The sequence below is a fragment of the Mobula hypostoma genome, chromosome 25 (genome assembly GCF_963921235.1).
Source record: "Mobula hypostoma chromosome 25, sMobHyp1.1, whole genome shotgun sequence".
Lineage (NCBI taxonomy): Eukaryota > Metazoa > Chordata > Chondrichthyes > Myliobatiformes > Myliobatidae > Mobula > Mobula hypostoma.
In genome coordinates, this window is record NC_086121.1 from 23,612,470 (window position 1) to 23,756,648 (window position 144,179).

General features: G+C 39.8%; 1 protein-coding gene across 2 annotated transcripts; it reads left to right on the forward strand.

The window, feature by feature from the left end:
- Positions 1-980: 980 nt before the first annotated feature.
- Positions 981-114,044, forward strand: capzb (capping actin protein of muscle Z-line subunit beta). 2 transcript variants are annotated; one of them, XM_063033521.1, is made up of 10 exons: positions 981-1,136; positions 41,304-41,393; positions 70,487-70,608; positions 76,538-76,651; positions 85,059-85,200; positions 88,741-88,857; positions 103,069-103,134; positions 106,206-106,282; positions 108,501-108,611; positions 113,392-114,044. In XM_063033521.1, the coding sequence occupies exons 1-9, from the start codon at positions 1,134-1,136 to the stop codon at positions 108,601-108,603; spliced, it is 834 nt and encodes a 277-aa protein (XP_062889591.1). In that variant the 5' UTR covers positions 981-1,133; the 3' UTR covers positions 108,604-108,611; positions 113,392-114,044. The 2 variants fall into 2 exon arrangements, with proteins under 2 accessions (XP_062889591.1, XP_062889592.1); XM_063033522.1 differs by lacking the exon at positions 108,501-108,611.
- Positions 114,045-144,179: the final 30,135 nt, after the last annotated feature.

Consider the following 144,179-nt stretch of genomic DNA (forward strand, 5'->3'; position numbering starts at 1 on the left):
GGGCATCAAAGGTTACAGGGAGAAGGCAGGAGAACGGGTTTGAGCTATGATTGAGTGGTGGAGAAGACTCAATGGGCTGAATAGCCTAATGCTGCTCCTACGTCTTATGGTCTAACATTCCCTGCATTGAAGCCTGGTTGTACTCAATCAGCTAAATTGCGTGGATCCAGTCATTCGCATGTCTGATACCAGACCCCTGAAACAGACAATCTATTCAGAGATCTGTCAGATGAAGGAAGAAAAATTAAGGACGTGAACAAAGCCTCCTTCGAGAAATGCAACATTCTTATTGACTCCTGGGAATCACATCAAGGTGGAGAAGGAAAACTTGGCATGATATTGAGAATCTTATCCTCATTCAGGAGCACACAGAAGTTTTGTGTAAGTGGTAAAAGATGCACATCACCTCACGAACTATCTACCTACATGGTACCTAGCCCGAATGTAGCTAAGTTCCCACAATGGCCTCCTTAACTGTCTCGGAACCTACTAAAGTGGAGTGGGATCGGGTCACCTTCAATACTAAGGGATTTCCGAAGGAAAAGAAATATGAGGGATCAAGGTAAGATACAGTGTAAAGGAGATTGTGCACTGTATCATAGTTGGTTCAGTGTCATATCTAGTTTTTCTTATGTCAAGAATTGTGTGTACGCACTCACAATGCAATGAGGATTATGTTTCGTCTAATGTGAAGCATATTTATACTGTAACAGGGAGCATGTTTACAGTGTTAGAGAGAACATTCAGTTTCTTAGCATGTTTACAGTATGATTGGGGGTAATTTACATTAAAAGAGGAATTTACAGAGTGCAACAGAGGATGAATAATCGAAATTGTACTGTTAATTTGTGCATTTGCTGTATTAAAAGGAACTACTTTAGACTGCTAGGTGTGTCCATCTGTTACAATATAGAAGCAGGGAGCATATTTACACTGCAGCAGTGAGTGTGTATTCACTGAACCGCTACTTCCGCATTACAAGGACCATACTTGGGCAAGCTGGAGATTCGGGCGCTGATTGGTTAAGCGCAGGGTTGCCTGCGTGACCCGGATGATCACTCGGGCCCGAGGAAGGAACCGTCCGCGAGACAGTCGCCGCCGCTGCTTCTGCCGAATCACCGCCAACCGTCGCCATGGTGAGTACTGGTGTGGCGCGGCGTGGTGCCCGGTCTCCGGCGGAAAGCGGAGCCCTTTGACTGCCCGGCCCGGAGAGCGGCGAGCCGGAGGAGCAGTGCTCGGGGTGTGAGTGTGAGAGAGAGAGGAAGAGCGGAAACGGTGGAAAGGAAGAGTCGCCCGGCCCGGGCTGTCCTCTCCGCCCCTTCACGCCACCACCATCGTAGCATCTCCCTCACCACCCCCCCGTCCCTTCTCTTAAGGTGACGGCCCCTCAGCGTGCCCCCCTTAAGAGCTCCTAAATTTGGTAGGAGTGTGGTAAAGTATCCTCCCTCTGCATTGAACCTCCCTCTAAAAGTGGAGGCAAACTTCCTGCCAAAAACTGTTCCTCATTCACACCATCTGAGTGTGGGGTGAGAGCTGTTGGTGACTGCTTTAGTTCCTGGAACTGTCACAACCTGTCTGCATGTGTCACACTTTAGTTTTGCTGGTCTGTTCAAAAATCAAATTTTGTTGAAGGTGTAAATTATTGTTTCAACTGTGACCTCAGTGTTTTCTAGGTACTCACTAAAGGCAGTTGTATTATTTTCTGATGTCAGCTCATTGTGATCTCAGATCTTCCCATTGTGTCATCTAGAAATGTAACTTTGCAAAGGATGAGTGCTATTTTGGGTACTTGCAGGGCATTTGTATGGATTTCCTTGGTTGTCAAACAGGAGGGGTGAAGATTTGAGTGCTTAATAAAATGATAATTAAACGCTAAGGTTAGTTTGCAACTTTCATGGAATCAAATTGAAACTCCATGTAGCTCTTGAAATAACAATGTTTTTCTTTGGTATTTGAATACCAGAGCATTGCTTTTCGTCCAAGATGAAGTCAAAGTTGCCACCTTCCCATTCTATTATGGTTCTCATTTACCAAAATTACAAGCTATTCCTTGGTTATCCTAAGATTGAAAGATAACTATAGACTATCTTTCTCAATTGAAAACTGCTTTAAGTAGCTCTTTTCTGGTTTCTTTTTCATGTCAGCATGGCCAGGTTGGGCCAATGGGCCTGTGTTTATGCTGCATAACTGTGTACAAAAACCAACTGTGTGGAGCCTTGTTATTATGTGCAACTATCTAATTAGTTGCCTCTGCTTCTATGATCTTTTCTCAAGTCCATGGGCCAATCTCTTGTAAGGTTTTCCCCTGTTCTCAGACTTTCACCCTTTCAATGGCTCTCCAATCTCTTAGTTGTCATTTTCCAAACTCAGTTTACTTACGTGGTCCTCTGCCTATTTAGTCCTACTAAACTGCTGACTACCTCAACATTTCCTTTTAGTTCCTGTTTTTGCAAATGCAGTTAAGTATCTACTCCATTTTAAATACTTCCAGTGAATTTGCCTTCATAAATACTGAGGCAAGGAATTCCAAAGTTTCACTACTCTGTGGGAGTGGTGAATTACTGTGTGGCGCAGTTTTAAATGATTGCTCATTATATTGTAACTTTGTCCTTTCATTTAAGACTCTCCCATTCTTGAAAACGTTTGACATCTACCTCATTATGCCCTTGAAGACTTATGTATTTCATTTGGTTCTTTCCTCATTCTTCTGAGCGTTAATGAATTTAGATTAAAATGGTTAAGCCTGTTGGTTGAACATTCTACTCACCTCAGGAATTAGACTGGCAAATCTCCTTTGGACCAACTTCTATGCTTATACTTGGGTAAGGGAAACCAAAACTACACACAACTCTATTCACCAGTACCCTGGACAATTGTAACAAAGAAATCACTCCAAATATTTTGCCTCTGCAGTTGTCGAATTTATTAATGGAAAGGAAGTCTTTCCCTCCTTTTCTTTCTGAACTAGTTTACATCCTTTGACTTAATCAGCAACATTTTCTTCTTCCAGTTCTTCACATTTGTCAGGGTAAAAGGAATCATCTGTGTCTTGTTCTATTCCTGTTTTTCAAGTTGTGCCAAGAAATTCACCTCTAGTGGTTTCTTTGTTATTGGACGTATAGTGTCTTCAAAAGGTCTGTTCTTGATTCCTTCATATAAAGCTCAGGATCATTTTCCATTTGTATGATGCCAACACTTCACAATCACATCTTCTAACCCTACCATGACAGAACAGTTTATTCAACATCCAATCCTGGATGAGCAGAAGTTTCCTTATGTTGAATATGAGGAAGATCGAAGGCTTTGTCATTGGTCTTTCACAAACTACCCATCGAAGGCTTTGTCATTGGTGTTTTTTACAAATTACCCATCAACTTGATCCTTTTTTTCTTGGAAACCATCTGGAGCAGAATCAAACACGAGGAATTCTGCAGATGCTGGAAATTCAAGCAATATACATCAAAGTTGCTGGTGAATGCAGCAGGTCTGTCCGCCAGAGAAAGCAGGATCTCCCAGTGGCCACACATTTTAATTCCATGTCCCATTCCCATTCTGATATGTCTATCCACACCTCCTCTACTGTAAAGATGAAGCCACACTCAGGTTGGAGGAACAACACCTTATATTCCGTATGGGTAGCCTCCAACCTGATGGCATGAACATTGACTTCTCAAACTTCCGCTAATGCCCCACTTCCCCCTTGTACCCCATCTGTTATTTATTTATATACACATTCTTTTTCTCTCTCTCCTTTTTCTCCCTCTGTCCCTCTCACTATACCCCTTGCCCATTCTCTGGGTTTTCCCCCCTCCCCCTTTTCCTTCTCCCTGAGCCTCCTGTCCCATGATCCTCTCATATCTCTTTTGCCAATCAACTGTCCAGCTCTTGGCTCCATCCCTCCCCCTCCTGTCTTCTCCTATCATTTTGGATCTAACCCTCCCCTCCCCCTTTCAAATCGCTTACTAGCTCTTCTTTCAGTTAGTCCTGATGAAGGGTCTCGGCCCAAAACCTCGACTGTACCTCTTCCTAGAGATGCTGCCTGGCCTGCTGCGTTCACCAGCAACTTTGATGCGTGGAGCAGAATCAGACTGTTTGCAAACTTGCTGTCATATTTAACACTTCTGAACAACTTGGGGCAACGTGTGTTTTTGTTAACATTACCTGTCTAGACCTGAATTTGCACTGTTAACTGGAATGCTCCTTCATGCCTTTATTATCCAAAGACTTGACTGTTCCATTGGTCATCTGATAGTTCTCCATATTGTACCCTCTACAAATGTAATAGTGTTAAACACTCGAGTTTGTGTCCAACTTATTCCTTGTGCCATGGAACGCAGTGTGATACCTGTTGTCCTCTAATTTTGGATTTTTCAGTTCTATTCCTTACACAGGCTTGCTTTCAGTTTGTGAAACATTAATATTCTAACGTTCCTTGCCTAAACCTACTTAACCAGTTAAGCCTACTCATTCAGTTGCCCAGGTATTTGCTGTGCAAAACCAAAAAAGTTATATTTACTTCAGATTTAAATGAGCAAATTAGAGGGTGGGGGAGGGGTAAAGAGTATTAATATGCTTGTGACATCCTGATTAGTCTTGAAGTCTGGTCCGTTGTTATTCAGGGAGCCCAGCAAACACAATGTGCGGAGCAATGATCTATCCCAAAATTCCCCATTCATCGTCCAAACAAAATGTATCATAGTTTCTTGCATTCACTTGAGCAGATAGAGCCATGATTTAATTTAATTTTGTCTACAATATTGTGCTTACAATAGTATGGTACAGTGTAATAGTTTAGTATCTGTCTGGATGATATGCCTGAAATGGGGATTTGTCTCCATATTTATGTGAGGCAAGAGTGCTGACGTACTGTAGTAACATGACTAATGCTAAGCTTGAGCATTTCATATTTGTTTTTTTTAATTAGATGTATTTTGTTTAAGAATGCATTTAAGTCTCAATTTTTCCTTTGCTCAATTACTTCAGTTTATTTTTAATGTGGTATGCAATTCTGAAGATGAGGCGATTCAGCCTTCCACATTTTCACCGAGTAAAGGGCTTCCACTAGAAAATTAAATGCTCTTCAATTTTTAATGCCATAATTCCATGCAGATGATCTGCTTGCAGAGTTTTTCCTGGACTTAGCCTGTGAATTGTCAACCTGGCCTATATTGACAAGGTAAATTGGATTGGTGATAATGGTTGCCCACGTACAAGGGGTGATTGATAAGTTCGTGGCCTAAGGTACAACGAGTCAATTTCAGAAAACTTAGCACATTTATTTTTCCTACATTTACACACTTAGTCCAGTGGTCGTGGAGCATACGGATCCCTTCTTTGTAGAAGTCGGTGTCTTGGACCTCCAAAAAGTGGTCCACAGCAGGGGCGATTGATAAGTTTGTGGCCTAAGGTAGAAGGAGGTGAGTTATTAGCTTCAAACTTTCTGCATTTTCACTCAGAGTTGAACTGCACATGCATGTAACAAGAGCTGTATAACTCATCTCTTTCTACCAAGGCCATAAACTTATCAATCACCCCTGCTGTGGACCACCTGGAGGTTCAAGATGCTCTCATTACATGCACGTGCAGTTCAACTCTTTGAGTTATAGTGCAGAAAGTTTGAAGTTAATAACTCATCTCCTTCTACCTTTGGCCATGAACTTATCAGTCACCCCTGCTGTGGACCACTTCTACAAAGAAGGGATCAGTATGCTCAACAACCGCTGGAGGAAGGGACTATTTTGAAAATAAGTGTGCGAGGTTTTCTAAAATTGACTCCTTCTACCTTAGGCCACAAAGTTATCAATCACCCCTCGTACATTGCCCCTGTGTCTTGTTACTTTCTAGCGGTCCTAAAGAAAGTGTATTTGATGTCTGAGGTTGAGACCATCTGTAGCTGGAGGACACAATAGCTGTGTTAATTCTTGTATGTTTTTAAAATTCCCTTTTAACTGTCCCCTTAAAAATGTCTGGTTTCTTATAATACTCAAGAAAAGGCTTGCTTTTGGTGTGTTCAGGATTACTCCTTTGTTCGCTTTGCTTCCACTAGCTAATTGTTAAGATGAGTAACACTTAATGTTCCCTTATACTTGTTTGGTCTTGTTTTAAAATGATGAAAAATACTTGTTTCAGAGGAGGAGAGGGGAGAAAGATTTTCTCTTGATGGCCATTTCTTAATGTAAGGGTTTAATGTAATTTCTGCAGTATACTATTCCTATTCCTGTAAGGGCACCAATATCTCTAAAATAACATTCTCAGTTACCTGCCTTTTATTTTTATCAAGGCATGTGGAGATTGACTTATATGATTATTTGTTATGTGTTATAAGTAACCACTCAGATCAAGAAAAATGACTAAACTTATTTCACCTTGTACTTTGCTGGTTACAGTTTGAAATTCTAGATTCCCTGCTGATTTTCATTATTTGCTTGGATAGTCTTTGCAATTAAAGAGATAACGATATTTATAGCATTTTTTTGTTTTGACAGTTGTGACAAAAGAAACATTCAAGGTAGTTTTGGAAAGTTTAGTAGTTGTATCTCTTCTGACATGTGTAAAAATGTTCTTAGTAAATTTCATAACAAAAATTATTGACTACCTAATCATTTACATTGAACTTGATACAAACAAGACATGCTATTTAGTTCTGTCCCAGGGTAGCAAATAGCTATAGATAATGATCTAAGGTTTAAATATCAACTTGTTGCTCTGCAAACTTTTGTTTTAGAATCCAGCATTGCGGAGGAATGACAGCAAGCAGATTCTGCTGTGTTATTCCTTGCATTTCTGATGATGTTTCCAATGTAAGGGTGGAATTGTGAGTTGGGCAAGGGAACAGGAGCTAGAGTTCTTAAGAAGGCATTTTTGCTTTATTTCGACAGAAAACAGTTTATTTATGGGTATAAACATATTATAAAGTTGCATCTCAGGTGCAATTAAAAATCCCCATTTACTCTTAGAGTTCAGTAAAAACAGGTAAAAGGAGCAAAGTGTGTATGGAAGCTGAATCTACCACACAGCCTTTCTTGGTCGTAAGATCATTCAATTTTCTGCATTCTGAGTTGCTAATTTTGAGATATTGTTACAGGATGAATGGTAGTTTGGGTGTAAGTCAGCTGTTACATATGCCTTGATGTATGTTTAGATTTTTTAAAAACATTTATGCTGCAGTTCTTAGAAGGCCACCCTAATTTAGTCAAGCATTTAATAGATGCTTACATGCTGTATAAGAAATTACAGAAACAAGAGATTCTGCAGAAACACGAGGAAATCTGCAGATGCTGGAAATTCAAGCAACATACATCAAAGTTGCTGGTGAATGCAGCAGGCCAGGCAGCATCTATAGGAAGAGGTACAGTCGACGTTTCGGGCTGAGACCCTTCGTCAGGACTGTCGAAGGGTCTCAGCCTGAAACGTTGACTGTACCTCTTCCTATAGATTCTACAGAAGCTGGATGTCCAGAGCAACACACAGAATGCTGGAGAAACTCAGCAGGTCAGACAGCATAGATGGAAATGAATAAACAGTCAATGTTTCGACTGGATGAGGAAGGAAAACGGGCAAGCTAGAAGGTAATAGGTCAAGCCAAGTGAGTGGGAAAGGTAATGGGTTAGAGAAGAAGGAATCTGATAGAGGGGAGTGGACTATGGGACAAAAGGAAGAAGGAGGGGCATCAGGGCGAGGTGATAGGCAGGTGAGGAGAAGCTGTAAGGGCCAGGTTGGGGATTAGATAAAGAGGGAAGGGGTAAGGGAAAAGAAAAAATCAAAAGGAAAAAAAATTACTGGAGGGAGAAATCGCTGTTCATGCCATCAGGTAGGAGGCTACCCAGATGGAATATGAGGTGTTGTATCCTCCACCCTGAGAGTGGCTTCATTGTGGCAGAAGAGGAGCCCATGGACCAACATGTCGGAACAGGAATGGGATAGGAATTAAAATGGTTGGCCACTGGGAAATTCTACTTTTGGAGGGGATGGAGAGGAGGTGCTTGACAAAGGAGTTCCCCCAATTTACATCGGGTTTCATCAGTATAGAGGAGACCACATTTGGGAGCACCAGATACAATAGACGACCCCAACAGATTTCGCTGTTGACTCACGTGGAAGGATTGCTTTGGCCCTAAATGGAGTTGAGGGAGGAGGTATAGCACTTCTGACGTTTGCAAGGATATGTGTGGAGGGATGAATGTATAAGGGAATGACAGAGGGAGAAATCCCCGCAGAAAGTGGGAGAGTTTGGGATGGGGCACGGGGGCAAAGATTATTTGGTTTTGGTGTTGGATTCTGTTGAAGATGGAGGAAGTTGTGGAGAGTAGATGCAGAGGGTGTATAGATTATTAAAGGAATTACATATTTTGTGTTCCTATTGAATCATTAATTAATTAACCATATTTGCGTGGTAACCATGGCAGAATATTTAGTATTAAACCAAGCGAATTTGCATTTAGAGCAGGAAAAGTCTGATACAAAAATGATTTTATTTTATTTTCAAGGCTGCTACGCGAGCATAATTTGTAATTACCTGAGATTACTTCATGCATTGTATTTTAATGGAGTGAAAACCTAAATATAGTGTAACAAGTTGGTTTGTATTGTAATTTTTAAAACTTAACATCATTAGCAATATTCTTACCTTCTACCTGGATCTTTTGAAGTCTTTTGATTTGTCAGTCAGCCCTTTATTTTTGTATAATATAGACTACTATGATGGGAGAGGGTAAAAGTGGGTAGACCCTGTTTTCTTTTAGCCTAGCAATTCATATACTCTAATACTATATTTTCTGGAAGAAAAATGTTCTTCAATTCTGATTGATGTTGCCACTTAATACTACTACATGGATGTAGTTGAGTCCATGTGTTGAGCAGTATATAAACCTGTTGGTAGAAGGCTGAAATAATTGATGAATCTGCTTATGTGGGTGATATGCTGGGAGGCAACAATTTAATTGTGAAAGCAGAAGTGGATATAAATTTGGTGTATATAGGTGATAACTTTTTAAAAATCTTGTCTACCTTTCATGTTAACATGATCATTGTTTCAATGACATCATTAACACTTATCTATCAGTTTTTGGGTGCTGGTCATGCTTTAATGTTACTTGATCTTAATTACATAACACATATTTTGTTAGAAAGCTAAAGGGCTTCAAGTATCCAGGCAAGAAAATAACTGGAGTTGTTTCGTAGAAATAAGGTGGATGCAAAGCAAATCAGTTTATTCGGCGCAGATGGTAAACCTCAGGAAAAAGGTATAATGGTGCATCCTTCTAGAATGCTTTAATGTGCCTGCATTTAAAGTTGGGGAAAGTATATTTTGAAGGGTTGTAACTTTCAAGAATTTATTCTGTATTTATTGTAATATTTTATTTTCATATTTTTAGCATTTGTCTCATTTAAAAATGAATACAGTTAAATTATCTGGAGTTTATTAGGAATATGTGATATTATGCAAAAGCATTTTGCACCATGTTTAGTTACTGTGTTAAGTTTTTAAATAATTTGTTTCAATCATCTCTTGGTTCACTTTTTTTTAGAAAGGTGTCTTTTTTGACTTTAATTGATTTATCAACCAACTGTTGGCCCAGAATCAGAATTATTAATACTGACTAATGAAGGGTCTCGGCCTGAAATAATGTAGTGAGTGCATTGCAGATTTTATGCAACTTGTACAGGAAAACATTATTTCATTAAATACCCAGTAAATCTCCTACCCCTTACCTAAAATCTGTACCTAGTGGCCTTTGACACCTCTTAGAGTCATAGAATACTACAACACAGAAACAGGCCCTTTGGCCCACCTAGTCCATGCCAAACTATTTAAACTGCCTAGTGCTATTGACCAGTACCAGGATCATAGCCCTCCATACTCCTCCAATCCAAACTTTTCTTAAGCATTGAAATTGAGCTCACATCCACCACTTGGAGTGGCAGCTCGTTCCGCCCTCTGAGTGAAGAAGTTTCTCCTCTGTTCCCCTTAAGCATTTCACCCTTCATTCTTAACCCATGACCTCTAGTTGTAGTCTCACCCAACCTCGGGAAAAAGCCTGCTTGTACTTACCCTCTCTATATCCCTCATAATTTTGTATGCCCTCAGCCTTCTACGTTATAGGGAATAAAGTTCTAACCATTTCAATTTTTCTTTATAACTGAGATCCTCCAGTCCCAGCAACGTACAGTCTCCCGCCATAGGAAATATCCTCGATCTTATTGACATCTTTCCTCAATCTTATTGACATCTTTCCTATAGGTAGGTGACCAAAACTGTACCCAATACTCCAATTTAGGCCTCAGCAAAGTCTTGTACAACTTCAACATAACATCCCGACTCCTGTTCTCAATGTTCTGTGAAGGCCAATGTACTAATAGCTTTCTTTATAACCCTATCTATCTGTGATGCCACTTTCAATAAATTATGGACCTGTTTTTCCAGATCCCTTTGTTCTACCACATTCCTCTGCCCTATCACTCACTGTGTAAGACCTATTCTCGTTGGTCCTCCCAATTTATCACATAATCTCAAATGTCAAATGACTGAACCTTCCTGACCAATCTGCCATGCAGGACCTTGTCAAGTGCCTTGATGAAGTCCAGGTAGACAATGTCCATTGCCTTGCCTTCATCAACTTTCCTGGTAATTTCCTCAATAAACTCTGTAAGATTGGTTAGACACAACCTACCATGCACAAAGCCATACTGACTATCCCTAACCAGTCCCTGTCTATCCATATACTGCTATATCCGGTCCCTTTGAATACCTTCCATTAACTTTACCACTAGTGAGGTCAGGCTCACTGGCCTATAATTTCCTGTTTTCTTTTCTTAGAGCTTTTCTTAAACAGAGGAACTACATTAACTATCCTTCATCCATTTGGTACTTCACCTATTGCTAAGGATGATTTAAATATCTAGCTTTGCTTCACTGCTTTAGACCCCCGTGTCCATTCCCTGAGTAAACACATATGCAAAAAAAATTCATTGAAAATGTCCTCCCATCTCTTTTGGCTCTATGCATAGATTACCATTCTGATCTTCCAGAGGACCAAATTTGTCCCTTGCAATCCTTTTGCTTTCAACATATCTGTAGACGCCCCCAGGATTCTCCTTCAATTTGTCTGCTAGAGCAATTTCCTGCCGCCTTTTAGTCCTCCTGATTTTTTTAAGTGCACTCTTGCATTTTTTTATACTCAACTACTTCATTTGTTCCTACCTGCCTATACCTGCTTTGCACCTTTTATTTTCTTAACCAGGACTTCAATATCTCTTAAACCAAGATTCCTTAAACCTGTTATCCTTACATTTTATTCTGACAACCGCATACAAGCTTTGTACTGTCAATAAACAGCACACACAAAACACTGGAGGAACCTAGCAGGCCAGGCAGCGTCGATGGAAAAAAATACAGTTGACATTTTGGACCAAGACTATTCAGCAGGACCAAGACTCAGTGTTCCCCGAAACGTTGACTGTACTCTTTTTCCATAGATAATGCCTGGCTTGCTGAGTTTCTCCATTGCTTTGTGTGTGTTGCTTAGATTTCCAGCATCTGCAAATTTTCTCTTGTTACTGTACTCTCAATATTTCACTTTTGAAAGCCTTCCACTTACCAAGTATACTTTTGCCAGAAAACATCCTGTCCTTATCCACACTTGCCAGATCCTTTCTGATACCATCAAATTTGGCCTCTCTCTAATTTAGAATTTCAATCCAAGCACCAGACGTAAGCTGTTCCATACTTACCTTGAAACTAATGACATTATGATCACTAGGTACAAAATGTTCCCTTCTGTCACCTGCCCTGTCTCATTTACTCTCTTGTTGAGACTACTTTTTACTGATTACGGGTATGTTCTGGACCACATTTAACAAACTCTATCCCATCTAGACCTTTTATAGTATGAGAAATGTTTCTCATTACTTATCCCACTTGTATGCTTCATTATGTTTACCTCAAATAACTTGATAGCTAAAGTGGTTCTTCCAAGGCAATGTCCTCAGAAATCCTTTGCACCCGTCCCAATCCGTTCAAATCCTTTTTAGACTGTTGTGACTGGAATTCCACAGTATCTAGCTGTAGCCAAACCTATCTTTGTACCATAATCTTTCTGCTCCTTTATTCTGTATTGTACTTGTTAAGGAAATTCCATCATGTTCCTAATGTGCAGATGGCTTCCAGGTGTCAGTTGTCAGTTGCAGGATGAGATCTTGTAGCTACAGTTTTGGTGTGGCTGGTTCAAGGGAATTTCTGATCAATGGTGATATACAGTTCTATCCCCCACATGGTTAAGCTCACAGATGTACATGCAGACACAAACTGACTGACAATAGTAATGCCATTGACTGTGAAGAATAACCAGTATTGGACATCGGTAATGTAGAATACTGCAAGTCCCATTCACTAGTTCATTGGCGAAACTGATGGCAAGGAGATGTGTGGCCTCTTGTTGTGTGGGCCAGGCGCTCATGCACTGTGGAGTTGCCTGTTGCAGCCGCCCAGAGAAGGAGAAGCTGGAGCTGGTGTGAGGGAGAGCTGGACTCTGTGCTGGGTTGGGAGCTGGCTGCTTCCATTGGTGCTGCTCTCCAGTGTTTGTTAAGTTGCATTGTGTTCATCTGTCGCTGCACTAGCGTGTGATGAGGTCTGCTGGACCATCCTTTTTTTCCTCTCTCTCTCTGTCTCTCTCTCTCTCCCTCTCTCTCTCTCCCTCTCTCTCTCTCTCTCTCTCTCTCCCTCTCTCTCTCTCTCTCTCTCTCTCTCTCTCTCTCTCTCTCTCTCTCTCTTATTTTTTTGTGACTATGCTTTCTGCTATTAGTAAATTTGCTGATGACACAAAGGTTGGGGATGTTGTGGATATTGTGGAGGGCTGTTGGAGGTTATGGCGGGACATTGATAGGATGCAAAACTGGGCTGAGAAGTGGCAGATGGAATTCAACCCAGATAAGTGTGAGGTGGTTCATTTTGGTAGGTCAAATATGATGGCAGAATATAGCATTAATAGTATGACTCTTGGCAGTGTGGAGGATCAGAGGGATGTTGGGGTCTGAGTCCATAGGACACTCAAAGCTGCTGTGCAGGTTGACTCTGTGGTTAAGAAGGCATACAGTGGCCTTCATCAATCGTGGGATTGAGTTTAAGAGCTGAGAGGTAATGTTGCAGCTATATAGGACCCTGGTCAGACCCCACTTGGAGTACTGTGCTCAGTTCTGGTCACCTCACTACAGGAAAGATGTGGAAACCATAGAAAGGGTGCAGAAGAGATTTACAAAGATGTTGCCTGGATTAGGGAGTATGCCTTATGAGAATAGATTGAGTGAACTCGGCCTTTTCTCCTTGGAGCAACGAAGGATGAGAGGTGACCTGATAGAGGTATATAAGGTGATGAGAGGCATTGGCCGTCTGGCTAGTCAGAGGTTTTTTCCCAGGGCTGAAATGGCTAGCACGAGAGGGTACATTTTTAAGGTGCTTGGAAGTAGGTACAGAGGAGATGTCCGGGGTATGTTTTTTACAGAGAGTGGTGAGTGCATGGAATGGGCTGCTGGTGATGGTGGTGGACGCGGATACGATAGGGTCTTTTAAGAGACTCCTGGATAGGTACATGGAGCTTAGAAAAAGAGGGCTATGGGTAATCTTAGGTAACTTCTAAAGTATGGACATGTTTGGCACAGCTTTGTGGGCCGAAGGGCCTGTATTGAGCTGTAGGTTTTCTATGTTTCTGTTGTAACTACTGTTTGCACTTTGGTCCAGGAGCAATACTGTATTCATGTGTATGGTTGAATGACAATTAAACTTGAACTTCTGTGTGAATTGGTATCTTTGTGATGTGAATGTTACTGGCTACCTATTGCCTCATCTGAATGTTGTCTTGCTCTTGCTGCATACAGCAATAAATGAGTTGTGAATAGAATTTTGTGCAGTCATTAGTGAGAATTTGCACTTCCAATCAGGAAGGTGGTAGATGAAGCAGTTGAAAATGATTGGGACTAGAATTTTGCTTTCACTAAGTTCTATGGTGATGTCCTGAAGCTGGGATGATTGACCTCCAGTAATCACAACTATCCTCCTTTATAATTCTAACGAATGGTGTATTTCATCTTTGATGCCCAATTACCTCATTTTTACCAAGGCTGGTAGATGCTGTAGTAAGTCAAATGTTTTTTTAGTGTCAAGGGCAAACACTCTCACTTTATGAAATTCTGCTGTTTGATCCATGTTTAGAGCAAGGTTGTGGTGAGATCTGGCACCAGCTGGTCCTGATGAAGCCTAAAATGAACAGACTGAGACCAGGCAGTAATTAACAAAATTGGATTTGTTTTGTGTGATCAGGACATATCTAGGCAGTTTACCAGATTATTGGCTAGATGCCAGTGTTGTAACCATATTGGAGCAGCTCGGTTGGAAGTACAGCGAGTTCTGAAGCATATATCTTTAGTCAGCTGAGATACCAGCTGATCCCGTTGTCTTTCTTAGCCGTTTCTTGATATCGTACGGAAACTTGCTGGTCTGCAACTGAGATGGTGGGGACTTCAAAATGAAGTTGAGCTTGATTATCCACTTGACACTTCTGGCTAACTATGGTTACCAAAGTTCCAGTCTTATCTTTAGCACTTACCTACTTAGCCTTGCCCTTATTAAGACTGGTGATGTTCTTGGAGCTTTTCTGTTAGTTGTTTAGTGGTCCGCCATCATTCATGACTAGGTATTGCAGTTCTGCAGTGTTTTGATCTGATCCATTGGTTACTTTGTTAAGTATGTTTTTAATGCATGCTCAGTTGGAACTATTTTTGGTATGCCCACTGCTTTTTCTGGCTTGGCATCTGCATTCATTGCCTGGTTTCATAGCATTGGGAGGGATATGTTGTGTCATGAAATTACAGATTACATTGGTATGTTTCTGCTCTTAATAGCCCATAGTAACTCATTGAAGTTTTTAGCTTTGAACTGCCAGATTTTTTTCTGTGTCCCACTTAACTTGATAATTATACTACACAACATTAGTCTATGGGATAATTCTCCTAATAAAGGAAATGAGGACTTTGTAATATAGGGGACGAGGACTTTGTAATGTCGACTGGGCTGGTAATGTCCATAATGTGTTCGAATTCAGTATCTCAGTTGATGCTGGGTGATCCATTTAGTTTTATTTTGATTGTATGCCTTGCTAGGCCTTTTTAAAAGGTATTTATGAATAGGTGGTATTGTGGGTCTGGATTCACATTGACCAGGCTGGGTAGGCTTGGCCAGTGCCATCTGAACCAGATAGAGGGATTTTACAAAAATGCAGTAAAATTCCATATTTGAATTTGAATCTGGGGATTATCAGTCCAGACCTCTGGATTTTTAGTGTGGTAACTCAATCACTACACCACCATCATACCCTTTAATATACCTACATATTCTTGATCTGTTTGGATTGCAAAAATCACAAGGTTTTACACTTATGGGTCAGGGAAGTGTTATTTTTAATGTACATGGCCAATGTATACAAGTTTAAGGAATGTCACCAATTTGGGCAAAGGGGGAAGGGGAGGGTATGGTCACCCAATAGCTTAGATAATATTGTGGGCAGGTGACCTTTGTACTGTAAAATAAGAATTTCTCATGTAAGCCATATTTGGTGAATTTTGTACTTCAGTCATAACGAGAGCATTATGCAGAAAGCTAGATATGGAAAATCAGACACAGTAACAGAAAATACCGGATATGTGCAACAGGTGGTTAATATTTGTGGTGAGTGCAAGCGTGTTCACATTTCAGATCTGCACCCATTTTCAAATTGCAAGAATGCACCAATATACTACGTCACCAAATAGTGCTATCTGCTTTTGTTTGATGGATATTTCTTATATTTGTGAAATTAAACCATAACAGCTTTAATTTTGAGTATCTTTAATAAAATTATACAATGACTGTCACACAATTTCATAGAAGTAAATCTACTTTTCCTTCTTTTATTTATTCTTTGTCCCAACAATATAAGCAAAAAAATTCTTCCAATTCATGAATTTATCTCTATATGGCAGTTACCATGGGCTCTGATTGAAGAAATTCTGTGAAGTTTGTTGTAGATTTTACTTTTCAACTTTCAGTGGTGAACTCCCACTTGAAGTGTTTTTTTCCCCCCTTTCTCCCATGGGCCACTTTCCTCTTCTATCAGATTCTTTTTTCTCCAGGCCTTACCCTTTACCACATCACCTGTCAGCTTTATCACTTCATTCCATCTCCCTCCCCCCCCCCACCCAACCAACCTGGCTTCACCTTCTAGTTTGTCCTCCATCCCCTCCGCCCACCATTTTTATTCTGGCATCTTTCTCCTTCCTTTCCAGTCCTGAAGAAGGGTTTCCGTCCGAAATGTTGACTGCTTATTCATTTCCGTGATGCTGCCTAACCTGCTGAGATCCTCCAGTATTTTGTGTATGTTGCTTTGTATTTTCAGCATCAGCAGAATTTCTTGTGTTTAGGTTATTTTGGATTAGTCACCTTGTTTCCCAAGATGTCCAGCAATATCTAACTGAGCATCTGTTCTCAGTTGTGCCTCATTTCAGATCTATAAGTGTTTAAGATGCTTCTGGATGCATTGCCCATCACCACCCAATGCCTCAACTGCCCCTCCCCCCCCCAAACGATTCTCCAGAGAGAGAAATAATCCTGCCTGTAGTAATTGTACTCATTTCTGAGATTTTGTTAAATCAGTAGTTTTCAAAGCTCAAGTTGTTAAACAGATTTTATCTATGGCTCTGCTTTCTCTGGTGGCCGTGACTACAGGAAACCTATCAAAGATGACCATAAGATACAGGAGCAGAATTAGGCCAATTGGCCCATCAAGTCTGCTCTGCCATTTCATTATGGCTAATCCAATTTTCCTCTCAATCCCAATCTCTTGCCTCCGCTCCCTGTATCCCTTCATGTCCTGACCAATCAAGAGTCCTATCAACCTGTGCCTTAAATAGACATTAAGACTTGACCTTCACAGCTGCCTGTAGCAAAGAATTCCACAGATTCACTACTCTCTGGCTAAAGAAATTCTTCCTCATCTCCTTTCTGAAAAGACACCCCTTTACTCTGAGGCTGTGTCCTCTGTTGTTAGACTCTCCCACCATAGGAAACATCCTCCACATTCACTTTTATCAAGTCCTTCCACCATACAATAGTTTTCAATGAGGTCACCCCTCATTCTTCTGAATTCTAGTGAATACAGGCCCAGAGCCATCAAATGCTCTTCCTATGACAAGCCATTCAATCCTGGAATTATTTTTGTGAAGCTCCTTTGAACCCTCTCCAATTTCAGCAATCCTTTATAAGACAAGGGGCCAAAACTGCTCACAATACCTGCAAATGAGGCCTCACCAATCCTTTGTAAAGTTTCAACATTACATCTTTGCTTTTATATTCTAGTCCTCTTAACACTGCATTTACATTCCTCACCGCAGCTTCAACCTGAAAATTAACCTTTGGGGAATCCTGCACAACGACTCTCAAGTCCCTTTGTGCCTCAGCTTTTTCTATTTTCTCTTCATTTAGTAAGTAGTCTGCCCTTTCATTTCTTCTACCAGAGTGCATGACCATACACCTCCTAACACTTTATTCCAGCTGACACTTCTTTGCCCATTCTCTTAATCTAAGTCCTTCTGTAGCCTCCCTATTTCCTCAGAAGCACCTGCCCTCCTCCTATCTTCATATTGTTTGCAAACTTTGCAACAAAGCCATGAGTTCCATCATTCAAATCACTGGTCCCAACACAGACCCCTGTGGAACACCACTAGTCACTGGCAGCCAACCAGTAAAGGCTCCCTTTATTCCCACTCTTTGTCTCCTGCCAATCAGCCATTTCTTTATCCATGCTAGAATCTTTCCTGTAATACCATGGGCTCGTAGCTTGTTAAGCAGCCTCGTGTGTGGCACCTCGTCAAAGGCCTTCTGAAAATCCATGTATACACAACTGATTCTCCTTTGTCTCTCCTGCTTGTTATTTCTTCAAAGAATTCCAACAGATATGTTGGGCAAGATTTTCCTTTGAGGAAACCGTGCTGGGCACAGCCTATTTTATTATGTGCCTCCAAGTACCCTGAGACCTCATCTGTAATAATAGAGTCCAACATCTTCCCAACCACTGAGGTCAGACTAACTGGCCTATATTTCCTTTCTTCTGCCTCTCTCCCTTTGAAGAGTGGAGTGACATTTGCAATTTTCCTATGGTCTGGAACCATTCCAGAATTTAGTGATTCTTGAAAGATCATTATTAATGCCCCCACAATCTCTTCAGCCACCTTTTTCAGAACCCTGGGGTGTGCACCATCTGGTCCCGGTGACTTATCTACCTTCAGACCTTTGTTTCCCATGAACCTTCTATCTAGTAATGGTAACTTCATGCACTTCATGACCCCTGACACCTGGGACTTGCACCCTACTGCGAGTGTCTTCTACAGCAGTGGTCCCCAACCTTCGGGCTGCAAAGCATGCAGGGGTGCAGCAGTAGCTGGAGCGCACCCAGCACATCTTTAAGAGAAAAGCCGAAATAAATAAGCTAATTAGTTAGGTGCCACCTAGCACATAAATGTCGGCCCAGATCAGGGGCGATTGCCGATTTCACTTGCTCAACGCGATGTTCACTCCTCTTTCCAGGGTGCTGGAGACTTTGGCTGTTCCATTGTTTGGTCAGTTTAAGCGCCAGCCCAAACAGGCTGAAAAGACGGGGCTGTCAGGATCGAGGTGACATGTTGAATGTACACAAACTTCTAATAAAGTATAGGCGCTGCCGTGCTTTCTTTGTAATGACAGTTATGTGCTGGTCCCAGAACAGATCCTCTTGACACTTTTCAGAGAGAGAAAAATGTCAATCCTTAATGCCGAAGAATTTAAAGTTATTGACCCTCTCCACTTCAGTTCCTCTAATGAAGACTGGCTTCTGGGTGGCACCTAATTAATTAGCTTGTTTATTTCAGCTTTTTTCTTAAAGATGTGCTGGGTGTGCTCTGGCTACCACTGCACCCCTGCATGCTTCACGGCCCGGTATCGATCTGCGGCCCGGAGTTTGGGGACCACTGTTCTACAGTGAAGACCAGTGTAAAGTACTTATTCAGTTCATGTGCCTTTTTGTTGGCCCCCATTACTACTGCTCCAGCATTGTTTTCCAGCAGTCCAATATTCACTCTTGCCTCTCTTTACTCTTTAATATTATTGGCTAGCTTACTTTCATATTCCATCTTTACCTTTATGACTTTTTTAGTTGCCTTCTGTTGGTTTTTAAAAGCATCCCAATCCTCTAACTTCCTATTAATTTTTCCTCTATTATATAGCCTCTCTTTAGCTTTTACGTTGGCTTTGACTTCTCTTGTTAGCCCCAGTTGTGTCATCTTGCCTTTGGAATACTTCCTCCTCTTTGGGATGTATATATCTTGTGCCTTCCAAATTGTTTCCCAAAATTCCAGCCATTGCTGCTCTGCCGTCATCCCTGCCAGTGTTCTTTTCCAATCAATTCTGGCCAACTCCTCTCTCATGCCTCTGTAATTTTCATCTGACTTCAGCTTCTCAAATTTCAGGGTGAATTTGATTATATCATAATCACTCTCCTCTTAAGTGTTCTTTTACCTTTAGCTCTCTAATCAATTCCAAATCATTGCACAACACCCAATCTAGAATAGTTGATCCCCTAATAGGCTCAACCATAAGCTAGTCTTAAAAAACCACCTCGTAGGCATTCTGGAAGTTTCCACTCTTGGAATCCAGCACCAATATGATTTTCCCAATTTACCTGCATATTGAAATTCCCGCATGATTATTGTAACGCTACCCTTTTGGCATGCATTTTCTATCTCCCGTTGTAATTTGTAGAATACTACTGTTTGGGGGTCTGTATACAACTCCCACCTTGGTCTTTTTACTCTTGCATTTCCTTAGCTCTATCCACAATGATTCGACACTTTCTGACCCTATGTTACCTCTTTTTAATGATTTGATTTCATTTTCTACCAACAGAGCAACGCTGCCCCCTCTGCCTTTCTGCCTGTCTTTTTGATACATTGTGTATCCTTGGATGTTAAGCTCGTTGGGTAAAAACATTAAGCTGTGGTTACCCTGGGGGGCAAGTGATCATAATATGACATAGGGTTTGTAATTCAATTAATTAATTGTGTTATCTTTATGGCTAATAGGTTTTGGGTTTTTGCCTTATTAAATAATGTTGCATGCACATAAAATCACCAAGTTTTATAAATAATGTGTTCAATTATGTGAAACTGTAGCTATTTCTATTCTAGCAGTCCTATCGCCTGAGCAGAATTGGAGTTACCAAGTTAAGGGAAAGAGAGGTGCATGTTAAAGCATACAATACTCTGATAGGGTTAGACAGCCTGGATTGAGGAAGATGTTTCTGTTGGCTGGAGAGTCTGGAGTGAGAGGTGACTAGATCAGGATATAGGCTGGGACCGAGAGGAGAGAGGAATAATTCATTTCAATGGAAGAGGACCTGTGGAATTCCCTACCGTAGAAAGCAATGAAGGTCATGATTGCTGAATATATTTAAAAAAGCCTTGGATTTCTATATCCAAAGTGTATCAAGGGATATTTAGAGAGTGGGAATCTGGTGTTGAGATAGAGGATTAGGCAGGACCGTGTCAAATGTAGAGCAAGCTTGAAGAACTGAATGCCGACACAATGCTCCCTATTTTTTTTCTGTGAGTGAAATAAATGAAGCAATCGTATTCTACTTTGGAGTTAGAAAATAATGACTATAGTGACTAACAATTTTTTTTGAAAGGGGAATATTTCATATTGGGGGAGAGATTTCTAGATAGAGTACTTTGGAACTGTTCTCAAAAATAATTTAGCAACATCTATTTGGACAAATTGTACTCTTCTACCCTGGAACAATGAAAGAATTGTGATAATTATGACTATCCTTGAATTTGATTAATTAAAGGGAAGAAAATTCAACTGTTATCTTTTCAATATATTGAATGATAGAGATTGTATGGCATAGAAACAAGCCCCTTGACCCACAGCATCTATGTCAACCATCATGCTTATCTTTATCATTACTATTTGCCTGCATTAATTTTCTCCATCCCTTTCTGATTCAAGTACCTGTTCGGACACCTCTTAAGCATTGTTGCTTTTCCTGCCTCTGCCATTTCCTCTGCAGCTCATTTTACCATGGGAAACAAATGCTGGCTATCCACTCTATCTCTTTCTCTTGTAATTTTATATATCTCTCTCATGTCACCTTTCAATGTCCTTTTGCTCCAGGGAAAACAGACCTGGCCAATACAATTTCTCTTTGTAACCCAAGTGCCACAATACAGGCAACATCCTGGTGAATCTTTTCTGCATGAACTAGCTTAATCACATCCTTCCTGTAGTGTGATGACCCAGCCAGTACTTTGTATGTCTATGATGTGGTATCCCAATTCTTGTACTCAATACCTTAGCTAGCAGTTACCTTCATCGCCCAATCTACTGGTGTTCTCAGAGAACTACACACTTTAAAAAAAATCAAAATAAGTTTTACTTATAACAAATATTTACAAGAATAAGCCGTTAAATGTCTTTTCATTCTTTACATTCATACTCAATGCTTTCTGTGTTGTTCTATTGTATTTATACCCATTCAGAGCACTGCTAAGACTCATGTGGCGCTATAGGGAGATACGCGGCTACAATAATTGAGGAGTTTCCTCTTCCACCCTGGCCCCTTCCTCTCCAGTCGGAGAAGAACCCTACTCTGAGGTCTTACACCATCAAGCCCTTGCGCTGGCTGTACCAAGCTTCAGTGTGTCCCTCGGCACATACTCCTGCAGCCTGGAATGCACTAGTTGGCTGTTTTCTTCCATAGACATCTCAATGTGCTGGCATACCAACAAGTTTCAGGAAGACCAAAGAACATCTTTCACTGAGTTGATGATCTGCCAGCCGCACTTGATGCTTGTCTCTGTGTGGGCCCCTGGAAACAGCCCATAATTCAGAGAGTCCTATGTAACGCACATGTACTGCTAGATATGTTCAACCACATTCTTCAGGTCATTGCCATTCCCTTTTAGATGCACTTAAGCCTCGACCAATGAGTCATGCCTTTTGTTTCTCAGCTATTTGCTCAGTGGCCCACTTATCTTCTAGGTTCATAAAGACCAGAGTTCAAAAATACTCATCCTGTTTTTGAATCCCTTTATAATCTGCCTTTCCATTCTTCATACTTTCTCTAGCCATGCATCCCTCTATCTCATTGATCCTGCAATTTCGAAGTCTTGTGTATTACAAAGTGTAATTGCTTTGTCATTACTAATCTTGCATTTAGCTGCCTAAGCACTAAGCTCAGGACTTACCTCCCTTAATCTTTCTCCCTCTTTCCTCCTTTATAAGTTGCTTCTTAAAGCCAAGCTCTCTGGATCTAACTTTAGTAATTTGGTCTAATATCTGATTGTGTGGCTTTTTGCCTGATGTTGTTCAGTAATGTTCTTAAGAAATGTCTCGGGCATTTTCCTTTGTTAAGGATACTACATAAATACAAGTTATTGTTATTAATGGGGGTATTGAGAATTTGATGTTATCAATGTATATTAGGTTGATTAAATTCTATTGCCAAAGTTTTGGCAGAAAAAATTCAGTGGGTTGTGGGTTGCATAATAAGCAAGTGTATGAAAATAAATACCTTGATAGTCAGCTTCTTTCAAAAGTCATAAATAGTTTGGACATCATTTTTCCTGTAGCATTAAGTGGTGATCTCATCTAGGGAAGTGCTGCTAAGCTAATGTGTACAGTAGAAACTTAAGCATCAGCGATCATTGATTCTCATCAAGGTCATCTAGCTTTTTTATTTTTAGGCTTCATAGCTTATGAGCTAGACATTGGCACTATCAGCATCCCTGCTGAAATAATATAAAGAAAGAAAATTCATTTTAAAATGTTGTTTGACTGAAGGTTGTTACTTGGCAGAACTTGATTCTCTTCTGTAAACTTGATATCTGATTCCGTGTTTCTAAATTTTTAGTATGTAAGATCTGTCATTTATATTTAGCTGGTAATGTATAAAATTTCACAAAATGTATCTGACAAGAGTTCATTTGGCATGAATTGGATCTTTGACCAGTTGTACTTTTTGCCTGGTTCTATTTGAATATTTGCATTATAAAATGTTTTCATTTTTTTAAATACAGTATGAAAAACTACAGAAACATTAAAAAATCAAAGGTCAAGATCTTAGGCAAAAAACTTCCATAAATAAGTTTACAGTACTTCTAATACATTAGTGCCTTTGTCATTCATTGATGCCCACCATTTTCAAATGGTTATTGAATTGAGTTATTGGGTGCTTAGTAGCTCAACTATCTTCTATCTGACCTTCACCTTCCAATGTCCCTTAGTAATGAATTTCTGAATTAGTTTCTTGAATATAATTAGCTTAGATTAAAACAATTATATCTGGATGTAATTAGATATAATTATAAATCTAATCTTATTTGGATATAAAACAGTAATTCTGATATTCCTGTTTTATCTGTTCAAAGTTGCATATCCTTGTTCTGAAACAGATGACTCTTTAACTCCCTATTACTGAAAAAAATCTTCAGCATGTGCAGTCGGACACATTGAAATATCTCTAAGTTTAAAACTATGGTGAATATAAAGCTTATCTACCTGTCTCTTCTCATGAGACGGTCCCCTTATTCAAGAAATAAATCGAGGGAAATGATCTTTGTTGTAGTCCCTCTGAAGTATGTAATTATATACAGTATTTCCTTAAGCAAGGAAACTAAAACCTGCACAGAATGTCTTCTTACCTGCGCGCTTTGTAGTAGATGTCTGTGCTGGACATGGGAGACATAGGAACAACATTAAACCATTCAGCCCATCAAGTCTGCTCCGCCATTACATCATGGCTGATTTATTTCCACTCCATCTCATTTTCCTGCCAACTCTCCATAATCTTCAACACCCTTATTAACCAAGAACTTGTCAATGTACACTTGAAATATAGTGGATTCCAGTTAATTGGGACACATTGGGACCAGTACAGTTTGGTCCAATTAGCAGAAATGTCATGGAAATAGTTAAAAGGTATAAAAAAGACAAACTACTGTTTAAGTGACAATTTGTGTATTTAAATACAGAATAAATTAGAACACTGTCAAAGCCTCTACTATAAAATGGTATTAGTTCCTAATAGTTATTGACGGAGGAATTAATCTACCATGTTCGTTTGATTGAATGTAAATGAACAAAATCAGCACAGACACCTATTGCAGATAATGGACTGTCTTCATTCGATATTTAGAAGATTGTGTCCTCCAAATTTTCAATTTTATTATAACATTCAAGATGATTGTTGATACCCACTGTAATTCCTAACTTGTTGAAGTAGTGAAATAGTTTCATTTTCATTCCCGGCTGTTCCTTGCATCTCCAAGTCTGAAAGCTTGAAGCTGTAGTAAGCAAAGCAGTTCCGAATTGTCTTGCTGCTTATTTCTTGCCAGCAATCTGTGACAAAAATCACTGCTTTTTGAACTCAAACACACGCAACTGATGCTACTTAAAAACAGATAGCTCTAAACATGGTGTAGTATCAAACGGCCATGCATGTGCACGTGACGGACACAGGTTAGAAATTGTTCGGCAATGGTCTCTTGCCCCAATTAAGCAGCATTGTGTCCCAAAGAAACTAAAGAAATCCTGGCTATTTTCTCAGGTTATTGTTTTTTTTTAAAGATTTGTCTCCAATAAATGGCTGTTGCGATTAACCGATAGCCCAATTAACCAGAATCCACTGTACACCTAATGACTTGGCCTCCATAACTGTCTGTGGCAATGAGTTCCATAGATTCCCTACCCTGTGCCGAATGAAATGCTTCCTTATCTCTGTTCTAAAGAGATTTCCTTTCATTCTGAAGCTGTACCCTCTGGCCCTAGACTCTCCTGCTACTGGAAACACCCTTTTGGAAATGTCATGATGTGTTTGGATAACTGCAGTAAAACTTCTTTTCTCTTGTGGTCCAAGCCCGTGCAAAACATGCTAACATACTTTCCTTGCTGTAGTTATTCATGTGACTCAACTGCAAATACAGTTGAGCACTTTTCCTCACCACTTCTACTGAATTCCAACTTTTCCTCCCCATTTTCACTATTCCTGTCAGGTAATTTCGCGTTTCTCCTGTGTTCTATCTGTCACATTTATACCAGTTGAACTTATCTTTGCAGTTTTTCTGCATCCCTTTCACATCTCATTGTATTATTGGCAAGTTAGAATGTATGACACTCAATCCTTTCATATAAGTAGTTGATTAAGCCCATGCACTCATCTTTAAGAATTTTCAGTCGCTGTGGAAGCAAATACTAGTTTATTATACATTTCAGTAATCTCTGCATTCTCTCTTACAGTTTAAAAAAACAAACTCTTGGTTAAGCAGTAGCACTGTGAGAATTTGATTTAATCAGATTAGGACATTAAAGATTATGGGGAGAAGGCAGAAGAGAGGGGTTAAGAGAGTTAATAAATCAGCTATGATGGAATGCCGGAGCAGACTCTATGAATCAGTATCAGATTTATTATCACCAGCCTGTGACGTGAAATCTGTTAAATTAGCAACAGCAGTTTAATGCAAGACATAACATAGAAGAAGAAAAATAAATAAATCTTATTCAGTATATCTTATATAGTATATGTATATTGTATAGATTAAAAATTGTGCAAAAAACAGAAATACTGTATATTTTGAGAAAAAGTGAGGTAGTGTCCATGGGTTCAATGTCCATTAGGAATAGAATGGCAGAGTGGAAGAAGCTGTTCCTGAGTCACTGGGTGTGTTCCTTCAGGCTGCTGTACCTCGTACCTGATGGTAACAATGAGAAAAGGGCGTGCCCTGGGTGCTGGAGGTCCTTAATAATGGATGCTGCCTTTCCGCTCCTTGAAGATGCCCTGGGTACTTTGTAGGCTAGTACCCAAGATGGAGCTGACTAAATGCTGAATGGCTTAATTCTTCTCTTATGTCTTATGGTCTTGTATCTGTATGGAAATGTAAAGCGCATCAACAAATTATCTAGAGTTTTTTATTTGAATTTTTTAACTGCTCGTAATTAAAATGTATTTGTAGATTTTTATTTCACAAAAAATGTATACAATGTTGCAGTATTTGTTGCAGTGGGATAGCAGTCTGTCATTTGAGATGTTCAGTATTTTGGTTAGTGGATTTGATAAAATAAAATTTATTTTGAGAAAAATCCTTTTAAGACCTTAAGACTGTAAGACATAAGAGCAGAATTAGGCCATTCAGCCCATCAAGTCTGCTCAGCCATTTCCTCATGGCTGATCCTGGATCCCATTCACCTGCCCTCTCACCATAATCCCTGATGCCCCGACCAATCAGGAATCTATCAACTTCCACTTTGAATATATCCATGGACTTGGCCTCCACCGCAGTCTGAGGCAGAGCATTCCACAGATTCACCACTCTTTGGCTTAAAAAAAAATTCCTCCTTACCTCTGTGCTAAAAGGTTGCCCCTCAATTTTCAGGCTGTGCCTTCTAGTTCTGGATATCCCCATCAGAGAAACTATCCATTCCACATCCCCCTTATCTAGTCCTTTTAACATCTAGTAGGTTACAATGAGATTCCCCCCCACATTCTTATAAATTCCAGTGAGTACAGGCCCAAAGCTGCCAAACGTTGCTCATATGTTAACCCCTTCATTCCCAGGTTCATGTTCGTGAACCTCCTCTGGACTGTCTCTAATGACAATACATCCTTTCTGAGATAAGGGGCCCAAACTGTTGGCAATACTCAAGTGCGTCCTGACTTGTGTCTTATAAAATATCAGCATTATCTCCTTGTTTTTATATTCTATTCCCCTTGAAATACATGCCAACATTGCATTTGCCTTCTTTACCACAGATTCAACTTGTAAACGATCCTTCTGGGAGTCTTGCACAAAGACTGTCAAGTCCCTTTGCACCTCTGATGTTTGAATTTGCTCCCCAATTAGGTACTAGTCTGCACTATTGTTTGCTTTACCAAAATGCATTATCATACATTTCCCAACACTGGATTCCATCTGCCACTTTTTTGACTATTCTTTCAATCTGTCTAAGTCCTGCTGCAATCGCATTGCTTCCTCAGTACTACCTACCCCTCCACCTATCGTCAAATCACCAGCAAGCTTTGCCACAAAGCCATCAATTTCACTGTCTAAATCATTGACAAACAATATGAAAACTAGTGGTCCCAATACTAACCCCTGAGGAGCACCACTAGTCACTGGCAGCCAACCAGAAAAGGCCCCTGTTATTTTCACTCGTTTCCTTCTGGCTGTCAGCCATTCCTCTATCCATGCCAGTGTATTTCCTGTAACACCATAGGGTTTTATCTTGTTAAGCAGTCTCATGTGAGGCACCTTATCAAATGCCTTCTGAAAAACTAAGTAAATAACATCCACTGCTTCTCCTTTGTCCACCCTACTTGTTACTTCCTCAAAGAATTCTAACAGATTTGTCAGGCAAGATTTTCCTTCACAGAAATCATGCTGACTTTGACTTATTTTATCATTAATCTCTAAGTACCCTGAAATCTCATCCTTAATAATGGACTCCCAACACTTTCCCAACCACTGAGGTTAGGCTAGCTGGCTTATAATTTCCTCTTTCGTCTTCCTCTCTTCTGAATGAGTGGAGTGACATTTGCAATTTCCCAGTCCTTTGGGACCATGTCCAGAACGTTTTCCTTTGTAATAGCAATGGGACTCACTCCTACTCCCTGACACTCACGGACCTCTGGCATACAGCTGGTATCTTCCACAGTAAAGACTGAAGCAAAGTACCCATTAAGTTCATCTGGCATTTCTTTGTCCCCCATTACTACCTCACCAGCATCATTTACCGGTAGTCCAATATCAACTCTCGCCTCCTTTTTATTCTTTATATAACTGAAAAAACTTTAAGTATCCTACTTTATGTTATCGGCTAGTTTGCCCTCATATTTCATCTTTTTCCTTATAGCTTTTTTAGTTGCCATTTGTTGGATTTTAAAAAACTTCCCAATCATCCAACTTCCCACTTGCTTTTGCTACCTTATTTGCCCTTTCCTTGGCTTTTATACAGTTTTTATAGTCAGCCATGGCTGCCTAGCTACTTCTGTGGGACATATCTATCCAGCATCTTTTGAACTATTCCCAGAAACTTCAGCCACCTCTGTCCTGCTGTCATCCCCACCAGCACCCTCTCTAATCCACCTCTGCAAGCTCCTCTCTCATGCCTCTGTAGGCTCCTCTTTCATGCCTCTGTAATTCCTTTTATTCCATTGCGATACTGATACATGTGACCTGTGCTTCTCCTTCTCAAATTGCAGAATGAATTCAATCATATTATGATCACTGCATCCTGGGGGTTCCTTTACATTAAGCTCCCTAATAAGATCTGGGTAATTACACAACACCCAGACTAAGATGGCCCTTCCCTGAGTAGGCTCAAGCACCAGCTGCTCTAAAAAGCCATCTCATAGGCATTCAACAAATTGCCTCTCTTGCAATCTGACACTAACCTGATTTTCTCAATTGCCTTGCATATTGAAGTCCCCATTACAATTGTGACGTTAGCCTTATCACATGCCCTTTCCAGCTGCCTTTGCTATCTCAAACCCACATCTTGACTACAATTTCAGCTATATATGATTCCCATAATGTTTTTATTTAACTTTATTTCTTAATTCCACTCACAAATATTCAACTTTCTCTGACCCTATGTTACCTCTTTCTGAAGACGTAATTTCATCTCTTACCAATAGAACTACACCACCGCCTATGCCCTCCTGCCTGTCATTTCGATACAAAGTATGTCCTTTGATGTTAAACTCCCAACTATGACCTCCTTTCAGCCACGACTCAGTGATGCCCACAATGTCATACCGACCAATCTCTTAATTGCGCCATGAGTTCGTCCACTTCATTCCAAATCATTTAAATACAGCACCTTCAGTCCTTAATTCTTTGCCCTTATGAATTTTGCCCCTCTGGTACAATTTAACTGTTTGCTCTGTCTGCAGTTGTACCCAATCCTTGGCTTGTCCTTCCTTGCATTCATATTACATCATCTACTTGTAAACCTGCTGGCTCATCCTCAGCTCTCTCACATTGGTTCCCATCCCCCTGCCATATTAGTTTAAACCACTACAACAGCTCTTTCAAACCTGCCTGCAAGGATATTGGCCCCCTTGGATTCAAGTGCAACTTGTCCTTTTTGTACAGGTCACACCTGCCCCAGAAGAGTTCCCAATGATCCAGAAGTCTGAATCCCTGCCCCCTGCTCCAATTCTTCAGCCATGCATTTAACTGCTATCTCATTCTAGTCCTATCCTCACTGTCGCATGGCATAGGCAACAATTCCAAGTTTACTACCCTTGAGTCATGCTTCTCAACTTGCTTCTTAACTCCTGTATTCTTTTTTCAGGACATCCTCCCTTTTTCTACCTATGTCGTTGGTACCAATATGTACCACAATTTCTGGCTGCTCACCCTCCCTTTTCAGGATATTTTCTAGCCACAACGACTTAAACATTAACAACAACCATTGTTTTCACACCTATTATTATTGTACCTCAAATAATGTGAGGTATCACTGCTGTAAAGTGTAAAGCTGTTGCTTGGGTTAAAAAAAAAGATTTGTCTGCAACTAGTTGAGATTTTATGATAGAAATGCAGAAAAGGTGATTGCTTCCATCAGGGTTCTCAAAACTGCAACAAAATATCTGAGCTGTGGCAGGGTTTGACTGCCATAACCTCCTACAAAGCTAAATTTTGTGACATAGGGGACAGCAGAGCTTCGCTTCCAGATGAGCTCAATGCCTTCTATGCTTGCTTTGACTACCAGAACAGAGAGGAACCATCGCGCAATCCCATGTCTCCTGTTGATTCTTTGGGCCTAGTATCTGAAGATGACATGTGGGCTGCCTTCATGAGAGTGAATTCAAGGAAAGCATCCAGTCCGGACAGAGTACGCAGCCGAGTACTGAAGACCTGAGCGGACCAACTGGTTGGTGTATTAACAGATATCTTCCACCTCTTGCTCCAGCAGTGTGTGGTTCCCACCTGCTTCAAGCAGGCTTCAATCGTACCGGTGCCCAAGAAGAGTGTAGTATATGACTATCTAAATGACTATCGTCCTGTGGCACTTAAATCTACAGTGATGAAGTGTTTTGAGAGGCTGGTATTGAGACGCATCAGCTCCTGTCTGAATGGTGACAGAAGCTCCAATTCACCTAGCGAAGCATCTGCTGCGGATCTGTTGCTATCTGGTTGGCTCTTCACACAATCCTGGAACATCTGGACAGCAATGATGCATACACAAGGATTCTCTTTATCGATTGCAGCTTGCATTTAACACCATCATTCCCTCAAAACTAATCAGTAAACTTCAAGACCTGGACCTCAATACCACCTTGTGGAATTGGATCCTGGATTTCCTCACCTGTAGACCCCAGTCAGTTTGGATTGGCAAAAACATCTCCTCCATAATCTCCATCATCACAGGATCACTGCTGGGATGTGTACTTAGCCCCCTGCTCTACTCACTTTACAACTATGACTGTGTGGCTCAGTACAGCTCCATAAACAAGTTTGCTGATGATACCACTGTTGTAGCTGTATCAATGGGGATGATGAATCAGCATACAGGAAGGAGATTGAAAACTTGGTTGAGTGGTGGAATAACAGCAACCTCTCACTCAATGTCAATAAGACCAAGGTACTTGATCTAGACTTCAGGAGAGTGAAACCAGAGGTCCATAAGCCAGTAATCATTGGAGAATCCAAGGTGGAGAGGGTCAGTAACTTTAAATTCCTGGGTGTCACTATCTCAGAGAGCATGACCTGTCCTAGACCCATTATATAAATATTATTGTGAAGAAAGCACTTTCCACTCATTTAAGGACTTTTATATTGTTATTTCATGCTCGTTACTTATTTCTATTTATATCTGCATTTGTTCAGTTTGTTTACAGTTAACAGTTCCTGATGTTTACAGTCACTGTTGTATAAATTTGCTAAGTATGCCTGCAGAAAAAGAATCTCAGGTTTGTATGTGGTGACATGTATGTATTCTGATATTAAAAAAATACTTTCAAATAGGCTGTTATATTAGGATAGTCCTTGTAAAGAGTTCCATTTAGGTCACTACTGTAATGGTGTGTAATGACAACATTTGGAGATTAATCAGAATGTGGTTGAGATTAGAACTGGAGAAATGCAAACATTTACTGCATTGGTAATAGTAAGGGCCTGGTCCTCAATTTGAACATGTGACAGTGTGCAAATTGAAACATTATCTGCCTCGAAGTTGGTTATAATTTTGTGATCATATGGTTAATGGGACTTGCTGCAAATTTTGGATATCTGTAATAAAGTTTTTGAGGAACCTGGATGTTGTTGAGGTGGGGGGGGGGGTTGGGATGGGGAAGGAGTGCTGGTTAGCCAGAAAATTCACAGGAATAGTTAAGTCAGCAAAAGTACGCAAGTTTCAACAATAGATGGATTTAAGATAATGCTCAATAGGGATTCCACTCACTACAGAGACCTTAAAAATAGTGATTTATATGCCTTCCTGTACCATTGATGCTTCCCTCATCAGCATCTCCTCCATTTCCCAGACAACCATGCTCACCCCGTCTTCCCACTGCCTTAACAGGGATAGAGTTCACCACTTTCCACAGGGATCGCTCCCTCCATGATTCCCTTGTCCATTCATCGCTCCCCACTAGTCTCCCACTGGCACATATCCCTGCAAACAATAGAAATGGTACACCTGCCCATTCACCTCCTCTCTTACTTTCATTCAGGGTCCCAGACAGATTCAGCGGAGATAAAGGAACTGAGAAAAGAGAATAAAGAATTGCATTGGTGCTACTTTACACTACATTGGCAACTGCATTGGGTGCTGCTTCATGCACCCATGCTGAGTTCGTCAATTTAATCAACTTCAACTTCCACCCTACCCTTAAATTCACTTAGTCCATTTCTGGCACCTCTCTCCCCATTCTCAATATCTCTCTATCTCCATCTCTGAAGACAAACTGTCTACCAACATCTTTTATAAACCTACTGGTTCCCACAGTTGACTACACTTCTTCCCACCCTGTCTTCTGTAGAAATGCTGTTCCCTTTTCTCAGTTCCTTCTCCACCGCATCTGTTCCCAGGATAAGGCTGTCTTTCCGGGACATCAGAAATGTCCTCTATCTTCAAAGAAAGTGGTTTTCCTTTCTCCGCCATTAATGCTGCCATCACCCGCACCTCTTCCGTTTTCTGAACATTTGCATTCATCCCATCTTGACAGGGATAGATTTCCTCTCGACCTTTTCCTTACCTGATACCCCATGAGCCCCTACATCCAATGCCTCACTCTCTGCAACTTCCACTATCTTCAACAGGATCCTACCACCAAACACATCTTTACCTCCCCCCCCCCACCCCCCTGCTCTTCACTTTCTTTCTGCAAGGATCACTCCAGGATTCCCTTGTTCATTTGTACCTCCCCACTAATCTCCCACCTGGCACATATCCCTGCAAACAACAGAAGTGCTACACCTGCCTGTTCACTTCCTCCCTTAGCTTTATTGAAACAGTCCTTCCAGGTAAGGCAACACTTCACCTGTGAATCTGTTGGGTTCGTCTTTTGTATCTGGTACTTCCGTTGTGGCCGCCTCTACATTGGTGAGACTCTTTGCCAAAAGCGTAATTTCCCAGTGACCAACCATTTTAATTCCTGTCCCCATTTCTATTCCGACATGCCAGTCCATGGTCTTTTCTTCTGTGATGATGAAGCCACTCTCGGTGGAAGCGCACCACCTCATATTCCATCTAGGTAGCCTCCAACCTGATGGCATGAACGTAGATTTCTCATTCCTCTAATTTTTCCTCCCCTTTCCCTATTCTTCTATTCACCACTCTGGCCTCTTACCTCTTCTCCTCAGCTGCCTATCACCTCCTCCCAGAGCCCCTCCTTCTTCCCTTCCACCCATGGTCCAAAATCCTCTCCTATTAGATTCTTTCTTCTCCAGTTCTTTACCTTTCCCACCCACTTGGCTTCATCTGTCACTATCTAGCTAGTGCTCCTTCCCCTCCCCTCACCTTTTTATTCTGATGTTTTTCTCCCTTCCTTTTTTCAGTCCTGAAGAAGAGTCTCAGCCCTAAAAGTTGACAGCTGATTCATTTCTGTAGGTGTTGCTTGACCTGCTGAGTGCCTCCAACAGTTTGTGTGTATTGCTCTGGATTTCCACATCTGCAAAATCTCCTGCATTAGTGATTACGTTGCCTTTGAATGGGAAGAAGTACAGTAGTGGTTTAAGTAGGAGTCCACTTTTGTGCATGGGTGTATGGTGGGGTACCACTTGGAGATTAAAATATTTTATGTACAGTATAAATATCTATCATATTCATATTTGATATCAGAGAGATTGTGGTTCTTCATACAGTTTTAAATTACACTACATTTTTCATTAAAGAAATGATGACATTTACAGTATCATGATGGACTTCAATAAAATTTCTTTTCTCAAGCAACTCTTTAAGAACCAGTGGATAGAGTTTAAAGTGAGCAAAATTTACACAAGAATTTGAGGACTAATGTTTTTCTGCAGAGTGGTTCTGGTTTGAAGTTCCCTGCTTGTGTGGTGGGAATTGAACTGATAAAGGACTTTAAAGGTGAAGTGCATTGGCACTTGAGGAAACTCATTTTCAGGGTTTCAGGAAGGGAACAGAGGAATGGAACAGACTGAATTACTTTGCAAAGAGTTGCCATGAACCTGCTTATGGTGATTTGGTGTTTAATGATGATGAGTCTTAGATAATGGGAATATATCTGATATTAAACTGCTTTGTTAATGTAGTATCTGCAACCAGTAGTTTTTGGTTTTGTCTATCTTTAAGTAATCCTTTTAACATTAAGAGAAAATGATATGTCACCATATATGACCCAATACAAGAAAATCAAGATGGAGATTGATTTTCTTATGGAGATTCATAGTATATCAAGAAACACAATAGAATCAATGAAAGACCACACCCAATAGGTCAGGCAACCAGTGTGCAAAAGACAACAAACTGCAAATACAAAAAGAAAGAGGGAAGAAAAGGAAATAATAATAAATAAACAATAAATATCAAGTACATGATATGAGTCCATAGTTTGTGGTGAGCTTGGAATGTGGTGGAACAGTTGAGTGATGGGGTGAGTGAAGTTATCCCCTCTGGTTCAAAAATCTGATGATTGAGGAATAATAACTTCCCGAACCTAGTGGTGTTGGTCTAGAGGCTCCTATACTTCCTGATGGCTGCAGTGCAGAGACCATGACCTGGGTGAGGGGGTCCTTCCTGCAACACTGCTCTGTGTAGGTGCGCTCAATGGTAAGGAAGGCTTTACCAGTGGACTGGGCTGTATACATTACCTTTTGTAGGCTTTTCCGTTCAAGGGCATTGGTGATTTCATACCAGGCCATGATGCAACCACTCTCCACCCCACATCTATAGAAGTTTGTCAGAGTTTTAGATAACTTGCTGAATCTTCACAAACTTTGAAGAAAGTAGAGGCACTGCTGTGCTTTCTTGTGCTGGGCTCAAGACAAATCCTCTGAAGTGACAACACCAAGGGGTTTAAAGTTGCTTACCCTATCTACCTCTGATGCCCCAATGAAGACTGGCTCATAGACCTCCAGTTTCGTCCTCCTAAAGTTAATAGCTTCGTGATCTTGCTGACATTGAGAGGTGGTTATTGTGGTGGTGCCACAACCAAATTTTCGATCTCCTTCCTGTATATACGCTGATTCATCATCACCTTTGTTAGCCAACAACAGTGGTCTTATTGTGGCTATATGTTCAAAGATTCAAAGTACGTTTAATATCAAAGAATGTATAAATTATACAACCTTGACATTTGTCTGCTTACAGGCAGCCACAAAGCAAGAAACCTGAAAGAACCCAATTTAAAAAAAGACCAACACCCAATGAACAGAGAAAGGAAAATAAAACACAAATCATGCAAACAAATAGAAGCGAGCAGCAGCATTCTGAACCAAATTGAGTTCTTGGGTCCCAGTCCCTGCAGCAGCACGGAGTAGGCCCAAATCCTCTGACTCTGTTCATTGTATTAGCAGGGCAAATCACCCTGCTAATATATTAATATGTTAGCTATTTTACAACATGTATTATCCTGGTATAAATTATAAATTACTTTTGGCCTTGTTCTTTACTGGACAGTCAGGTGTTTTCATGCTTCTGCATATTTGGGACCTCTTGATTCAGTTGCTGGTATAACCAGCAATTAATGCCCTTGGTATTGGTGATTGATCTTTTTGTCTTCGAGCTTACTGTTTCAAATTAAATTTTGTCTCTTTATGCTTTTCTTAACCTGAATTTCATTCATCTTTTGTGACATTTTGCTGCTGCTGGGTGTAGTTTTTGGATGACGTAGCTGCATCCCAAAGCTAAAGTGATCACTAATTAACTTCTAATGTCTCATTGTTAGTTAGTAATTATAGTTTTAATATCCATTGCTGTGGAGCAGGGATTTCATAAGTAACCTTGTGGAAAAATTGCAGAAGAACAGATGTATTTCTGTTTAATCTTGTATTTAACAGTTGCAACTTTTTCTTTGACTAGATTATCTCATTCAAGTTGTGAAATAGAACAAAGGAGAACATTCTTTCTCCTTCCCATTTAGATATTTTTAAATCTTCCTCTTTTGCCTGAGGTTATTCTTCATGTTTCTGTGTGAATGTAGTATCACTGAAGTAGAATCCTAGTCCAGATACTGTGCAGTAAATTCTAGTATTCTAGTTATTGCCTAGGCCAACACCAAATTATTTATCTAAAACTATGGATCTTTATCTGTGTGCTCATTACTGGCTTGAATAAATATTAGCTTGTATGCATGCCATTGTCCCCTAAAATACTTATTTTTATCCTATATAACCATAACCATATAACAATTACAGCACGGAAACAGGCCATCTCGGCCCTTCTAGTCCGTGCCGAACACTTACTCTCACCTAATCCCATCTACCTGCACTCAGCCCATAACCCTCCATTCCTTTTCTGTCCATATACCTATCCAATTTTTTTTTTAATGATAAAAATCGAACCTGCCTCTACCTTTACCTCAATAATAACAGGGTTGTCGTGGTGGGAGAATTTAATTCCCCCAATATTCATTGGCGAGGAGTTTAGATGGGGTGGAGTTTGTTAAGTGTGTTCAGGAAGGTTTCCTGATACAATATGTAAACAGGCCTACAAGGAGGCTGTACTTGGGAAATGAACATGGTGAGGTGTCAGGTCTCTCAGTGGGAGAGCATTTTGGAGATAGTAATCACAATTCTATCTGCTTTACCATAGCATTGGAGAAGGACAGGAATAGACAAGTTAGGAAAGCGTTTAATTGGCGTAAGGGGAAATATGAAGCTATCAGGCAGGAACTTGGAAGCAGAAATTGGTAACGGATGTTCTCAGGGAAATGTACGGCAGAAATGTGGCAAATGTTCAGGGGATATTTGTATGGTGTTCTGCATAGGTATGTTCCAATGAGACAAGGAAAGTATGGTAGGGTACAGGAACCGTGGTGTACAAAGGCTGTTGAAAATCTAGTTAAGAAGAAAAGAAAAGCTTACGAAAGGTTCAAAAAACTAACTAATCCTCATCTACTCCCTCATCCTTTAAATAACAAATGCTGTTTACTTCTGTTGAAATTTCCTTATTGTCCCACAATCTGTACAGGCCAATCCTGAGTTGCATATTATTAAATTTAGAAACACGACTTGTGTTCATTCTTATGAATCATAGAACTAGTCTTTTCTCTCTATTGTTAGTAATTGTTCATTTTTCTTACTTATCAGTATGAATGTGTTTTTTGATGCCACTCATTTTGAAACTGAAAGTATGGTTACCATATCAAGTGTTTTTTTGGTGTGGATTTTGCAACTTATTGTCTAACTTGACTTGTGGATATCTGTGAAATCGACCAATTCATTATATGGAATGGCAATTATCTTGCATTTTCTTGATTTAACTTGAGTTTTATGAAAATGTTCCCATGTTGGCTGTTTTCAACAACTAAATTGTACTAGTGAAAATTTTAGCTGAAAAAATCAAAGGTGTGTATTGAATTTGTGTTTTTTTTTAAGCTGAAGTATATGCCCTGTTTTTCTGAGTAGATGTTAGTATGTACTTAATTGTAGATATTAAGGTGTTGATAATAGTTCCAGATTATCTTAGTAGAGAGAATATAATAGGATTTATGGATAGAATTGCATTGCAGGACAGGAAATGAATTAGATAAGTACAGCTGTGCCTTTGGGCAGTTATTATCCATTATATTTTTCAATTTGGTGCAACACTGCGCTTAATTTAAAGAGCACAGAAAGTCCCAAATTTATCTAAATGATCCAGTATATCTTCTGGGATCAAGAGTCAGTTACACACCTGGAACAGATCGTGTGTATCATTGCTGTTGTGCAGGCATTGGCACGTTAAACATTCCAGAGAATGAGTTTGCGGCTCAACTGGTTAAATTTGCTTTGCAGCCTTGAGTGGGGAGGTTGTTCGACAGACATGTTGGAACTTAATGTCATGGGAGCCATTTAATGTATTTGTAACTGTGATATATTCCAAATCATTCTTAAAGGTTTACATAATTTCTTTTTTTGGCCAGAAACTTGGAGGAGAGTTGCCATTTTGTAGAAAAGTGTAACCTTCTATACCAGACAATAAATTAATAAAATTGTTTCAAGTTCAGCAATTGTATCCCAAGATTCTGCTTTATTTGTTCTTTCCCTTCCCTGCTATTGTAATAAAGCTGTCTTAAGGTGTAACTTTTCATCAAAGAATTCAGTACTTCTACTCCCAACTACTGGATACTTATGTATGTTAACTATCTTTATCATCCTGAGACTTGGAGAGATCTTCTCTGTTTTAAAATGTTTCTTATTGTTGTGTACAACTTTTGCCCCTTTTTCAAATTAAACAGTTTTCCAGTTAAAAGTAAACATTTTTTCTCCAAGTTTTTTTGACATTTCCTCTTGTAGAATCAAGTTAAAATTGAATTGTCCTTCAACTGTACACATGTATACAGCTAAACAAAACGATGTTCCTACTCTGCAAAACACAGTCCATACAGTCACACACAACACATCACATATGGTTACGAAAGCGCCTACAGTCACAAAATAATATTAGCACAAGACCCTAAGTGGCATAGGCTCAAGACTGATGGTCTGGGATGTTGTCTCAGAACCATGTTTCTGCAAAAACAAGCATTCAGTAGTTCCTCATCTCAGACTGGGTCAGTTAGAGGTGAAAATATTCCATCTTATCTTCCAGGGAGTGAACACTGGATAGCAGCCCTGGTGGGAGAGCCAGCCTGTAGGAGTCAGACGCCAACCCATCACGGGTTCCAGTATGCCTGTGCCTCTGTTCCGCCCCACACCACCTCTAGTGCCACCTCCCTTTGGTGGCTGTCACAGGCGATGCTGCATATTGAGGGCCAGGTCCACACTACAACTGAGGCCACGCTGCTCCCCTGCCTTCGGTCTCACCAATGAACTGCACTTGCAGTATTTTGTATTACCAGTGTCCAACAACGTCTTATAATCACAGGAAAAATGTTTAAGACAAAGATTTGCACCTTTTGTTGATCCCGGAGAGGCTGCTGCAACCAAGACTGCCGTCATCTTACTGGAAGAAACCTAGAGCAGTATAGCACCAAAACAGGCCATTCAGCACATCTATTCCATACCGAATCTGCCTGATTCAGATCCACCTGAATCTGGGCTGTAGCCCTCCACACCCCTCCCATCATGTACTATTCGAAGGTCTCTTGAATATATTGTATTTGAACCTGCATCCACCACTTGCTGACAGCTCATTCCACACTTAGACCAGTTCCCCCTCAGGTTCACCTTTCACCCTTAAATTGTGACCTCTAGTTCTAGTCTTAGCCAGCCTCAGTGGAAAAAGCCTATTTGCATTTATCCAATGTATATGCCTCAGAATTTTGTACATCTCTATCAAATTTCAAACTAGAGAGAATCTGCAAATGCTGGAAGTCCAAGCAACACACACAAAATGCTGAAGGAACTCAGCAGGCCAGGCAGCACCTGTGGAAAAGAGTACAGTCGACATTTTGAGCCAAGACCCTTCATCAGGGTGGGAGGAAAAAAAGATGGAGTCAGAGCAAGAAGGTGGGGGGAGGGGAGGAAGAAACGCAAGGTGAGAGGTGAATCTGTGGAGGGGAGGGTGAAGTAAAGAGCTGGGAAGATGATACTCTCTGCTTTACTGAGCACCTATGCTCCGTCTGGCAGAAAAAGCAGGATCTCCCAGTGACCAGATATTTTAATTTCACTTCCAATTCCACTTCCAATTCCCATTCTGTCTGACATGTTGAAGCCATACTCGGTTGGAGGAGCAACACCTTGTATTCCATCAGGGTAGCCTCCAACCTGATGGCATGAACATTGATTTCTCAAACTTTTGGTAATGCCCCCCCCTTCACTATTCCCCCTTCTCATCTTAACTCTTTGCCTGCCCATCACCTTCCTCTGGTGCTCCTCCTTTTCTTTTTTCCATGGCCTTCTGTCCCCACTTCCTTTCTCCAGCTCTGTATCTCATTCACCAATCAACTACCCAGCTCTTTGCTCTTTTCATTTCCCCTCCTCCAGCCCGCCTGCTTTCACCTATCACCTTGTGCTTCTTCCTCCCCTCCCCCACCCTCTTACTCTGACTGCTCATCTTTTTTTTCTCCAGTCATGATGAAGGGTTTCAACCTGAAGTCTTGACTGTACTCTTTTCCATAGATGTTTTCTGGCCTGCTGAGTTCCTTCAGCATTTTGTGTGTGTTGCTCTATCAAATCTCCCCTTCTTTTCCTAAACTCCAGGGAATAAGCTCCTAATCCATTCGACTATTCCCTGTAACTCGGGTCCTCAAGTCTCAGCAATTTTCTTTGAACTCTTTTTGATATCCTTCCTGTAGCTAGGTAACCAGAACTGCAAACAGTACCTAACTTTAGCTTCACAAACATCTTGTACAACTTTGACTTACCATCCCAACTCCTGTTCTCAGTACTGATTTATAAAGATCAATGTGCCAAAAGCTCTATACGGGGCTATCTATTTGTGATGCCACTTTCAAGGAATTATTGATCTGTATGCCCAGATCCCTTTGTTCTACCACTTTTCAGTTCACTTTCATTCACTATGTAAGTCCTTCCCAGTTTATCCTCCCAAAGTGCAATACCTCACATTTGTCTGCATTAAGTTCTGTTTGCCGTTCTTGTAGCTGTTCCAGATCCTACTGTAGACTTTGTTAGCTGCCTTCGCTATCCACTACACCAGTCTTTGTGTCATCTGCAAATTTGTTGATTAAAAATCTTTCCTAGAGGATTCTTGTACTTATTTGCACCTGTATGACAATTTTTTAAAGATTCATTTTTGGGGTATAGGACCTAATAGTAGAGAGAACAGCTACTATCCCAAATCCAACCATGAAACCAATGACATTGGAATGATGCGTAACTTGAAGATGTTGCTACATCTTAGAATAGGTAAAGGAGTTTCAGAGGACCTTTGGCTGAAGCCAGTCAGTCACTTGTGTGAGCTTGTCAAATGATATTTGCCTGTGCTGCATCCATGTGCTTTGATTATATATTTATTGGATCTCATATTGTTGATTTAGATAGTTTCTTACATCTGAAATTCGTACTCTGTGGTCAACTAACTTTGCCATCCTGTTTTTTAGTGTTAATGCCCGCATTTAAGATGCTGGAAATTGAAGTAGGAAAGGAAAGGTGAAGTTGTGTCAATTGATTAGCAATGCTTTCTCCCATACACACTAATCAATTATTTCTGATTTCTATGTTTAATTGGCTGCAAAGTAACATATATAAGTATTTAACAAAATATTGACCGATAAGAAAGTGAAAGGACTTGTCTTTATTAGTGCCTTGTGATCTGAAAGTCCCAAACTGCTTTGCAGCCAACACATCTTTTGTAGTTTAACCACAGTCATTTTTAGGAAATGTTGCAGCTTTTGTGTTTGGCAAGGTCCCACAATCCACACAATCTAGGGAATATAACCATTTGAGATATATAGTTTGAGTTCTGAATAGAATAATATTGTTGCCTTTTCAGGTTCTTGGAGAAATTTTAGACTTGCACCTTGGAATCTTAATTGTGTTTTATTGCTCTCAGAAAATGTTGGTGAGCACAGAGCAAAGCTCAGTGGCTGTATTAGTGCATCTCTCCTTTACCATATTTATCATCTAAGTCCAAACTTTATTGTTAATACATATTTACCTAACTCTTTTCCTAGACTGATCGACAACTGGATTGTGCCTTGGATTTGATGAGGCGTCTTCCACCTCAACAAATTGAGAAGAATCTCAGTGATCTGATTGATTTGGTAAGTAAAGATTGAAAACATCAACTTGTGTATTTGAGTTGAGTGCCATGCTATTATTTGTACCTGCCACTTAAGTTGGAAAAACGATTGGGTATGATTAAATGGTGGGGCAGACTCAGTGGGCTCCGTGACTTGGCTTGCAGTCTTAATATTGGAAGCACTTGTCTTAAAGGTGGTATTGTTGGAAGAGATGTGATGAAGAAACTGGGTGAATAGAATGAAATCCTTATAAGCAGCAGGGTAGAAGAATGTATAGTCAAGATAGCATTGTCATGGATGCTGCTTTCCAACCTAACTCTTGAAACTGTGATTAAGAATTTGAGGAGGGAAGCTGGAGAGTTGGACAAGGACTTGTGAAGGCAAGATCCTGATGGAAATTGGCTCCTTTCTGGTTCATTGCAAGAGCTAAAGGTTTTACCAATATAGGCATTAGTTCACCTGAAAACTCAAGAAAGAAGACTCGTGCTGGATTAAAACAAGCAATGTTTGAAAATTAAGCAAAATTAAACAAAATAGTAAATGGACAGTCACACCATTATGAGTGTACTGCATTGCAAGAAATAATTGGACGGAGATCAAAGAGCAAGTATATTAGGAGATTTACGAGGTGCAGAAAATTTGGGTAGCAATAGGAGACTAACTGGGGAAAGAAATGAGCAAAAATATAAGGTTAGGATACATGGAAGAGGATTTAAAAAAAATATATACAGCAAATGTTAAATATTAGCAAATTAAGCAAATCAGGTGCAAGTACCATCAAAGGGAGAATATTTTGATAGTGATTATCTCACTTGGACTTGGCATTATCAAAACTAAGGAAGACTATAGTGTAGAAGTTCATAGAGTTGGGTTGAATTTAATTTGCCAAGATATGATCTTCAGTTGACTGAAAATGGTTGAGTTGGGGTAAATCAATGTCAGAAAAATGGGAATACTGCATTAAGAGTTGGACTAAAACCTTTCCATTAATAGAAAATTTGGGGCTCCCAAGTCTGGAGCAGACTGGTTGCCAAATAAATATACTGGGTAGCATCAATTAAAAATACAAGAAGCTTATGTCATTTATTCAGTGATCAATTGATGAAGGATGAAGAATTTGGAAAATACTTAGCTGAAATTGAAAAAGAAATTAGGGAGGGAGAGGAAGGATGAAAAATATAAATGAAATTGAAGAGTGCCAAAAAGTTGTCTTTCCAGCATTGCTAATACTGATCATTGTTCCATTACTATTTATGGATGCTTTCTTTATGCAAATTGTCAGCTGCATTTCCTACATTACAACATTGACTATGCTTCAGAAGAACTTCACGGCCTGTAGAACTTTGGGATGTACTGAGATGTGAAAGGTAATACAGTTGTAAGAAAAAAGTATGTGAACCCTTTTCTGGTTTTCTGTATTAATACTCATAAAATGTGGCCTGATCTCCATCTAGGTCACAATAATAGACAAGCACAAGCTTCCTAAGCTAATAACATACAAACAATTATCTTCTACTCGTCAATACTGAGTACACCATTTAAACAATCACAATCTAGGTTCAAAAATATGAACTACTGGGGTAAAGCCTTCTACAAAAGCTATTTGGAGTTGGGTGTTCCAGTCAATGAGATGAGATTCGAAGTGTGGGTTGTAGAGGTGCTCTGCCCCATTTTTTAAAAAAAAAGGCACTCTGTAATGTTACTGACAGAGCCTGCTCTTCTCAAGAAAAATCTATTTATGTGAACCATACCTCAATCAAAACAACTTTCACAGGACCTTAGAAGAAGAATTGTAGAGATGCATGAAGCTGGAAAAAGCTACAAAAGCAAAAGACTTGAGTGTTCATCAGTTCACAGTAAGAGAAATTGTCTACAAATGGAGGAAATTCAGTATTGTTGCTACTCCCCTTAGGAATGGGTGTCTTGCAAAGATCACACTAAAAGCGCAGCGTGCAATGGTGAAGGAGGTGAAAAAGAATGCAAGGGTAACAGCAAATGATCTGCAGAAATCTAGAACTTGTTAAAGTCTCTGTTCATGTGTCGACTATAAGAAAAACACTAAACAAGAATGGTGTTCGTGGAAGGAACTGCAATCGATACCACTGCTCTCCAAGAGAAACATTGCTGCAAGTCTCAGGTTTGTAAAACACCAGCTGGATGTTCCATAATGTCTCTTGGATAATGATCTGTTGCATGACCTGAAGAGGGCTGTTCATGCAAGGTATCTCAGAAATATTGATGAACTGAAACAGTTTTTTATGGAGGAATGGTCTAAAATTCTACCTTACCGTTGTGTAGGACTGATCAGCACAATGTTTGGTGGAGGTTGTTGCTGTGATAGGAGGGTCTACTAGTTATTAAATACAAGCATTCACATACTTTTTCCAGCCTGGACTGTGAATGATTAAACAATGTGTTCAATAAAAACATGTGAAGTACTATTGCTTGTGTGTTATTAGTTTAGGCTAGTGGTCGCCAACTTTTTTAAGCCCAAGGTCCCCTGCCTCGGCCTTAGTGAAAGGCAAGGTTGACCTACTAAATTAGTTAGTCACGTGCATGCGCACCAGACAGAAAAGACCGGAAGTAAAACCCCTCAACCCGGAAACCATCTCTCTTTACAAACAACTTTTTGTAGTGGGAATATTGCTATATTACCATTATCATAATTAGTATTACTTATTTTTATAATGCTCACATTACAACACCTTTAATTCTATGTTTCATTATTTACTTTTATTTCAACATGAAAAAGAAATGAATAAAAATTGACTGTTGCACTCAGTGTGATGACTGGGGCTGAATACTTTCTGCTAGTTCCCTGAGATTTGGCTCATAACTACAGACAGCCAGTCTGTTACAGTCTGTGAGGTGTCTGTCAGTAAGACAGCTCCTGTACTTAGATTTCATAATTTTCATTTGTTGCAGCACAACGCCCTCGCAAACCTCCTGACAGACTGAATATTTGAAAGGACAGTTTCCTTTGTTAGACTGAATGTTGAATCTGCAACGTTTTTCAGGTGTTTTGTATTGATAAACTGTTACTGAGATACTAGTATAAGCTTCAGAGGTACGCAAGATAATGACACTACTGTTTTTTGTTTCCCAGTTGTTTACATTTGGGGAATGTTGGAATTTAAAGGGGGAGAAGTGTTGTAATGTGAGCATTATAAAGATAAGTTAATACAAATTAGGATAATGGTAATATAGCAATACCCCCGCTATGGAAAGCTGTTTGTAAAGAGAGGTTGCTTCTGGGTTGCGGAGTTTTACTTCTGATCTTTTCTACTGCATGGCGGGGGAGCTACACACGCGCACTGGGCAGAAAGAACGGAACTAAAACCCTGCAACCAGGAAACAATCTCTCTTTACAAACAGCTTTCAGTAGCAGCAGTATTGCTATATTACCATTATCCTAATTAGTATTACTTATTTTTATAATGCTCACATTACAATAGTATTTGTATTTATTTTTAATTTTTTTTGGGATCTACTGGGAAAGTCTCAAAGATCGACTGGTTGGTGACCACTAGTTTAGGCAGATTGTGTTCATCTGTTATTGTGATTTAGATGAAGATCAGACAAGGTAATTGCAAGGGGTTCACAAACTTTTTCTTGCAACTGTTTATAAATGTTTCCCTCAATTTAGGAAAATAAGCTTTTAATGAGCAATGATGATGCAGTAGTTAAATTATCAGTCTAGTAAATTAAAGATTTAGGCTAATAATACAGAAACCCTTGGCAGCCATGCAGTTTCAATGCAGATAATAATCTGGAATTAAAAGAGAATTATTCATTTGTAATGATGCCCAGAAAATTACCAGGTTGTTTTTAATAATGATCTGGTTAATTAATGACCTGCAAGATAGAACAATCTGCCACCCTTGCCTAGTCTGGTCCATTTGTCTCTCATGACCTATCCACATTTTAAGTACCCTCTGAAACGGCCTACCAGGTCTCTCAGTTAGGAATGAGCACTAAGTTTTGCATTTCCCAGCAATGTCCAGATCTGGAAAAAAGAGAATTAAAGAAGTTGAATATTACTTTGCTCCAGTAAATGTAGCAATTAGACATAAACTCAAGCAGAGAAGAGGAAGCTTAGACAACTTCGATTTTAAAAAAAAGCTAAAGAATATTGTAGTTTCATAGGACGTGCCTATTATAGTAATGACGTAGCCGTTTATGGCATGTACTGTAATATTGGAATTTGACACCACAACTATGAGTTAACAAATAATTGCTTGCATATAGCTACTGAATTTTGTTGATTTTAGAATATTAAATACAGAAGTACATTTTGTCATTGTGATTTTGAAGAAGGGACTTGCAGAGAAAACCTAAATCCTGTTTCCAGTATTTCTATATACCACTGCATAACCACTTGGCAAACTGTACTATCTCTGCCCCACACTAACTAGGACACCACATGCCTTGTACCAAAAGTCTGGCTTCGAAAGGAACAGCTGCTATTAACAGACTCAGTCACCCATAAATGCACAAGGAATGCAGGCATATTACATTGAGAAATGTCAAGCAGTTGCCACTGAATCAAAATATTGCAAGTACCTTAGCAGTAATGTCTACGGTATTCTATACAGATTGATACCTCTAATGTTGATAAATAATTTTGACGGCAGAGGTGTGGTCTTGAGGGTGAACCAAATACACAAAATAGATACATATCAGTGAGAAAGAAAACCACAAAGGAGGGGATCCACCTTCCATGGCTAATCAAAAAGGTCTGATAGAATTAAAGGAAAAAGCATATGAATGGCAAAGATAGGTAGCCGTTCAGTAGACTGTTTAGGATAGAATATTTAAGAAAGCAGCAAAGAATGTCAAACTTTTACTAGGAAAAGAAAAATTAATACCAGAAAAAAGCTAGCCAGGAATGCAAAAACAGATCTATGTATATTTTTGAAAAGGATTAAGAGAATGGGGTTTAGCCCTGTAGAAAATGAGTGTGAGAACTTATTGATGATAAAAAGGATGAATTGAACAGATATTTTCCATCAACTCTCTTTAACATCTCAGAAGTAGCTGTAAGATATTCATTGGAGGGGAGGAAGGGAAAACAAGAATAGGAAACAAGGAAAGTGCTATTGAGCAAATTGTTAGAGCTGTGGTCTGACTGCTTTTTCCCTTCCGTGGCTCCTGATGGACTTATTCCTAGGTCTTCTTTATAAATAATGGTGAATGAGATAGTTCATGTGTATTTTTAATTTCCCCACGATTCAGGAAAGGTCCAGTTACATTGGAAAAAATCAAATGTAACTCCTTTTTTCAAAAAGGGAAGGAGACAGAAAGCAGGCAACCACGGGCCAATTAGCTTAACATCTGTCACAGGGAAAATGCAAGAGACATTTTAGCAAGGCACCAAGGGAAATTCAAGGTAATCAAACAAAATCAACATAACTTTGTAGAAGGAAATCATGTTTGAGCAGCTTATTCATCTTTGAAGAAGTAATGTATTATGGATGACGGGGGACCAGAAGGTATTTGATAAGTGCTGCATCAAAGATTATTGTGGTAATTAATACTCTTGTCAAAATGGGGGAAACATGAAAATTGTCCTTCTTGGCAGGAACTTTTTAAAAAAAAAAATCATTCATTGGGGGATTGCTGAGCTCTGCAATGCAGATGGATCTGAGGGTTCAAGTGCATGATTTTCAGAAGGCCAGTATGCTAAAGGAAATAGAAGACAAAAAGTAGAGAGATATAACTGAAACAGTGGTACATTAGATCACATTGTTCTTAAAACAGCATGTGTATGTATTGGAAATAGCTCAGATATGATTTACTTGATTGAGGTCTGGAATGGCCAAGTTGCCTTTTTAGGAAAGATTGGGTTGACTAAGCATGTATCCACTGAAATATAGCATAACAAGAGGCAACTTGACAGTAATATCAGACCCTGCAAGATCTTGACAGAGTTAATGTGAGAGGATGTCTCATCTTGTGAGAGAATCTAGAATAGGGTCGCAATTTAGAAATAAGGAATTCCCTATTTAAAACAGTCACAGCAATTTTTCTCTTGGAATGTCTTTCAGAATTTCTCAGGCAGATGTAAATGGTTTCTTGAGAAGTAAGGAGTCGAGAAGTTATCAGGAATGAGTGCAAATGTAGTATTGAAGCCGCAAGCTGATCAGCCATGACCTTAATAATGTAACAGGTTCAATGTGCCAAACAGCCACCTTCTGCTAATTCATATGTGTATAAATTTGGATAAATATTTTTAGCTCATACAGGTTGCTAGACAAATAGTGCAATCATGCCAGCTAATGAACTTTCAATTTTTTGGTATCCGAATCATTGTAGCTCTCTGCATATCTAAGGGATTGCAATATCTTCTGTTTTACACTTTTGAAGCAACGTTTGTACTGCAGTGAAATATTGTAAACCTCTTATATTTGTAGGTTGCTAATGGATGTGAACTACTTTACCTCCTGAAGCTTTTCAAACTTGCCTTCCAAATCTTTCTAAAGTATGCAATACTTACGTTATTCAACTAAATCTCACCTGTATTTGGTTAGCCATACAGTATGTAGACTTGCTGTTGCAGAGGAAAGTATGCCTCTGGTTGCAGCATTTAAGTTTCCTTTCTGCCACTGGTGAATTGACCTTTTGTATGTTTAATCCTTGTGTAAATCTAGATCCTTTTAGGCATAATAGAATTAATTTATTTTTGGATTTTGGGGTCCACAATTGGCAGCACTTCATAAGTAATTTTTTTGGGCCTTCAATCCTTTGATTTGGGCACAGACATCTCCAGATTTTGTATATAATGCCCAGAGCTATCTGTCTATGAACCATTTCTTGTTATTCAGCATTTTGTGTCTGACTGAATTGCATCCATATGAATCTTGGAAATTGTGGATGCCTGGTCAGTCAGAAATGGTAAGGACTTGACCCTTCTGATTATTTTGCAGTACCTTGGCCCGTACATCCTCATAATCAGGACCAGCTGCTGGTACCACAGCAGTGAAAGAATTGCCTGTGGCTGCCTGATGCACAACCATCTTCCCAGGTGGTTTTGGAAATTTTGTCCCAGTGAATCCATAGATTATTTCTATTTGAAGATGCATAGTAAAATTAAGAGACATAGCTGCAATTTCAGCTGTATTCTCTCAATTGTTAAATTGGTTCCATAGGCAATTATTTGCGTGATCACTCAGCTATTTTTTTAATGTAAGTTAATAGCTCATTATAATTAACAGTTGCACTTTTGGAGTCATAGTTTGAATATGACTGTGAAAATGTTTAATTGAAAATTAAAAATGGTAATTATTTTTCACAGAAATGTTTAGTAGTTTTTGTGTATAACTTTTTATCGTGTCTATCATAGACCCCCACAATCACTTGTTTTCATTAAGGAGTTGATTTACAATCCGTGCTTTGGCACATCTGTTGCTGTTTTTCGGTGACTGCAGCACCAGCAATTACAGCTCATTAAAAATGTCAGGCCTATTGCAGTAGAATGTACTTCAGGAGAGTGTTTTCTAATTGTTGATACATTAGCTTCCAAATATTATACAATGTTGTTTTATGTGCTTTGCTTTTCATTTCAGTGCTGTGTGGAAAGTAGAAATGGTATCACACAAAATGTTCTAAAGAAATGTAGCTTCTGGAACTTAATGGTTACTTGTCAAAGTGAAATGGATGGCTGTGTGAAGTGTATAAATAATTGGTGTCTGTTTATGATTGTTTAAGAATGAAGTATTTAAGACATATTTGAAAGTTCTTGAGATGAGGGCATGATGGCTCCTACAATACTGAGAGTTCGAAACTGAGAGTTCAGGTTTTCAGTTTGGAGTCTTTGAACTCCATGAGGTCCACTACAATAAAATCCTAGGCTGTCCAAGAAATCAACAAATTCTATCTTTTTAATGCCTGCTGACTCTTTCTTCATTTTATATGTAAATATGAAAATCTTGTCTGCAAAACTGTCCTCTCCATCACCTCAAAAACCTGTATGTGCATGCGTAATGGAAATTCCCTGTATAAACTGGTTACATTATTAGCATCACTCATCAAGATGACATAGTTTGTTAGATAAGTCAGTACAGCTACAAATCCACTTAATGATAATGCTGCCACTGAGACACTTCGAAATTATTTTAATTTTAATTTTTCTTTCACTCTACCTGCATCTCTAGAGGAATTCAGTGGGTCAGGCAAACATCAGTGGAGGGAAGGGATAGTTGGCATTTTGCATCGGAACCTGCATCAGAGTTTCTATTTCTTATGTTCCTAAACTACTCATCCAGTCATTACATGAAGAACTTTTTAATTGTAGTGTGTTGGGTTCAGTAATGAAACAAACATCAATAATTGCCGTGTTTTTTTTGGTATACCTGCGGGATTGAGGGTGACTTGTTTCTACTGCAGTTCTTTTGCCTCATCAGCCTTATGAGATCCAGAGGTTGGCCGGTGGTTCTTGATATGGTGGGCAGAAAGATGGATTGGGAGCATAAGAAATAGAAACAGGGGTAGGCCAGTTAACACCTCATGCCTGCTTCACCATTCAACAAGTCATGGCTAATTCTTTATCCAGGTACCACATTATTGTATAAAAGCCACATTCCTTGATGCCTTTCATATCTAACCATATGCCTATTATTTCACAGTAAGATTTTAAAGGCATCCGTTAGTCTTGCGAGACCATGGATCTGCGCCTGGAAAGTCTTCATTCTCCAGGGCGCAGGCCTGAGCAAGGTTGTATGGAAGACCAGCAGTTGCCCATGCTGCAAGTCTTCCCTCTCCACGACACCAATGTTGTCCAAGGGAAGGGCATTAGGACCCCATACAGCTTGGCACCAGTGTCGTCACAGAGCAAAGTGTGATTAAATGCCTTGCTCAAGGGAACAACATGTTCCCTCGGCTGGGGCTCGAACTCACGACCTTCAGGTCGCTAGTGCAATGCCTTAACTACTTGGCCACATGCCCACACACAGTAAGATATAAAGTTATTTTAATCAGCAACTGAGGCTCCAAGGTACTCTTTGACAATGAATTCCAAAGATTCACTATCTCTGATGAAGAAATTCCTTCTCTTTGCTATTTTGAATGATCGTCCCTTATTTTGAGTGTGTCCCTTCTTCTAAAGATGCATATCAGGGGAATCATCAATTAAGCTTTACGGGTATGTACTGTATTTCAAAGAGATTGCTACTTGTTCGAGCTTTCCAGAATCTGGTCAGCTTGTATCTCCTCTCGCATCAGAATCTGCACTCCAAGAATCAATGTGGTGAGCTCCATGTGGGTAGGTAGAAACACCAGATTTAGACAAAGCATTTATTTTTTTTTTCTCTGTCATTTCCTTGCTCCCCAGTAGAAGTTCTCTAGTCTCAGTATGTGAAGGACCCACAATAATTCAATTTTTTCCCTCTTTTTTTTCCCCTGATAATATCTTAGTTATCCCATTCTAGTGTTTCGCTTTCCTCTACCTATCAACACCTTCATCCTCCAGTGCTAAACTGAAAATTCCTGGTCCCCAGGCTTGTCACTCTTGGCAATTTTATAAGCCTTTTCCTTTAATAATAGCCACAGTTGAATCACTTTACCTATTACGTTATTTAGTCCTAAAGGAATATAAAGCATTTTTAGGCTGTCTATGAAATCATTAAAATTTAGCCTTTGCTAGTTCATTGTCACCACTTATAATGTATTTTCCATAGGCAATGCATAGTTGTAAAGCTATACAGACCTTCTTGCCCAATTTGTCTACTCTAATGAGGTTTCCTAACTGAGCTGGTTCCATTTCAAAAGTTCAAAGCAAATTTATTATGAAAGTACACTTATGTCACCATATACAACCCTGAGATTCATTTTCTTGAAGGCATTCACAGTAAATACAAAGCCAAACAATACTATAAGCAGTTTGTACATTCTGCCCTTGACCACGTGCATGTCCTGTGGGTGCTCTAGTTTCCTCCCATAGTCCAAAGAGACACCGGTTGGTAGGTTAACTGATTAGTCATTGTGATTAGGCTAAGGTTAACGACAGTTTCTGGTGGGCGTGGCTCAAAAGGCTGGAAGGGCCTATTCCACACTGCATCTCAGTGAATAAATAAACTAGACCGACAACAGCTAATGTGCAAACAAACAACAAACTGTAAATACAAAAAGAAAAAAAACTAACCAATGATGATAAATTAAATAAATAAGCAATAAATATCAAAAACATGAGATGAAGAGTCATTGAAAGTGAGTCCATAGGCTGTGGGATCTGTTCAGTGTTGGGGTGAGTGAAGTTATCCCCACTGGTTCAAGAGCTTGATGGTTGAGGAGTAATAATTGTTCTTGAACCCGGTGGGGTGAGTCCTAAGGCTCCTAATCCTCTTCCTGATGGCAACAGCGAAGAGAGAGCATGGCCTACATGGTGAATGTCCTTAATGATGGATGCTGCTTTCCCGCAGCTTTCCGTGTATATGCGCCCAGTGGTGGGGAGGGCTTTACCTGTGTGGACTGGGTTGTATCCACTACTTTTTGTTGGATTTTCTGTTAAAGAGCATTGATGTTTCCATACCAGGCCATTATGCTAACAATCATTATAATCTCCTTTGCACATCTATTTATGTTTGTCAAAGTTATAGATGACATCCTGAATCTTTGCAAACTTCTAAGAAAGTAGGGGTACTGCTGTGTTGTTTTTTTTTTGTGTGTGCGTTGTTCCTCTCCATGCCTTGTGGTGCATCGGGCTGCAACCTTACCATTTTTTTTTTAGCATTTGTCTTTTTTTAAAATGAGGCTGTTGCTAGCTAGATGCCCAAACCAGCATAGATGGAAAGCGTGCAAGGAGATGGCCGGATTCAAACCCGGAACAACTCATCTCAAAGTTTGGTATAGATGCCACTACACTACTGGTAGCTAATGTGCTTTCTTTGTAATGGCACTTGGAATGGTAATTACCCAGGACAGATCCTCTGAAGTTATAATAGTGAGGAATTCAAAGTTGCTGACCCTCTCCATCTATGATTCCCCCAGTAAGGAGTTCCAGTTTCCTCCTCCTGTCACTCAGCTCCTTGGTCTTGCTGACATTGAGTGAGAGATTTATTGTGGTACCACTTAGCTAGCTTTTCAATCTCCCTCCTTTATGTTAATTTATCACCACCTTTGATTAGGCCAACAAGTGTGGTGTTGTCAACAAACTTAAATATGGTATTGGAGCTGTGCTTAGCCTCACAATCATAAGTATAAAGTGTGTACAGCAGGATGCTAAGCACACAGCCTTATGGCACACCTGTACTGATGGAGATAGTGGAGGAGGTGTTGTTGCCAATCCGAACTGACTGGGGTCTGCAAGTGAGGAAATCGAGAAACCAGTTGCTATTTTGAGTACATGTTTGTGCTCTGGGGTTCTCTGAGTTTACCATTTGAAGGATGCTTTGATTAAAGAAGGAAAGACTAGATTTGTCACGTGTTTATTGAAACGTATGGTGAAATGCATCATTTGTGTCAAATCAAATCAGTGAGGATTATGCTGGAGACAGCCATCAAGTGTTGCCATGCTTCTGGTGCCAACATAGCATACCACAGTTCACTAGCCCTAACCATACGTGTTTGGAATGTGGGAGGAAACTGAAACACACGGAAGAAATATATGGAGTCTTGGGGAACATGTATAAATGCCTCACAGGCAGCAGTGGGAATTGCATCCCAGTTGATGATTACTCGTGCTGTAAAATGGTGCGCTAACTGCTATACTTTAGTGCCATACTGACATCTTTGAATCATTACCTTAATCTACCATTGCCATGACAGAACTGTCAATAGTGTCTATTTCATTAATCTACAGTTGAATATATAAATGGATGTGGCCTACAAATGTTGGGAATGTTGGTCTTGAGAGAGGATGCTACTAATGGATTCTGTGGATTTTTCCAAGGTAGCATTGATGGTATTTCTTCCGTCTTTAAGGTGCCTGCAATAGATGGTCCATGCCTAGAAGCATTATGGAGCAGGGATCACTGGTGTGTAGCTTACCATGAGCTTTGTGCTGAGTTTGAGGTCTGGCTCTTACAATACTATTTCCATCACATGACCAAAGGCTATGCTGTAATGCTGAACTTCATTATGGACACCAGCCATCACTGGCAGATGCTTCCTGAGAATGTGGTATAGGACATACCCCACATTTTTCAGGGCTGCATCGTGGACCTTTGTTAAAAGGCAAAACAGTTTCCTGTACATTGCTGAAGACTAATGTTTTTGTTAAATGCATTAATTATAAAATGTATTGCCATTGCTTACCATTGTTTAATTCCAAAATGCTGCCTTGTCACATTCTGTAAGTGCCATTACAAAGAAAGCGTGGCAGTGCTTCTACTTCTTTAGAAGTTTGCAAAGATTCTGCATGACATCTAAAACTTTGGCAAACTTTGACAAACTTCTATGGATGTGTAGTGGAGAGTATATTGACTGGGTGCATCATGGCCTGGTGTGGAAGCACCAATGGTCTTGAATGGAAAATCCTGCAAAAAGTAGTGGACATGGCCCAGCTTATCACAGGTAAAATCCTCCCACCATTGTGCATATCTACACGAAGGCAGCATCCATCATCAGGGACCTCCACCACCCAGGCCATGCTCTCTTCTAGCTGCCCCCATCAGGAAGAAGGTACAGGAGCCTCAAGACCCACACCTCCAGGTTCAGGAACACTTATTACCACTTACCCATCAGGGTCTTGAACCAGAGGGGATAACTTCACTCGCCCCATCACTGAACAACTCCACCACATACTGAGCCCACCACAACCTATGGGCCGACTTTCAAGGACTCTTCATTTCATGTTCTTGATATCTGTTGCTTATTTATTTTTTATTATTATTTTTCTTATGTATTGCACAGATTGCTTTTTGCACATTAGTTGTTTGTCCATCCTGTTAGGCACAGACTTTCATTGATTGTGTTGTGTTTCTTAGATTTACTATGTATGCCCACAAGAAAACAAGTATCAGGGTTGTATATGGAGATGTATCTGTACTTTGAGAATAAATTTATTTTGAACTTTGGTCTTGTGTGGTTGTCTCTGCTTCCATCTAAAAACTTCCTAGCTTCAGTTCCAAGAAATAGTTATATCTAAGGGTCAGATCAGTTTCCTTCAGTAGCTAACTGGATTTACTAATTTTGAGTTTTTCTGTATTTGGGATCTGAACTCACTGGAATGAGTTCATACAAGGTTCTGAAATGAATCAGCAACGTAGATTTCAAGAGGAGGTTTCCTCTGACCACAAAATTGGGGTTCTCAAGGTAAGGTGAAAGACATTCTGTGTGATCTAGAGTGCAAACCTTTGAAATGCTCTAATTTAGAGGTAACGCTGATCAGTCAGGAAGGTACAGTTGAGGCACAGGGTCAGCTAAGATATTTGTGAATGGCAGAGAAGGCTTAAAGAGTTCACTTTCTCAAGTATTCTCTTTCTTATACAGTCGATTCTGGTTATTTGGGCCACTGGTTAATTAGGGCAGCTGCCTTTTGGGACAACTCTCTTAAAGAACAAAAACTAATCGAGAAGATTAGTGGGATTCACTTTGTTTGAGACACTATGCCACTTAATTGGGGCAGGAGACTGTTGCTCAACAAGTTCCAACTAGCGTCAGCCGTGCACACTTGTGTGGCCATTTTAGGCACTACTTTGTGCTTAGTGTGAACACTTTTTAAAATAGCGTCAGTTGTATGTGTTTACATTCAAAAAGCAGTGATTTTTGTCACTGATAGTTGGCAAGAAATAAATAGCAAGACAATTCCAAATTGTTTTGTTTACTGTGGTTTCAAGCTTTCAGGTTTGGAGATGCCAGAAACAGCTAGGAGTGAAATTGAAATGATTTCTCTACTTTAATAAGTTAAGAACTATGAAGTATTTGACGATATCAACAAACATCTTGAATAAAAAATTAAGTTTTTGAGGATGTAATAGTCAAAAGTATTGCATGAATGCAGTTCATTATCTGCTCTAGGTGTCTGCATTGAATTTGTTCATTGCATACACTGGATGAATTCTTTCATCAATAACTATCAGGAACTAATACATAGTTTTATAGTACTGTATTTTATTTAAATACTTGATTTGTTACCCAGTTTGTCTTATTATACCTTTTTTAACTATTTCCATGAAACGTTAGCCAAATTGGGACAGCTGCTTAATTGGGCCAAAATGTACTGGTACTGATGAGTCCCAATTATCTGGAATCCACTGTAAATCTCCTAAAATAGCTAAGTTTACCATGAGAATTTTTTTTTTGAATGACGGAAGGCCCCCATTTATAGGCAGACATTTGGCTGTTGATTTATTTACATTTTAAACATCTGTTATGATTCTAGGTCAGTTGAAATTTTATATCTTGTGTATTAAGGAGTGAGTTCTGAATTTAAGTTTGTAGTATTCCAGCAGCAAACCCCTTAAGACCAAAAGAAAATAAATAATAGTCATAATATTTTTTACCAACAGATAAAAGACAAGCCACACAAACTGTACAAATGCATTAATGGAAATTTAGCACTAATGACTTTTGAAATTAATTTTGGGAAGTTGAAGGTAATAATAAAGATTTAATGGAAGTGGAGAAGAAATTTGTAGAATCTGGTTTCCTACAGAGGCAAAATATATCCGAGCAAGGATCCTGTGGTAGACAAGGCTGAAAGATGAGAGTTTTTGTTGGCTGACCCTTATTAATGCAACAAGGTTTTGTATTTTAATTGCATCTTTGTAGTCAGTTAACTATGAATGAAATTTATTTTTCCTTTGCTAAGCTTTTCTTTTGGGGAGATTTACATGAGCGGAACATCCAACTTTGCAAGCTATCGTTACTTCCTCCATGTTAACCTTCGAATAAACAGCCACGTGCTGCATGTTTCTCTTTCCCTCTGATTTTTAACACCCATGAATGAAATAAACGAAGTATAGTTGAACGAATTATGTAGAGCTTAGAGACCAATAATAACTGATTATTGATAAATAAATAGTAACTGATAGATGCCACTAGGATTTGACACTGCAGCAGCATACGGATGGGTTGAGTGAGTGGGTGAAAAACTAGGTACGTATGTTTTATCTGTAATTTATTCATATTTTCATACCAATACGACGCAAAAGCAGTACTGCAAGATAGCATTTGTATTATATTTAATCAATTGAAGGTAATATTCAATGTAATAAATCATAGAAAGTTAACATCCTAGGGTGTACTGTACTCACCAACAGTGGCAGGTGTGTTCACTCTGGGAGATGAGTGGTTGTTGTGGTGTTGGGCAGCTTTACACTGATAAGGTGGATGGTTGTGGTCGTCAGGATCATATCAAGCACAGCAAGGGGTGCAGGAAGATTCATAGAACTCTTAGAACTGCCGGCAGCAGAAGATTACACCGATTTGAATAAAGTGGTGAGGGTTGTTTGCTTGGCAGTATTTTGTTTCTCAGCATAAATTTGCTTGTAGGGAAGAAGGGTTGACGGCAGGGAACGACTGAAATGCTGACTCCGTTTTAAACTTGGGCCCATGTCCATCGCCATTTGTGCCAAGTGTTCCGACTCCCACTGTTCTCTCACCGTTGGTAAACTCCTGGGATTTTCAAAATCATCTGTTGCTTGCAGCATCTGAGAGATAGTTCACCGTTTAAAAAAAAACGCCTCAAATGTGGATCACTCCTTGGTCGAGTGGTTGAATCAGCGATGTTGTGTTAGGCAGCAGGAAACACACTGTTATGATAGGATGAGTGCCAGCCAAATGTTTAGGGTGGGCTGGTGCATTGTCAAGCAACAAAAGAACTTTAAAGGCAAGATTTTGTTCCCGGCAGTAGCGTCCCAGAGCTGTGTTACCTTCAGCTGATGCCGCGCTGCTTATAATTTCCAACTTTTTTTCAAGTGTTAAAGCGGTTCTCTGCTGCTCGGCTGATGGCCCAGGACATGACATCGGACGCTTAGGAAGCATGGTTAAATATCTCAAGCGCAAAATCACTGCACCTTAGGTAAATCCAACAAAAGTTTAAGAGCGCAAGATCGCGCTTCTACACCTTGCCAGAACCAATGCAAGAGTGAAATTGTGAGATGCGCGCACATGACTTGTATTGGCAGGAAAGCAGTGCTCCTCGCATAACTGTGAGTTTTGGACACACATAACAAGACCTTGGTAGAAATAGGTTCCTCGCATAACTGTGAATCCGCATAGTCTGAAGAAGCATAAAACGAGGATAGGGTGTAAATGGAGTTTAATGTAGGTCCTACACCTCAGAAGAAGCAATTGGAACATACCTTTTTCTAAATGAAAAAGAGCCTGCAAATTTGTGTAGTACAAGAGTGATTTGGTTGCCTTGTATGTGAGACATAAAACAATATTCCACAGTAAAAATATAAACAATATCCAAGTTAAAATGTCTGAATTTGTTCTGCATAGATCATCATCTAAATTCTGGTAGTGCATCACAAAAACTATTGAGAAGCCTTGTTCCAGTCATTGTTAGCCTCACACTAAATATAGTTGCATTTAATGAATACCTTTCAAGTTTTAAATTATAGCAAAGTTACCAGAACATTAATTTATCATTTCTGTGTGATTTGAAAATAGAAGCATCACTTCAGTCAATTTAACCTGAATCTCAAAGTGATTTCTTTAAATTGGGTGCCATCTCTCCCTACCCTGTGTCTATTCCTTATCAAATTTTCCTATTAACATGTGAGGGTTATTATCATTTAACTACATACATGTATATAATGTCTATAGAAATGAGACGATGTTTCTTCGAACCAAGGTATAGAACACACAACACATGATAACTTATGAAGGTAAGAATAAAATCTACAGATGAATCACACATGAATAACAAACATTTAATATTAATATTAAATGTTAATATTAACATTAATATTAAATATCGTAAGATACAGAACAGATTAATCAGTGATACTTTGAGTATGATGTGGCTGGGAGTTCAGAAGCCTTGAGACTTGGGGAAGAAACTGTTTGTCATCCTGACTGTTCTCGCTTTTATGCATTATAGTCTTTTGCCTGATGGTAGAAAGTCGTAGAGGATGCTGGATGGATGGGTGGAATCCTTAATAGTAGTAAGGACCCTACGTATGCAGCACTCCTGAGAATGTCCCTGATGGATGGTAGGGTGTCCCCTATGATCCTCTCAGCTGTTCTCACAGTCCTTTGCAGGGACTTCAGGTCTGATGCTTGACTGCTCCCATATCAGTTTGAGATGCAACTTGTCAGGATGCATTCAATGGTGCTCCTATAAAACGCAGTTGAGAGGAGTGGGGGAGGGGAGAAGGTGTGGGAGCCTTGCTTGCGTCAATGCCCTTAGGAAGTGGAAGTGCTGCTGTGCTTCCTTGTTCAGGGAGGTGATATTAAAGGATCGTGAGGTCATCTGTGATGTGAACTCCAGGAACTTGGTGCACTTAACTCCCTCTACAGAGGAGCCATGTATTCGCAGAGGGCGATGGTTTGTCTGCACCTTCCTAAAGTCCACAACGATTTCCTTTAACTTCTTCATGTTCAGGCTAAGTTGTTCTTCTCACAATCCATCAGCCGCTCCACTTCCTCTCTATAGTCAGTCTCATCATCGTTCTTGATGAGGCCAACCACTGTTGTGTCACGCGTCAGCAGTGTGAACAGCAACGGGCTGAGCCCACACCCTTGGGGAACAGCAGTGTTCAGCGTAATGGGATGAGAGATGTTGCTGCTCACACGGACTGACTGTGGCCTTCTCCCTACCAGTTTCCTGGGGTATCCTGGTGTTGTACACCGAACTGAAGTCTATAAACAGCAGTCTGGCATGAGATCTCATTTTTCAGGTGGGACAGGACAGAGTGGAGGGCAGAGGCCATTGCATCATCAGTGAAACGATTTGAGTAATAAGCGAACTTGAAAGCTTCCAGTATAGACAGGAAAAAGGCTTTAATGTCAGAATCAGGTTTATTGTCATTGGCACGTGACGTGAAATTTGTTAACCTAGCAGCAGCAGTTCAATGCAATACATAATATAGAAAAGAAAAAAAATAAGTAAATCAATTATAGTATACCTATATTGAATAGGTTAAAAATTGTGCAAAAAACAGAAATACTGTACAGGTATATTTTTTTTTAAAAAGTGAGGTAGTGTCCAAGAGTTCAATGTCCATTTAGGAATCAGATGGCAGAGGGGAAGAAGCTGTTCCTGAATTGCTGAGTGTGTGTCTTCAGGGTTCTGTACCTCCTACCTGATGGTAACAGTGACAAAAGAGCATGCCCTGGGTGCTGGAGGTCCTTAATAATGGATGCTGCCTTTCTGAGACACTGCTCCCTAATGATGTCCTGAGTATTTTGTAGGTTAGTACCCAAGATGGAGCCGACTAAATTTACAACCCTCTGCAGCTTCTTTCGGTCCTGTGCAGTAGCCACCCCCCATACCAGACAGTGATGCAACCTGTCAGAATGCTCTTCACGGTGTATCTATAGATGTTTTTGAGTATATTTGTTGACATGCCAAATCTTTTCTAACTCCTAATGAAATATAGCCATTGTCTTGCCTTCTTTATAACTGCATCGATATGTTGGGACCAGGTTAGATCTTCAGAAATCTTGATACCCAGGAACTTGAAACTGCTCACTCTCCACTTCTGATTCTTCTTTGACAATTGGCATGTGTTCCTTTGTCTTGCCCTTCTTGAAGTCCACAATCAGATCTTTCGTCTTACTGAATTTGAGTGTTCGGTTGTTGCTGCGGCACCACTTCACTAATTGGCATATCTCACTCCTGTACACCCTCTCGTCACCACCTGAGATTCTACCAACAATGATTGTATTGTTAGTAAATTTATAGATGGTATTTGAGCTATGCCTAGCCACACAGTCATGTGTATATAGAGAGTAGAGCAGTGGGCTAAGCACACTTCCCTGAGGTGCACCAGTGTTGATCGTCAGCGAGGAGGATATGTTATCACCAATCCACACAGATTGTGGTCTTCTGGTTAAGAAGTTGAGGATCCAATTACAGAGGGAGGTACAGAGGCCCAGGTTCTGCAACTTCTCAATCAGGATTGTGGGAATGATGGTATTAGATGCTGAGCTATAGCTGATGAACAGCATCCTGATGTAGGTGTTTGTGTTGTCCAGGTGATCTAAAGCCGTGTGGAGAGCCACTGAGATTGCAGCTGCCATTAACCTATTGCAGCAATAGGCAAATTGCAATCAGTACAGGTCCTTGCTGAGGCAGGAGTTCAGTCTAGTCATGACCAACTTCTCAAAGCATTTCATCACTGTAGGTGTGTATGCTATTGGGCAATAGTCATTAAGGCAACTTACATTATTCTTCTTCGGCACTGGTATAATTGCTGCCTTTTCGAAGTAAGTGGGAACTTCCACCCGTAGCAGTGAGAGGTTGAAAATGTCCTTGAATACTTCCGCTAGTTGGTTGGCACAGGTTTTCAGAGCCTTACCAGGTACTCCATCTTGCGAGGGTTCACTCTCTTTAAAGACAGCCTAACATCGGCCTCTGAGACAGAGATCACAGGGTCATCAGTTGCAGCAGGGATCTTCACAGCTATAGTTGTGTTCACCCTTTCAAAGTGGGTATAGAAGGCGTTGAGTTCATCTGGTAGTGCCATTCATCGCTGCCATCCATGCTAACAACAGGAATTCTGCAGATGCTGGAAATTCAAGCAACACACATAAAAGTTGTTGGTGAACGCAGCAGGCCAGGCAGCATCTCTAGGAAGAAGTGCAGTCAACGTTTCAGGCCGAGACCCTTCGTCAGGACTAACTGAACTAACTTCCTTCAGCTAGTCCTGACGAAGGGTCTCGGCCTGAAACGTCGACTGCACCTCTTCCTAGAGATGCTGCCTGGCCTGCTGCGTTCACCAGCAACTTTTATGTGTGTTGCTGCCATTCATGCTATTGGGTTTCGCTTTGTAGGAAGTAATGTCTTGCAAACCCTGCCAGAGTTGCCGTGCATCCGATGTCGCCTCCAACCTCGTTCGAAACTGTCTCTTCACCCTTGAAGTATCCCTCCGCAAATCATACCTGGTTTTCTGATACAGGCCTGGGTCACCAGACTTGAATGCCACAGATCTAGCCTTCAGCAGGCGACGTACCTCCTGGTTCATCCACGGCTTTTGGTTTGGGAATGTACGGTAAGTCTTTGTGGGCACACACTCATCCACACAGGTTTTAATGAAGTCGGTAACAACAGCAGCATTCTCATCCAAGTTTGAAGATGAATCCCTGAATACAGCCCAGTCCACAGATTCATAGCAGTCCTGAAGGCGCTCCTGTGCTTCCCTTGTCCGTACCTTCTTGGTCCTCACTACTGGTTCTGCAGTCTTCTGTCTCTGCCTATACTGAGGGAGTAGAAATACAGCCAGGTGATCAGACTTCCCAAAGTGAGGGCGTGAAATAGCACGGTAGGCATTCTTGATGGTGGTGTAGCAATGGTCCAGTGTGTTGTTTCCTCTAGTATTGCAAATGATCTGTTGATGGTAGTTGCTTAGTGATTTTTTTCCAGACTTTCCTGGTTAAAATCTCCCAAGACAATGGTGAAGGCATTAGGATGTGCTATTTCCTGCATGTTGATCCCATTGCTCAGATCATCTAAAGCCTGATTGATATTGGCCTGAGGTGGAATGTATACCGCTACTAAAATGACCCCAGAGAACTTCCATGGTAGGTGAAAAGGATGGCACTTAACTGCTAGATATTCCAGGTCTGGTGAGCAGAATTGGGACAGCACTGATATGTTTGTGCACCAAGAAGAGTTGATCATGAGGCATACTCCTCCACCTCTGATTTTGAAAGACTCCATAGATCTATCCTGGCAGTGTATAGTAAACCTGTCGATCTGAATCGCAGCATCTGGTACAGAAGGGGTTAACTAGGATTCCCTGAAATTAGGGACACATTCAGTTCTAATGTCCCTCTGATTCAGCAGAGATCACCTTAGCTCTGAGATCATCGATTTTATTCACCAGAGACTGCACATTTGCCAGCAGGATAGTCGGTATAGGGAGTTTAAAACCCTGTTTCCTTAAACACACTTGTAACCCCACTCTACAGCCACGCTTCCTCTGTGGTATCCTACGTGGGCGCTTCCGACCATAATTGGTGTTGTTTCTGACGAAGGGTCTCGGCCTGAAACGTCGACTGCGCCTCTTCCTATAGATGCTGCTTGGCCTGCTGCGTTCACCAGCAACTTTGATGTATGTTGCTTGAATTTCCAGCATCTGCAGAATTCCTGTTGTTTGTTGGTGTTGTTTCCGTCAGTTTTAAGTGGCAATATTTCGTTTATATGCATTAAAATATCTTTGTTGACTGTACTGACCTTGGAAGCAGTTGTGTTTCGGGCTGAAACGAGAATACTTAACTGTATCCATTGAGAGTACTGCTGCTACTCGAGTCGCCGCTAAGCGCCCCAGAAGTAACTCGGTGACCAGCTGCTCAAAACATTTCAGAATGGTTGATGTTAATGCCACCAGATGATAGTCATTTAGGCAGGATACTACTGCCTTCTTTGGCACTGGAAGCTGGTTGCTGCCTTGAAAACTGAGGGTACAATGGATTGTTTCAGAGAGGTGTTGGATATATCTGTCAGCACCTCTGTTAGCTGGGCTACAGTATTTCAAAACCTGACCTGGTATATTATTGGGCTCCGCAGCTTTGCGTGGGTTGACTCTGGCAGGAGGGGTGCCTTCCTTGCCAGCCCTTTGTTTTGCACATAAAATCAGGTGTAGAAGATATTCACCCTCTCAGGCAGTGAAGCGTCCTGGCCACTGAAGTACAGGGTAGAATCGTAGTCTGTAATCCTTTGAATTTCTTGCCACATGTGCCTTATGTCTCTGGTATTGCAGAAGTGACTGTAAATTCTCTGAGGATGCTCCCATTTTGCCTTCCTGATGGAGTGGGATAGCTCTTATTTGAGTGGTTTTACATGCTTTATAATGGCATGCATGCTTTAAAGCCTGTTTTTTAATGTATTTGCAGTTTAACGTGAAGAGTTAAAACATTATCATCCAGTTTTGTCCAATAGGAGGACAGAATTCTTGACTACGTAGCTGGATCACCCCTGATGAAGAGCTGACAATCTTTTATTTTTTGCAAAAAGCACATCTTTTCCAGCCTTAAGGTTCTGATGAAGATGTCCGAGTTTGTCATTGGTTATAATCGATACTTATACCTGGCTGGAAGCCCGAGAAGTGTTTATTCGTCATATATGCCAGGAAAGCACTAGATCCTTTCTCTTTATCAAGTGGTGATATTCAGCTCAACTCCAGTGCACAATTCATTGGGTCAGGGCCTCCCATGCCCATCCAAACTTTGACATTTTGTCAACTTTTTAAGAATACATGCAAATAAAACCTACTTTGCTCTGTATTTTGACCTCTTAGAGGAAAATGAAAGAAACTAAGCTTACCTTGCTGGGAAATTAATAATTTTGTAGGATTTATTTGTAAACTATTGTTTATTAATCATTTTAAAGTCTAAAAATGCACGCTGGTGAATTCTATGTTAATACTGCCATACGACACTAAAAGGTGAATTCTGTATTTTGCAGCAGGTCCTATTGTTGGTTTAATTAAAATATTTATATTTGTTAAAAGTATAATTTTTGATTGTCATTGCCAGAGGAGGGGTTATTTGTAAGTTCTCTGGAAGTTATCCAAGGTTAGCTTAAAACTATCTTTGGTCATTTGTTGCATTGATAACAACTGTCATAAGTAATTTGCTTTAACTAGCTTGTATTTGACTTTGTGGCCAGCAGTTAATTCTGCTGCTCCATAGCTCGAATTTGATCCTAACCTTGGATACTGTCAGTGTTAAGATTACACATTCTCTGGATGTTTTTTTATGTGCTCCATTCCTCCAAAAATGTGCTGTAGGTTAAAATATAACCCTTAATATAGATTAATGGCAAAACAAAGTCAAATGAGTGTTGATGGGAGGAAGAATAAGTTGCAGGGGTACATGGAAATAGAAGAGCTGGCATGGACCCAACGACTCTCTCCTGTATGGTAAGATGAGCATTATCAAGCAAACTATCTGATATCTGAATACTCTATAGCAATGAGTTAAACTTGGTGAATCTTGAGGTAATATGTTTTATTTACTTGCAGGTAGTGACCAGATTAGGGACAAATATCACAAGAATCTCACATTCTTTGAAGTAGGACCATAAAGACATAGAAGCAGAAGCAGGCCATGCGGCCCATCAGGTCTGCTCTAACATTCCACCATGTCTTATTTGTCCCTCTCAACCTTCTTTTCCTGCCTTCTCACCGTAATACCTGATGTCCTTACTAATCAAGAATATATCAAGCTCTGATTTAAATGTACTCAAATGACTTGGCCTCCACAATCATCTGTGGCAAAGAAATCCACAGATTCATCACATTCCTCTGTTCTAAAAGTTTTTCTTTGTATTCTGAGGCTTTGACCTCTGGTCTAGACTCTCCCACAACTGAATACATCCTCCTCATGTCCACTCTATCTAGGCCTTTCGATATTCAGTAAATATAATTCAACTTGGGCCATTCCACCTAAGAATAGTCTGGGTTGGGTAGGGAGAGGGGATGAAAGAAACTTTTCCTGAGAAAAGATGGGTATTCCCTTCACCATAGGAGATACCTCACTCACAGAGTTTTTATTTCAGATTTCCAGCATTTTGCTTTTGGCTCAATTGAAGATGAGGTTTAGATTTGTAGTAGGTTGTTTGTGAAAATGGAGAAGATCCTTAATGACAAAGTTCTAACGAAATATATTTAGACAGTTTTTGATTTACTGCATGCAAGCTTTGCAGCTTTTAAAAGATGCTGTGTGTTCATACAAATCTGAAATATATTTTAGGACAGAGTCACAGCAACCATTAAAAGCAAAGTTAAAAGTGGTAATATATAAAGTACTGCGCTCTGTTAATAACCTTTGACCACTGACTGACATAACCAGAAACTGAGTGAAGCAAAAGGAATTTGATGTTTGATATTCCATTGTCCTGGTTTTTGACAACAATTGATCTAATGGCGCTTTATAAAAACACCACAGCAGCAAATAATTTGGGCAGTTTCTCGACATTACCACCTACATGCCCTGGCCTAACCCCTCATCATCATCATCATCATAGTAATAAATACTTTATTGATCCTGAGTGGTAAATTCTTTCATCTTGCTTGTTGTAATGTTACCACCTGATAACATGACATACTTAATTTTTTTAATATAATTTGTGACCAATAGCACCTAGTTGTAGCACAGTTTCTATGTCAACAGTTTAGTGCCTGCCAGTATTTTTGGGCTGCCATTCAACCATCTAAAACAGTAATTGTGTGTATTGCAAAAGGACAGATCCAGTGAGATCTGTTTAGTCATTTTAAGAGCAACACCTATTCTTTAAATCCTATCTTTGAAATCCTGTATACTTTTGAGATTACATAGCAATCAGCTAGGTAATATTAATTAAAGTAGTATTATTTGGTTAACTAACCACACTGAAAAGCTTTCTTAGATGCTGAATAATGGAAGCATTGTTCTGAAAGTATTTTAAACAGTTTGCTAGTTTCATCCTTTCTAATGATGGTTTTCTTCATACTTATGTAGTGTTACTTATTTTGCATAACTTTTCCCCAGCTGCACACTCTCCAGCATTATTGGATTTGTACCACACAGTTTGAACAGCTGAAACTTGCCCTGGAGAATCCGGGTTTGTTTTTGTTGCAGTGTGGTCCGGATATAAAACTGCAGGAGCAGGTCATCCTGTATTTTTGCTGAGTTTTGGAAGTAGAAATAGTCAGGTGAACAGCTCAGCAAAATATCAAAGTACTTAAAAATGCAAATGTGGTTGTGCCAGATGTGTGTCCTGCAAAATATCAGAGAATTTAAAAACATATGTATGGCAATGCTAGATGCATGTCCATTTTTGGAAACATTGCTTGCCTGCTTTCAAAATCTGATGTTTGTTGATGAAAGAAATGTGCTGATGTATCAACTATCTTGACAATTATTCTTCAAAAATTGGTGGAATTAGAATACGAGGGGTGATTGATAACTTCGTGGCCTGAGGTAAAAGGAGTCAATTTTAGAAAACATAACACATTTACTTTTCAACATAGTCCCCCTACATTTACACACTTAGTCCAGCAGTTGTGGCGCATACGGATCCCTTCTTTGTAGAAGTCGGTGTCTTGGACCTCCAGAAGTGGCCCACAGCAGGGGTGATTGATAGGTTTGTGGCCTAAGGTAGAAGGAAATGAGTTATTAACTTCAAACTTTCTGCATAATCACTCAAACAGTTGAACTGCACGTGCTTGTAAAGAGAGCTGTTTAACTCATCTCCTTCTACCTTAGGTCACAAACTTATCAATCATCCCTCGTATCAATAAACTAATCCCAGACACTATTTAGCTTCCTTGTGTCCCATTTCAGTGATTTGACTTGTCTTTTTATATGGCACTTTTCAGATTCTTTGAGGTGTAATGTAGAGACATTATTAATCCAAGTTTTGAATTGTTCTCTCTTTCCCCAAAAAGTAAGAAAATGCATTTTTATGGTCTACACGTGCGAGAGGAAATGTGTTTGGCCTGCATTAGCCAGATTGGAATCAAATAATTCAATGAAGGAAGGATTAGAGATTATTGCCTTTTTGGCCTTGTTACAGTACACAACTGCAAGCAATTTTTAATATGAATTCATTTCTCAGTATTTTCAGTTTGCAAAAATATTGGAAAAGATGAGCAATATGCTGTGTTTAAAATGACATCTCAAAGCCTTTTTAAAAAAAAACATAATGCTGGTGATCTAACCTTTTTGTTCCTTAAACACAGTATGTATAAATTTGTATCCTAATTAATGTGTTTTTTAAAAATCCAGGCCATACTTTTCACATTTCCATATTGTATTACAGCATAGAAGCATTTGGCCTGTTCAATCTATGCCTGGTCCCAGCATTCCCACCTTTCCTATTTCAGCACTTGTTTCCTTATAACCTTAATTTAATCAGTTAACCCGCCTACATGTCTTAGACATATTGAAGGGAACTGGAGCACCTGGAGAAAACTCATTCATCCACAGGCAAAACATGCACCTGAGGTCAGAATGAAATTCTGGTCACCAGAACTGTGTAGTATCAATTAAAGTAATTAATCCATGGCCTTCCTTCAAATTCCAACCACTCTGTTTAAACGGACCAATATGACCAACTTTCCATGTGCTGATAATGTGCGTATAAAACTGAAATTAGTGATTCCTATTTTGATAACGCTAGAGATGAATGCAGACTCTACTAATCTCTCATGGTTTGTGCCCATGTCCCATTTTAAAATAAGTATTTGGGTATGGGGCTTCAGGCAGTGGATGAAAGTTAAAAAGCATAATTATGGATCGGGCTTCACACAGTGATGTGGGTGACAGTGTACTTTTTCCATAGCATAGTTCTACTTAAAACTATGGTCATAAATTGTGTATCATACAAATCTTTCAAACCTAAGTACTATTGATTCAATAAAGGACAAATTGATTTCAAATCTGTCGAGAATGTATACAGCATGAGCCCTTTGATCTTAATATATTCGACACAATGCAAATTCTGATTATAAATTCTTACATATTGCATACAGCACAAGATTTCTGACCGTAAATACATTTTACATTCAATAAGGACTGTATAGTCCGAAATATATAGATTGCATCCTGTGCAAGCTCTAGTTCTAAGTACTTTCCTTTGTTAACATTCCTTCACAGCTTGACCTCTGCTTTATGACGCTATTTTGAAATCTGGTATTTATACACTGAATCCCCTAGGTGTATTTTAAATTGCTTTTCAAACAGTTCTGTGTGCCATAGTACCTCATGATGAGACCACGCAAGGGCATAATAAAAAAAGTGGAATAAATTTATAAAACACTCTTCTGAATGCCCGGTTTTACTTATATCAGATATTAAAACTTCATGCAGCTGTTGTAGGTCCGCACAGGAATGTAGCTGTGCTGGCATGTTGCTAATATTTGTTTCTTTTAATGCATATGCTGGTATATAATAATATGATTATGTCTGCCATTTTGTAGTGTAAGAATTACCAGTAACTTTTAAGTACCTTTATTATTGTCTGACTGTAGGCGATGCTGGATGCTGCGATAAAGAGATCAACAACCTGCATATGAAACATAGAATATTATGTAAAACAAACCACAAAGATTTATCTACTTTTCATAGTTATCCTTTTAATTTCTTTACCTGTGTAATGGAATATTTTTCTGTTTACCTCTTCTCTAGAAGAGTTGAAAAGTAGTATTTGTTGATTTAGCTATCTTCAGATAAACCTGAAATTCTGCTATAAAGCAATTTAAAAAATTTAATGAAATTCCTAAATTTCATTAACTATAAAAACTACTTCCTATGATACGCTTGCATGGGTCACAATCAAAACAATCAGTTGTTTTATTCACTTGTATTTAGTTAAATCTCCCTGTATTCATTATTTTCCAATTATTTTATTTCCTGTTACTGAGTTGCTTTGCTTACTGAGAAGGGAGACACCTGTGGAAGAGTTGGTGTAATGACAGCAATACTTTGCTGTTTCATTAATATTTTGCCTTTTGGTTGTGCACAAGTAAAAAAATATACTGAGATGTTTGTAAGCCACTTTTTATTGATCGCAGTGAACTGAATATTTGTTGGGAGCGTGAACAGTTCATATGTTTTTGTACTATTGTGAGTCTTGCCTGATGCCCTTTTCTGTTAATGTTGGTCAGTATAAGTGTTTTAATTCAGTTGTTTAATTAGCCCCTACCTTCAACTCTTTTGTTTTGAGAGTTTGTACAGAGCTGCTTTAACTTTTCTTGATAACTACCCATCTTAATACTTTCTGTATAATGATTCTGTTATCTATTCAGTTTTTAAACTTTTCTAGTTTGTCCGTTGTATCTTTCTGTAGCCTTACCAAGTTTAATATTTACAAATTAAACTCTGAAATGTTCTCTACGTTCATATAGAATCTTTGCTTGAGGCTAATGATTGTGGAAAATAAGAGTTTGTGTGTGAAGTTTGGGGAAGTGCAAGACATGCCTATCTAAATTTGATATCCAAAAAAAAGCTTTGTTTTATAACAAATAAAAGTAAGATTTTAATGTACAAAATCCCTGGACATTCATGGAAGTTCATTCTAAGAAAGTACTTTTTAAAATATCTAGACATTTGGCATGATGTCTGCATATGAATTCTTGAACATGGTTGATTCTTGAAGCACTGAGAGATAAGCAGTGGTTGATGTAATAAAACTAACACACTCTGACTGGATTTTACATTATGATGGAAGCTGGAAGTATCATTTGAATTGGAACTTGTTCTCAAAACAAATTTAAATTCAAATTTGTGTGGAAGTTTGACTTCAATATCTCCCCCCCCAAAAAAAATCGCAAAGTTAAAAGAGTGGCAGCTAATTCAAAGTTCCATTCAATAATATTTAAGATACTTGAAGCAGTTGAAATGTGGCAAAGTGTATCAGTATAATAGTTGCATTAAGATTATCGAATTTAAAATTGGAACCATAATATTAGACGTGTGCCACCTTTTTAAACTTAATCTTTTTTTTATTACAAAAGTCTGCATAATTCTATTTAAAGATTGAAAAATATTTAATTTAATAAGTTGTTTTCAATAAACTTTCATTATGTTTAGAATCCATTTTTGGCTTAATATAAAGCTGTCTTAAATAAAACTGTTATAGATTGATTTTCATTCATTAATTTTTCTGATTTATAGACTAGTGTCCTCACTTTCTTTTCAGACATTATATACAAAGTACGAAAGAGGATTGATTGCATAAGTTTGAATATGTGTTGTCTTATTCTGTGGTTACAGCAGTTTCTGCTGCTGAGCTTCAGATCATGCTGTGTTTGGCTTGCTACAATGTTCATTCAAGCAGATGAACAAGATTTTGTTGGGACCATTCTGAAAGCAGAAGCTTGTTCAGTTTAACATTTACAAGTTTGTGTTAAATGTTTTAATTGATCTGTTTCTTTTTGTAGCAGTAGTTTTAAAAGGTGAGGGATCAAGTAATTGTGTTTTAAATAACCATGGATCCCACTGAATTGCATGAATTTTCTATTTTTGCATACCTTGTTAAGATGTCTTATAATATTTCATTTATTTATTTTTGCAAACAGGTTCCAAATCTCTGTGAAGACCTATTATCATCAGTTGATCAGCCACTAAAGATTGCCAGGGATAAAGTGGTTGGAAAGGATTACTTACTTTGTGACTATAATAGAGATGGTGACTCATACAGGTGAGATCATTGAAATGGAAGCATGGTGTAGACATTTAACCAAAAGAGAAATGCAAATTTTACAGTAATTTCACCGCTGTTCATTCCTTGGTTAAAGCTCAGGTAAGCCCTCAAAGCTTTGAGTACTCAATGCATTTTGTGTTTTACTGTCTCATTCACTAAATTGCCTGACTGGAAGTTTGGATGGAATTGCGTGAATGAAGAATGAATCAAAATATCATCTTTTAGTATCAACAATATGATACATATTGTATAAATTAGAGACAATATTGAGTTGAACTTAATTGCCAGGCCTGAAATTGCATGTGACCCAAGCAGGTAGAAGCAGGTTTGATTTCTGAACAACATTTGATTTTAAGGTAATTTTGAACTGTTACTTTCTATTTTCTGTTTGTTTTACTTGTTAATGATTCGTTTCCATACAGGACTAAGTAATAGCGAAATAATGGGAGTGTCTTCACTGAGGCAAAGCTAATATTAAATAGAAGTATGTCATTCATGTAATAAACTTAGGAGTTAAGAGTCTGAGACATTGCTTACATGTGCTAAAAGCTACAATTTGCCATAGCCATTGGATAAGTTTATTCATTATTGAGTCACTTGCTATGTCTCTCTTGTATGTATAACATTAGGTTTGCCTATGAGTTTTGATGCTGGCCCCCACCCCAAGTAATGTTATTGGGACATTATTTCCATTCCAATATATCACCCTCCACAGATGGATCAAATTTTAGATGTTGAAAATCTTTTCATCTCTATTCTTGATGATCAGATACTCCTCAGGCTCGTTACTTGGTGTCTCTGATCTCAAGGGTAGCAAAGCCTCTTGTTCAGTGCAAAGATTACTTTCATTTCTCTTTTGATTCAAGGTTACTGGTACTCACTTGCCCTGCAAGCTCCAAAAGAAATAAATTGTTCTCAAAATGTTGCATGTTCCACTTGTCATTCAAATTGCAGGTTGTACATATTTTATTGGACATACATTTTCAACAGTTTTTGATTTTCTGATAGCTTGGAGGTGTCTGGATGAAAATAGAAATAACATGGGCTTAATTAAAAAATTGTTGCAACTTTAGTTTTGTCTTTCAGATTGTTTTAATTAAATAAATCTGTTTCTTTTTATTTGATATAAATGATCAAGTAACAGCATATGATGACTAAATCTGAACTTCTGGGATCAGTCCACCCTTTTTTGTAGGAAGCAAGGGAATATTCTACTCTTTATGCATGATTCACTGTGTTCCCAAAGATTTGTAAGTGTCAAAGACCTCTCCAGATATTAATAGTATCTTTTCTTAAACTCTGATATTTATATAGAATATAAATGCGCCAGTTAACTTAATATCTGGGGCACGATCTAGTTTCTAAAACAAATACATTTGGGACTTCAGATTTCTCACATTGTTTTCTTCTGAGATCTACACATGCTTTCTTTCCTGCATTTCTCTTTTAAATGAAATCCTTATGAGGAAACTGGTGCCAGCTACACAGTTTGAAGTCGTTAGCTTTAGCAAAGAAACATTCTCTGTGGGGGGGGAAAATACATGTTCCATCTAGTCATTGACTAAGGCCATGTGGCTTTTTGTTGCACATGTAAAATGTGCTTTAACTTGTTAACTAGTATGGGGATTTAAAAAATACATTATCTGTATGCAAAAATGCTTTCTTGGGGGCAAATCCTTGAGCCACATGTTCCAAGAATATCTCCTGATAAATATTGTACTGCTTAAAAATGCACGGATACATTCCAGGAAATAGGCATCTCTTCCATTTTGGCAGCATCTTTGGATGATGGAGATTTGAAATGGTGGGTTTCTGCAAGTACAGTTTAATAAGCCTTTAAAAGCCGTACAATAAATGCAACAGAAAGCCATATAGTGCAAGCCATTCAGTTTTGAGCAAGGAAAGCAAAATGTCAGTTACAAATGCATTCATTCTGCAGAGAGAAATAACAAAGTAGAAGAACTGAACAAAAAGCACTGTCTTCAACATTTCATCTTCTAGTTTAAACACACGTTCTGTTGTTTACATGTGTCAGTTCTGTTTTTGAGCTTAACTAAGGCAAATGGACATTATTGTGACCTGACCTTCATATAGTTTGTTTTTCCCCTTGAATTGGTTTGGTTGTAGTTATTGAATGCAGAATGCTTGGCATCTATTGTTACCATGGCTCTTGATAATTTTGTTACATATGCCTGCCTAATATGCTGGGACCTTGAAGGTCACGTTTTCTTAATCTGAAATGACATTTACCAGAATCACCTGTCATTAAATTTTAATACTTGTTGTGAAATTTGTGGTGTTTGGAGCCACTGATGTTTTCCAAATGTCTTCAATGAGTACTTTTTAAAGAAAAGTGTGTTCATGTAGGAATACTAAAATGTAAAACCTGAATTTTATTAAAATCATTTTAATTCAATATTAAGTCCTTAATGACTACTGTAGAAGATATTTTGATAGGATGATAGCTAAAGCTTCTGGCAATGTTGTTCATAACTATGGGCTGTATGTACCCGCCTGCCTCAGGCTCTTCCTATTCTACGCTCATTGTGGTCACTATCAAAACAATCATTTCTCCTTCCAGTGATCAGAAAAATCATTCTGGGAATCAATGAAGTGCTTTTAGTAAGAATTCTCTTGCTTAGAGATTAACACCATGTTGACTAACTGACTTATTGAATTTGCTCACTGAAAACCATGCTATGTAGCAGTTGCTGCGATACTGTTACAGCTCAGGGTGTCGGAGTTCAATTCTGGCACCATCTATAAGTGTTTGTACCTTCTCCCCATCACTTTGTGTGTTTCCTCCTGGTGCTCTGGTTTCCTCCTATAGTCCAAAGATGTATCAGTTAGTATGTTAATTGGTCTTTGTAAATTGTCCTATAATTAGGCTACTGTTAATATAGGTGGCTTGCTGGGCTGGAAGGGCCTGTTCTGCACTGTTTCACCAAATAAATAAATCAATAGAATTTCTTTTGATGACTTGAGAGATTTAATACCGACAATTGATGAAAGTAATTTGATTACAATAAAGCTGGGCATGCTGGGGAGAAAATATAATGCACAGTGACTAGCAGGGCTGTGACTTGGGGGTGGGAGAGTGTAATTTTTCCTGTATTGTGATTAACTAGCCATAGATTGATTAGATTTCAGATTCTCCAACCAGGAGAATCTGAAAGAACTTTCTAAAACACTATATAAAATTACTTTGAAATACAATGACTGTAACGTAGATAGTAAACAGTAACTCATTAATGGTGATGGGACGAATAACTAATTTATATTTTGGCATTTGTTGAAGGAAGAATATTGCCCTGGACCTAGAGAACTTCCAGTGTTCTTCATACAATTTGTGAGGCTATCTTAAAGTTCCCCAGAGTGGGTCCATCTTAACTGCTACATTATTCTTCTGTGGTTTTAAAAAAAAAGCCCAAATTTTATGTTTACTCTTGGAGTAGTCCAATGTACTTGTGAGTACTGTTGAATTTTAAAGGACTATGAAAATAGAAAAATAGATTGCAGTTGTCCATTTTCAGTAACTTTGAAATCTCTTGTTTATGATGACAAATGAGCCAGTATGTTGCAGCTTGTTTAAGGAGTTAGCCACCAGAAGGTGAAAAGAGAATTTCCAGTGTGCATCCTTTTAAAGTTGTACAGTAGGTAGCAAATTAAAAATATGAATGTAGATGATGCTGTTTCGATCAACTAATATAGCTAATCTACATGAAGATTGAAAATTGAGTTGATTAAAACTTTAGTAAAGAAATCTCAATTTTAAACTGCACATTGTGCCGCAAGACTGTTCGTGTTCTGTGCCATCCTTGTTCAGAGACATTGAAATTAATTTATAAAGCATTTAATATTCTTTTAGTTCAGTCTTAATATCTGAAACAGATATCACTTCTTCCATTGGATCTCCATGTTATATGTTTCTGTGAAGCCAAAGGAAGTATTGATGCTCAACAGTCTTGGACAGTAGGGGTTAACAAATTAAGTTAATCGGCATCTTTAAATTGTGCTTTGTGCTTAAGATTGCTGTGCAAACTCTTTACTTCTGCCATTGGTAACATCTGTGTTTAATATTTTGTCCTTTTCATTCTGTATTGTATCATATAAATAAACAAGCTTTTATGCCACGTAAACATGTGTGAACTCTGCCAATTTTCTTTTCAGTGCAACTTCTTTTAAAGCAATGTTTGTGTTTGAATCTGCCTGCGATATTTACTTTAGAAATTATTCATTTTTAAATATCACATTTAAAATATCACAATAATGCATTTTTCACAATTGGAGGTGTGCTGTGACAGAATTTTATGGATCAAATAACTTTAAATATGAGAAATACCATAGAGGCCATTTTGTTAAGAGGTATCAAAAATAGAGAATAAAGTTTGAGTCAGCTTCAGTGACAAACAAATCTTAATTAGAAAGGCAAATGATTGTTGGAATTTGCAAGATCATCTGCTCAATATTTTGGTTCAAGAAAAACTATTTTTTAAGTATTGGTGGGAGTGCAGCTAGTAAATGCAGAGCACTTGCTCAGAGTATTGCAGGAAGATGGTTGCTCTGTATACTTTTATCAAACAACTGAGAGATCAAGCAATTTAAATTATTTGAGAAAAAAGCTAAAAAGGATTAAAGTGAAGAATAGAATAGAAGAATATATTATGCAAAGTAAGGACCAAAGCAAAAATTAATGAAAATATAATTTTGGAACCATTGGCAGGACTACCTGGATGGAGTTTAATCCCAGATGTGGTGAATGGCTTTGATGACCTGACCGTTCAGAAAGCAGAAAATATTGCACTGCTAACTTTTAAATAATTTGATAAACATAAGTATAGATATAGGTCAATGCTCTACATCACTCTTAATATATTTGTTGTGGCACTTCGCAAAAACTATATCACATTCTTTTAAGGTATAAATGGAACAGAATTGTTCATTTGGCTATGGCACTTATGACAGACTCTTGGAAAGATGGCATGTAGTACCAAGGGTGCCTCTTCATCCTTAAGTTTGATGGTTAGTGACTGAACACCAGTTAATTAAGGTAAAGGGGTGATTTTTCCCCTTGAGATTCATGCAATTTATTTCAATTTAAAATAAGAAAGTGTAGTATCCAATATATTATCAATCAATAAATTGTTACTATACTAAGTACTCAGATATACAGTAAATGTATAGTAAGATATAAATGCAAATATGCCCCAACTTTAAAAAGGACATTAAAATGTTGAAGTACCTAAAAGGAAATGATATTAGATAATAAATCACAAGTATTAAATGTATTAATACCTACTAGCAGTGATGGCTTTTAAAGTCAGAAAGTGCAGCAGTGTAAATAAAGGTGGATAAAACATTACACACTAGGTAGCCACTTGACACAAGTTCTTCAGAAACTGCTTGCCATCTTAATATACACAATGATCACCTCAAAGTACTTGTGTATAGCTATATTTTTTTAAAAATTGAGATGAAGCTTGCCTCATGTAAGTAGATTTATATGTCAGATAATCTGATAATGAGATTTAAATGTAATGGTCATCTTACTTGAACACAACTGCAACTAAATGTATTCTCAGCAGTTTTTCCATAGTTGAAATGCCTGCAAAATAATTCATTGATGTAAAATTATTGATGGCTATGAACCAAGTTATTATCTGTATAGTAATTTTAATTTTCAGGAAAGCACTTGAATCTATCTAAAGCATGAGATTCACAAAAATCTAGAAAAATCTAGATTCTAGGAAACCAACTGAAGAATTATACTTATTACCAAAATAGGTAGCCTGCTGTAAAACTCGCCCTGTGCAGTGAAACAGCGTGCATTGATTAGTACAGTTTGCATTCTGAAGTAAACCAATTTATGACATTAGACTTTGTAATGGCTGCCTGTTTTTGATTGCATGGCTGTCTTTTTTTTTAGGTCACCTTGGAGTAATAAATATGATCCCCCTCTGGACGATGGTGCCATGCCATCAGCTCGTCTGCGGAAACTGGAAGTTGAAGCCAACAAAGCATTTGATCAGTACAGAGACCTGTAAGCCTAGTAGTTTAATGTATTTTTCTGTACTATTCGTAGATGTGATTAAAATGTAAATAGATTATTTTAAATCTCCCAGGCTTTTTAAATATCTCATTGTGAAATTAAAGTTATTTGAGCTGTCTACTTAAAATTAAAATAACTTTGATTCTTAACTTCAAATAGTCTCCTGAAATTAGAGTGACTTAAGACTGGCTGCTTAAGTCTTCATAACATCCAGATTTTCTATTAAATACAAAAAATCTGCAGTGGAATGCGAAGTTGTAATTCTAACAGGCTGCAACAAGCCCGAGTGAAATCAGTTATTGATATCAGTTGTACGATGATGTTGCCGTGCTGATTTTACCAAAATATATAAAACACTAAAGCTACATAAATATTACTTTTATTTGTCCAGAAAAAAATATCAAATATGACCTCAAAATTACACAAAAATGTGATAATACAGCTTGTTTATTTCTGCACTGATCCGTTGGAAATTGGATTACTTCCATTCAACACACACAATGCTGGAGGAACTCAGTAGGCCAGGCAGTATGTACAGTCAACATTTTGGGCTGAGACCCTTCAGCAGGACTCCATTCTTCCATTCGTTCATTTAAGATAGAAATCAAGTTTATACTTTATTTCAGCATAAGGCCCACCTTCTGCTGCTTGAAGCCCTTGAATATTTCCGGCAGTGCTCTTATGAGAGAATTTCAGGATTTGAATGTAATGCTTATGGGCATAATGTCCATTTTGGATCTTGCTTTAGAGGTGATGGTGTCCCCTTAATGCTGTTGCTCTGGTCTTATGATGTGATCTACTATCTCACTTGGTGATCTCACAGATCAATCTAGGATTTTATGAATGAATCAGTTATACAATTATCCATCGAGACTACCATCACCACAGCAGTAATTTTCGAGTCACTCCCAGACTATAGCAAACATTATTTCAACACTATCATAGTCATAGTCATACTTTATTGATCCCAGGGGAAATTGGTTTTTGTTACAGTTGCACCATAAATAATAAATAGTAATAAAACCATAAATAGTTAAATAGTAATATGTAAATTATGCCAGTAAATTATGAAATAAGTCCAGGACCAGCCTATTGGCTCAGGGTGTCTGACCCTCCGAGGGAGGAGTTGTAAAGTTTGATGGCCACAGGCAGGAATGACTTCTTATGACGCTCTGTGCTGCATCTCGGTGGAATGAGTCTCTGGCTGAATGTACTCCTGTGCCCACCCAGTACATTATGTAGTGGATGGGAGACATTGACCAAGATGGCATGCAACTTAGACAGCATCCTCTTTTCAGACACCACCGTGAGAGAGTCCAGTTCCATCCCCACAACATCACTGGCCTTACGAATGAGTTTGTTGATTCTTTTGGTGTCTGCTACCCTCAGCCTGCTGCCCCAGCACACAACAGCAAACATGATAACACTGGCCACCACAGACTCGTAGAACATCCTCAGCATCGTCCGGCAGATGTTAAAGGACCTCAGTCTCCTCAGGAAATAGAGACGGCTCTGACCCTTCTTGTAGACAGCCTCAATGTTCTTTGACCAGTCCAGTTTATTGTCAATTCGTATCCCCAGGTATCTGTAATCCTCCACCAGGTCCACACTGACCCCCTGGATGGAAACAGGGGTCGCTGGTACCTTAGATCTCCTCAGGTCTACCACCGGCTCCTTAGTCTTTTTCACATTAAGCTGCAGATAATTCTGCTCACACCATGTGACAGAGTTTCCTACTGTAGCCCTGTACTCAGCCTCATCTCCCTTGCTAATGCATACAACTATGGCAGAGTCACCCGAAAACTTCTGAAGATGACGAGACTCTGTGCAGTAGTTGAAGTCTGAGGTGTAAATGGTGAAGAGAAAGGAAGACAAGACAGTCCCCTGTGGAGCCCCAGTGCTGCTGATCACTCTGTCGGACACACAGTGTTGCAAGCACACGTACTGTGGTCTGCCAGTCAGGTAATCAAGAATCCATGATACCAGGGAAGCATCCACCTGCATCGCTGTCAGCTTCTCCCCCAGCAGAGCAGGGCGGATGGTGTTGAACGCACTGGAGAAGTCAAAAAACATGACCCTCACGGTGCTCGCTGGCTTGTCCAGGTGGGCGTAGACACGGTTCAGCAGGTAGACGATGGCATCCTCAATTCCTAGTCGGGGCTGGTAGGCGAACTGGAGGGGATCTAAGTGTGGCCTGACCATAGGCCGGAGCAGCTCCAGAACAAGTCCCTCCAGGGTCTTCATGATGTGGGAGGTCAATGCCACTGGTCTGTAGTTATTAAGGCCGCTGGGGCGCAGCGTCTTTGGCACAAGGACGAGGCAGGACATCTTCCACAGTACAGGAACCCTCCGGAGCCTCAGGCTCAGGTTGAATACATGGCGAAATACTCCACATAGCTGAGGGGCACAGGCTTTGAGCACCCTGGTACTGACACCATCCGGTCCTGCAGCCTTGCTTGGGTTAAGACGTTTCAGTTGTCTTCTCACCTGTTCAGCTGTGAAGGCCACCGTGGTGGTTTCGTTTGGGGAAGGGGTATTGTCATGAGAGCAGGGTGGGGGACTGTGAGGAGGGGTAGGAGGGGAGAGTGGAGTATGTGTTGGTTGGGGGCCGACAACAGATGGCTTGTGGGGGATGGGCAGGGGCCACAATAGCAGATTTTGTCTTCCTCCACACAATGTTGGAGGAACTCACCAGGCCAGGCAGCATCTATGGAAAAGAATACAGTTGAGGTTTCGGGCTGAGACCCTTCAGCAGGCCCGAAACATAATCTGTACTCTTTTCCATAGATGCTGCCTGGCCTGCTGAGTTCCTCCAGCATTTTGTGTATGTTGCTTGGATTTCCAGCATCTGCAGATTTTCTCTTGTCTGTCTTCCTCCACCTCTCCAAGTACGGTTATGACACTTAACTCTACTCCACAGCATCATCAGAGATTAGGGCTGAGAGGAAAATTGGATCAGCCATGATGAAATGGCAGAGCAGACTCGATTGGCCACATGGCCTAATTCTGCTCCTATATCTTGTGGTCTTACAACAGCACCTCGTATGGCATCGCAATAGCATATTCCTTTATTTAACATCTTGAATTCTTAGTAAACGTTTGGTGGATGTTAATGCAAGACATCCAGCCTTCCTTGGTGATTTAATGGTATGGCTGCCCACAAAAATGTCTGGTTAGCGGATGTGATCCAAGATATCAGTGTGTGATGCTGGGGGAAAGGGTGAGCATTGTCTGGAGGTGGTTAGAGTCTGTTTTACAGGAATGGCAGGGCAGCTGGGGATTTAATAATGTGGTTGTTCTGTTAGTAATGCCTTTTGAAAACTGATGGAAAATTGTTAATAACTATTACTTGTGGCAATAATTTTTCACTTGTCATTGCAATCTATCAAAATCCTGTTTGAATTTAGCATGTACCTTTTAATTATTAGAATTGTGATTACAGTAAAATTGTAGCAAGTGTTACTTCTGGCCTTGTGATAGAGCTGTTTTGTTTTAATGTCTCATCCAGGAAAAATATCACAGTTAATGTCATTCTCTTTGATTACTGCTGAATATCAATGCACAACATTATTAGGGTGCATGTACTGTTTATGAGCTGAAGCAAGCTAATAAAGATTTTTTGTAGTCATTGAATGTTCAACCGCTAGCAAGCTTTCTTCAGGAAAAAAATATAATGGAAGTTGAAATGTAAATAGCTATCCAGGGGGTAGTTGAATCAAACTTAAACTGATCTGTGTCGGCAAAGGAATTGCAAATTAAGTAAGAACAGACTTTGTGTCGTCTAATATATATATATTTTGCATATTTTACAAGGATCGAGGCTAGTCTGTAAAAGCTGAAAATTGCTGTACCCTGTGGAAGAATTTTTTTTGTATTAGAGTAAATTTGAGGGTGGTGGGGGGAAGGGGAGGGATTGGCAAAACATAATGTTTGACAAAATGCCACTATCATGTTGAAGAATATTATTCATTTAAGATGTGCTGTAATCTGCCAGCATTTTCTCCAGTGTTTAATGCATAACAGATTGTAACAAATCTCTGCAAACTTGCATTCATTTTATGCCTTATTCTTCAAACAACAGTTGTATAAATGAAGTGTTCATAAAATGTTAGATTGATCTTTTAGGCCCATTATTTTACTAACTTAAAATAGAGGCAGGGTGAAGCATTGTCAGCATATTACACCACATTGGGTTGTAATTTTTTTGTACCATAATTTTATGTATGTATGTGTGCCATTGCCTGCATAGATGTGCATGAGTTAGAACTGTTATGTTTTTAAAGTTAATTTATTCTCTGCTTATCGATATGACTAGCAAGACCAGTTTTGTGCACTGTTCCTGGTTGCCTGTGAAAATGTGATGATCAACTATACTCTTGAACTCGTACAGCTTGTATAGTAAACTTCTACACACTATTAGTTGAGGATCCAGGATTTTAAATAAGCTGAAGTCATAATAGTATGATTTGTCAGTGTTCCTTCCTTTCTTAGTTATATCTTCACACTCTGAAAGTAATTTCCAAGTCATTGCATTGAATCCTTGGCTATATCAGGCTGTGATGCAGGCAGTCAATGTACTCTCCACCACACATCTATAGAAGTTTGTCATAGTTTTAGATGTCATGCCAAGTCTTTGCAAATTTCTGAAGAAGTAGAGGCACTGCCATGCTTTCTTCGTAATTGCACTTGCATGCTGGGCCCAGGACAGGTTCTCCAAAATGATAACACCAGGGAATCTAAAGCTTCTGACCCTCTCCACCTCTGATCCTCTGAGATGACTGACTGGCTCATGGACCTCTGGTTTCCTCCTCCTGAAGTCAATAATCAGCTCTACTTCCTTATCAGCTACTGAAGCTTCAGCGTGACATGTAAAACTTTAGCTAACTACTATAGATGTGTGGTGGAGAGTATATTGATTGGCAGCATCACAGCCTGGTATAGAAACACCAATGCCCTTGAATAGAAAATCCTTCAAAAGGTAGTGGATATGGCCCAGTCCATCATAGGTAAAGCACTCCTCATCATTGAGCAAATCTGCATGAGGTGTCACAGGAAAGCAGTATCCATCATCTGGAACCCCCACCACCCAGATCATGTGCTCTCCTCACTGCTGCCATCAGGAAGAAGATGCAGGAGCCTCGGGATGTAAAGAGCTGGGAAGTTGATTGGTGAAAGAGATGCAGGCTGGAGAAGGGGGAATCTAATAGGAGAGGACAGAAGGCCATGGAAGAAAGAAAAAGGGGAGGAGGGCCAGAGGGAAACGATGGGCTGGCAAGGAGGTAAGGTGGAAAAGGGGATGGGGAATGGTGAAGGGGAGGGGCATTACTAGAAATTTGAGAAATCGATGTTCATGCCATCAGGTTGGAGGCTGACCAGACAGACTATAAGGTGTTGTTCCTCCAACCTGAGTATTGCTTCATCGTGACAGAGAAGGTCATGGATTGACATATTGGAGTGGGAATGGGAAGAGGAATTAAAATGGGGACTACTGGGACATGGCGCTTCTACTGGTCGTGCTCAGCAAAGCGGTCTCCCAATCCATATCAGGTCTCGTCGATATACAAGAGGCCTTACCAGGCACAGTATTTGACCCCAACAGACTCACAGGTGAAGTGTCATCTCACCTGGAAGGTCTGTTTGGGACCTGATTGGTAGTGAGGGAGGAGGTGTAGGGGCAGGAGTAGCATTTGTTCCGCTTGCAAGGATAAGTGCCAGGACAGAAATCAGTGGGAAGGGATGAATGGACAAGAGAGTCACGTAGGCAGCAATCCCTGTGGAAAGCAGAAAATCGAGGTGAGGGAAAGATGTACTTGGTGGTGGGATCCTGGTGGAGATGGCGGGCCCCAAATGGTCCTTCCAGGTGAGGCGGCACTTCACCTGTGACTCTGTTGGGGTCATATACTATGTCTGGTGCTCCCTGTGGGCTCCTGTATATTGGTGAGACCCTCCAACCTGATGGCATAAACATCGATTTCTTGAGCTTCCAGTAATGCCACCCCACTCACCGTTCCCCTTTTTCCACTCTCACCTTATCTCCTTGCCTGCCCATCGCCTCCCTCTGGTGCTACTCCTCTTTCTTTCTTCCATGGCCTTCTCTCCTCTCCTATTAGATTCCCCCTTCTCCAGTGCCGTATCTCTGTCACCAATCAACTTCACAGCTCTTTATTTCACACCTCCCCCTCCCAGTTTCACCTATCACTGGTTGTTTCTCCCTCTCCTCCCCTCCTCCCTCCTTTTTAATTTACTCCTCATCTATTGTTCTCCTGGCCTGTTGAGTTCCTCCAGCATTTTGTGTGTATTGCTTGGATTTCCAGCATCTGCAGATTTTTGTTGTTTACAATCTACAGTTCCATTAGAAGGGTAAAACATCTTTAAACACAAATTGCAAGCTTTATTGATCAAAAATTGACATAGTTACCGAGATCAGAGTGGTGACCGCTTTAAACCATGTTTAAAGACTTGAATGGGTGGTGAGGTTTAGGGCTTTGGCGGCTGCAGGCATTGAAAAAAGGCCTTAAGTAGACAATATACACGAACGTCTGCAGATGCTGGAAATCTTGAGCAACATACAAAGTACTGGAAGTACTCAACAAGTCAGGAAGCATCAACGGAGGGGAATAAACAAGGTGACGAAGGTCAGTCCAGATGAAGGGTCTCAGCCCGAAGCGTCAACTGTTTATTCCCTCCATAGACACTGTCTTGACTTGTTGAGTTCCTACAGCACCTAGTTGTTTGAGGCAAAGCTTTTAAATTGACAATTAATCGAGATCTCAAATGCAATTTTTTTTCCTGAATCTAGTTTGCTTTATTTCATATAAAGGAAGAAAGTTCATTGAGAGAGTTGCATTTAACAAGTTTAAGTGAAACTCAGATCAGTGCATTAGATATACTTGTCATTGACGGCTTCTGATAATAATTGATTTTGATTTTTAATTTCTGAACTCTTCTCATTTCCATTACAAGCACCACATTGGTCTGGTTATGTTATTGACGGAATGCTACACATAAAAGGCTGTTTATCTCCCATAAGCTAACGTCCACATTCATTTTGATATGTGTCAATGCAACTTTTGTAGCTATTTTTATATTAAAGCAATGATGTTTGCACTTTTTTGGCAACTTTTATATTGGCTATCTTGTGAAAGGTCAGTGAGCCTTTCAGATATCCTGATGACATTAATTAAATGTAATGGTGTACACTTCAAAATTTAACTAGTAGTGTGTTCATTCATAAAAGTCCATTAAATCTTAGGATTCAGTTTAGAAGCTTTCCTTTAGATTCAGATTTACTACCAAAAGCTGAACTTGCTTACCCTATGAACTAGATGGTATTTTGTCTGATGGCCAAATAAATTAGTGAGACTAGCAATCAAACAAAGACCCCTGGTTCCTGTACTCCAATTTACTGGAATATATCACATCATCAAATTGAAGGGTATTCACTTCATCCGATTCTAGTTCTGTATACAAATTCACAGACATGTTTGTGTAACTTTAAAAAGGTAAATGAGCTTATCATCAAGTATGTAATTTATGTTCACGAGCTTTGTTCCTTTTCAAATTGCAAAATAACACAGATGTCTTAATTGCACTAAACCTCCATGTAAAATTGACCTTTGAAAACTGTCAGCCTTTGATTGGTTTCATGCCCCTAACAGCCTTTAATTGACTGCTTTTAAGATGCGTGACTGCTGAGATGTATTTATAAATTTCTTTGAAGATTTTCCAAAAAAGAACTAAAAGTACAGTTCTTCAAAACATTTTTTTGGTGTGAGACATTCACGTGATTGAATACAGCATCTGTTTATATGTATTATAGCCATTAAACGTGGGCTCTAAACGGACTCACCAGTTAAATGTAATAGAATGGAATGCTTCTGCCCTTACAAATATTTACAAAGATCTATGAGGCATGTTCCCATTCAAGGACAAAGGACATTTCAATTATGGAGGCAATCCAGTTAACACTTGTACATTATAATGAACACGTCAGCCATTAGTACTCAGTGTACCATGGATAAAAAACATTGTCACATACTGCATTATTTTAATAACAACTGTAAAATTAAATTCTTGAGCATTTGTGATGTTGGAGAATATAACCATGTTTCATGTGATGATTCCCACTTGAAGCATACAATTGTCCTCTGTTTGGATGCTGAATTGCCTGCTATGCATTTATTTGATTATATTTATTAATATTATTGAGTTCAAAAACAACAAACAAATCTTTCTTTGAAACTCCTAGTAAACAAATAATTCTGAAAGTGGGACATGGAAATATGCTGAACTTATGCACTTGGCTGATCAAAATGAGGTTTAAAATAATATTTAAGAAGAGTTTGTGCTCTCACTGAAGCTCTGAAATCAACATGTCATTTCTAAATTTCTCTGGCAGATATTTTGAAGGAGGAGTTTCTTCTGTCTACCTCTGGGACTTGGACCATGGATTTGCTGGTGTGATACTGATCAAGAAAGCTGGTGATGGATCAAAAAAGATCAAGGGCTGCTGGGACTCCATTCATGTCGTGGAAGTTCAGGTGGAGTCTTGTTGGGAATTTCTAGGGTGCTGCTTAATACTCATTTTGTGTGCAAAGTTGGCTTACAGGTACAACAGGTTGTTAAGAGGGCAAACAGAATGTTGGCCTTCATTGCTAGAGGGATTGAATTCAAGAGCAGGGAGGTCATGCTGCAACTATACAGGGTACTAGTGAAGCCGCACCTGGAGTACTGTGTGCAGTTCTGGTCTCCATACTTGAGGAAGGATATACTGGCTTTGGAGGCAGTGCTGAAGAGGTTCACCAGGTTGATTCCAGGGGTGAAGGGGTTAACCTATGAGGAGAGTTTAAATTGCCTGGGTCTATACTCTCTGGAGTTCAGAAGAATGAGAGGGGATCTTATAGAAACATACAAAATTTTGAAAGGGATAGGTAAGATTGAAGTAGGAAAGTTGTTTCCATTGGTAGGTGAGACTAAAACTAGGGGACATAGCCTCAAGATTCAGGGGAGAAGATTTAGGATGGAGATGAGGAGAAACTCTTTTTCCCAGGGAGTGGTGAATCTGTGGAATTCTCTGCCCAGGGAAGCAGTTGAGGCTTCCTCACTAAATATATTTAAGAAACAGTTAGATAGATTTTTACATAGTAAGAGAATTAAGGGTTATGGGGGAAAAGGCAGGTAGATGGAGCTGAATTTACGGACAGATCAGCCATGATTTATTGAATGGCGGGGCAGGCTTGATGAGCTGGATGGCCTACTCCTGCTCCTATTTCTTATGTTCTTAAGTTCTTATGTAAAATATTTTAAGATATCTCACTGCATTGCTGCAAACTCAAAAATGCTCTATAATTCAAGGCTCCAAATGTGTTTACTTATAGAGTCATAGAGCACTGCAGCACAGAAACAGGGCCTTTGGCTCACACTGTCCATACCAAACTGCTATTCTGCCTAGTTCCATCGACTCGTACATGGGCCATTGCTTTCCATACCCTCCCAATTGTATACTTGGCCAAATTTCTCAATATTGCAATGGAACCTGTATCCACTACTCCTGCTGTCAGCTCGTTCCACATTTACACAAGCATCTGAGTGAAGGATTTCTCCCTCAGGTTTCTCTTAACCATTTCACCTTTCACCCTTAACCTGTGACCTCTAGTTCTAGTCTTGCCCAACTAATTTTCTTACTTCTAGTGATCTAATTCGAGTACGCTTCCAACCCTGGGTGTTCAAGACACGCCAGAACAGTGAAATCGTGTAAGAATTAAACAATATTATTATTGATTTTGACATGCTGTCACTGGTATAACATGGTGATATCATGTCAAAACAATGCTAAACCTCAAAAACAATATATCAGTCATCCAATGCTTTGAGATCTTCTGTACAAATGAAGGACAATTTTCTCCCCTTTTGGAACATGATCAAAATCCTTCCACTTCATCATTCTCTGGTCTCCCATTGGGCAGAAGATACAAAAGTTTCAGTCCCACTGGACTTCAAGGACAACTTCAGTCCCACTGTTTTAGGACTCTTGAACTGACTTCTTAAACGTGATGAATTCTTGATTCCTCCAGCTACCATCTCATACCCCTTGCACTTTGTCTATTTTCACTGCACTTTCTCTGTGACTGTGACACTACATTCTGCATTCTGTTATTACTCTTCCTTTTGTAATATCTCGATGCACTTGTGCATGGAATGATGTGTCGGGGTGCCAGACAAACAAGCTTCTCACCATATCTTAGTGCACGTTATAGCTGCCATCTAATTTTCATCACTCTGCTATAATACATTTTGTTTTTGAAGTGTCACTAGCTCAATGATGTAATAACATCTTATTGAAAAAAAGAGTCAGTACTTTGTGTACACTGATCGTTTGTGGATCTGTGAAATGTATTGTTCCAGTAGCGCTCCAAATGACAGTTCATGGTTATTGAAAATGCATAGCTAGAGTTCTGTTCACTGCCTGGACATTATGATTTTTAAAAAAAAAGTCGTATCAAAAAATTCATGGAAACCTATCCAAAGTTGAATACTTCACTTTGTAAAATATTATTAAGTGGTCATTTTCCTAATTAGGAATCCATACAAATGAAAAATCATAATATTTACGTAAATAAATTTTATAGTGAAGTTCACACCTGCAATGGATTTGTTATCTTTGCACACCATCATAATTAATTGTGGGTAATAGCAACATGGAGTCCCAATGTATCTAGTTCAGGGGTTCTCAACCTTTTTTGTGCCATGGACCAATAACATTAAACAAGATGTCCATGGACCCCAGGTTTGGAACCCTAATTTATTTCCTTTAAAACTTTTCAAGATAAGGTTACTGATCTGCAGCTATCTTTAGAGGAAGTGTAGGGTAAAATATGCAAAAAATAGCTTTATGATAATACAGAAACAGTGAACTGACACACAATTCCCATGGAATGATTTATGTTGCATAGAAATAGAAGTACTATTCAGCTCTTCAAGCCTGTGCAATTAAATTATGGTTGATCTGTACCTTGGCTCCACCTTCGTGTCATTAATCCATGTCCTTTGTTCCTCTAATTTGGATTTTATTTTTAGATTAACCTCGCACCCACTCTTTTGCAAAGAGTGTTTTAAATTTCTAATACCTAGATGTGGGGAAAAATTGCAATTTCATTCTCAATTTGTGTGGCTTTAATTTTAACATTTTGTAGTTTTTTTTCTCGAGGTTGTTTCTTTGTATCTCTAATGCTAGGTTTTTCTTTCATTTTAAATACCTAGACCATCATTCAAGGGAATACAAACTAGGTTTATACAACCTGCCTTGCAGATTAATCCTTTAAGTCTTTGCAGCAGTGTGGTGTTTCAGTGCATCCTTCCTGAAGTTAGTCCATAAACTGAATATGTATTCTATTTAAGATTTATCCACAATTTATTGATATAAATCAACCTCCAAGGTAACATCCAATATTTGTAGTATTCTTTTTGTTATCTTTAGAACTTGTCCACCAATTTATAGTTATCTGTGTACCTCCTATTTTCCTATAGTTACAAATTTCTCCCAATGAACTTCTACTTTTCTTTCTTTGATACTCTTCAATTTGTCAGTACTACCCAGTCAAGTAGCTTCATTGTCACTTTGTAACTGAATTATTCCAGCTGTACAATTTACAGTGTTTCCTAACTTGAGTTATTTCCTGATTTGGATGCACCATTCAGTTCCTGCAAGTCAAATGTAATTTCTGTATGATTGGGTAAGATGCAAGCAAAGTTAGTGAAAGGTTATTGGCACGTTTCTTAATTTCATTGATGTACCAATATACAACTTTATATTTCACTTTATATCATATAGCATAACCATAGACATTTAGACATAATGGAGAAGACAAATTCTTTGCTAGAACAGTTAAAACCCAACTTGATTTCTTCTAGAACAAGTATGACTCTCTGCTTTTTCTCATTTTCATCTGCGATGGTACAGTTGTCACTCATTCTGCAGCAAAGCATCATGCACTCTGAACAATTTTCAAAATGTGTATGTATGAATAAAACTAGATTTTTTTGTTTTGTATTTTTGAATGATTTTGTAATCCATTTTCTAGGAGAAATCAAGTGGACGTACTGCTCACTACAAGCTGACCTCCACAGTTATGCTTTGGCTACAAACAAACAAGACTGGCTCTGGCACTATGAACCTTGGTGGCAGTCTGACCAGACAGGTATTGTGATACGCTTGTGTTTATAGAATAACATTTCTACTGTTCTAAACAAAAACGTCTATGGTTCCAAGAGCAGGTCTAACGCTTGGTGATCTTGTAGTGAGTGATTGATCTCCTGAAAGCCCAAAGCCATCTGTGGGGCACGAGTCAAGAATGGAGTGGACCAGTCTCCTTTTGCCTAAGTTAATGTAGCTCCAAAATTTCTCAAGAAGGTTGACCCAACCAGCCTACTTGATTGACACCCCATTAACCACCTCCACATCGCTTCACTGACATTCACTTGAAATGTGCACCATGTACGAAATGCAAGGACGTCCCTTTAGAACACAGATGAGGAGGAACTTATTTAGCTGGAAAGTGGTGGATACTGTATGTAGAATTCATTGTAGGAGAGTGGAATTGAGAGGGATGATAAATTAGCCATGATGGAATATCAGAGTAGACTCAATGGGCTAGTTCTGCTCCTATGTATTATGGTCTTATGCACAAATTTGCTTTGGCTACCATAACAGAATCTCCTTTACCATTAAGAAGGGCAAGTGTAAAAGGTACATAGAAAAACAACATGCAGATTCCCTGCCAAACCACATACCATCTTGATTTTGACTAGGGAGTCAAAGAGCTATGTGTGATTCTGTGAGACTTCAAAGTGAGTGAATACATTTTGTGGAAATATAACTTTTTGATTGTCAATGGCAGCTTTGTTATCAAAGTTGAAAACAGTGGTCACCCTACATTAATTGCCTATATATGTTCAATCTACCACTTCTGCAGTCAGGATCTGTTGTGTCTGACTTGAAGAAGGAAGTTAATTGTATATAGAAGGAACACATAGCAATGTATGCAAGTATTATGTCGATAATTTACCATACTGCTAAATTGTTACATTAATGGGTCTAATCAGTGATTTTTCCTGCAAGGCTTAATTATTACTTTTCAATTAGGATGAGTGTCATTCACACTGATAAATAGTTACATTCTTTGAAGAGAGAATTTTCCCAGTCATAGCCAAGGTTATTCACTGTACCTCCTTGAGTGGCTGACTGACAGAGGCCAGGAATACAATGTCGAAAGTGGTTACACACTTCAGTTTACCTGCTTCAGTGCCTTGAAGACCAGAAAAAGAAGTTCTTGAGTAGTCATGATGAGCAGCGAGATTCACAGAAACTTGAATCCATCTCCATTTAATGAAGTGCAGCCATTCAGCCCACTGTGCTCATGTTGACTCTTTGAAAGAGTTGAGCAATTAGTCCCTTTGCTACATACACATTTCCCTATTCAAATTGATTAAACTTTCACCACTCTTACAGCAGTAAAATTACAGATCATAGCATGTTGCACAAAAATTCTTGTTCCCACAACTGTCCTTGCTTCATTTGCGAGTGATTTTTATATCAAATCTTCTGATAGTTAACATTCTTGCGGGGGACACTTTGAAAGAATGAAGTGACCTTCCTGCTTTTAAACACCACCAGTGAACGTTCCTTCAGCCTTTCTAAGCCAGGTGGAACCAGCTCAGTTTCATCCATCTTTTCCCTTAACTAGAATCTTGAACTTTGGTTCTATTCTAATGCAACTTTGCTATCTCTCAAAATCTTTGATACCTTTCTTGAAGTCAGACGCAATGGATCCATCCCGTGCTTCATGCACTTCCCCAATCCCCCTTCAATCATTTCCAGTGCTAATCCCATGGCCACAGATTGAGCTACAGACTTTCTTAATGTGGTTGTCACAAAATGCATATAAATGTGCCAGGGAATGCGAGTTCTCAGCTGGTGGTTCCTAAAGCCCTATCCCTGGCCTTCTGACAGTTTGGTGCTTTTAAGTTTCTCTGATTAGAAATATTTAAAGGATTAAAATGATTAAAAATCACTTATTACATTCTTATAATAACATGTTGAAGTAATATGAATGTTAAATACAGGTTTTCCCCGCCATCCGAAGGTAGAGCGTTCCTATGAAACGGTTCATAAGCCGAAATGTCGTAAAGCGAAGAAGCAATTACCATTTATTTATATGAGAAAATTTTGTGAGCGTTCGCAGACCCAAAAATAACCCATCAAATCATGACAAATAACACATAAAACCTGAAATAACAGTAACATATAGTAAAAGCAGGAATGATATGATAAATACACAGCCTATATAAAGTAGAAATACTTCTCTACAACGATTGCCTGCACAGATCTCCGTAGCGAAAATCTCACGCAAGCGCTCTCGGCAGAAAATCACACACAAGTGCTGTTGGCATAAACGCGCTCTCCAGTAACCTTTAAGCTATAAGGCTGCCAAATCTACCAAATAACACGTAAAAATACACAGCCTATATAAAGTAGAAATAATGTATGTACAGTGTAGTATCACTTACCAGAATCGGGAAGACAGCTTGCCGAGCAAACTGATGATGGTGTGTTAGACTGAGTCGTCGCAGGCTGGGTGGTGCAGTGGCCCCCACCCTCCGGGCCGCCAACCCGATACATTGCCACGAAGAACGCAGCAGTAGCCAGGAGGCACACAGCACATCTTTAAGAAAAAAGCTGAAATAAACTTTGCTAATTAATTAGGTGCCACCGACACGTAATTAATTAGCATGTTTATTTCGGCTTTTTTCTTAAAGATGTGCTGTGTGCCTCCTGGCTACAGCTGCATTCTCCGCGAATGGGTACAGTATCTGTCTGGGACCCGGGTGTTGGGGTAATGGGACACGGGGGTGTCATCTCATCGTCGATCGGGGCAGGCAGCTCATCTTCTCCTATGTCCTTGCTTTGTTCACCACGATTGAAATGCTTAATTATGTCTAGTTTTACGCTAAGTGTAACACCCTTATGAGCTCTTTTAGGCTTTTCCAATACCTCAGAACTCATCTTGCTAACGGCTACTTACAGGCACATGTTTAAGCAGTGCCGTTCTGAATCCGGGGGAGAGTGGCTGCTCGGGACGCGCGCTGCCTTTCTTCGTAACAGTGAAAACACCTTCTGAAAGTGAAAACAGGGTACTAATGTAGGTCTTTCGTAACAGTGAGGTTTCGTAAAGCGAACGTTCGAAAAGCAGGGGACACCTGTACCTAAATTGTTACTGCAAAATAATGTTATGAAATAACTTAACAGTGCCTCTACATATTCCATCCAAGTCTTAAAAACTGATTCAGATAATTGGGGCTGTTCTACATGTGTCACCAATATGAGTGTGGCTGAGGGTTCAAATATTAATCATATACAGCCTTTTAGCTCAGTATAACCAGTGTCTGGACTCAGCAGCAGACACATTACCATCTGGCCTCTGTGATGTTCCCAACTTTGATACCAAAGTGCACAGGTGTGGGAGTCAGCAATGCACTGACCTGCAAAATGCACCTCATTTATAGCTCTCTAACAAAGCACCATTAAAAGGCAAGTACTTTTGGTCCAATGCTTATACCAGGCCAAACCAGTAATTTTCTGAAGATATAGGAAAACTTCCTTATTTTTTTTACAGTAGATTTAATGAGCCAATAACCTTACCAGTAAGCTCCCGTATGGTTAAATGTTGTTTGTGAATTGTTTTTTTGGTAACTCACGATGAATTGACTGGAATCAGAGATTTTGGTAGTTTTAGTTTGTAAGATTGGAAACTAATTTTTTTATTAATTCAGTGATGTCCATATTTTCTGGTTACCTCTTTAACATAAGAAAACTCTATTAAATATAATTGAATACTGAACAGTTAAATTTTTTAAATTTTTTAAAATGTAAGTAAAACCCGGAGTGGTGTGAATATTTGATAGAAATAAAGAATAAACACTCAATTCTTTTTTTCAAAAATGAAGCCAAGGAACATAATTACTGCCAAATTGTGAATCTTGCCAACAAAAACAGTGTTTAGTGAGAATAGATGTTTTTGTACTGCGTGCTGTCAGCCTTTTGGAGACTAGCTTTCCGCTTAGGCACCTTGGCTTCTGCTTTTAATTTGTGTACAGAGTACATATAATGGATATGTAAGATGTATTAAGGTTGCCTTTAAGTATTACTGTAGAAGCTATGAAAGGTAATCATGTAATGAAGTAATGGGATAACACTGACTCAGCTTATCCTCCACCAGTACACATGGTTTAATTGTTATCAGGTTTCATCCCAGAGAGAGCGCTGGAGTTGCCTTTTTCTTGGGAAGGATCTCTTTTTGGTAGTTGAGTAAATAACATGATGAAGCATCAGAAAAATTGTTTAGCCTTTCAGAGTTCAACACTCATTCCATTGAGAACCAACAGAAGGCAAATAAAAATCCATAGGGAGAGAAAAGATTAAATATGAAGGGGAGCAAGCCAAATATATCAAAGATGATATAAAAAGTTATTTCAAATATATAAAGAGTAAAAGAGGTGAGTGGATATTGGACTGCTGGAAAATGGCACTGGTAAGGTAGTAATGGGGGACAAAGAAATGGCGGGTGAACCTAATGAGTATTTTGTGTCAGCCTTCACTGTGGAAGACACAAGCAGTATGCCAGAAATTCAAGAACGTCAGGCAGATGTAACTGTAACTGTTATTACTGAGGAGAATCTGCTTCAGAAGCTGAAAGTTACGAAGGTAGGTAAGTCACCTGAAGCAGAGGCACCCCAGGATTCTGAAAGAGGTGTAGCTAAAGAGATTGTGGAGGCAGTAATAATGATCTTTCAAGAATCACTGAATTCTGGAATGGTTCTGGAAGACTGAAAAATTGCAAATGTCTCTCCACTCTTTAGGAAAGGAAGGAGGCAGAAGAAAGGAAATTATATGCCAGTTAGTCTGACTTCAGTGGTTGGGAAAATGTTGGAGTCCATTATTAAAGATAAGACTTTGGGGTACTTGGAGGCGCATGATATGTGTTATGTATACCAATGTGCTTTACACCCTAAAGAAACGTCTCATTTCTACATACATTATATGGTTATATACATTATATACAGCAGGGGTCCCCAACCTTTTTTGCACCGCGGACCTGTTTAGTATTGACAATATTCTTGCGGACCAGCCAACCCGGGAAGGGGGGGGGGGGGCGGTGTTCAAGTAGGGTTAAACTCACCTCAACATGTCTTTTACAGTTAGGGTTGCCAGCTTTCTCACTCCCAAATAAGGGACAAAAGTAGCAGTCAAATCCCGGGACACTTTACCCCAGGAAAGACTACCATGACCATGAAGCCTTGCGCAGGCACCTGTGTGCACGTGTGATGTGCGCATGCGCGTATGTGCCGATTTTCCCCACCCCACAAATCGGTTTTGCCTTCATCTTCCCGACTATACTGTACATACGTTATTTCTACTTTATATAGGCTGTGTATTTATCATATCATTCCTGCTTTTACTATATGTTAGTGTTATTTATTTTCGGTTTTATGTGTTATTTGGTATGATTTGTTAGGTTATTTTTTGGGTTTGGGAATGCTCATAAAGATTTTTCCCATATAAATTAATGGTAATTGCTTCTTCACTGTATGCCATTTCGGCACGAAAGGTTTCATAGGAATGCTCTACCTTAGCAGGGGAAATACAGGACAAGGGCGGTCCCGTATGGGACAAACCGATTTAGCCCAATATACGGGATCTTCTGGCAAATATGGGATATTTGGCAACTCTATGTTCAAGTTTAACAGTGCATGACAGGGAATGAGGAAAGGTGCAGTTGACTCATATCGTTTCCTCGCGGCCCGGTAGCACATGCTTTGCGGCCTGGTACCGGTCCGCGGCCTCGTGGTTGGGGACCGGTGATATACAGTACAGTATGTAGTTAAATGTCAATAAACTTCACTTGACACTTGATAAGGTAGGCCAAAGTCAGCATGGCTTCCTCCAGGGGAACGCTTGCCCAACGTATCTGCTGGAATTCTTTGAGGAAGTAACAGGCAGGATAGACAAAGGAGAATTGGTGGATGTTGTGTACTTGGATTTTCAGAAGGCCTTTGACAAGGTGTTGCACTGGAGGCTGCTTAACAAGGCAAGAGCCCATGGTAACATGGATAGAAGATTGGCAGAGAGTCAGAACAACGGGGGCCTACTCTGGCTGGTTGCCTGTGACAAGTGGTGTTCTGCAGGCTTCTGGTTTGGATCCACTGCTTTTCGCATTATATGTCAGTGTTTCGGAATTATGGCTTTGTGGCCAAGTCTGAAGATGATATAAAGATTGGAGGGGCAGGTAGTGTTGAGGAAGCAGGGAGTCTGCAGAAAGATTTGGACAGATTGGGAGCATGGGCAAAGAAGTGGCAGTTGGAATGTAGTTTAGGGAAGTGTATAGTCATACACTGTAGTAGAAGGAATAAGGTGTAGATTATTTTCTCTGGGTGGGAGTTTGTGTACTAAAGGTTAATGTACTGATTGAGTTGGTGCTGAGGAAGGCAAATGCAATGGTAGCATTCATTTTGAGAGGGCTAGAATTTAAGAGGAAGGATGTGATGCTGAGGCTTTAAAAGGCCTTGGTCAGAGTAGACTTGGGATATTCTGAGCAGTTTTGGGCCCCCTAAGAATAGATGTGTAGGTATTGGAGAGGGCGATTCACGGGAATGATTCCGGGAATGAAAGGGTTAATACATGGTGTGTTTGATGGTTCTGGGCCAGTACTCTCTAGAGTTTAGAAGAAGGGGGGTTCTCATTGAAACCTATCAAATATTGAAAAGTCTAGAGAGAGTGGGTGTGAAGAGGATGTTTTGTATAGTGGTTGAGTCTAGTACGAGAGGGCATGGGCTCAGAATAGAGTAACATCCATTTGGAACAGAGATGAGAAGGAATTTCTTAGCCAGAGGTTGGTGAATCTGTGGAATTCATTGCCACAGACAGCTGTGGAGGGTGAAAATCTTGAAGGATATTTAAAGCAGAGGTTGTTAGGTTTGGGCATCAAAGGTTACAGGTAGAGGGCAGGAGAACAGAGTTGAGAGAATTAATAATGATGGACTGGCAGAGAAGACTTGATGGGCCGAGTGACCTGTTTCTGTCATGGTCTGAGGGGCACTGTGTCTGCTGCAGCATATGCACAATAAACTCGATTCTAGGCCAAAAAAAACATGTAATGAAGCCTGGCCAGCAATGTAAACAGTGGCATCATTTACACCGTTATCAGAGAAAGTTGTCCTTCGACTCAGTAAGCTCTGTGCATGCACTTCCCATTTTATGACTTGCTGTCTAAAATGACTAATGTATGAGATCCATGGCATCTAGCAATATAGCTGTTTTCATCTGATTGAAGAACTCACAGCCAACAAGCAACCACTGATTTTAAGTTACTCCTTAACATTATAGTAAAGGAGAAATGATAAGTGGATCAAACTGAAATCATAAGATTATTATTGTTTTATTTTGCACATATACTGAGGAATTGGGATTCATTATACAAAATGTGTTTCTCATGTTCATTGGTTTGGTAATTATGATTTATTGTTCAGTTAATTGCAGTTACATATGGAACATATATTCATCAGTTTTCATAGTGAGAATCGTATATGAGGTCTTAAAAAAAGTTCCTGTCAAATTGGTGATTCTGTATTGAACACATGTGGGAATACTGCATCAGTCCATTCTGCAGCTTCCAATTTCTGGATTTAACTGTCTATATGCAAGTGCCGTGTGTTGTTGGATAGCAACAAGGTTGATTGTGTTGCTGTCACTATCGCTGCAAATTTTGGGCCAATAGTCATCTTTTGTTTATATTACTTATCAGAGGTGGAGAAGGTCAGCAACTTTAAATTCACTGGTATTACTATGTCTGAGGACCTGTCCTGGGCCCAGCACACAAGTGCAATTACAAAGAAAGCACGGTGGCACCTCTGCTTCCTTTGGAGTTTACAAAGATGATGCACGGCACCCAAAGCTTTTGACGAGTGAGGAGTGTATTGACTGGCTGCATCACAGCCTGCTATGGAAACACCAATGCCCTTGAATGGAAATCGCACAAAAAGTAGTGGGTATGGTCCAGTCCATCCCCACAGTTGAGCACATCTACACAAAATGCTGTCGCAGGAAAGGAGCATCCATCGTTAGAGGCCCCCAACACTCTTGCTGCTGCCATCAGGAAGAAGGTAACAGGAGTCTCAGGACTCACCACCACCAGGTTCAAGAACAGTTACTACCTCTCAACAATCAGGCTCTTGAATCAAAGGGGATAACTTCATTCAACTTGCTCATCATTGAAATGTTTCCGCAACCGATGGACCCACTTTCAAAGACTCTTCATCTCATGTTCTCGATATTTATTGCTTATTTATTATTATTTCTTTTTGTATTTGATCAATTTGTTGCCTTTTGAACACTGGCTGAACACCCAAGTTGGTGGGGTCTTTCATTGATTCTATTATTCTATAGATTTATAGAGTTTGACTGCAAAATAGTGAACCTGTTAGTTGAGGACTGCCTGATCCAGTGGATATCATATAAATGATTGAAGTTCCATAGAATGGGGCAGAATTAGGTCAAGACAATAGAAGTAGTAGAAATTCCCATCAGTGGGAGCAGTAAATAAAGACACATTAGATTATGAAGACACGCAGTCCTATTTTATTGTCATTTAGTAATGCATGCATTAAGAAATGATACAATATTTCCTCCGGTGTGATATCACAAAACACAGGACAGACCAAGACTGAAAAAACTAACAAAGCCATGTAATTATAACATATGGTTACAACAGTGCAACAATACCGTAACTTGATGAAGAGCAGTCCATGGCACAGTAAAAAGTTCAAAGTCTCTCAAATGTCCCACATCTCATGCAGACGGGAAAAGGAAGAAAAACTCTCCATGCCCGACCACAGTCCGACTCTGAGTCGTCCGAAAACTTAGAGCCTCCGATCAGCCCTCCGACACCGAGTACCGAGCACCATCTCTACCCGAACGATTCAACCTCCTGACGAAGGGTCTCGGCCTGAAACGTCGACTGCACCTCTTCCTACAGATGCTGCCTGGCCTGCTGCGTTCACCAGCAACTTTGATATGTGTTGATTCAACCTCAATCTGGTTCACCAACAGCAGGCAAAGCCGGGGATTTTGAGGCCTTCCCTCCGGAAGATTCTGGATCGCGCAGTAACAACAGCAGCGAACCTGCATTTCAGAAATTTCTCCAGATGTTCCTCTGTGCTTTCACATCTGTCTCCATCAAATCAGAATTGTCCACGGCCCCTATTTAACAGATACGATATCATTTTCACCGGAGGGCTGCACGTGCACGGCGCGCTGCTGTCTCCTTCTCCCGCCTGTTTAGTTTGGCTATTCCAATGAAAGATCATTGACCTGAAATGTTAGGTCTATTTTTCTCTCTATAGTTAATGCCTGACTTGCTGTGTATCTCCAGCATGTTCTGTTTTTTTTTTAAATTTTTGATCTAATGACTATTGCAGAGGCATTGTTATACAGTGACCAAGTTTGTGATTAATGATTCCAGAATGAATGAATTACTGTACAAAAGGCAGACAAAATAGAAAGGTACTAGGGAAAACAGAAAAAGTGCACACATGAGAGCAAGAGTGAGGCTTAAACTTGGACAAGAGTACAGGAGGACTCGATATAAGTGGAGTTAAGAGAGCAAAGGATTGGAAAAGAACCACTGGTTGTATTGGGATTTGGGCCTCCTAGCACTGGAATTGCAAGAGCCGGTTGCAAAGACGACAAAAATAATCATAGGAAACATGATGTCTGATGTGATTTACATGGTTCATTTGAAGATTGTGTGGAGGATGAATTCTTAGAATTATTTGAGACAGTTTTCTGGAAAACTATCTTACATCTATCTTAAAATTTTACTTGATGCAAGGAAGCAGTTAATTATTTAACAACTAACCAGATTTGGAAAGGTGATCACTATAATCAAAGACTGTATGAGTTCAATCAAAACTGATATTTAACATATTCAATTATGTGGGCTTAACTCTCAATTTGATATCCCAATCTCCTGAGCTAATGCATTAGTTCAGGAATCAAAATGATAGATTTTCCAGATATTAACAATGGCAGACATTGAATATTTGAAAATTCTTAATGAATAAACAAAGCAAGTAAACCTGAGGCGCAGGATAATTTATGATCTTTTTGCATGATGGGAGCAGGCCTGAAGGGCCATTATAGCAGCCTCTTATTTTTTATTAAATTCATGGAGTTAATAAATAATGAGTCAATCTCGTCGAAAATTGGCTTAGAGTGTGGACAGTAACTTTTCAATCTTCTGGGTACTGCCAGTGCACACTTGCAATGTGCTCCAAGTTCATGGTTCACAATTCTTATCATAAATATGGATGAGTGCTTTGCATGTGATACTTTACAATCAAATGTGAATTGTAAAGAAGAGTGGAAAGAGAGTTTTACTCACATACAATGTAGATGATGCAGTTAATCTTGGTTATCATCATTTGTCTCTGGTCCAAGAGCCCCGATCTTACCTAATCTGAAAATCAGTGACATCTGCACCAGACACATGAAAACTTACTATTTTTGTAATGAAGTGATTGGAATATTGGGTCTGCTTTAGAGGTCAAAATTTTAAACTGATCGGACTGATTTTAGTAATATCTTCAGAATCTTTTAGGATTGTATAAGCAATTGGCAATGATTTCCCAGACTGGTTAAGTTTTGTTTTCTATCCAGCCTTACAAGTAAATTGGTGATAGTTAGTTTTAATTTGATAATGAGCATGCTGAAACAAGGGGAATGAAAGAGTTTGAAATTCTACTTTGGCAGATGACAGTGAACTGGGATCCAACCTCATTATACAAATTCCTGTGTTAACAAATCCCTGAAAGACTTGCAAGATCTGTGACATTATTTGAAAATGTCCCCTAGATTTCTTGTACATTATTTACTCTCAAAACAAATCCACTCATCTTTAAATGAGTTTGTTTTCTGATCATTTAGTTCATTGATGTTTTTGTAGTCTGAGCATAAATTGGTTTTATTTCCCCATCTGATAATACTGATTGCCCTTCAAAAAGGATTTCATTGGATGAACGTGAGATATCCACAGATCTGAAAAGTACTACATAAATGTTCCTTCTTGTCATTAACTTTTTCTGTCTCCTCTCATTTTAAAAATAAATAATTGATTTTGGTTGTATACATGCACAAATTTAAAAATTGAGGCATAACTTTGAATAGAAACTTCCTAAAATGGGTTTCCCATTTCTTTACAAATGAGGTTTTTAACTGAGAATTTTTCTCATCTGTCTTTTTGCTAGTTAATTTGTTCACAGACCTATGTTAGAAAGTACAGAATGATGCCTTGATGGGAACAGGAAGTTTCTAAAAGACACATGTAGCTTAAAGCAAATGAGGGAAACTATACAGCTGGAGTTCATTGTGAGAAACACAAAGGCATACTCTTTGAATCCAGGAAAAAAAGGGAATGTATTTCTGAGATGATGGGAGGTAACAAGCTGTCGAGGGAGGTTTTGGATGTCCATGTGCACAGATCATTAAGAAGTTGATATTAAGATAAAAATATTTTTTTTAAATTGACACATTATGGGTTAATGGGGCACGAGGATGCGATGCTTATGTTCTACATAATCTTCGTCTGCGTTAATTAGAACATCACATTTCGCTTTGGACACTGACCTAGAGAGGAGATGTATTTTTTGTGGGGGATTGTATTTATTAGAATGATGCCAGAGACAAAGGGTTAAATTATGAAGCCATCTACAATAACTTGACCTATATTCCCTTTAATTAAGCAGTTGATGGGTGATCTAACTGAAGGGGGTGCCGAAAATATTTCCTCTTCTTGCGGAATCCAGAACGAAACTCAGTCTTAAAATTAGATCTAGGTTATTTAGAAATGAAATCAGTTATTTTCTTTCAGAAGATGAAATCTGGATCTCTGCCTTTCAAAAGGCTAGATGTATTTCAAGATTGACAGTATCTCGTATATCAAAAAGAAGATCATATTGAATAAAGACAAGGAAATAAGAGATATGGATTATCCATGATTTAATTGAATCATAGTAGAGACTTGAGATAAATTACCTATTTTGTTCCTATATTTCTAAAAGTGACGATTTTCAGGGATGTAAACAATCCTTCTAGATGATTATTTCTGTGCATCACCTCTAACCTATCATTTTCAGTGCTAGCAATGTCGCCTCTGTGTTGGTGACGCCAAGTATAGACTAGGTGACTGTTTTGTGGAACACCTGTATTCTGCAGTGACCGTCTTGAACTTACAATAGCATGTTACCTCGGCTCTCTTTCCCATGCAAACCTCTCATCTTCTGCCTTCTCCACTGCCACTGTAAAGCCCAGCATAAATGAGTAGCTCTCAGCTCAGTGGCACCAACATTGAATCTTTCAGTTTCAGTTAGACCACATGCTTGTGTTCCTATCCCACTCCTAACAGTGTACCCAGGAATTCTGTTCCTTATTCACCTTTTTTTTGAATCCCTTTTGTTTCCCCAGAACCCCTTCTCGTTATATAGGCTCAATATCCTCCTCCACCTGATTCTACTGCCATCATCACTCCCTTAACTAGTTCCTCCTATTGCTTACGAGCCTCTCTCGTCCCTTTTGCTCTTGTATATACTATCTTCCATCCTGATGTAGGGTCGACCATCCTTTTGCCTGCACGTAAAATGCCCAACCTGCAGAGTTTTTCCAGCAATTTATTCTTTGCTCACTAATTGGTTTGTCTTTCTACACTGAGCTGCTTGTTGTCCTTGTGAATCAGATCAATGCCGTTAAAACCTCAGTTGCATGAACCCATAAGACATTCTGGTATGTTATATTGCTATATAACTGCAAGTGGTATTACATATTATAGACAGGAGATTCTGCAGATGCTGGAAATCCAGAGAAACATGCACAATGTAAGTTGCAGAAACTTGTAAAATTAGTCAGTTCCATTATGGGCACTAGCCTCTGTAGTATCTAAGACTTCTTTAAGGAGCAGTGCCTTAGGAAGGTGGCGTTCATCATTAAGGACCCCCCCCCCCAAGAAAAAAACAGGACATGCCCTCTTCTCGTTGTTAGCATCGGGAATGAGGTACGGAAGTCTGAAGGCACACACTCAGCGATTCAGGAACAGCTTCCATCCGAAATCTGCCATCCAATTTTTAAATGGACATTGAACCCATGAACACTACCTCACTTTTTTTTACACTGCTTATTTTAACTTAACCATTTAATAGACATTATTTACTGTAACTCATTTTTCTCTATATTTATCATGTACTTTATTGTACTGCTGCTGTAAAGTTAACGTATTTCACGACATATGCCAGTGATACAAAACCTGGTTACGATTCTGAAAATGCTGGAGGAACTCACCAGGTCATGTAGCATCTATGGAAATGAATAAACTCTCAGTATTTTGGACTGAGGCCCTTCTTCAGGTCTCTTATTGAGTTATTACTAATATTACATGTTATATTAATTATAGTTTGGTATTTATTGATAAGACGTGTAATTTTCACAGATCCACTGTTGGAGATCAGGCACTGTTTGGGCAATCCTTGCACATATTTTCTCCCAACATCTGTATTTCAATCCACTTTTGGGGATCCTATGTAAGGAATTGGATAAGAATGCTGTAACTGGACCTGTCTGCTGGAAAAAAAAGTCAGGATGAAAGATTCATGGTTTTGGATATATGTATTTGTGTGATTTGTGTTAAAATTTTTAATGTATTCTATGTTCTAATGCTGCTTGTATGAAGAATCCCTCTGTGCATTATTATTATGAAGGCTGTTAGTGTGAATGTGCAGCCATTGTTCTCAGCAGACCACCCATCTAATACAGCATAATGAATCATGTTAAGACATTTGTGTCTTATTGTTGCTTTTTTTTGTTAGTAATTGTATGAATCATGGAAAATGTTTGGACACCCACTATCGAGTTGCTTGCAGCTGTGGAATTGGGGCTTTTGAAGAATCCCATGGCCTGATCAATAACCCCATTGTGCGGCAGTTGCAGGGCCCAGAGGCATTCAGTTTCATGAGCTCCTTTCATAACCGTCCGCCACCAAGTTGCTGCTATAATGTGCAGACAGATGGCCAAAGAAATTATGCAGCAGTTACTTTGACTGTAGTGTATGGTACTGAAAATCAATTTTTTAAAATAAAGGTTCTCACTGAGGGTTTTACATTCTAAAACTGAGATTATCTGCTGCCAGAATGAACTTGAGACTACTTTGAGAGTTCATTCGCTGTTTGAGTACAGATATGAGCTGCAGCCTCACCTAGGATGGATTTCCCTGTTCAGCGTAACTCACATACAGCATCCGTTCTTGTTTTTACAGATGGAGAAGGATGAGAACGTGAGTGAATCGTCGCCTCACATTGCTAATATTGGAAAGCTGGTAGAGGTAGGTTGTATCATTGGATGAGGAGCTGAGTGAGTGACTTGTGAGAACATTTGCATGCATATTGAAATGTTTTCATCAACATTAACAGCAGACCATTGAAGTGACAAACTACATCTGTTATGAAAGCAAAAGTGTTCTGATGCCAAAAGCTCAAAATACACGAGATACTTTTTCTGCTGGAAGAAAAACCGAGTCAAAGATCTTTCAATTAGTACAGTCATTAACTGTCTATTCCCCCACACTCCCCCCTCCCCCACACTCTCCCCCCCACTCTTGCCCCCCCCCACAAATGCTGCCTGACATACTGAGAGTGATTCAGTTTTTGCTGTTTTTATGTCAGTTTTAATTTGTTTAGCCTATTTTTCATGCATTTTCCTTATTTTTAAATGTTTGTTACTGGTTAATTTATAATCTAAATAATGAAAGTGATTAATGTACTCGAAAAGTTGACTTGTATGATTTGGCAACAAGTAAACTTTAGGTATGTACAAAGCTTCCATCAAACAGATTATCAAACTGGATTGCTACAGAATTTGCCATTGCAACTTTTCCATCAGACAACTTATAAGCTTTAGATTAGCGTAAATGAAAATTAAAAAAACTGCAGATGTGAAAAAAATCCAGCTTAAGGCATTACAAATAATTTGCACCATCAGGATAATAACTTTGCCTTCATGGTGTGAAGCCTGGGAGGGATGACATCACTGTGACTTGCCTGTGTTCTGTAGCTGTCCTATAAAATTTTCCACAGAATTCTGGCTCTTAGACAAAACATATTTATTATCTTAGGAGCCAAAATTCTTTGGAAAGTTCAATAGCGCTGCTACAGAGCCCAAGCTGGCTACAATGAAATTGACCTAAGGAGAAGGCATCGCGTTTGTGAAGGACTAATAGTGCCCTCTGTTGGTGCAAAATAGTAGCATCCTACCCAGTCTGAAAATGTTTCAAGCTGCATGGAAGCCTGTTTTATTTTCCTTGACTCCTTTGCAGGCTCCATATAGAAGTGGATAGTGCATCTCCCCATCATATTTGGTGCTGCTTTTTGCTTTAAGGTCTCGATGTTTGAAATAGGATAATGAAATCTAAAGAATTTGAAGTTGGAGCTATGCACATCCAGTAGATTTTCTGTGTGCTGCCCACAAAATGTTGTAGTCTGCAGCCAGCACCATTTTTAAAAATTGTTTTTTTGCGCTACCGGGACTATTGGACACAGCCTAATCCAACACAGGTAATGTCCTTCCCACCATTAAATATATTTACATGGAACACTGCTATAAGAAAGCAGCATCCATCATCAAGGACCCCCACCATCCAGGCCATGCCTTCTTCTCACTACTACTGTTGGGCAGGAGGTCCCACGCCACCAAGTTCAGGAACAGTTATTATCCTGCAACCATCAGACTTTGAACCAGTGTGGATGACTTCATTCACTTCTGTTCTGAGCTGATTCTATGACCTACAGACTCACTTTCGAGGACTCTTTATAACTCTTGTTTTCAATGTTTTTATTTGCACAGTTTGTCGTCTTTTGTACATTGGTTGTTTGTCAGACTCTTTATGGTTTTTCCATAAATTCTATTTTTTTCTAAATGCCTACAAGAAATGAATCTCAAGGTAGAATATGGTAACATTTGCATACTTTGATAAGTTTACTTTGAACTTTGTTCTTTAAAAAGGAGAATGAGTGTGTCAGTGAGAGCCACAGTGTCAAACATTTGATATTTACCAGTAAAAACTGAGAAAATTGTTCAATGCTCTGCTGTGATTTAATGATTATATTAGAATGCTGGGAAATTAGACAGATGAGCACAGGGAACATTGAGAAACGTGATGGTTTTATTTTTATTGCTGAGAGTACGGGGTCAGAAGAAATGTTGCCATTGTGAGGTTTTTTCTGCATTCATAATACAATGACTTAAAGTAGCTTATTGAAGTGTAAGGTAAATTGATCTCAGGCATGAGGAGATTCAGGATTTAATGCATTGAGGTGTAATAGTTTGTCCAGTATAATACTCAGATTCCACTGCTGTTGAGATCGAAAGGAGGTGATAATGCCTTCAATTCAAATAGATGAAAGGGTTAGCTTAGTAGATGTGCTCACGGTATCTTTGTCAAAATATGAAAATGTTTCCAGCATCTTGTATTAATGTCAAAGGCTCCATCTACTAGGTAATATTTCATACTGAAAGTACTTCACTTGATTGCAGACAGTCCTTTAAATTCCCACCTCGGAGCCCATGTAGTGTATCTTTAATTAGTATAAGCTTGTTTTCCCCTTTTTCAAAGATTGAATTCTAATTTGAAAAAAATGAGCCACATGGCCTTGGCCGGGAGTTGCATACTTTCATGCTCTTCATTCTTCAATAAAGAGCATGTTTTTTTAAAATGATATACCTATGAGGCCGTTTATTGAAAATGTATTTTTGCAGCTGAGAGATTGAGTGGCTGGAGCTAGTTACCAATGTGCTGGTCAGTGGGTGGTGCTGCTGAATGCTTGTTCACTTGTTGTCAAAGACTTTTTAGCATGCAGAGAATGCTAAATGTGTCAGTGTGTGCTCGGGTATAGTTTTGGCTCATGTTCTACTGCTCAGTGCATGGAAGAGAAGACAATATGGCTGAAATCAAATTGGGCTTTACTTCTGTTTTGTTTTCCCATCCTGGAAACCTTTCTTGTTATAGTGGCATACAGCATGTGAACCCTGGCATCTCCAGATTGCCAAGTGACACTTGTGCTTTGATGCTAAGTTACTCTACCAACATCTGGTGGAATGTTAAACATTTGAAAAACACGAGCTTCTGCAGATGCTGGAAATCCAGAGTAACACCCACAAAATGCTCAAGGAACTCACAGGCAGCATCTATAGAGAGGAATAAACAGTTGACATTTGGGGCCAAGACCCTTAATCAGGACTTCAGGAGTATCCTAATATTTGAATATGGTTCTGTTATGTACTGTTGACCTTGAATAAGTTTGAGCTGGAAAATTGAAGAAAATCTATTAAAAATGAGAAATTAATGTTTATATCTGGCTGTTTTGAATTGATTATCATTTATATTCATATCTTTCATAGGATATGGAAAACAAGATCAGGAGTACATTGAATGATATCTACTTTGGGAAAACAAAGGATATTGTGAATGGACTAAGGTAATGTATAATGTGTTATTACTATATATAAACTTTGGAAATATTTTAACCAACCCATTGCAGCTTTAATTCAGGAAATCCAGATGGTTCAGAGATGTAGATAAAAATTGGCTGCAGAGGAGTCTAACCCAATGTTTTGCCTTAGCTGTAGATTTTAATGAAAGTCTTAAAAAGGAAGGGGGTTGGAAAGTTTTAAGAAAATCCTGGAATGCTGCCCAAGGAGGCTAAAAGCACAGAGTGTAACATGGGCCAAAGAGATGATCCATAGCAGCCCTGGCAAGGCCATCAATGTACTTCAAAACAAGAGTGAAAATTTTACATTGGGAGCAAAGGTCCTGAGGATAATGGGAGGATGTCACTTGGTTTGACTTGGATATTGGCACCAAAGGAACAATGTTTGTGATGGGGCTGGAGTCACAGGGTGTCTTTTTTGATGTTTAGCTGTAAATAGTGGAGTGTAGACTAAGAAGGCATGCTATCCATGGAGATGTGATAACCAAGGCTGGATAGAAACCAGATGAGGTTAATCCCATCACTCTAGGCTATTAGGATCTGTAATTAGAAGTGGTGATCACTGTCATGCATGTAACTTGGGGAAACTAATGCGCTCTCTTCTGCATCATAATGTTAGCTGAAAGATTTTAATTTAGGAACTGAGGTATATTTCAACAAATCGTATGTTTTAATTTGTAAAGTGAAACTTCATTTCTGAACTTTTTCATTGTGAGTGACTTGGAGCAGCAGAAGTAAAAGCTATAGCTTTCACTGGCTTCACAGTGTCAAGAAAGCTAGGAGTATATTCCAGTCTTGTAGACAGCTGCATTGTTTCATTTCAGCCAGTGAGAGGAAAGGGAAGGTCCATTCTAGCCTCGCATCAGCTGCTGTTCAAGTATATGCAGTATGAGGCAATGCCTGAACATTGTGTTCACTGAGGTCTTATCTGAAATGCCTCACTGACAGGAAATGAAGTGCAATGCTTGACTTGTGTTTCTTTTGTGACTGGAAGGATGCTTCCAGCTCTGTTTTATGGTGCACTTTACTGGAACCCTTATTTTTGAGGCACTTATCAATTACTTGGCCTTAAAATGAATGCTTAACAAGAACTGTCACCTAGTACAAAGTACTGAGGAAGAAGGACAAGTCTGTGGGTAGTAATGTAGCAAAGAGAGTAGAATGCAGCTGAATGAAATTACGCATTTCAGTAAACTGAGCAAAGTAAAGCAATGCACAATAGGAAAGGTAATAAAACAGACACAAGAGTGTATGCTATAGTTGAAGAAGGTGCTTATGAAAGCACATTGGATTCTTCCAGTTAACAGCTGAGGCATTAAAAATAAAACTGGGAATTGATACTCTTTAAAAGACTGGTTAGTCTATAGCTACTGTCTTGTCACCACTTTATAGAAGATCTGTAAAAGAAAATTTTGGCAATGTAACATAATATTGAAGAGGCTAAAGTAGCTTTCTTTGAAATAAAGGTGATTAAGGTATGATTTAGTTGAGCTGTATAAAATTTTATACAAATAATTGGAACAAGGTTAGTGGACAAGGTAAGAAGTAAAAATTTCGCTCAATTCACCTGAAGCACACACTCAGTTTACTTTAGGAGTAGGAGAAATCCTCTGCAGTTATGTTGTACTTGGATATATTTCTGAAATCCAACACCCTGCTAAAACTATAGACAGAGCCCTGGAAGTTAGGATTAGACCAGATGGGCTCTTTCTGTGCTGGTATGGACTTGAGCCAAGTGGCATTCTTTTCTCTTTGTATTTATTTAATTGTATAATAATGTAGTCTATGATGTGAGGTGATTTTTGTCTTCCCCCTCATTGGGACTGAAGATGCAGTTCATATGGGTTTTTGTTCAGGAAGTTTATTTAGATAATAGGCTTGCTAAAGATAAAAGTTTAGTACAACATTATGTGTTTATTTTTATATATGTATCCTGATATTGTGGTTAGGAATTGTAATGTAGAGGTTAAATGGTGATTGAATGTAATATAATATATTAAGATGTAATTTAGTTAAAGAATTTCCGTTTAACATTTTTGAGCATGTTATCCAAAATAAGAATTCTGTTAAAATGAGATTTGTGTATGAAGAGAGCACCATTCCTAAGGTTTGTATGTATCTCTTGAATTTATTGATGTTTTAAAAATGTTTCTGGATTACTTCTCTCTTTCCTTTACTTTCATGTAAAAATAAAACATCTTTATAGATCAATTGATGATATACCAGACACCCAAAAGCTTAAGCAGTTACAGAGGGAACTGTCTCAAGTACTCACCCAGCGCCAGATCTTCATCCAGCCTGATAATTAAATGCCCAGGTATCTGCCTGTGAGGCTTAAACTGTGATTAACTGACACTTAACTGGGCTGAAATGATCAGTCTTTATCATTGCATGAACTTTTACTGGTAATTCTAACCCTTAACCAACCTCACTGAAGGCAACTGCTGCGTTTTATTACAGAGTGAGCACAATACTTGATCACGTGGTCTGTGAAAGTGCTTTTATAACTTTACATCTTGATGTGTCATTGTGCTGAAAGTTTGTGTAGAATTAATTTTCGTTTGAGAGCTTCTATAAGGATGTTCTACACTTAGTGGCCACTATTAAAAACACCTGTACACTGCTCGTTAATGCAAATATTTAATCAGCCAATCATGTGGCAGGAACTCAGTGTATAAAAGCATGCAGACATGGTCAAGAGGTTCAGTTTTTGTTCAGATCAAACATCAGAATGGGGAAGAAATGTGATCTAAGTGACTTTGACTGTAGAATGATTGTTGGTGCCAGATGGGGTGGCTTGAGTATCTCAGAAACTACTGATCTGGAATTTTCACGCACAGCAGTCTCTAGAGTTTACAGAGGATAGTGCAGCAAAAAACATCCAATGAGTGGCAGTTCTGTGGGCAAAAATGCCTTGTTAATGAGCGAGGTCAGAGGCAAATGGCCAGACTGATTCAAGCTGGCTGGAAGGTAACAGTAATTTGAATAACCATGTGTTACAACAGTAGTGCTAAGAAGAACATCTCAGAACACACAACACATTGAACCTTGGAGTAGATGGGCTACAGCAGCAGAAGACCATGAACATACAGTCAGTGGCCACTTTATTAGGCACAGGAGGTACCTAATTAGGTGGCCACTGAGTGTATGCATTGAAGGACTTTTCATTTGATACATATACATGCTTTTAAGTTTATGACTTCCATGGGAAATCATTAAATTTCATAGAACATATTACTATTTTTTAAAAATTCTGGGCAGTTTGAAATGCAGAATTCACCAGTCCTGCCATTGTGATCTAAAGTTTTCTTTGCATACTATCTTCATTATTGGTAATGCGTTGTCCTGAGTATAGTATTTTATTCACGTTGCATATTTAACGTAGCAAAGCATCTCAGTGTCTCTTCTTGTTCTGAGATAAATCTTCACAAAGAATGTGTTGTTACTGAATCATATTGGACAGTTACTGGGCTATACTGTTCATTCATTTCCTGGAATTAGTGGGGACTAGCTAATTGCCATAATTACTCCTAATTGCCATCTACCTGTTTTGCTGGAAAGTGAGAGGCAGAGATTGGGGTTGCCCATGCACTTCACGTTCCAGAAGTCTTCTAGTGTCATCACCTATGTAACACTTACATAAATACCTGTGGTGTTTCCTACCAGGATGCTACATTTTCAAGAAAGATGGAAAAGTAAAATAATTTACTATCCAGCTTTGCAAATTCTTCTAAAAAGATAGTTAGTACATTAATCAAATTAAAATTTATATTTAACTTTTCTCACTTTTATTAAAGTTTTGATTTGTTACCATTTAGTTCAGCGTGCAAGTTCTGTTAGAATTGGGATTGTCTTTTTGAGGCTACTACTGCGATCTCAGGGTGGATAAGTTCTTGTTCAGTGTTTAGTACAGAGAAGTGGGGTGTGGGTCCTCTTTGTGGCTGATGAGAGTAATTAGTGAAGTGACTTTTAGAGCAATGTTAAATCATGAAGAAAAGCTTAAGTCCACGGCCTATTAATTCCCCTTGACACTGAGCAATTCCCAGAAGGAAGTTGGGAAATACCGTTCATTGAATGCACAAAACATGTTGCATCTCACTTGAATGTAGCTTTTACAATGTGAGATGGAAATTCTGTGTGCCTAGCTGAAGAAAGATCTGCTTGCTGTTCCTGGCAAAAGATAAAACAGGAAAAAAAGTGGCCAAATGGATATCATGTTAAGCTAACTGAAGTAATTACATGTGAGTTTAATATTTTGGGAGTTCCTGCATGTAGTGAACTTGGTAAAGGCTTTCAGTTGAGCATGACACTTGCCTTTAAATAGGCTTTAAAATCTCAGCAAGAACTCTCAATGTGTGATTGTTCATCATGACTGACTACTTTGACTTTTTAAAAAAAAGTTAACTATGTATTTCAAAACAAATGATTATTCTATAGCTGTGTGGCTCCTCTGTCTCCTACAGTGATCACTTTTTAGTGAGAAATGAAAATCTTTATTAGAATACAACTTTTGAATAACCCCTTGCACATGGAAACTGCAACTGAAGTCTTGGTACTGGTGTACTCAGGTTGCAAAAGCTCTCATTCAAGTCAGCATGGGTTCAGTTATAAATTTTGCTTTGGAATTTGCACTTCTGATCAGTGTAATAATTTGTAGATTCTCATTTTGTTGAAAAATTTGTGCTTTTGATCCAGTATTCCTTTTATTCTGTTTTCTTACCTTAAACTCTTTTAAATTTGCTATTCTCCATGTTGCCTTAAGCCCAGATCTTTTCCCTCAAATATTAGGATTCAGTATCTGACCAGTTATCTCAGCTGTAGGAGTATTAGTGCTCGAAATAAAAGGGGAGCGAGCTGGGGGGGGGTGGCGGGGAGGGGTGTGGGTTGTACCACTTGTGTGGCACTTCTGAAAGGGAGCAGCATCCACTAACTGCTTAATATTTCAACCTAAAATAATTGCTGTGGATAGAAGAGTAAATTTCCTCTTTCTAGCTGGAGTCTTGTTTCCTATGCAGACTTCTAAAAACCCTGATGTTCATAAAAATTGCAAGGGAAACCTTTTCCTTTCGGTCTTGATCTTAAAATAGTTACTAGTGAGATGATACTAATGCCAGATTCTAGAGTTTGTTTCCAAATGACACCTCATATAGGACCTTACTGATGTGCAGGGGCTGTTAGCCCATCAAAGTTCTATTTTACTTGTAGGCTACTATTTCTCCACATCACTCACATTACAACTGTGATCACAGAGCCAGTGAAACTTCTTTTCATTTCCAAGTTTAATATATTAATTCTAAAATGCTGAAGTGACCAGGATTTAACGTGTGGTTGTGTAATTCTACAACTGTTCAGATTATTTACTGTACAAGGAACGTATCAGCCTCAGACTGAACAAGAGACAAAATGCACATTTACTGTAGCACTAGGCACGTTTACTTTCTACCAGCAATTTGACCATCATTCTGAGTTCACAGCCTATAACTTACTAAATTAAATTAGCTGTTTTATGCTGTTTAGTTTTCTTTAGGTTGGCAAGTGAGGTTAAATTTACTTAGTGCCTTGGAATCATTTGATAACAGAAATAGCTCTTTAGTCAGATCGTGGTCTTTGATGGAATAAAATTCCTCTCAGCATGTTGAAATTGGTTAATCTGTCACTTTGCTTCGAAAACTTATGTTAGTTTTCAATCGATCACAAAGTACTGCCAGCCATACTTCCTGTAGGTTTATTGGAGATAACAGCCAATATGTTCATTTGTGCTACACAGCAGATGAGAACTCAAGGACTCATTTGGGCAAGGAAACTTGTGACAAAATTGATGCAAGTTTACATTTTCACCCTTTCTGAACGTTCACTTTATAAAGGGTTCGTTCTAATTCAGAACAGTTGTTTTCTAGAATTCCTCCGAACACTGAGATACACTAATCTAACAGTAAACATGCTCATCTCCCCTTCAGCAGACGTGTTGATGTAATGATGTAACAAGCAGGAGTAAGCTGGGAAGCACCTACCATGGATCATTTATTCACCATTCTATTTAGTAATTACTGATCCAAAAATAACTTGTTTACTGTTTTTGTTTCATAAATTGACTACTTACTGGTTAGTGCAAATGTATTATTCCCAATCTCAGAAATTCTTATTTTATGCAGTAGCGTGCTGTAAATCCAGATAAATTGGTTCTGTTTTTCATTCCCTATTTGTTAAATCCCCAAAGAACTCCAGCTGATCTGTCAAATGTGATTTCCTTTTCATAAAACCATATTGATTTCACTTGGGTATCTTATTTTTGAGGAAAATTGAAACATTGGATACTGCAAGGATATTTTCTGTTTAGAAGCATTTACAACTAGGGGCATAATTTCAGAATAAGGGGTCAAGAATGAGGAGCAGTTTCTTCTCCAAGGATCATGAATCTCTGGATTTTTCTAACCCAGAAAACTGTGGAGGCAGTGTAACTGAGTATATTTAAGGTCATTGACATTCGGGGTATAGTATAAGGGGAGAAAGCAAGAAAATAGTTTTAGGCTTTCTGTCGTGCTGCTACATTGTCAATAGATTCTAATATTTTTCCAGTAACAGATGCCAGTTGAACTGCTCTATCACTTCCTGATTTCTGTCTCTTTTTAGTCATAGTGCTACATTTGCAGTTTTCCAGTCTTCTGTGGCCTCTCCAGAATCAAGGGAATTTTAAATATCCTAGTTTTATTTTTCATTTAATTGTCATCTCAGACAAAGTTAACAGAACACAGGTGAATTTTTAAAATGATTTTTATTAGAAAACAAGCTGCGCAGGTTCGTAGTGGTCTAAGCATGCTCTATGGGCCAGACAAATGGGAACAGCGCGAAGGATGAAATGGAGGAATGGAATGCACAGCTTGAGATTCTTCGGGTCCTATAAAAAGCATGTTGAAATCCAAAAGAATGAGACTGCTAAGAGCTACTGTATTTGCACCATGCACCTGTGGTGACATCACCTTTTAGTCATCGTCACTGCTGTTGTTTTAATACCACCAAGTTGTTCTACGGATTTGATTTCCACGGCAGAGTTTTGTACAGTCCTTCACCTAGTTAACTGTTGTTCATTTGTTTCACAGGTCTGTGCCATCACTTGCAGACAGATCAAGCCAGGAAGCTCTGATAACTAATTTGGCAGAAGCTTTGAAGAAAAGACAGCAGCAACCTTATTGATTCTTAGCTAACTGACAAAAGCAAAGCACTGTCAGTTTCAGTTACATTTGTTTTCATATTTCTTTTGTTCTTTAATTTGTCCCTTTTAAAATTTGCCTGAACTATTCGTTTAAAAGCCATTCTAACCCTGTCCAAATTGTATAAAATGCTGTGTTTTAGCTTGTAAAACCTACTTCAAACTATAAGAAAGCTTATTTCACAATCCAACATGAGGAACATTTACTAAAAGGCATCTTGTACTTTCATTTTTGTTGGTCGCATTGGTTAACACAACACCAACCTAGCATTTTTTTTTGTTCAAGGACACTGGTTATGCTTATGTAAAATGTAAAGCAAGAATAAAATTGACTTGCAAATGACTATGGTGGGATGGAGACCCAATCTCACCAGAGCATCATGTTATAATTACCGGTTTTAACTTTCCAAGGAACAAGGGTTGTATGTTCAGTATTGTACTATAGAAAAGATATGATATAAATTGTCCTGAAATTCTACAAATTCTAACATATTGCCTTTAAGGTTTTCCCGTGTCAATATTTTAAAGAATGCAAGGGTTTCTTTTGTAAAGCTTAAACATTGAAATGTACATCTTGTACTTGAACCTCCAACTTAAAAATAAATAGAAATAGTAAATCACAACAAACAGCACTTGTATGTTAATTCCATTTCTTTTTAACAATGTGTTTCACATTTTAAAAGCATGTGAAAATATACAAATCATTCCAAGTCTACTCCCCCCATACAGTTAAATCTTGGCTAATCTTCACTTCATTTATCTGTCTTAGATCCATTTTATGGATCCCCTGACCTCATAAAATTTGAACTGCTTAGTTCTAGATATCCCAGTTGTCCTACTATCCGTAGATTTCTAGGAGAAGAGAATCATGGAGTTGCAGGAATCATTGGACAGCACTCTGCCCAGTATGCCATAACATTGTTGTTTATCTTGCTAATAAAGAAGATGTTGCAATTTGAGATAGCTTACTAGTTTGCAGTGGCTGAACTCTGACTGTGTTTCCTCTTTTTCACAGCCCTTCTAAAGTTAGAGTCCACGATCAAATATATTTTTCCCCAGACTCCCATTGACATCACTAGATATTGTGCCTCTGTGGGTCCTGATGAAGGGTCTCGGCCAAAATTTTACTCTTTATTCCTCTCAATAGATGCTGCCTGACCTGCTGAGTTCTTCCAGCATTTTGTATATGTTCCCACAACCTTGGTTTCCTGACATTTTGGAGTCTCCTATTACCAGGAAGAACTCTTCCGCTCTTTCATTTCATGCCATGGGATCTTTTACAGCCATTAGAGTGAGTCCTAAAAGTTAAGAAATATACTTTTGCTTCCTATATATTTTACACTTCTTCCCTTAATTTAGTTTCATTAATCAATATCTATGAACTCGTTTTGTATTCCCTTAAAATATCACTTAATACCACTTTCTGTGTTTCACTTGTCTATTAATGCATGTTTGAACTTCCACCAATTCCACTTCCTTGGAAGATCCATTGTTTCTTCTTGCCCCAGAGAACTGATTTCTTTCAACTCCATATGTGCTTTAAATAGTAGCAGAGTCCAGTAGAAGATTAACGATTCTGATCTCCAATAATTCAGTGGGAGGCAAGTTGCAGAAATTGCAGGGGCCCTAGCAGAGATATCTGGACCAGCTGGAAAAATGGACTGAAAAATGGCAGATGAAATTTAAGGCAGACAAGTGTGAGGTGTTGCATTTCAGTAGGACCAGCCAGGGTAGGTTTTACACAGTAAACGGTAGGGCACTGGGGAGTGCAGTAGAACAAAGGGATCTGGGAATTTAGGTCCATAATTCATTGAAACTGGAATCACAGGTAGATAAGGTTGTAAAGAAAGCTTTACGCACATCGACCTTCATAAATCAAAGCACTGAGTACAGGAGATGAATATCGTGCGAGTTGTATGAAGCATTATTAAGGCCTAATTTGCAGTTTTGGTGACCTACGTAGAGGAAAAATGTAAATAAGATTGAAAGTATAGAGAAAATCTACAAGGATGTAGCCAGTACTGGATGGCCCAAGTTAAAAGGAATGATTTAATAGGTTAGGACCTTATTCCTTGGAATGTGGAAGATTGAGGGGAGACTTGAGAGAGGTCTATCAAATGATGGGTATAGATAGGGTAAATGCAAGCAGGCTTTTTCCACTGAGGTTGAGTGGGACTCCAACTAGAGGTCATGGGTTAAAGGTGAAAGGTGAAAAGTTTAAGGGGAGTATGAGCGCAAACTTCTTCACTCAGGGTTACTAGACTTTGGAACGAGCAGCCAGTGCAAGTGGTGCATGCAAGCTCAATTTCAATGTTTAATAGAAGTTTGGATAGGTACGTGGATGCAGGGGTGTAAAGGGCTATGGCCCTGGTGCAGTTCGATGGGACAGGGCCAGGGGTTCCCAACCTTTCTTACACCATGGGCCAATACCATGAACCAGGGGGTCCATGGACCCCTGGACTAATGAGTTTAACTGGTTTAGCATGTACTAGACAGGATAAAGGGCCTGTTTCTGTGCTGTTCTTTTCTGACTATCTGAGGGAGTGTTGTGGTGCAAGGTTTCCTAGTATCACTCAGTGACAGTAATTTCAAGAGCAAAAGAGTTATCCGTTGTCTTCCAGCTGATGTTTATCCCACAGTCAATAGCAGTAAATAAAATATCTGCCAATTATCATATTATTTGTAGAATGTTTCAGTGTTGAGATTATCTGTGCATTTTCTACATTATAGCAGCGACTGGAACTTCAGAAGTATCCTGTAATGGACTTGGACTTTAGTCAGTCATCTGTGCAATATATGACAGCATATTGATTTTTTTTTTCCAGTTCTGCAAAGGTCATTGAACTGTGAAATTAACTCTGCTTCTCTTTCTACAGAACCAGCCCAACCCCATGAATATTTCTAGTGTTTTCTACTTGTATAATTGCAGCTCCTGTAGTATTTTGCTTCTGAAACTTTTCAACCTGAAGATATCAATAAAAAAAAATACACTGGCTAAGAATGGCTAACTGCCTAAGAGTGTATTCTAATCTCCAAGCATACCACCGGGCTACTTTGAAACCTACAAATTCTGTTGGTTTCAGTAATGTGCTACCAAGTGCATATCTCTAAGGTGTAGGTGACTTCTAAGGTTTTAGAATAAAGCTGCCACCTTGCAAAGTCCAATCACAAGCAGTTTTCTGCCAAGACTAAGACGTGAACATTACATTCTGATTGGGACTAATCTGTCTAGGGGATTGTGTCACATTGATTTTAAATGTGGTTACAGTACCTGCACTCTAATACATATTTTGAATCTATATAGATATGATTCACCTGAAACCCGGCTGGTTTCCTTGGCAGCATAAGTCTAGGGAAGACACACTCCGGTCCCGCTAAACCATGAGATTGAAACGGCTCTCCCACCCCAGACGCCGGTTTGTGTGGATGCTGTGTAATTTGCAACCCTGTTACAACTCAGTACCAAGAAACAGCAGACAACACCCTGCATACAATTAAATCAATTATATTTATGAATCTTAGCCAAAGGGTTAGTAAAGAAATGAAAGTTAAAATAAACAAAAAGAGCTCATTATAATTAAACAGTCAAATGTGCACCAGTTAGAGCTCAACTCTTCCCAAATTCGTATTCACCGATCCTCAGTCGATCTTGGCACTTGGCTCCATTGGCCCCCACTGGGTCGAAACCTACGATTGGTACTCTCCAGAGACTTTTCTCTTCATCTCCTGCCGAACAAAGGACCCAGCTCACATTCCAAAGCACTCATTATCTCTACCCAAACACTGTTAGGTGAGCAGTGAAACCTTTCCCAGGGTGTTACAAACCCAAAATATAAATCAAAGCAGCACATCTCCCACAGTGATGATGAATTAGTAAAATAGACATTGTAAACGTTTTCTTGAAAGTTGTGTATTTAAATACAAAAATAAATATGATTACAACCAACTGTTTTCCTGTCAAAACATTTTACAGTTATAATTACTGCATTCATTACTTATGCTAATTTATACTTTAAACCAAATACATGCTGCCATGTTTTTTTCACTTGAAGATGGGAGAGAGGCCCAAGAGAGCAAAGATAATAAATACATCTTCATCCCCAAAAGGGTGACATTCATCATTAAGGGCCCCTGTCACCCAGAAATGGGTTCTCTTCTTAGTACTACCATCAGAGAGGAAGTACAAGAACCTAAAGACGCACTCAGTGTTTCAGGAACAGCTTCTACCCCTCAACTATCAATTCAAAGTACATTTATTATCAAAGTATATGTGCAGTGTACAACCCTGAGTTTCGTCTTTCTACAGACAGCCACGGAACAAAGAAACACCATGGGACCAGTTCAAAGAAAAATATGAAAAGGCTCCCCCACCCCATACACACAAAAAAACGCACAAACGGCAAGAAAATGAGTGACAACCACAAACTAGAAAGAATCCAGCCATATTCAATTCAGCTCATTTCTAGTTCAATCAAGCGCTGTGTTGTATGATATCTGCAGGCCGTCCAGATCAAAATCGTCCAAAATAGCAATTGAAATAAAAAGGAGCGACCAGAAACCAGAAACACGTCATAACATGAACTACAGAGCCCAAACCACACACCACATTGATTAAACCTTGCCCAAGCCTCAGAACTCGAGGGAGAGACAGAGACCTGTCAAATGCAGGGATCTTCCTCCGGGAGCAGTGAATGAGAGGAAGAGAGAGAATGGACAATCAACCAGCCCATGAACACTTAATTACCAGTTTTGCTCTTACTTTGCACTACTTACTTAATTTTAAAAATACATTTCTTATTGTAATTTATAGTTTTTTGTGTATTGCAATGCACTGCTACTGCAAAACAACAAGAACTTGCCCTTTTCTCACTGTTACCATCAGGAAGGAGGTACAGAAGCCTGAAGGCACACACTCAGCGATTCAGGAACAGCTTCTTCCCCTCTGCCATCTCATTCCTGAATGGACGTTGAACTCTTGGACACTGCCTCACTTTTGTCATTATACATTATTTCTGTTTTTTGCAGTATTTTAATCTATTCAATATACATGTACTGTAATTGATTTACTTATTTATTTATCATTATTACTGTTTTATTTTGTTTTCTTTCTTCTGTATTATGTATTGCATTGAACTGCTGCTGCTAAGTTAACAAATTTCATGACACATGCCGGTGATAGTAAACCTGATTCTGAGTATTTTGCAGCAGGTAAATTTATTCACCAAGATTGTTGCATTGGGCACCAAATCTTCAATTTCAAATGGTAATCATTGACAAGAATGATTTTAAAATACAGATCAGAAAAATCTTGATGGGGTTAAAACAAACCCTAAAATCAGTTTATAAATGCTTAACTGTCCCTTTACATTTGAGGAAAATCCTTAAAGTTCCCTAGTTGTTAACAACTGGGGATTTCTATGCATTCGCTCCAACGAGGCAGTGAATGAAAACAACTCCATAATCGCTTCATGGTAAGGCAAGTTTATCTGTGAATGGAATCAGTGCAGTGCAGCAGATTAAACAGAATCATGTTTACCAGACTTGGAAGGAAAGATGGATCAATAGGCGAGGAGGGGAGAATCCAGCTTTAGAAATCGGACCTGACTTAGCATGCTGCTGCCTCCCTGATGCTGTTGTGAGCTGTGTTGTATAGCAGCGTTCTCCTTCTCACTGTGAACTAAAGTTTTAGAAATGAGACTTTATAGGGCATCGGTCTGACTGCATTTGGAGTATTGTGAGCAATTCTGATATCCTTTCCTAAGAAGGCATGTGTCGGCATTGGAGAGGGTCCTGACGAGGTTCACAAGAAAGATCGCAGGAATGAGAGGGTTAACGTATGAGGAGCAGCTAGCTGGCTCTGGACCTGTATTCGCCGGAGTTTAGAAGACTGCAGGAGGATCTTACTGAGATCTATTGAATGCCGAAAGGCTTAGATATGGTGGAAGTGGAGACAATGCTTCCAGTAGCAAGAGGATCTAGGACCAGAGGGCACAACCTCAGAATACAAGGCCACCCTTTAGAACGGAGATGGGGAGGAATTTCTGCAGCCAGACAGTGATGGACCTGTGGAATTCCCTGCAGAGACGGTCGTGGAGGCCAAGTCGTTGGGTATATTTAAAGCGGAGCTTGATATGTTCTTGATTAGGGGTGTTAAGGGTGACGAGGAGAAGGCAGGAGGATGGGGTTGAGAAGGATAGTAAATCAGCCATGGTGGAATGGCACAGCAGACTTGATGGCCAAATAGCCTAATTCTGCTCTTATATCTTATTGAATTGAATTGACTTTATTTCTTACATCTTTCACATACATGAGGAGCAAAAATCTTTACATTACGTCTCCATCTAAATGTGCAATGTGCAATCATAGTAATTTATAATAATTTATAATAAATGGAACAGTCACAGTAACATAGAAATACACTCAAATCACCGTGAGTTAATCAGGCTGATGGCCTGGTGGAAGAAGCTGTCCCGGAGCCTGTTGGTCCTGGCTTTTATGCTGCGGTACCGTTTCCCAGATGGTAGCAGCTGGAATAGATTATGGTTGGGGTGACTTAGGTCCCCAATGATCCTATACACCTGTCTTTGTAAATGCCCTGAATCATGGGAAGTTCACAACTACAGGTGCGCTGGGCTGTCCGCACCACTCTCTGCAGAGTCCTGCGATTAATGGAGGTACAGTTCCCATACCAGGCAGTGATGCAACCGGTCAAGATGCTCTCAATTGTGCCCCTGTAGAAAGTTCTTAGGATTCTGGGGCCCATACCAAACTTCCTCAACCGTCTGAGGTGAAAGAGGCGCTGTTGTGCCTTTTTCACCACACAGCTGGTATGTACAGACCACGTGAGATCCTCAGTGATGTGTATGCCGAGGAACTTAAAGCTGTTCACTCTCTCAACCCCAGATCCATTGATGTCAATAGGGGTTAGCCCGTCGCCACTCCTCCTGTAATCCACAACCAGCTCCTTCGTTTTTATTTATGGTCTAACTAATGAGTTGTAAAGTATAATTAATTTATATTATGTACTGCAGGTACCTGCGTTATCCAGATTGGACAAAGCCTGGTTTCTTGGCAATTTAGATCCTTGCATGTGAGCTGTCTGGTGATGAGAAGGTTTACTTATTCTTTAAATTGTTCTGTGGAATCTTTCACATCCACCTGAATAAAAGTCAGATTAACATTTTAACAAAAAGACAAAACATCTGGTATCACAACACTCCCTCGGTGTTTTTGGTGAACTTGCTTCAAGTCATCCTAAAAGGTGAATGGTCATTGAATTAAACGAAGTGCAATTAGTTACGATCAATGTTCCCTCTAATTTGTGATGACCAGTGTATGCAAAAATCTTGTGCTGTGCAATTTGTTGCCCCGTGACAACAACGTGCGCGCACTCAGTTTTTAACTGGAAGTAAACCTGATGCTATTCTAAGGATAATAAACTACCAAATCCAGTTTGTTGTTTATTGTTTAAAAGAAATAAAATAACTGTCCATGAGAACTTAGATCTCCTCTGAGTTTGATTGTTTTTGCTTTCGTTTATCTGCACTTCCACAAAACGTACATAGCAGGGCTGTAGCGGGTAATGAAGGATTTTCTTGCCGGAGTTTTTGCACACGGTCCATATGTGATTTGCTTGTTAAATGATGCTTTAAAAAGTCAAGTTTCCAAATATCATGTGCACACTTTAGCGGGAACATTGGTTATGATCTACCAACAATAGATATTAATAATACGGAATAGGAGAAATGAGCAAATGCAATTGAACCCGCTCTGTTTGTTCCACTACTTACACCAGGTTCTGTCAGAACGAACATTCTAATTGCTAAAATGCTAACACTAAAATTCAGATTTCAACTTAAGTGTTTTGATAACTCGGTATGATGCTCATGTTTCAAGTTTGGACTCAGAAGTATTGCTCAATATTTGTTCATTTCCATCATCTATGTTTATTTTTTTTAAATCTTATTGAGATTTCCAACATTATTGGAAAGGCCAATAACGTTACATCCCTTATTTACCATGTCTATAGAAACTAATGCAGTATTAAATAATAATCTGGAGGGATTGGGGTTTTAATTCTTTATTCAAGGACAATTGAATAAGAAGTGAACAACAGATAGAATATCAAAGGTCAAACCAGGAGTCCAACAGTACTCATTATGGTTCAGTTCAGCGGAGTGTTGCTAATCCACTGCTGGGCGCAGGGCCATTCTTCGCCACATCAAACCGCTCCAAAGCAGCAAATAAGAAGGGTAACCCAGAATCCAGGAACACATGCAACATGAACTACAAAGTCCCCCAAAATGAGTCCACAGCCTCACTGACTAATACTTGCTACATGGTATTGACAAAACTTTCCATTATTTTCTCAATTTATCTAATTTAGAAAGATAATTTGCATTTTCATCCCTTAATTTATCATTTAAATGGAATGAGACTATAAAATATTGCAGTACAAAGGAATCAGGCCCCTTGTGCATGAAACATCAAAAGTTAGCATGGAGGTACAACAAGGAACTAAAGAAGGCTAATGGAATGTGTATCGCAAGGGTAATGGAGTATAAAGGTAGGGAAGTTTTCATGAAACTGTATGGAGTATGCCAAATCACTGGAGGCAGTGCAGACAATATTCCTGGGTTGAAGGGCTGTTGTGTAAAGGTTCGGCCTGTGTTAGAGAATGGATGAAGGACGTATGAAGATATCACTTGTAAGATACTTAATGGGACTGAGAGAGCAGATACTAAGAGATAATTTCCTTAATGGAGGTACCCAGAACAAGTAGTATGGTTTCACAATAAGGTGTCAAGACGGTGATTTGGAGAAAATTTCTTCTCTTGGGGTTTTGAATCACTGGAATTCTTAATCCCAAAGAATTGATGGCAGAATCACTGAAGACAGGTTAACAGATTTTAAGGGAGTTGAGGGGAATGGGGAGGGGGGTAAATGGAGTTGAGGTCAAGCCAGGATCTTATCGAATGGCAAAGCATGTACGAGGGGCTGACTTGCCTGTTCTCTGTCCTCTTTTTTTTCCCCTGATCAGTAGAGTGAGTGTTTTCCATCTGTATTCAGTACAACTGCGTGTCTGTGTGAGATTGACCGGCGGAGTACATTCCTTGGAATAAAGGGCGGAATGCAATGAATTGAACTCTTTAGTTCGTGCGATGACAGGAGGCAGACAAGGGATGCATAGCAGCCACAGAGCGGCAGGTTAGGGAAGGATGGATGATAACTGCATACCTTGGTGAAAGTATCAGTCACTCAAGACTCAGCAGCAGACAAGTTCTTATTAAGTAGCTCCTAACGGGTGTTAGGATCCTGCTCTTCTCCCGCTCCAAAGCAGAGATGTCGGAAGGGAACGATGAAAGATTTCTGAAAGGCTGCTTGTAATGAAGATGTTTGAGCATTGTGCTCCAGCTGGCCTCTGCATTCCTTTTAACAAATGAGCCTTTTACCTGCACCCTCACCGACTTAGCCACGCAAACACACACCGCATGATGAGGACCTAACCAGGCCGTATACTCTTCAGTCCTGCGAAGTGCACATGGCCAACTGCTGGCAAATTAAGTTCATTTATCCAGCACAGTCCCTTCGTGTTTGTATAATTAATGTGTTAAATCCAACAGAATATCTTACATTCAAGTTCCTTTGACACTGACGTTGAAACTGATAGCTGCAGAATTAATTCTGGCAAGACAAAAACTTTGTGCCCTGTGACATATAGTTCTGCAAAGGCACAGCTTTGCATATGCATGGATGCCCCAGCAAGTGGATCTCATGTTCCCTAGGAAATGAAGCGCTTTGTCTGCTGCTCAGTAGCTGCTTAAGCAAGACCCGATTGTAATAGAGAAGTCTTGTTCCACTTTGTAATAGAAACACCATCTGGAGTACTGCTAGTATGCATTGGATTTATTAGAATACAAACGGAAAAGCATTTTCAGAAAGACACAACCTTATCTAAACAACATATAGAAAATAGTGAAATGGATTCCTTGTAGAGCTATTCCCAAGCACAGCTCTCCATTTGATCCTGGGTGTTCGATCTTTTCATTACAAACGACCGCTCCAAAATGATATCATATTTGTAAGTAGGATGCCGTGCACAATCCTGATTTGATGGAGACGGACGTGAGAAGCACGGAGGAACATCTGGAGTAACTTCTGAAATGCCTGCTTCACTGCCACTGCTACTGTGTGATTGAGAATCTCCGGAGGGGAAGGCCCCAAATCCTCAGCTTTGCCTATTGCCTGTTGCCAGGGCCGGGGTCGAAGCGCTCGGCAGAGATGGTGCTCGGTGCTCGGTGTTGGAGGGCTGGTCAGAGGCTCGAAGTTTTCGGACGGACTCAAGAGACGCCTGTGGTCGGGTGCTTCCAGGGTGCTGCATCGGCAAGTTTGCGGCGCTGGAGGTTCATGGCAGGGAGAGAGTTTCTCTTCCTTCTACCGTCTGTGTGAGATGATGGGACTTTCGAGAGACTTTGAGACTTTTTTTTACCGTGCCCATGGTCTGTTCTTCTATCAAATTACTGTATTGCTTTGCACTGTTGTAACTATATGTTATAATTATGTGGTTTTTGTCAGTTTTTTTAGTCTTGGTTTGTCTTGTGTTTCTGTGATATCATTCTGGAGGAACATTGTATCAGTTCTTAATGCATGCATTACTAAATGACAATAAAAGAGGACTGCGTGTCCTCATAATCTAATCTAATCTACTCTAATCTAATCTAATCAAACACTTGCCATTTTCTACATCTTTACAATCACCAACTCCACTCCCGCCTTTACCCAAAGGTTTCTCACTTGTGCCTTGATTTATGTATGAATGTGACCCCTCAAGATCATTCAGTCTTCCCCAAACCAGAAGCCCTGGATGAACAATGAGATACACAATCCTACAGAGAGTTAGGGAAGAGGATGAAGAACTGGACCTCCAAGGCAGTAATCTCTGGATTACTCCCAGAGCCATGTGCTAGTCAGGGCAGGATAGGATGATGATACAGATGAACGTGTGGTCGAGGAAGTGGTGCAGGGGGCAGGGTTTCAGATTTCTGGATCATTGGGATCTCTTCTGGGGAAGATATGACCTGTACAGAAAGGACGGGTTACACCTGAACCTGAGGGGGGCCAATATCTTTGCGGGAAGGTTTGTTTCAGCTGTTCGGAAGGGTTCAAACTAATTTGGCAGGGGGATAGTAACTGGAATGATGGGGCTGAGGATGGAGCAGTTGTATACAACTAGGTGCAGTGTGGAGTGAGACTGTGAAGAAGGACAGGCAGATGATAGGGCAAAGTTGCAGTCAGTGTGTTGAGTTAAAGTGTAACACGGGGGCAAAGTTGAAAAGGATTAACGAATACAGGACGGAAGGTGTTATATTTGAATGGACACAGTAAACGGAATAAGGTAGATCACCTTGCAGTGCATTTCGAGATTGGCAGGTATGATGTTGTGGACTTCACCCAGACATGGCTGAAAGATCATAGTTGGGGTGTAACATCCAGAAATACACCTTGTATCATAAGGACAGGCAGGTAGGCACAAGGGTTGGGGTGGCTCTATCAGAAAAAAATGAAATCAAATCCTTAGGAAGAGTTGACATAGAATCAGAAGATATAGAATCCTTGTGAGAAGAGTTAAGAATCCGTAAGGGTAACAAGACCCTGATGAGAGTTATACGGTATATGGGACCCCCAAACAGCCAGGAAGTGGGATAAGTGTTTCAACAGGAAATAGAAAAGACACATAATAAAGGGAATGTTACAATAGCCTTGGGAGGTTTCAATATGCAGGTAAATTGGGAAAATTAGGTTGGTGCTGGATTCTGAAAATTTATAGAATGCCTATGAGATGACTTCTGTGCAGTCTGTGGTTGAGCCCGCTAGAGGAAAGGCAATTCTGGGTTGGGTGTTGTGTACTGAACCAGATTGGATTGGTTAGCTTAAGGTAAATGAACCCTTAGGAGGCAGTGATCATAATATGACATAATTCACCCTGCAGTTTGAGCGGGAGAAGATAAAGCCAGAATTATTGGTGTTACAGTGGAGTAAAGAGGATTACAGAGGCATGAGAGAGGAGCTGGCCAAAGTTGACTGGAAGGGAACACTGACAGGGACGACGGCAGAACAGCAGTGGCTGAAGTTTCTGGGGGCAATCAGAAAGCTGGGGTAGATACATCCCAAAGATGAAGAAGCATTCTAAAGGGAGGATGGGGCAACCAGGGGTGACAACGGAAGTCAAAGACAGTATAAAAGCAAAAGAGAGGGTATTATAATATAACAAAAACTAGTGGGAAGTTAGAGGATTGGGAAGCTTTTAAACACCAACAGAACCAACTAAACAAAACATAAGTGGAGAAGAGATAACATAAGCTAGACAGAAGTATCAAATGTAAGTTTTTTTTCAGATATATAAAGATTAAGAGAAAGGAAAAAGTGGATATTGGACTGCAGGAAAATGACGCTGGAGAGATAGTAATGGAGGACAAAGAGACAGCAGACAAACTTAATAGTATTTTGCATCAGTCTTCACTGTGGAAGACACTAGCAGTATGCCAGAAATTTGAGAACTTTGGCAGGTAGAAGTGAGTGTGGTTGCTATTACTAAGGAGAAGGTGCTTGGGAATCTGAAAGGTATGAAAGTAGATGATTCACCTGGACCAGATGGACTGCACCCCAGGGTTCTGAAATAGCTGGCTGGAGAGATTGTGGAGGTGTTAGTAATGATCTTTCAGGTGACCTGATAGAGGTGTACAAGATAATGAGAGGCATTGATCATGTGGATAGTCAGAGGCTTTTCCCCAGGGCTGAAATGGCTAACACGAGAGAACGTAGTTTTAAGGTGCTTGGAAGAAGGTACAGAGGAGATGTCAGGGGTAAGTTTTTTACGCAGAGGGTGGTGAGTGTGTGGAATAGGCTGCTGGCAGAAATGATAGGGAATTTTAAGAGACTCCTGGATGGCTACATGGAGCTTAGAAAAAAAGAGGGCTATGGGTAAAGCCCAAGTAGATCTAAGGTAGGGACATGTTCAGCACGGTTTTGTGGGCCAAGGGGCCTGTATTGTGCTGTAGGTTTTCTATGTTCTATGTTTCTTTCAAGAATCTCTAGATTCTGGAATGGCTCTGAAGGACTAGAAAATTGCAAATGTCACTCCAGTCTTTAAGAAGGGAGGGAGGCAGAAGGAAGGTGACGAATACTGACTCAGTGGTTGTTAAGATGTTGGAGTCCCATAAGAAAAGTGAGATTTTGGGGTTACTTGGAGGCACTTGATAAAGTAGGCCAAAGTCAGCATGCTTTCCTCAAGGGGAAATCCTGCCTGACAAATCTGTTGGAATCCTGTGAGGAAATAACAGGCAGGATAGACAAAGGAGAGTCAGAGGATGCTTTTTACTTGGATTTTCAGTAGGCCTTTGACAAGGCGCCGCACATGACGCTGCTTAACATGGTGTTACAGGAAAGATACCAGCATAGATAAAATATTGGCTGACTGACAGGAGGCAAAGAGTGGGAATAAGGGGGTCTATCCTGGTTGGCTGCTGGGGACAAGTAGGGGTCAGTGTTCTTTTCACATTATATGTCAACGATTTGGAATTAAAGGTTTTGTGGCCAAGTTCACAAACAATAGGTAGATTGATAGATAGATAGATAAATAGATATACTTTATTAATCCCGAGGGAAATTTGGTTTCGTTACAGCCGCACCAACCAAGAATAGAGCATAAATATAGCAATACAAAAAAACCCAACAATCAAACAACAAAATGCAAACTATGCCAGATGGAAAATAAGTCCAGGACCAGTCTATCGGCTCAGGGTGTCTGACCCTCCACGGGAGGAGCTGCACGTTCGATGGCCACAGGCAGGAACGACCTCCCGTGCCGCCAAGTGTTGTATCACGGTGGAATGTGGCCGAAGTCCAACAGTAAAAAGTTCAATATCCAGTCTGCAAACATGTTCCTCGATTGTAATATGCCCCGGATTGCACCATCCCTTGTTAGCCAGATTAGTAAGCACCCAACTCCTTTACGCTTACCGCTCTCAATACAAAGTTAGGTGGAGGTGTTGGTAGTGCTGAGGAATCAGGGTGTCTGCAGAACCACATAGACAGATTGGGAGAATGGCCAAAGAAATGGCAGATGGAACATAGTGTAGGGAAATGCATGGTTATACACTTTATAGAAGGACTAAAAGTGTAGACTATTTTCTAAATAGGGAGAAAATTCAAAAACCAGAGCTGCAAAGAGACTTGTGCAGGATTCCCTAAAGGTTAATGTACTGGTTGAGCTGGTAGTGAGGAACGCAAATGCAATGGTAGCATTCATTTTGAGAGGGCTAGAATTTAAGAGGAAGGATGTGATGCTGAGACTTTAAAAGGCCCTGGTCAGACTGGGCTTGGAATATTCTGAGCAGTTTTGGGCTCCATATCTAAGAACAGATGTGCAGATATCGGAGAGGGTCCAAAGGAGGTTCACAAGAATTATTCCAGGAATGAAAAGGTTAATGTATGAGGAGCATTCGGTGGCTCTGGGCCTGTACTCGCTGGAGTTCAGAAGAACGAGAAGGGGGGATCTCATTGAAACCCAGACATCCCACCCTGCAAAAACTCATTTCAGGGAGGTAGCGCCATCAATTTGCGGGAGACTTCTGGGAGAGGTGGGATGTCTGCAATAGAGTAGCTCCTTAGCAGCTAGCCAGCTAGTTTAAATAATGTTAGCTATGCTAATGAACGAATGACACCTGTTAAACTCACCTCAGCATGTCTTTTACAGTCTTAATCCACCATGGGCAATAGAAAAGTCACTGTTGCAAACAGTGCAGCGAGCAACACTGTCATTATTTTTTACCCCTATTAGGCAGGGGTACACTTTAGTGTAGTCTGGGTGAAGTACGTTTCATATTTTCTTTTTTTGGAACATTCTGCCATGGCATGCTGTCTCTCTCTCACTCGCGCTCTCTCTCTCTCACTGGTGTTCTGCCTCTCTCTCGCACTCTCGCGCACTCTCTCTCTCACTTGCGCTCTCTCTTGCTCTCTCTCTCTCGCGCGCGCTCTGTCTCTCATGGTTGCTTTCGTGCTTGCTTTTTCTCTCTCGCTCCCTCTCCAAAAAATTGATTTCCGGGACATTGTATATAATTTGCGGGCATCAGGGATCCACTATTAATATACAGGAGACTCCCGGAACTTTCGGGAGAGGTGGGATGTCTGGAAACCTATTAAATATTGAAAGGTCCAGACAGAGTGGATGTGAGGAGGATGTTTCCTATAGTGAGTTAGTCCAGGACTAGACTCAGAATAGCCTCACAGCCTCAGGGTAGAGTTGTCATCCATTAAGAACAGAGATGAGGAGGAATTTCTTTAGCAGAGGATGGTGAATCTGTGGAATTCATCACCACAGATGACTGTGAGAGCCCAGTCAGTGAGTATATCTAAAGCAGAATGCTATTAAGACAAGGTTGGGTAGATTTTTGCATAGTAGGGGGAATACGGGTTACAGGGAAAAGGCAGGAAGGTGGAGATGAGTCCATGGTCAGATCAGCCATGATATTATTGAATGGTGGAGCAGGCTCCACAGGTCAGATGGCCAACTCCTGCTCCTATTTCTTATGTTCTTATGCTTTGCTTTATAATTCCAGACTCCAATTCAATATAGAATGTACCTCAACCATATACACAATTTACTATATAATAAGACTGCTACACAGCCATCCACAACGTAGTCAATTTTAACTTGACCCATTCAGGCCTAAGGATTTAATCGCTGTGTAAGATTTCTTACTCTTGTGGGATAATGTCTTTCCTGACAATGGAGGTCACTCTGCTTGGCAGGTGAGACTTGTGGCCATGGAAATGATCTGAAGCCTCCTCCATGATGTGTGTGGGAGTTGACCCTGAGACTGCAGGGGCCATAATTGAGAGCATCCTGACTGGCTACATCACTGCCTGGTATGGGAACTGTACTTCCCTCAATCGCAGGACTCTGCAGAGAGTGGTGTGGACAGCCCAGCACATCTGTGGGTGTGATCTTCCCACTATTCAGGACATTTACAAAGATAGATGTGTAAAAAGGGCCCGAAGGATCATTGGGGACCCCAGTCACCCCAACCACAAACTGTTCCTCCTGCTACCATCTGGGAAACGGTACCGCAACATAAAAGCCAGGACCAACAGGCTCTGGGACAGCTTCTTCCACCAGGCGATCAGACTGATTAATTCATGCTGACACAACTGTATTTCTATGTTATATTGACTGTCCTGTTGTACATACTACTTATTATATATTACTATAAATTGCACATTTAGATGGAGACGTAATGTAAAAATTTTTACTCCATGTATATGAAGGATGTAAGTAATAAAGTCATTTCAAGAATTTAAATGGTTCTCTCAGCTCTGGGATCTGTTTTGATCCTTGCCTCTCTCCCGGTCGCGGCTTCCTTCCTTCTCTTTATCTCGCTCTTGTTCTTTTCATATTCCGTCTCTCTTTCTGAATTCTGGTTAAGATGGCAGCAATGAACACAGACAACAGCTCTCTGGTAGTTAAAAAGCCAAGAAATCTGACTAAAAACATCAATAAAAATACCTTCACTGACATAAATTGTGTTAAATTATCGCGGCAAGCAGTGAAGGGGTGAGCAATAGCAAGGTGAGTTTGGGGGACGAGCTGAGATGGTGCGTTGCAGGATCGTTCCGATGTCCGTACAGCTGGCCTGGGAGTGAAGTTAGATCACTCTGGGAGCCGAAAGGAGAAGTTGAGGCCTAGGCAGAGGAGATTCGATTTTGATGCCTGAACAACGAGCCCGGGTGCGAATTTGGATCGATCTGGGCACCGAGCTGATTTGAAGATATTGAGAGCTGCTACGGGCTTGGCTTGGCGGTGAAATCTGGGCCAGGAGCGAGTCACTGGGCGGTGTGGTCTGGGTTCTGAGACTTTCGCTGCAGTGGTGCCCAGCTCCTAGTGTGAGGTACGATTTGCTGTTTAGACAATTTAAACACCAGCCAGATTGGAGGCGAGAGCCGATTTTGCTCACTTTCCACAATGGTCACCCCTTTCCCCACGGTGCTGAGACTATGAAGACAGCACCCGGCTGCCGTGCTCAGTGGCGCAAATATAATGAACTGATAAGCAAGCCTTTGGGCCTACTCTGGGTTCTTTCAGGTTTCGTGCTTTGTGGCTACCTGTGAGCAAGCAAATCTCAAGGTTGTATAATTTATACTTTCTTTCCTAATAATTGTACTTGAATCTTGAATCTTTCACTCCTTTCTATTTCCCACTCACAATCTTCATCTCTATCTCTTCCCTCAATTTCTACAACTTGCCTTTCTTTTTCTTCTTCTAGCTTCTTGTGAGTATCGGGGAAATTGATGATTTCTTGAGAAATTTGGTCTTGTTTGTCCTCTTCCATTTCCATAGCACTCATGCCATCTTCCTCTTTCTTTCCCTTTTTGCTTCTTTCTAGTTTGTCCATCTTGATGTTGGGGAGGTACATTTGGTTCACTGGAGTACTCTCTTATTAATCCTTCTATTGTTCCCTTTATGATCTGACCTCTGCTCTTGGTTTTCTCATCCACATCATCATCTGATGAATCCTCTGTTTTTGTATCTCCATTGACTCCTTTCTTTTGGCCCTCCATTCATCCGGCTGGGCTTTGGTCTTTGCATCTACTTTTACAAGTAGCTTTTTGTCTTCCATTTGAAGTTCATGCAAAAACGTTAAGGAACACAGAGTAGATCCTGATTATTAATGCTCACAAAAGCTTGCAACTTTCCCGAAGCTCTTTGAACTCTCTTCCAGCTTAAAACCAAGCCTTATTTTGTGGAATGACTGAAATAGCCAAGCCAGTGTCCAATTCCATTTTAATTAATTTGCCGTTCGCTGCTGGTGTAAGCCATTTTGCTGGTCTCTCGTTAATTTTACATTGTAAATCTCTTGGCTACTCAGTCCTGTGTCACTCACATCATTATTAGATCTTTCTTCAACATCTCTTTGAAATTGCAACTTGACTTTTTATCTTTTTCTCTTCCCTGTGCTGTCCATTTATTTTTGTCTGCCCAGCATGCTCTTTGTATGTGTCCTACTTTGTTGCACTTTCTACAAGCTTCACCTTTACATCTGCATTGGTCTTGTGTATGTCAGCCCCTGCCACAATGGTGACACATTTGTTCAGTCAGGCAGTTTCTGTTTAGCCTCACTTTCATTCCTGACTGCAACACATTTGTGTCTATGTCAGCAGTTTCCATTGATACAGTTGTTCTCAATTGCTCTTTAAAATATAAGTTGTACTTCAGTTAGGAACCATCTTTGATATTTTTGTAGGATTCCATAAACTAAACAATCTCTCATTGTACCATTAAGCCTGTTCCCAAATTGACAATGCTTAGACAATTTCTTCAATTCAACCACATACGCTGAAATGAACTCTCTTTCTTTTTGATTCTGATTATGAAACCTAAAGTGTTCTGCAATCAACAATGGTTTCCGTTCTAAATATTCCTGCATTGCTTTCACGACATCAGCAAAGCTAATTTTGGCTGATTTGGTTAGACAGTCAAACTTCTAAGCAAACTGTGTGCCTTGAATTCCAATGCACTCAGCAAAATTGGCACTCGCTTTTCATTGCCGATTTCATTAGTTCTAAAATACTACTCAATTTACACAGTGTACAATATCCCATTATCTCATGTGCAATCAAACACATCTATCTTTCCAATGTAGCCAGACATTACTGTTTTTTTTAAAGTTATGATTATTATCACCTGGTACTCACTGTTTATAAACCTGTGAATTTCATCCATTTTCTGCTTTCTCAAACTCAACCATGTCTGTCCCACCCTGAAGAAGCATGTGTTGTGTTTCTTTTTTTTTTAACCTGAATGCCTCACTACACTTCAACAGGTAGCTAGTCAATCCGGGTTCATTTAAAACTCCCTCATTTCTATTGTTATGTGTTTAAACTCCAAAATATAAAACTAATTGAAAGGAAAACAAGGGAGCCAAGAGATAACGTGTGTAGTTTTGTTTTTACTTTAAGCATCATGACATATGCAATTCACTTATTTTTACATATAGCTTCTAACTAATGAATTATTTAAATGAGGAAGAATGGTTAATGTAACAGTATATTTACAATATTGCTCAGATACTACTGAAATATTAAATACACAACACAAAGTTTGATAGGTTCTTGGCTAGTCAGGGCATCAAATGTTACAGGGAGAAGGCAGGTGAATAGGGTTGAGAGGGATAACAAATCAGCCATGATAGAATGACAGAACAGACTTGATGGGCTGAGTGGACTCATTCTGCACCTATGTATATAGATAAGAACATGGACAGGAGGGGTTTATCAATACACGTAGAGGAAGCTGGCTCATTGGGTAACACAGTCAACATCGATGTGTTGGGTCAAAGGACCTTTGCCTTGCTGTGTGACTCCGTATGGCTTCAAGAATGACAAAGACAACAGGTTGCACATTATCCTGATTTGGAAATATTTCACCAGTCCTTAACTGTCGCTGGATCCCAATCCTGGAACTCCCTGCCCAACCACATTGAAGGAGCACATTCATCCGAGGACTACAGTGCTTCAAGGATGTAATTCCCCGTCACCTTCTCAGGGGCCCTTGGGCGAGGGCATTAAATGGTGGCTTTGTTGGCAATGGCCAGGTATGTCCTCCATGAACCTATTGGCTTTTTAAAGGAGAATTTATATTCTATAAACTATATGTAACTTTAAGTCCCAGCAAAGTATCTAATGAAGTCTCACGGAAGCGATCACCCTACCAGACACTCGTTAAATCCACTCCTACCCGTTAACGACCACTGAACTCCCAAGGGAACCATGTGTAACAAAGGAGATTTTGTAACAATTAAGTGTAATGTTTAAACCACTCCTATCCTGCTTCATCTATCCGCCTGGGGAAGTTCTTTCACTCATAGAACCCTTGTTCAACAGGTCTCATTGTATGCGATCAAAGATCCAATTTGCAAACCCACTCATTGGAACCGTGGCTTACAGGGGTTTGCCTTCCTTGACCGCTCTGCTGGTAAATTAAATTCAGTTTGAACAGGCCCTGGCCTTTAAACAAATGCTCTTAGTTTTCTTAAATTTCCATTTACAATAAAAAAAAAGCAAGTTTGTCTCAGTGCGGAGCAGCTCAAGTTGCTTATTACAAATCACAGCTGGTGACCCATCTCCCGTAAAGTTCCCCGGGACTAAATGCGCTGGAGTCATTCAGAGCTTGGAAGCTGATCCAGCAGACAGTCGAAGCATCAGATTCTAAAAGGGCAAAATATGGGCACAGGCTCTTTGGCCGGTGAGACACACCAGCCGTCAACCACACACTTACACTAGTCCTGCAATAATCTTATTTTTTATTCTCTTCTCATCAGCTTCACATCAGACTCTGCACAGGGGGAGGAATTTGTGGCAGCCAGGTAGCCTGCCAACCTGGAATGTGGCAGGAAACCGGAGCACTGTGGGAAACTCACCCAGTCACAGGAAGAAGGTGCAGACTCCACGCAGACAGCACCCAAGGTAATGATTGAACCTGGATCTCTGGTGCTGCGAGGTGCCAGCTCAACTTACTGTGTCACTGGGCACAAGTGGTTGTATCCAGTCTGGGTTTTGAAGAGAGAGACCTCTCTCATTAACAAGGCATTTTCACCCACAGAACTGTCAGGCACTGGAGTTTTGTTCTGTTTGTCACACTATTAGAATAGAATAGAACTTTATTGTCGTTGCTCAAGACAATGAGAATATGGTGCCTCTCCAGTCCGTGCAAAACAGATATTTACAATGCATATGATACGGCTTAATTTTTTAAAACTCCCATATTTACATGCAACAAGTGACTTTGATAGTCCATTACACCTAAAAGCCATTGGCAAGCCAGGGTGTAGCGTTATTCAGCTGCACAACAGCCCTCGGGAAGAAGCTGTTTTTCAATCTTACTGTCTTGGTTAAGATATTTCTGTGTCTCCTACCAGACGGCAGGAGATTGAACGGACAGTGGCCAGGATAGGATGGGTCTTTAATGATGTTACAAGCACACCGTGGGCATCGAGAATTGTAGATTGTTTCCAGGTCCGTTTGTTGAGTCCCAATGATGTACTAAGTTGTCATCACCCATTGGAGTGCTTTGTGATCTGTCTTGCTGCAGCTGGAGTATCACACTTCCATTCTGCATGTCAGTATGCTCTCTATCCCACATTGATAAAAGTTGGCCAGCAATTTTTGGAGCAGATGAACTCCCTTAAATTTTTTGTAAACTCTAGAGACTGTTGTGCATGAAAATCCCAGATCAGCAGTTTCTGAGATACTCATCCCACCTCATCTGGAACAATCACTCCACGGTCAAAGTCACTGAGATCACACTTCTTCCCCATTCTGATATTTGGTCTGAACAACAACTAAAGGCTGACTTACACTTCTGTGTCAAATTGACGCTGTAGGTACAGCGTCACCGCGAACCCTACGCAGAGCCTACACGGATCCCTACGCTGTAGCCTGACTCACACCTCTACCAAAATGTAACTACACGTCGCGGCAACGCAGATCGCAACAACTGTGATTGGTCTGCTTCGTAGCATCGCATTTCCTCCTATGCTACAATAGCTTCCCATTGGGCGTCTGAAGGGCAGGGAAGGAACTCTGGCTGCAATGCTTTCCATAAAGCTTTACAGACCTCCGAAATTATGGAGGACACATTTCACTTTTACAAAAAAAGACGCTCGCTTTAAACTTGTTTACCCCGAGGAAGACTACTATGACCATGAAGCCTTGCACGGGCAGGTACGTGCGCATGCGTGACGTGCCCGAATTGCAGAGCGACGCAGACGCAACAACGCACAAGTATAAATGCTTACAACACACATAGGCCACTTGCGTAGGTTACGGTGTCGAGTAGACACACAAGTATAAATCAGCCTTAAGCCTCGTAACCATGTCTACCTGCTTTTATACATTGAGTTGCTGCCTTATGATTGGCTGATTAGATATTTGCATTAATGAGCAGTCTACCTAATAAAGTGGCCACCAAGTATAGTTTGCACATTCACTGAAGCAATCTAAATCTCCTCTGTACTCCCTTCATTATCTCTACTGGTGCCTGGTTTTGTGTATATTCCTCTTATCCAAACCAGTGATACGGGCTGTGAACAGCTGGAAATGAACTCTGTGATGTTTCCTTAGTCAAAGCTTCCATGCAATTTAAAAATGACCCATTCATTCCTAATGTCTCTTTTCTATCTATTAATCAGTTGGCAACCCAAATCTCAACCCCACATATTCAAATTGCCTGGAACTTCATGAAAAGTTTTCTGCAAGTCCATTTACGGTAAAACTCCATTAACCGCCCACCCAAGAGCAGGCGCCGAACTCTCCCTCTAAACTCGTAGGATTCCCACGCTCCCTTTAAACTCACCCTCGACAGAGTCCCGTTCCAGTTCTCCCTGTAAACTAACCAGAGTCTCGCATTCTCTTTAAACTCACCTTGTTCACTGGAAAATGTATTGTTTACTTTAAAATGGTGGTTGTCCATCATGTCCAATGTTAACAGGAAACCTGTGCAGGAGAGTTTTTGAAGTGTTACACTGGAGCAGTTCCACTCTCTCGACCTTAGAAGTCTGGGTAGAGTGATACAAACAAGCGTCACAAACTGAGGTCTTGGTTGCAGTGGATTACCACGACGTCTTCTGTGCCTTGTCATGCCTTTGGCTCTCCACGGAGCACTACAGTATCACTTTCCTAGCCGTTGGATCTTATAGATCTCATCAGCCCAGTCCGCCAGAGCTGACTTCACAAGCTAGGACCGGGATGTCCCCATCTCACCGGGGTGCAAGGCTGCCGGCTACCCCCACCTGGTGTAGCCAACCTGTTGAAGAGCTGTACCCAGGGTGTGGCCGCTGTCGCATGCAAACAGCTACTTGGAGCCGCGGGTGAGAGCTGAGTGTCTGGTGGGGACCAAAGATGGGTTAGCTGCCCCGGAATGGACACGACAAGCCCCTTCACCCTTTAAAATAGTTAACTAAAATTGTGTAGGTCTATTAATAGGAGTAAGATCCGGAAGTCTGAAAAACTTCTGGTGTGGCTCCACCAAAGTCCTGAGGATGCGGATATTTGGAATTTTATGATACACCACATCACACAGTTTCCCTTCTGTAAATTCACAGTGATACGGGCCAATTTTGTTCTTATTTTCCTGTCGTCTTGCTAATGGATTCCAACACATTCCCTACTACACCCTCAGGCTAGTCTTCAGAAAGAGTTAATTAATAATCTTAGAGTCTGAGTGCCTTTAGGGAAGACAGCAAAATAATATGACAGAAAAAGATTGTAAGTTATTTAGCCCAAGGTCTTAGATCTAAACAAACAACAACAGCAGGAGATCTGAGTTAGATATGTAGACTGCAAAATGATATTCATGAGCCAGTAGACAAGCAGTGGCTGATATTTAAAGAATTAATATAAAGTTTGTAACTAAGATATACATTTCTTTAAACTGCAAACTGCTACATGAAACATGATCCAATTGAATCTATACAAAAAGAAAGGTTAAAGATAGTTTGAGATACCCATCCTCAAACTGGGGGCAAAAAGCAAAGAAGGACCGGGAAATTAAAAAGGGAAAGGGAGGTAAAATATTAGAGCTGTCGACCAGAAAACAAAATGGGTTTTAGAGATTCTGAAATGCTTCTGGCCTTCAAATCTGCATTTCAACAAGAGAACAAGGTTTTGGGCATTTGCCGAATCCCTAGATGAGGCTCCACGTTTCTAACTCCATTTTGGTGATTAACACCACGACTTTGAGACTGATTGGTACTGAAATCACCAGAAGGCTCCCACTCTGCTACCTTCGCTGCTGCAGCTAACATTTTTCACACACCTGAACGTGGGCGGGCAACAGTGCTCTTCTCCCGACTCAGAGCTAATCAGATTCCAAACCTTCAGCAGCCTGCATCCTCGAGGAGAAATAAACTCAATCAGAGGCTTTAAATCAGATTAGTCAGCACAGAACATCTCGCGCAGAACCGAAAAAATAATTTCATCTTATTTTTTATAAATTGTAGCATGTTTTCTGAAATACGTGTCTCAGGACCCTGTCATTGTGACAGATTAAGGGAATCTTTAACTCTTAGTATGCAAGTAATTTTGACTCCATATTCTCATGCTTCTAACTTGCTCCATTTCTGAAAGTGATCTGGCCTTCTTCAGTCAGCTCATTAATTGTTTTAATACCAGACCTGCTGCTCAGCTTTTGCAAGAATGTCTAGATATTTATTTATTTATTGAGATACAGCATGGAATAGGCGCTTCTACACCTCCCGGCAAAGCCCCAATTTAATTAATCCTAGCCTAATCATGGACCAATTATCAATGACCAGTTAACCCAGTGGTCCCCAAAGCGTGTGCTACCAGGTCGTGAGGAAACGATATGATTTGGCAATATGAAACGATATGAGTCAGCTGCATCTTTCCTCATTCCCTGTCATGCACTGTTGAACTTGAAATAACCTACCAAATCATACCAAATAACACATAACATATAGTAAAAGCAGGAATGATATGATAAATACACAGCCTATATAAAGTAGAAATAATGTATGTACAGTGTGGTTTCACTTAACAGAATCAGGAAGATAAAGCCAAAACCGATTTGTAAAAAAAAATTGGCACGTACACGCATGCACACGTCACACATACGCACACAGGTGCCCGCGCAAGGCTTCATGGTCATGGTAGTCTTTCTCGGGGTAAACGCAGATGTCCCGTATTTGACTGCTACTTTTGTCCCTTATTTGGGAGTGAGAAAGTTGGCAACTCTAACTGTAAAAGACAACGTTGAGATGAGTTTAACCCTACTCGAACACCACTCCCCCCCACATCCGGTTGGCCGGACCGCAAGAACATTGTAAATATTAAACTGGTCCACGGTGCAAAAAAGGTTGGGGACCCCTGAGTTAACCTACCGACCAGTACGTCTTTGTACTGTGGGAGGAAACCAGAGCACCCGGAGGAAACCCACGCGGTCACGGGGAGAACATACAAACTCCTTACAGGCAGCGGCGGGAATTGAACCTGGGTCGCCTGTACTGTGAACCGTAGTGCTAACCACTATGCAACCGGGCCACCCCATTTCTCTACATTAAATGCATTCCAAACTAATCTCTCGTATGAAAGTCAATGTAATCATTTTCACTTACACTGGACAAACTGAAACACAAAGATAATCCTGAGGATGAATTCTTGGAATACAATGGAGACACTTTCTTATGATAATATACTTTAGCTCCAGATTCCAGCATCTGAAATATCCTGTGACATTCATTGGGGATTCATGGGTTGGCTGGAATATAGATCTTGGGATAGTCCAAGGGAAATAGAAGAGGAAATTTGGAAGCTGGGCAGGTGCATTTCGCATTAGTGATCACAATTCAGTTAATCTCAGCATCACTATTAAAGAAGACCAAAACAAAATAGGCTTTAAGATTATAAATTGGGTACAGCTTCTGGAAATTGCTAATTTAAGATAGATCTGTCTTGAAATAATGGGAAGAATATATGAAGAGATTCAAGGGTCTCAGGGCAAACATTCTCACATTAAGGAAGAGGATGGGGCTGCCAAGACTAGATTCCCAGGAGCTGGATTAGAGTCCAGAATGTTGTTTTTATTATTTTTCCTTGTAGTTTTAACTTTCTTTACACTTGTTTAAATGTTTGTATAATTAACAGTTTAGCTGTTAAACATTTATTAACTTGTAGTATACTTAAAGCAACTTAATGATCTGCAGATTTCATGATCTTCTGAAGGACTCGATGAACTAAGCAGGTATGGCACCTTCAAGCAGATGAAAGTTCATCACCATGTGGTGGGGAGTACTCCAAAGTCAGGCTGAACCGCAGGGGGATGAGGCTCTCGTTACTCAGCATCTTGTTAGCAATGTGCAGTCGCTGGTAAATAAAATTGAGGACCTGAGGGCAAGATTGCTGCATTGGATGGAAATGAGAGATTGTCGTATTCTATGTCTGAGTGAGACTTGGCTGTCTTCCAGCACACCAGGTACAGTGATCAGACTGAGAGTCTTCCTGATTTACTGGATGGATCAAACTGTTCATTTGAAAAAGGCAAAGGGAGGAGGTGTGTGTTTCATGACAAACGCTTGGTGGAGCTCTAATGTGGCGGTTTTGTCGAGCTTGTGGTCCCCCATAATTCTGACCACAGTTTACATACCACGAGTAGCTGACTATAATCAAGCACTTGAGATACTGCATGATGCCATCTCCAAGCAAGAAACAATCCATCCTGATATATTTCAACTCATAATGAAGGAATCCAACCAGGCTTGTTGGAAGAAAACCCTGCCCAATTACCATCAGCAGATAACCTGTGGCACTAGAGTTCCCAACACACTAGACCATTGTTATACTCATGAATGAATACACCACAGTTGTCATGGCCTTTATTAAAACAACTGTGGACAAGTGTGTCCCCACAAAATCACTCAGAGTCTTCCCCAGTCAGAAGCCCTGGATGAAACACGAGATCCAAAATCTACTGAGAGCCAGATCAGAGGCATTCAAGTCTGGTGACCAAGAAAGTTACAAGAGGTCCTGGTATGATCTCTGGAAAGCCATCTCATAGGTGACGTGGCAATTCTGGACTGAAGTTGAAAAGGGTGCTTGACAGTTGTGGCAGGCCTTGAATACTATCATCTCCTAGAAAGTTAAATCAAGTGACATTGGCGACAGCAGGACTTCACTTCCAAATGGGTTCAATGCCTTGTATGCTCACTTTGAGGAACATGGAGGAACCATCACAAACTCTTACATCCTATGATTTCAGTCTCTGAGGCTGATGTGTGAGCAGACTTTGTGAGGATGAAGCCATGAAAAGCATACAGCCTAGAGGGGATACCTGGCTTAGTACTAAAGACCTGTGCTGATCAACTTACTGGAGTACTCACTGAGATCTTTAACCTCTTGCTTCAGCAGTCTGAGGTACCCTCCTGCTTCCAGCAGGCTTCATTTGTACTAGTGCCTCAATGAAATGTCCAGTAGCACTTACGTCCACAGTAATTAAGTGTTTTGAGAGGTTGGTGATGAAATATATCAAATCCTGCCCGGAAGATGACTTGGATCCACTCCAATTTGCCTACCAGAGCAACAGGTGCACAGCAGATGCCATCTCACTGGCTCTTCACTCAACCCTGGAACACCTGGACAGAAAGGATGCTCTTTATTAACTACAGCTCAGTAATCAATGTCATTCATCCCTTCAAAATTAATCAATAATTTTTAAGACCTTAGCCTCAGTACCTCTTTGTGTTTGGATACTCAGTTTCCTCACTTGCAGAGCCCAGTCGGTTCAGATTGGCAACGACATCTCCTCCATAACCTGCATCAGCACAGGTGCACCACAAGACTGTGCTTAGTCCCTGCTCTACTCGCTTCACACTATGACTATGTGACTAAGAACAGTTCCAATCCCATATTTACATTTGCTGATGACACCACTCCCACAGGCTGAATCAAAGGTGGTGATGAATCAGCAAATAGGAGGGAGATTGAAAATCTGGCTGAGTGATGTCACAACAACAACCTCTCACTCAATGTCAGCAAGACCAAGGAGCTGATTATTGACTTCAGGAGATTGAAACCAGAGGTCCACGAGCTAGTTCTCATTGGAGGAGAGGTGGAGAGGGTCAACAACTTTAAGTTCCTCAGTGTTATTATTTCAGAGGACCTGTCCCGGGCCCAGCATGTAAGTGCTTTTACAAAAAAGCATGATGGTGCCTCTACTTCCATCAGAGTCTGTGAAGATTCAGCATGGCATCTAAAACTTTGACAAACTTCTATAGATACGTAGTGGAGAGTATATTGACTGGCTGCATCACAGCCTGGTATGAAAACACCAGTGCCCTTGAATAGAAGATTCTTAAAAGGTAGTAGATAAGGCCCAGAAAATCCCTCCCAACCATTGAGCGCATCTACATGAAATGCTGTCACTGGAAATCATCTTGCTGCTGCCATCAGAAAGAAGGTACAGGGGCCTCAGGATTCACACCACCAAGTTCAGGTGGAGTTACTCCCCCTCAACCATTGGGCTCCTGAACCAAAGGGGATAATTTCACTCGACTTCACTTGCCCCATTATTGCAATGTTCCCACAATCAGTGGCTGCACTTACCAGGACTCCATCTCATGTTCTCGATATTTATTGCTTATTTATTTATTTATTTATTTATTTATTATTATTGTTTCTTTTTTTATTTGTACAGTTTCTATTTTGAACGACTAAGTTGGTGCAGTCTTTCATTGATTCTATTTTGGTTATTATTCTATGGATTTACTGTGTATGCCCACAGAAAATGAATCTCAGTATTGTTTATGGTGACATTAATGTACTTTGATAATAAATTTACTTTGAACTTTAGTATAGTTGGTTCTACATTTTTGCAGTTCTTTTATCTGCAAGGATGAGGTGTGACTCAGTCAGTATCTGCTGAACCCGATTCTTGTCCAGACTGGTCCAAACCAGCCTGCAGTACAAGAGAACAACATGTGCTCAGGTCCCTTTGTTAATGTTGCGGTGAGTCACTGTTAGCTCTTTGCCTTGCCTGCTGGTACAGGATAAATCTGCCTGATCTGTATATCCAATAAAATACCTGTAATCATAAGATTTGCACCTCATTCTTGACTTCTGAAGAACCTCTTGGACAACAGTTCCAGGGTTTACACAGGGATAACAAGAGTTACCAAGGGCAGCAGGAGGCAAAACAGAGAAGTTTACCTTTGCTCAGTAGAACAGAGAGAACACTGAAAATGCAGGAGTGAGCTCAAAATGGAAATTAAGAAAACATAAAGGGAGTTTGAAGCAGTGGGTAATTATTTTTGTGTGCATAAAGAACAAATGGACAACTAAGAAAAGGAGAGGGCTGATTAAAAAGGTGTCCTACTTGTGGGGGTAGAGGAGGTGGAAACGGCTTAAGGCATATTCAGAGATTGTCTTCTTTTCATGGGAGAATGGCACCAGTGTTGACATTAAGGGCAAATGTGTGTGAAATCTTGGATGGGATTAACACCGCAAAAGAGGAAGTATTGGGTGGATTAGCATTTTTCAAAGTTGGCATGAATGAAATATATTTTAGGGAGGAAATTACAGAGGTTCAGATGATTCCAGGTGATTTTTTTTTGGCCATTGGAGAGCAGCCAGGTGATCAATGGACTGATAACAATGATGAAAAGGGAATTAAAGAATAACTACAGAACAGTGAGTTTCAAATTGATTGTGAAAAAAAAATTGGAATCCATTTGAGGAGAAAGGGTTAGTCATACCGTGCCTTGAAAAAGTATTCAACCCCAACCCTTTGCGGACATAATTTTTATGTAAGGGGATAATAAGGGGATTTTTATAATTTCCCCTGTTTTTAGGCTCTACTGTGAAAAAATGAGCATGTGACTTACAATAAAAATTCAGAGTTAAATTGACGAAAATCCTTGCTTGAAAAACTCATTTATGTGAACAAGAGGTTTTGGGGTTGAATACCTTTTCAAGGCACTGTATTTGTTAAGGGAAGGTGGTGTTTGATTCATGGTTGCATTTTCTGAGGCTGTATGAGGACAGTGCACCTCGTGCAGACCACATGGATTTTAGCAAAGATTTTGACCTGATTCTGCATGACATAGAACTATAAGGCCATAGGATCTATGGGAGATTGACAAATTGTTCCCAGAACGTCCACTTGGGAATGCGTCAAAGGAATGTACAACTGAATGGTGTAGGGAAACAGAAAGATGCATTTTCCCACCAAACAGATCAATAATATGGTTGGAAGTGTCTACAGGGGCACTTTCCCACCAAATAGATCAATAATATGGTTGGATCTGTCTACAGGGCCACTTTCCCCTTTATTAGCTGAGGCAATAAAAGACCAGTGACATTATGCAGAATGTGCACAATGTTGGTTAGGCCTCAGCTTGATACACATTTGGAAGACTGGGGAATTGAGGGCCATTAAGAATGGGTTGAGTCCTGGGCCAGATCAGTTATGATTATATTGAATGTCAGGGGATGCATGGGGGACCAGGTGACCCACATCTTTTTCCTATTTTTCTATGTTCTTGTGACATCCATAACCTTCATTGCAGTAGACCTAGAACAGAAAGGTGGGATGGATTAGGGAGCTCTTTATGTCTGACGCAGATGTAATAGGCCAAGTGGCCCTCTAATTTGAACATTTTCTATGATTCATTGAAGGGTTCATTTAACAACAATGACATGTATTGAGGAATTGTCAATGAAGATTTTTTACATCTACATTTACTTGGGAGTCAGACACAGAGGCAAGCTGCAGCAAGATCATGGACCCAACTCAAGTTACAGCAGAGGAGATGTTTGCTGTCTTGAGACAAATTAGGGTGGATAAATCCCCAGGGCTTGACTTGTGTTCCCTGTGGGAGGCAAGTGCAGAAACTGCTAGGGCCCTAGGAGAGATAGTTAAATCATCCTTAGCAACATGTGAGGTACCAGAAGAAATTAGGATAGCTAACATTGTTCCACTGTTTAAGAAGGGCTGAAAGAATAAACCAGGAAATTATAGGCCGCTGAGCCTGACATCAGTAGTGGGAAATTTATTGTAAGGTATTCTAAGGGACTAGATATGAGTATTTGGAAAGACAGGGACTGATTAGGGAT

Excerpts from the sequence above, each read along its gene's own strand:
- capzb (XM_063033521.1), top strand. Across the intron at positions 41,394-70,486 it reads TCAGTGATCTGATTGATTTG|GTTCCAAATCTCTGTGAAGA; the intron begins GTAAGTAAAGAT and ends TTTTGCAAACAG. Across the intron at positions 70,609-76,537 it reads AGAGATGGTGACTCATACAG|GTCACCTTGGAGTAATAAAT; the intron begins GTGAGATCATTG and ends CTTTTTTTTTAG.